The sequence below is a fragment of the Capsicum annuum genome, chromosome 7, assembly GCF_002878395.1.
Source record: "Capsicum annuum cultivar UCD-10X-F1 chromosome 7, UCD10Xv1.1, whole genome shotgun sequence".
Taxonomy (NCBI): Eukaryota; Viridiplantae; Streptophyta; class Magnoliopsida; order Solanales; family Solanaceae; genus Capsicum; species Capsicum annuum.
In genome coordinates, this window is record NC_061117.1 from 185,886,686 (window position 1) to 186,030,864 (window position 144,179).

Sequence of the window (144,179 nt, forward strand, 5' to 3'; positions counted from 1 at the left end):
AGTGAACCAAGTCATGATCAATTGTACCCTCCTGAAATGACTTTCAAACCCCCAAATCCACATTATCATGCTCATCAGCACGATTCTGTTATCGTGATTGAGAAGATTGTTAACAGTGAAAAACAGGAAGAGATGGTAAGGAAAGTGAGAAGCTTAAAGCAGAGTATGGGAAATATGCAAGGATTGGGAGAGCCAAAAAGTGTTTCATACAAAGATTTGTGTATGTTTCCTGATGTCAATTTGCCGTTAGGATTCAAAATGCCAAAGTTTGACAAGTACGAAGGTCATGGTGATCCTGTATTTTATTTGAAAAAGTTTTGCAATCAATTAAGGGGAACATGGGGAAAAGAAGGACTATTAATGGCTTGCTTTAGAGAAAGCCTGGAGGGGATAGCTTCTGAATGGTTCATTGACCAAGATATTTCTAGTTGGCATGTTTGGGATGACATGGATCGAGATTTTGTTCAGAAATTTCAATATAATATTGAGATTGTTCCAGATCGCACCATACTTTCCAACATGAGAAAAAAGACAACTGATAGTTTCCGAGAATATGTTGTCAGATGGAAAGAGTAGGCTGCAAGAGTCAGACCATCGATAAAGGAGTTTGAAATGATTGATATCTTTTTACAGGCACAAGAACCTGATTATTTTCAGCATTTGCTGCCTACTATTAGAAGCATATTTGCTGAGGTCATTAAAGTTGGAGAGATGGTAGAGAGCGGAATTAAGTCCAAAAAGATTATCAGCCAGGCCGCTTTGAAAGCAACAACACATGCAATTCAAAGTGGTTCAGGAAGCTTTGTTGTAAATAAAAGAAAAGAGGATATAACAACTATTATGCTAGGTCAACGACAAAAGTGGAGAGGTGCACGTCACTCTTACGCACAATTTCAATCCCAGATTTATGTCCAAGACCTATATAACCATCCACGATACTATGTTCCTCTACAAAATCCAAATTCGAATCCATCTCCTCAGTATTCTATCTATAACACACAACCATATGCTCGGGCCCCTTCTTATCTACAATGGCGTGCACCAACCCCTCAGAATCATCCTCTAATTCCACAAACATACTCAAGCCTCTCCAGACTCAATTTTCACTCTAAGCAAAATAAGGAAAAGAGGCAGAAGCTAAGGGATAGTTTCACACCAATTGGATAATCATTTACCAGTTTATTTTAGAAATTGAGAGAAAAGGACATGATCACTCTTCTTCTTGGGTATACCCCTGACCCACAATCAAGAAACTTTAACCTTAACGTATGATGTGCATATCATTCTAATGTTCAGGGTCATAGTACTGAAGATTTTCGTGCTTGAAAAGAGAAATAGAAAGAATGATTCAAGATAAATTGATTAGGGTGCAGGACGTTGACAATGGTGAAGGCTCTAGTCATGCTGACGTGCAAACTATCTAAAATGTTAAGTTCAACAATTGAGAAGTCACTACCCCTCTTACTAGAAAGGATTTGTGGAAGTTTATTTTATTTTTCTTTTTTTATCTGAATTATTTCAGGATTGTAGTTCGGAGTGTATCTTGTCTTGTTTATTTGTCATTTATGTTGAAATTCAGTCATCTTTTCTTTTAACAAAATATAGTGTACCTTTTATTTATTTATTTATTTTTATTTTTATTTTTATTTTATTCTACTTTATTTTAATATATATATATATATATATAGATATATATTTATTAATTGATCATCTTTCCTTTCTTTACATAGTTTTTTTATGTGGATTCTAGTGATATGATATGTATGCTGAATTTTCACCGGATCTTAAATCTAATCTAATCCTGAAACACTTGATCAAGAAGATAGAGTTGAAAGGAAAAAACATGTAGGGAAATAAGTAAAGTGTTGAGATGTTTGCTGACCAAGATAAAGCTTCACTTGAATAGATTTAAGCAATCGCTTTGTGAATCAAAAATGACCTTGTCATCAATGAGAAGGTCAATCTCAAGCACTTTAAATGGGAGTAATCAGAAGATATATAGTCTTCACTGTCAGGAGAATCAAAAGGAAGTTAACTTAAAAAATGCGTAAGTCATCTAAAGAAATGTAGAAGATAATTTGACCTTTATGTTTGAAAAATGCATAAGAAGTAGCAACACAAGTGCTTAGTCACGGTCAATGTTGAAAACATGTGTATGACTTATGTTCCACTACCATATTGCATGTTATGTATTTACATTTTTAAGGATTGATATGACGAAGTAATTTCATTCTTCTATCCAAATGTTGTGTCATCCTTTGTTATCCCCTTTGAGCTTTAACTTTATTTTCTTTCATACACCTCTTTTGGAATCAAAATAAAGTTTGAAAAAATTCAAGTATCACAAAAGAGAAACATACTCAAAAAAAAATCTCAAAAAGAGAAAAGTCAAAAAAACAGAAAGAAAAAAAAATCAAGCATAAGAATGAGATAGTTTGAACTACGTTTGACCTGATTCTTACTATGACAAGATACGTAGGCATCCCTACTCTAGGGTTCGGTCTAACCAAGTAAAAAATTTAATTTTCCTAGTATGAAATAAAACTGGGGCAAAAATTTATTTCCTTAAGAGTTGATTCCAAAAGTTGAATGCTTCACCCAATCTCATGTAAATTTTTGAGCCTCATGCCGCCCTTTCTTTCTAAATCTTTTCAAAAGCCAAGTTCCAACTAAAGAAAGACCTTCAGATCGATTTTTGAGAATGTCAAGGCTAAACATGTTATAGGTGCATGATGTTTCATATTTTGGAAATTATTTTTCTAAAAAAAAAGAAAATGAGAGCCTTATTGGTGAAAACCCTTTAGGGCAACATAAGGCGACGATGATCTAAAAAAATGAAAATGAGATAGGCTTGTTCGGAAAATCCCATTGAGGTGCCAAAAGCTGAAGGATGATTGTGATATAGAGGGAACATGTTCAAGAATGGCTCCATTTAAGATTCAGTGAGTGGACAAAAGTTGATAATGATTGATTTGGGTAGATCTAGTTGTATAATTCAAAATGCATGTCATAACCACTGGAATCAGCTGCCACACTCAGAGAATTTTTTATTTTTGTCATTTTTGAAAAAAAATAGGATATCTATTATTGTAATGCCTCGATTTCTAAACTGGAATACTACACGGTGCCCATGACACCGAAGGACCACAAGCTAACTCATGACTGATATCTGTACCTGAACACTGCAATATATATAGTATAAATGCAGAAATAAAGGCTGAAAGGCCGTAAGGTTCAAATCTGATAAAACATAATATGTGAGTGGGGTATGAAATACCCAAAATAACTGTCTGAAACATGATAGTCTAAATAAGCCTCTAAACTGTCTGAATAGTCTGGATAAGGAGTTGATAGGACATGTCCTCAACTAAATCCATCTACTAAAATAATCTAAGTACTGAAATGATAAATTCTCGAATGATAAGGACTCACTACTAATCTATCTGCTGAAGTCTGCAATCCTACTGCTGATCTGAATCTCGTGTCTCGGAACCTATGGAGTAAAGTAAAACACCATAGCGCAAATACGTTAGTACTACTGAATGTACTGATTATGTGAGTGAGGTAGGCTAAATACATGGAGTTTATATACATGAAAAATGCTAACTGACTGACAGATATGGACATGAGAATACATGCATGAAATACGTAACTGAATTCATGATAATACTGACCACTGAGTTTGAATACTGTATAAGACCCCATAAAGTTTCCTCACCGTAAAGCCTTCGAAACGAGTCAAAAGAACCTTAACACTTAGAATTCTAGATAATGTTAAACACTTAGGTTATTTTGAGCCTTCAAACTTTGTTGAATTATTTCACGATCTTCCTGACCTTCGTTTCTTGATTTTTTTATTTCATTGCGATGGGACAAGTTAAGAGTACATCTCTGATAAGTTTCGGAATTTTTAGACGAGTTTAAGGTCGTGTTTGGATTTTTAAAATAGTAGCAAAAGGCTATAAACCCGCATCGCCTCGCTTAGACCATCGGTCTAAGCAGGGCGCCGCACAGGATAGACCGGGGGTCTAAGCAGGGCACCGCTCAGGCTAGATCGGGGGTCCAAGCAGGGCGCTGCCCTGGGCATATCCTTGGGTCAATTTTCAGCTTCCTTCTCCGATTCATTAAGGGTAAATGTGGTATTTTTCAACCCCTTATCATCTCTAACATGAGATTTAATCCCTAGAGCACCAAAATAAGATTAGTTTCTCTCAAAATCACCAAGAACACTCATTAGGGTTTCAACCTAAACATCCTTATATCTTAAGATTCAACTGTCAGTTTTTGATAATTCTTTCGTTCTTGTGCCCAAAATTCAACTTTGCTACAAGAAGCACCCATTAATTTCACGAATAGAGTCCCAAGTTCAAGAGTTCATTCAAAGCTTCAAGTTTAAGGTATGTGGGGTTTGAATAAGAACATCCTTTCGTTCTTGTGCCCAAAATTTGAATTAATTTACAAAGATATATGATTTTATATGTTTTACTATGGATTTGGCGTATGAAATTATATCCTATGTTGTTGTTCAAGATAGTATGATATTTCTCAATGTCTCAAAAATAAATTCCATGAGTTTGGTGTTGTTATTATGCTTAAAGATGAGATTTCCAAATTTCTAAATGAATTATGCATATTTATGATATAAAGCATGAACTTTGAAATATTTTGTCAAGGAATTGATATACGAGTCATTAAACCCTCTTTGAGTTTGATGTTTTGGGAACATATGTGCTACATGCACCCATGTTTAGTCTGTTGTTGAAATAATGTAGAAAGACTTGACCTTTTGGTCACAAGAGTACTGAAATCCACTTTACAGAATGATACTACAGACTTCAAAATTAATTTCTTTATAAATCATGAGATTACTTTTAAAGTGAATTTTCTTGAGATTTTTGAGCATAGTATTAGGAGTAGTATTTAGCACTGAGTTGGGCATGTTACTATAATTTCATACCCCAGAACTACGTGCCACTGTAGGTTGAGACATTTACTTCCACTATATGTGGATAATTGAGATAGTGATCACTGAGATGAGATTGTTCTACTCCGATGGCAAGGGTAGAACATCCCTAACCTTACGGGAGCAAGTCGTAGGACATCATGGATGCTCACATGGTATACATGTCGGTTAGAAGAACCTCCCAAGTAGATGTTCCCCATTCCTAAAACACTTTATAAATTTAAAGACTTGAGATAAAGTGTTTATTATGCAGAATGATTTTTAGACTTCATTTAGTTTACAAGATTTGAGAACAAGAAGAGAGTACAGATTTTAGATACTAAATATAATGACTCACAAGATTTACACTATCACGATTCATGATTTATAAGATTTAGATTTCAGATTTATTCAAGCTATGTGAGTCATTTATATCAGCATGCATGATTTATATAAAGATTGATGATATTGTTTTACTTATTACATGTACCCCCATATACTCAGTATATTCCCAAAGTGCTGATCCACATATACGTCTATGTGCTACATTATCTCATAATGTAGGTATAAGAATTAGTATGCATATTTGAATTCGGTCAGTTCGCAACTTCCATTCAGCAGGTGAAGAGTTCTTTTAATTCAAGGGCTTGAGCCAGATAAATAGTTCAAGAAGTTCTTTATTTTTTCTATTTCAATTGTATTGAGTTGGGATAGTTGGAATTCATGACCCGACTACCTATAGTCAGTACTAGTAGAGGCTTCATAGATAGTCAGTAGAAGTTGTTGTATTCATTTTCAGTTTTGTATGAAAGAGCAAAGTTGTAATCTTTTAAAATAAAAAAGAGTTATTTTCTGCATTATTCATTCAAATTTTTGTATTTTATTCAGTTGCTTATGAGTTATGCTAGTAGAAGGGTTAGCTTGGGGTCACTTGTGACCCTAAGCACTGTGTGGCATCTCGGGACCCATTTTAGGGGCATTATATACTGATATACTGTAATTCTGATGACATGATATAATTGATACTATGCTACTGTGACTGACTGTCTAGGTTCTGATGGAACTAGCTGAGTTTCGTACTGATCTGAGTTAACTGTAGCTGACAGTCCTGAAATTTAAAGATCTATCTGAGTTCTGTTACATGAGAATGAGACGGTGACTGTGGGAGAATTCATCTAACCTACATACCCCAAATGCGCTAATATAGCTAAGTTGGGGTCCAATCTATAACCCCAATTAGAAGGGTGTCAATATCGTGCCACGGGTAAGGATAAGCTATGAGTGACCCTCATCTGGCAGGTGCTCTAAAGAGAACAGTGGGACCCTTATCTGACAAGTTAAGCTATCTCATCGACCCTCATTTAATAGGTTGGATGTCTCAACCTATGCTGGCTACGTAGTTCTGGAACGCAAGGATTGCTTCTAAGAATCACACCCTATTCTGACAGGTGAGTTCCCATCCTTGGGTTTACTCGGTTCTGAATCCTACTCCCAACTGATAGACACTGAACATGGTTCACTGAGCTGAACTGAACTAAGTTCATGGAGTTCCATTGACTGATGAAATAGTACTGAGATTACCAAATTTTTGAGATTTACTAAGAGTTTTCCTTAGTCAAGAGACTAACTGAGTTATATGGAACGTGGCTTGACTAGAGTATCTTGAAAACATGACATGGCTCTAGGCACACAGCTAGAACATGAAATTGAATAAGCTTAAGAAGAACTATTACCTTAAGCTAAGTCTGAATTCGCGAAGAAGAGGTGAGGGTACTTGGTTCATATGTCTGCTTCTGCTTCCTAAGTAGCTCCCTCAATGGACTGATTTCGCCAAAGAACTTTGACTAGAGGGACCTCTTTGTTCCTTAGTCTGCGAATCTGCTAGTCTAGGATTTTGACTGGAATCTTCTCATAAGAGAGGATGTTCTGAATATCTATACTATGAGTAAGGACTACAACTGATGGGTCACCTATGCAATTCTTGAGCAAAGAGACATGGAAGACTGGATGAACTGAGGCTAGATTTGAGGGAAATTCGAGCTCATAAGCTACCTTGCCAAAGCGACTGAGGATTTTAAAAGGATCGACATATCGGGGACTGATCTTTCCCTTTTTTCCGAATCATATCACTCCCTTTATGGGAGAGATCTTGAGATACACACAGTTATCAACCTCGAACTCGAGATCCTTTTTGCTCACATCTGGATAAAACTTCTGTCGACTCTGAGCAGCCTAAAGTTTCTCTCTGATCAACTAAACTTTTTCTAAGGCATCAAATACTAAGTCAAGCTCTATGACTGAGGCCTCACAAATTTCGAACCAACCAACTGGAGATCTGTATATCCTACCGTATAGAGATTCAAATGGAGCCATCTTAATGCTGGAATAATAGCTATTATTGTATGCAAACTCAATCAAAGACAAGTGGTCATCCCAAATTTCCTTGAAATCAATTGCACACACTCGTAGTATATCTTCTAGAGTCTGGATGGTCCTTTCTACTTGACCATCTGTCTGAGGATGAAAGGCTGTACTGAGATAGACTTGGGTACCAAGACCTTTTTAGAATGCTTTCCAAAAGTGTGAGGTGAAATGGGTACCTCTGTCTAAAATAATAGACAACGAAACACTGTGTAATCTAACCAACTCCCTGATATAGAGTTTGGCATAATCCTCGGCTAAATAAGAGGTATGAAATGGAAAAAAATGAGCTGACTTGGTAATTCTATCTACAATGACCCAAACTAATTCATGTTGTTAATGAGTACGAGGCAAACCCATCACGAAGTCCATGTTTACTTCTTCCCTTTTCCAGGTCAAAATAATGAACTTCTGCATGGAACCACTAGGCTTCTGATGCTCTATCTTAACTTGCTGACATAAGATCACTTATCCACAAACTCTGCAATATCTCTCTTTATCCCACTCCACCAATAGATCTCCTACAAGTCGCGCTACATCTTAGTGGCCCCTAGATGAATAGAGTAGCGCAGACCATGCACTTCTGTAAGAATTCACTACCTTACGTTATCTATACATGGAACACAGGGACTTCCCTGACAACGTAATACACCATCTCCCCCTTAGGAGAAAACCTCTACTATCTTATCTTTGACTTTTACTTTCAACTTGACTAGGTTGGGATCTCTATCTTGACTTTCTTTCACCTCGGATACTAGAGATGATTCTGAACTATACTGGACACATACACCACCCTATGAAGAATCGACTAAGTGAACACCTAGTCTATAAAGTTGATGAACTTCTTTGGATAACTTCTTCTTACTATCCTCAACATGAGAAACACTACCCATAGATAGTCTAATAAGAGCATCGGCCACTATATTGGCTTTGCCCGGATGATAAAGGACACTCATGTCGTAATCTTTCAAGAGCTCTAACCACCTTATCTGACGAAGATTGAGGTATTTCTGAGAAAAGACATACTGAAGACTCTTATGATCTGTGAAGACATCTACATAAACTCCGTAGAGATAATGCCTTCAAATCTTTAAGGCAAATACTACGGCTGCTAACTCAAGATCATGAGTAGTATAATTCTTCTCATTGGGTTTAAGCTGTCTAGAGACGCAGGCTATGATGTTACCGTGCTGTATGAGGACACAACCCAAGCCTACTCTGGATGCATCACAATACATTACAAACCTGTTTGAACCATCTGGTAATGCTAGAACTGGAGCTGAGGAGAGTCGAGTCTTCAACTCCTGAAAACTCTTCTCGCATGGATCTGACCACTGAAACTTGACCTTTTTTTGAGTCAATCTGTACATAGGGGATGCTATAGAAGAAAACCCTTTAACAAACCATCTGTAATAGCCAGCCAAACCTAAGAAACTCTTGATGTCTGATAGAGAGATGGGTCTGGGCTAGGTTCTTACTGCTTTGGTCTTTTGAGGATCAAGTCTAATGCTATCACCTGAAATAATATAACCAAGGAATGCTACTGACCTCATCCAAAATTCGTACTTACTGAATTTGGCGAACAACTGATGTTTTTTAAGAGTCTGCAATACCACTCTAAGATGATCTGAATGATCCTGCTCACTGCAGAAATAGACAAGGATGTCATCTATGAAGACTATGACGAACATTTCTAAGTACTACTTGAACAAACGGTTCATCAAGTCCATGAAAGCGACTAGAGCATTAGTAGGTCCAAAAGAAATGACTAGGAATTTGAAGTGACCATACCAAGTTCAAAAAGCCATTTTTTGAATATCACAACCTCTGACTCTGAGCTGATGATAGCCTGTTTTGAGGTCTATCTTGGAGAAGTAACTGGCACCCTGAAGTTGATCAAACAAGTCATCGATTCAGGGAAGTGGATACCTGTTCTTGACTATAACTTTATTGAGTTGACAATAGTCTATACACATTCTGAGAGAATTATCTTTCTTGCGCATGAATAAGACTAGTGCACCACATGGGGAAACACTTGTTCTGATGAATCCCTCATCTAAGAGATCCTTCAATTATAATTTTAACTCTATGAGTTCTACTGGTGCCATTCTGTATGGCGGAATAGATATAGGCTGAGTATCTAGAATAAGATCAATGCCAAAAAATATTTCACTTTTGGGAAGAATTCCTGGAAAATCTTCGAGAAAGACATCTGCATATCCATTCAAGGGTGGGACTGATTCAATACTGGGAGTTTCAGAACTAGTGTCCTTAAATCGCACAAGATGATAGATACAACCCTCGGAAATTATTTTCCTTGCCCGTAGGTAGGAAATAATCTAACCCCTGAAGGCTGAAATACTAACCCTCCACTCAAAGATGGGCTTATTTGAAAACTAAAACTGGACCATTCTATTTTTATAGTCGACTGTGGCATAACAGGAATGAAGCCAATCTATGTCGAGAATGACATCAAAATCAGTCATCTCTAATTTGACAAAGTCTGCTGAAGTGACTTTCTAAAATATCATGACCAAGCATTTCCTGTATACCCTCCGGGCAATGATAGATTTACCCATTGGGGTAGAGACTGAGAAAGGATCTACTAGAATTTTGGGACTGATCTCGAAGGACCACAAGCCAACCCATGACTGATATCTGTACTTAAACACTGCAATATATATATAGTATAAATACAAAAATAAAGGCTGAAAGGCCATAAGGTTCAAATATAATAAAACATAACATGTGAGTAGGGTATGAAATACCCAAAACAACTAAAATAACTGTCTAAAACATGATAGTTTGAATAAGCTTATAAATTGTCTGAATAGTCTGGATAAGGAGTTGATGGAACATGTCCCCAACTAAGTCCGTCTACTGAAATTATCCAAGTACTGATATGATAAAATATCCTTAAATAAAAAGAACTCACTACTAATCTGTCTGCTAAAGTCTGTAATCCTACTGCTGATTTGAAGCTCGTGTCTCAGAACCTATGGCATAAAGTAAAACACCATATTGAAAATACGTCAGTACTACTAAATGTACTGGGTATGTGAGTGAGGTAGGCTAAATGCATGGAGTTTATATGCATGAACAATGCTAACTGACTAAATGATATGGACGTAAGAATACATGCTTGAAATACCTATGCTGGCTATGTAGTTCTGGAATGCAAGGATTGCTTCTAAGAATCACACCCTATTCTGACAGGTGAGTTCCCATCCTTGGGTTCACTCGATGCTGAATCCTACTCCCAACTGATAGACACTGAACATGGTTCACTGAGTTGAACAGAATTGAGTTCACGGAGTTTCGTTGACTGATGAAATACTACTGACATTACTGAATTTGTGAGATTTACTGAGTGTTTTCCAGAGTCATGAGACTAACTAAGTTCTATGGAACATGGCTTGACTGAGAGTATCTTGAAAACATGACACGACTCTAGGCACACAACAATATTTTTCAGGTACAAGAACCCCCATGACTCGATAGAAGGAAACTGACATTTCTTCAACACATGATCAACATCAACCATTCATAATAGCATAAGTTAGGGGTTTCATGGAGCACATGGTTATCATATTCTTGTACATAAATGAGAATGCATCTCAACATATCACTATATCATTAACTAGTCCCATAAGTACTCCTTTAAGCACTCGCAATGCAAAACAATATCATAGAAGTCATTTTGATAATAGAGGTAAAGCATGCATTTGTCTTTTGGATCACAATTTAACTATAAGGCATAATTTACATTCCTTTTGGCATTTTATCAAACGCCTTACATTCACTACTTACAGCATAGGTGGAATCATCAATTTCACAAATCATAAACCACCAAATTCATGGATTTCAATTCATATGATATGTAGTTTCATAATTTCACATAAAAATTCCAACTTGGATATCATACAACAACAATCACATAAACTTAAACAACCCACAACATAATAACATGATTCATAATTTGAATTAGGGTTCTTGAGCTTTATGGATGAAAGGAATCCATAAATCAACACAACGTATACCTTAGTTCTTGAATCCACGAAGATTTACGGTGAAACTTCTTGAATTTGAATCCACCAATTGAAACCCTAATGTGTTCTTGAGAGAAAATTGAGAAAGATGACTATATTTTTGTTCAATTGAGGATAAATTCCATGTTTAAGAGTACATATATGGTGGTAAAATGACCTAATTAACCCTCAGGACATGGAGGTGGAATGCAGAAAATTGCTCTAGGGCAATCCACGAGGCGCCGCCCTGCCTAGTTTGTTGGACTTAGCGAGGCGCCGCCCTGCTAAGTCCGCCAGACTTGCAAGGTGTCGCCCTTCCTGGAGCGGTGCAGTAGCCAAGGCGTCGCGGGCTTATTGCCTTTTGCTACTAGTATGGGCACCCAAAAGTGCCCTTACGTTATTTTAAAAATTTTGAAACTCACCCGAGATGTACTACGACCTTGCTCCATCACAATACAACTTGAAAATCAAAAAATGATGTCGGAAAGGTCGTTAAATAAATCCATGAAGCTCAGAGGCTTAAAATAAGACTAAGTGTTGAACACTTAGCTAAAATATTCTAAGTGTTAAAGCTTTTTAAGAGCTTTGGGCACTGATTTTTGAAACATAAATTAGCGGGAACTTAAAATATCTCCCCCTTAAGAATATTCGTCCTTGAATGAGACTGACAGAGAGGGGAAAAATTAACTGAAGTACGTACAAGACATACACTACTGAAACATGACTACATGACTGACATGAATGATAAGCTAAATATAATATACTAAACATGCATATCAGATGCATGAATGATAAGCTGAACTCATGCATTTCCGATTCATGGATGAGTGTTCTAATGAACTAAGTGTCTCATAATTAGAATACATGTCCGATGCATGACTACTTAACTGAACTGATACATGAATGCATGTCTAGACTGAAACATGAGCATACGTGGAACATGCAATGGTAATGGATACCAAGTTTATATTGGGATTTTGAACATGAAATTGAATAAGCTTAAGGAGAACTGTTACCTTGAGCTAAGTCTGAATTCACGGAGAGGAGGTAAGTGTACTTGGTGCGCATTTCTGCTTCTGCTTCCTAAGTAGCTTCCTCAATGGACTGATTCCGCCAAAGTACTTTGACTAGAGGGACCTCTTTGTTCCTTAGTCTGCGAATCTGGTAGTCTAGGATTTTGACTGGAATCTCCTCATAAGAGAGGCTATTCTAAATATCTATGCTCTGAGTAGGGACTACAACTGATGGGTCACCTATGCACTTCTTGAGCAAAGAGACATGGAAGACCGGATGAATTGAGGCTAGATCTGAGGGCAATTCAACCTCATAAGCTACCTTGACAAAGCGACTGAGGATTTTGAAGGGACCGACATATCGGGGACTGAGCTTTCCCTTTTTGCCAAATCTCTTCACTCCCTTCATGGGAGAGATCTTGAGATACACATAGTCATCAACCTCAAACTCGAGATCCTTTCTACACACATCTGCATAAGACTTCTTTTAGCTCTTAGCAGCCCGAAGTCTCTCTTTAATCAACTAAACCTTTTCTAAGGCATTAAATACTAAGTCAGGCCTTATGACTGAGGCCTCACTAATTCGAACCATCCAACTGGAGATCTGTATCTCCTACCATAGAGAACTTCGAATGGAGCCATCTTAATACTAGAATGATAGCTATTATTGTATAAAAAATCAATCAAAGGTAAGTGGTCATCCCAACATCCCTTGAAATCAATTGCACACACTCACAGTATATCTTCTAGAGTCTGGATGGTCCTTTCTGCTTGACCATCTGTCTGAGGATGAAAGGTTGTGCTGAGATGGACTTGGGTACCAAGACCCTTTTGGAATGCTTTCTAAAAGTGTAAGGTGAACTAGGTACCTATGTCTAAAATAATAGATAACGGAACACCGTGTAATCTGAAAAACTCTCTGATATAGAGTTTGGCATAATCCTCGGTGGAATAATAGGTATAAAATAGAAGGAAATAAGCTGACTTGGTTATTCTGTCTATAATGGCCCAAACTGAATCATGCTGGCGACGAGTACGAGGCAATACTATCACGAAGTCCATGTTCACTTTTTCCTATTTCCAGGTGGGAATAATTAACTCCTACATGGAACCACTAGGCTATTGATGCTCTATCTTAACCTGCTGACATGTAGAGCACTTAGCCACAAACTCTGCAATATCTCTCTTTATCCCACTCCACCAATAGATCTCCCGCAAGTTGTAGTACATCTTAGTGGCCCTGGATGAATAGAGTAGCGCGCACCATGCACTTCTAAAGGAATTCACTGCCTTAAGTCATCTACACATCGAACATAGAGACGACCCTAATAACGCAATACACCATCTCCCCCTTGGGAGAAAACCTCTACTTTCTAATCGTTGACTTCTCTTTTTAACTTGACTAGGCTGGGATCTCTATCTTGAATTTCTTTTACCTCGGATACTAAAGACGATTCTGAACTATGATGGACACATACACCACCCTCTGAAGAATCGACTAAGCGGATGCCTAGTCTGGAAATTTGTTGAACATCTTGTGCTAAATTATTCTTACTATCCTCTACATGAGAAACACTACCCATAGATAGTCTAATGAGAGCATCAGCCACTATATTTGCCTTTCTCGGACGTTAAAGGGCACTCATATCGTAATCTTTCAAGAGCTCTAACCACCTTATTTGAGAAAAAGTAAGGTCTTTCTAAGAAAAGACATACTGAAGGCTCTTATTATTTGTGAAGACATCTGCATAAACTCCTTAGAGATAATGCCTCCAAATCTTTAAGGCAAAACTACGGCTGATAACTCAAGATCATGAGTAGGATAATTCTTCTCATGGGGTTTAAGTTGTCTGGAGGCATAGGCTATGACTTTACTATGCTGCATGAGAACACAACCCAAGCCTACTCTACATGTATCATAATACATTACAAACCCATCTGAACTATCGGGTAACACTAGAACTAGAGCTGAGGTGAGTCAAGTCTTCAACTCCTGAAAACTCTTCTCGTACGGATCTGACCACTGAAACTTGACCTTTTTCTAAGTCAATCTGGACATAGGGGATGCTATAGAAGAAAACCCTTCAACAAACCATCTGTAATAGCCAGCCAAACCTAAGAAACTCCTGATGTTTGATGGAGAGATAGGTTTGGGTCAGTTTCTTGCTGCTTCAGTCTTTTTAGGATCAACTCTAATTTCATCACCTGAAAAAATATGACCAAGGAATACTACTGACCTTATCCCAAATTCACACTTACTGAATTTGCGGAACAACTGATGATTTCTGAGAGTCTACAATACCACTCTAAGATGATTTGAATGATCCTGCTCACTGTGGAAATAGATAACGATGTCATCTATGAAGACTATGAAGAATATGTCCAAGTACTACTCGAACACACGGTTTATCAAGTCCATGAAAGCGGCTAGAGAATTAGTAAGTTCAAAGGACATGACTAGGAATTCGAAGTGACCATACCAAGTTTGAAAAGTTATTTTTGGAATATCACATTCTCTGACTCTGAGCTGATGATAGCCTGATCTGAGGTATAGCTTGGATAAGTAACTGGCACCCTAAAGTTGGTCAAATAAGTCATTGATTCAGGGAAGTGGATACCTATTCTTGACCGTAACTTTATTAAGCTGACGGTAGTCTATACACATTCTGAGAGAACTATCTTTCTTACGCACGACTAAGACTGGTCCACCCTATATGGAAATACAGGGTCTGATGAATCCCTTATATAAGAGATCCTTTAATTTTTCTTTTAACTCTCTGAGTTCTACTGGTGCCATTCTATATGGCGGAATAGATATAGGCTGAGTATCTGGAAGAAGATCAATGCCAAAGTCTATTTCCCTTTTGGGAGAAATTCCTAGAAGATCTTCGGGAAAGACATCTGAATATTCATTCACTACTGGGACTGATTCAAGAGTAGGAGTTTTGGAACTAGTGTCCTTAACTCACACAAAATGATAGATACAACCCTTGGATATCATTTTCCTTAACCATAGGTAGGAAACAATCTGACCCCTGAAGGGTGAAATACTACTCCTCCACTCAAGGATGGACTCATACAAAAACTGAAACTAGACTATTTTATTTCTGCGGTCGACTTAGGCATAACAGGAATGAAGCCAATCTATGCCGAGAATGACATCAAAATCAGTTATCTCTTATTCAACTAAGTTTGCTGAAGTGACTTTCTGAAATATCATGACCGAGCATTTCCTGTATACTTGCCGAGCTATGATAGGTTTATCCACTAGGGAAGAGACCGAGAAAGGCTCTGCTAGAATTTTGGGACTGACCCCAAAATTGGCTGTTATATAAGAAGTAACAAAAGACAAAAAAGCTCCTGGATCTAGAAAAGCATAAACATGAAAGATCTGTAACGTACCAGTATCCACATCAGGAGAATTTTCCAAATCCTTTCTAGAATAGAGAGCATATAGTCTATTTGGGCGTTGCCCACTAGTAGCACTGGAGATGGCACCCTGCGGGTTTGAGCAACCGGACTGAGCTGCAGAAGGGTTACGCTGAACCTGATAACTTGGCTTTGATACTAAGTTTGTAACGCCTCAGTTTTTTGAACCAAAATGCTACATGGTACCCATGACCCTGAAGGACCATAATCTAACCCATGACTGATATTTGTATCTGAACACTACAATATATATAGTATAAATGCAAAAATAAAGGCTGAAAAGCCGTAAAGTTCAAATCTGATAAAACATAACATGTGAGTGGGGTATGAAATACCCAAAACAACTAAAATCACTGTTGAAACATGATAGTCTGAATAAGCCTCTAAACTGTCTGAATAGTCTGGATAAGGAGTTGATCGGACATGTCCCCAACTAACTCTATTTACTGAAATAATCTAAGTACTAAAATGATAAAGCATCTTCGAACGATGAGGACTCACTACTAATCTGTCTACTGAAGTCTGCAGTCCTACTGCTAATCGGGATCTTGTATCTCAGAACTTATGGCGTATAGTAAAACACCATAGCGCAAATATATTAGTACTACTGAATGTACTGAGTATATAAGTGAGGTAGGTTAAATGTATGGAGTTTATACATATGAACAATGCTAACTGACTAACTAATATGAATGTGAGAATTCATGCATGAAATATGTAACTGAATTTATGATAATACTGACTACTGTGTCTGAATACTAATATACTGTAATGCTAATGACATGATATAACTGATACTGTGCGACTATGACTGACAGTCTAGGTTCTGATTGAACTAGCTGAGTTTCGTACTGATCCAAATTGACTGTAGCTGACAGTCCTGAAATCTAAAGAACTATCAAAGTTCTGTTATATGAGACTGAGACTGTGACTGTAGGAGAATTCATCTGACCGACATTCCCTAAATGCGCTAATATAGCTAAGTTAGGGTCCAATCTTTAATCCCAATTGGAAGGGTGTCAATACCGTGCCACGGGTAAGGACAAGCTATGAGTGACCCTCATCTGGCTGGTGCTCTAAGAGAATGGTGGGACCCTCATCTGATAGGTTAAGCCACCCCATCGACCCTTATCTAATAGGTTGGATGTCTCAACCTACATTGGCTATGTAGTTCTAGAATGCAAGGATTGCTTCTAATAATCACACTCTATTCTGGCAGGTGAGTTTCCATCCTTGGGTTCACTCAGTGTACAATCCTACTCCCAACTGATAGACACTGAACATGGTTCACTGAGCTGAACTGAACTGAGTTCATGAAGTTCCATTAACTGACGAAATACTACTGACATTACTGAATTTCTGAGATTTACTAAGAGTTTTTCAGAGTCATGAGACTAACTGAGTTCTATCGAACATGACTTGACTGAGAGTATCTTGAAAATATGACATGACTCTAGGCACACAGCTATATTTTGTAGGTACAAGTACCCCCAGTACTCTATAAAAGGAAACTGACACTTCTTGAATACATGAGCAACATCAACCATTCATAATAGCATAAGTTGGGGATTTCATGGTGTACATGGTTATCATATTCTTGTACATGAATGAGAATGCACCTCAACATATCACTATATAATCAACTAGTCCCATAAGTAATCCTTCAAGAACTCGCAATGCACAACAATATCATCGAAGTCATTTTGATAATAGAGGTAAAGCATGCATTTGTCTTTTGGATCACAATTTAACTATAAGACACAATTTATATTCCTTTTGGCATTTTATCAAACACCTTACACGCACTACTTAAGGCATAAGTTGAATCATCAATTTCACAAATCATAAACCACCAAATCCATGGATTTCAATTCATATGCTATCGTAGTTTCATAATTTCACATAAAAATTCCAACTTGGATATCATACAACAACAATCACATAAACTTAAACAAACCACAAAATCATAACATGATTCATAATTTTAAATAGGGTACTTGAGCTTTATGGATGAAAGGAATCCATAAATCAACACAACGCATACCTTAGTTCTTGAATCCACGAATATTTACAGTGAAACTTCTTGAATTTGAATCCACCAATTTAAACACTAATGTGTTCTTGAGAGAAAATTGAGAAAGATGACTATATTTTTGTTCAATTGAGTCTAAATTCTGTGTTTAAGAGTATATATATTATGGTAAAATAACCAAATTAACCCTCAGGACATGGAGGTAGAATGCAGAAAATTAGCCTAGGGCGATCCACAAGGCGCTGCCTTGCCTAGTCCGCCGGACATAACGAGGCACCGCCCTGCTAAGTCCGTTGGACTTGCAAGGTGTCTCCCTGCCTAGAGCGGTGCCGTAGCCAAGGCGTCGCGGGCTTATCGCCTTTAGCTACTAGTTTGGTCACCCAAAAGTGCCCTTACATTATTCTAAAAATTCTGAAACTCACCCGGGATGTACTACAACCTTGCCCCATCACAACGCAACTTGAAAATCAAAAAATGAAGGCCGGGAAGGTCGTCAAATAAATCCTCGAAGTTTGGAGGCTTAAAATGAGACTAAGTGTTGAACACTTAGCTAAAATATTCTAAGTTTTGAAGCTTTTAAAGAGCTTTGGGAGCTGATTTTTGAAACGTAAATTACGGGATCTTACAATTATCTTTTTTTTCTTTTTATTATTATTTTTCTTTTTGATTTTGTGTCTTTGTCGTCAAATGAAAAATTAATATCGTCATCTTTCACGTATTTTGAGTCAAATTTATGTCAAGACAGGTGTGGAAGAACTTCAAAACTTGCTACCAACTCTCTCAGTTGCATAAAGCATAACAAAGGGCTGATTGACCAAGTTAACATGTTTCAAAATAAAATAAAGTACTCAAGAATGCTTGTTATCTGATAGTTTTTTAGACTTATAGAAGTATGAATGGTGTGTTGGAAGTTAAACCCACAAGCATCATGCAAGAGAAGTATGATTTGAGTCAAAAAGTTTCAGTAGAAAGAATTTGGGGGTCAAAAGTGCGAGTCAACGATACTTATCAATGATTGAAATGGAGTTGAGTATGACAGATGCAAGAATGATCACCTCAATAGCTAGATTCCACAAATCAACCATCGTGTTTTTAAATTAAAAAGTCTTCTTTGTATGAAACAAAAAACACATGTTACCTTGAAATCAAGGGATTCAAAGCCTAAATATCAAAAGATGCAATTCCTCACTTTTGCGAATACAGGAGGCAATATTGCTACACATGTTTAGTAATCACAATCATGGTGAAAATTCATCATCATTTACCCCTAGGAGACGCACTTCCTTGTCTGGGTAATTTTAGTTTTCATTTGTTAGGTGAAGCATTTCCTAACTTGAACATTCACTCCTAGAAGACACACTTTCTAGTCGGGTCATTTCATTTAACCCCTAGGTAATTTTAGTTTTCATTTGTTAGGTGAAGCACTTCCTAACTTGAATCATTACTCCTAGAAAATGCACTTTCTAGTCGAGTCATTTCATTTAACCCCTAGGAGATGCATTTCCTAGTTTGAATAAGTTAGTTTTATTTGTTAGGTAAAGCACTTCCTAACTTGAACCTTCGCTTCTAGAAGACGCACTTTCTAGTTGAGTCATTTCATTTAACCCCTAGGAGACGCACTTCCTAGTCTGAATAAGTCAGTTTTCATTTGTTAGGTAACGTACTTCCTAACTTGAATTATTACTCCTAGAAAATGCACTTTCTAGTCGAGTCATTTCATTTAACCCCTAGGAGACGCATTTCCTAGTCTGAATAAGTCAGTTTTTATTTGTTAGGTGAAGTACTTCCTAACTTGAACATTCGCTCCTATAAGACGCACTTTCTAGTTGAGTCATTTCATTTAACCCCTAGGAGATGCACTTCCTAGTCTGAATAATTCAGTTTTTATTTGTTAGGTAACACACTTCCTAACTTGAAAATTTACTCCTAGAAGACGCACTTTCTAGTCGAGTCATTTCATTTAATCCCTCGGAGACGCACTTCCTACTCAGGGTATGTCAGTTTTCATGTATTAGGTAACACACTTCCTAGCTTGAACCATTACTCCTAGAAGACACACTTTCTAGTCTAGCCTTTCAAGTTAACTCTTAGAAAACGCACTTCTAAATTTTGGTCATCAGATTTACTCTGAAGAGATGCATTTCTTTAGCAGGGCTTTGATTCATACTCTTTTCTATACTTTTCCAAAGTTATGATCTCATGACACTCACCAATTTTTCTAGTCCAAACTGGGGCAAAATTCTGTTTGTGTTTATTGGAATTAATTTTTTGCTCAAGACCCTCCTGAAGAATGGGACAATACCCTCCTGAATAATAGAATTTTATTTTTTGCTCAGGACCCTCCTGAAGAATGAAAATTTATTTTTTGCTCAGGACCCTCCTGAAGAATGAGAATTTATTTTTTGCTCAGGACTCTCTGAAGAATGATAATGTATTTTTTGCACAGGACTCTCCTGAAGAATGAAAATTTACTTTTTGCTCAGGACCCTCCTGAAGAATGGAAATTTACTTTTTGCTCAGGACCCTCCTGAAGAATGAAAATTTATTTTATGTTCAGGACCCTCCTGAAAAATGAGATGTTATTTTTCTATTTTACTATTTACTTTGAGTCCAAGAGCCCGCCTGAAGAACAGGGTGAAGAAAAGCAAGTCCAGGAGCCCGCTTGAAGAACAGGGAGAAGAAAAACAAGTCCAGGAGCCCACCTAAAGAACAGGGTGAAGAAAAGCAAGTCCAGGACTGAAGAATAGGGTAAAGAAAAAGCAAGTCCAGGAGCCCGCCTGAAGAACAGGGAGAAGAAAAAGAAAGTTCAGGAGCCCGCCTGAAGAACAGGGTATAGATAAAGTAATTTCAGGTGCCCGTCTGAAGAACAGGGTAAAGAAATAACAAGTCAGGAACCCGCCTGAAGAACAGGGTGAAAGAAATAGCAAGTCAGGAGCCCACCTGAAGAATAAGGTGAACATTATCAGTTGCAAGTCAGGAGCCTGCCTGAAAAATAGGGTGACGATTTTTAATTCCAAACCAGACAAAATTCTGAAGAATAAATCAATTGTCAAGTTCCTCTCCAATGTCAAGAGCCAATGAGGAGGAACATTTTATGTTTCAAATTCAACTCAGAATAATAACTATCTCACCAGTTGAGAAGTCATGAAGATTCAAGTCAAGATTCCAGAATAGTTGAATAAATAGGATCTTTCAATTGTATCTTCAATTTTATTTTTGATTCATGTGGATGTAAAAGCAGAAGTCGTTAACCGGAAACTCGATGGAATCTCACTCGGTCTTTATCTCTTTCTCTCACTTTTTACTTTTAAACTACATGTGATCTAATTTCCCTATAACCCGGGATATGTAGGTGGTCCAAAACCAGGACTCGGTCACATCTTTTCCTTTATTTTATTTTTATTCTCATTTTTTGAATAATCGGAGGACGAAAAATCATCTCTTTGTCTACTTCTTTGTATGAAAACTCTTTGAGATTTCACACAAAGAGGGGCAAAATGTAGACACATGATTTTTGACCCTCCCCGAGTGTAATATATATATATTTTTTTTGATATTAAATATTTATATTTGATTCAATATTATTTAATTCATATTTTATTATTTAATACATTTTAAGTTAAAAAAATAAATAACTAAATAAATTTACTTTTGAGATATTTTATTTTTATTCTAATTTAAAAAAAATAATACAAAAATTAAAAATATTTTCCTTTTCTAAATTTTAATAAATAAATTAGTAGTTTTAATACTATTTTATTATATGTATTTTGGATATTTGTAAATTTTATTTTTCTTAAATATAAAATTAATTAGTTATTATTATTATTTTATTATTTTATTTATTTATTAATTTATTTTATTTATTATTATTATTATTATTATTTTCTATAATAGTAATTTTAAAAAATAATAAAAAATAAAAAATAAATAAAAATTTTCAAAATTTAAAAATCCTAAAACTACCCAACCTCTTCTCCCCTTATCTGACTCCTCCCTTAACTGTTCCCCAAAAAAATTTCTTTATTTAAGGAAATTCCCTCACCCTCAAAAAAGATATTTACGTACTTTGATACTAAAAAAAAAAGGGATCAGACACTAAAATGGAGAAAAAAAAAGAGACAAAAGGTACATACACGAAAAAGCAAAAATGGAGAAGAAAAAAAAATTAGAAGAAAACAAAGAAAAGAAATAGTTTTTGAATCGAGTTTTGGGTTCCGTTTAAATTTTCGGTGACGATTTCTTGCTTCATTATTTGATTTAATTCATCATAGGTTCTTATACAATCATGTATTAATTATGTTATAAATTGGTTATGAAAAAGTATGAATGAAATGTTCTGAGAATTTTTATTTTTTTTTAAATGTTGTGTGAATATTCATTTGTAATTCGTTCATGTTTGCTGTGTTTGATTTTTGTTGTCATCGATGTGTCATGTTAATGACTATTACGTTGTTTGTTTAAAAAAAAACTTTATTTTTTTCTCCTGATGTTTTACTGCTCTTAGCTTCTTCATTTTTCTTTGTTAAATTAGTGTCATGTTACCTCTTTGTTTTTTTTTCATGTTTTGTGTATCTAACAAATTTGTTCTTTTTTTTTACTGTTATATTATCTGCATGTTGTCTTCTACATCACTTCTATTTGCATGTCTTCTAGTGTGACTCTATCTTTTATGTTTTCAATATCTATATTTGTTTATATTACAATATGTGTATTATCTATTTTCCTGTAATGCGTTAATGTAAATACTATCATGAATAATTGATTTAGTTACTGTTAAATCATTTATTTGGTCCTTATAAATTAAGCCTCTAAAAATATTCATTTAAGATTACAAAGGCAACGGATAATCTTGAGATACTATAATTCTCGTTTTTTTTCTGGTGAGTCTATATACTATTTATTTAATTTATTTAAATTATTGAATGTAAAATATTAATTGTTTTGTCGGTCATGATAGGTTAGATTGTAATATGATTAAATCATTTTATTTAATAGATTCTTTTATTGTAGTTTTATTGTACTAATTAAGTATAAGAAATTAGGTGGGATAAAAATGAAAAAAAAAAAAAAAAGAAACTGGGCTTCATTAGGATTCCAATGAATTAAGGAAAAATGGTTTCTGCAAAATAATTTTGTTAATTTGAATTTTTTTTTAAAAGGTAAGTGGTATATTTCGGAGATTATAATAAAATTTAAAAATAATGGAGTTAGTTTTGTGTATTTTTAATATTATTATTATTATTGTTGTTGTTGTTGTTGTTATTTTTATTATTATGTTGTTTTATTTTTTTTTCATTGTCATTAATAAATTTTGAGAATTATTTTTTGTTAAATTAATTAATTAATCACCCTAAATGAATTTTGCTCAAATTTATTAATAAAGTTAAATAGCATTTCGAATGGATAAAAATTGTTACGAGTTTACAAGAGATAAATCAACGTTTTTAATGCTAGATAAGCTTTAGACACATTTAATATTTTTGTCTCGATTAAGAACACGGTGTACGCATCTTTCTGAGATATTTAAAATTCAAGGATGCAATAATGTACCTTGATAAATATTTTTTCTAAAACTAACTTTCACACGATTTATTTAATATAAGATAATTGATAAATTTTTGGTATAATAAAATGAGCGAATTTAGGCCTTAACACAAGATAAGTCAATAAAAGCGACCGTGTTAGAATCACAGAATTCGAGGAGTGCCTCACACCTTCCCTTCAATCAACATAATTCCTTACCCGATCTTCTATTTTCGCAGACCAACAAAGGGTAGATGATTAACGACTGTGAACACTAGGAGGAAATTTTATATGAGATATACAAGCTTGACCTCTGTATGTTCAATTTTAGATCTCACCTTCTTATAAATTACTTACAAAGAAAAAAGAGCTTGTGAAGCCAAATTAATGATCTGGGAGGAAAGAAGTTGCTTGTTAGATCTACATTTTTTAATATACTAGGTTTATGACATAAGATATCATAGGCTGCATGCAATGGCGGAGCCAGGAAGTTCATTAAGGGGGTTCGAAAGTGCACACACGAACTAGCCGAAAGGGGTTCAACATATACAATATATACCTAAAAAATAATTTTAACCGTGTACAAATAGTATAATTTTTCGTCGAAGGAGATTCGTATGAACCCCTGAAGATAAGCTAGATCCGCCACTGGCTGCATGCCAATTATGTTTGAAATTGAAGTAAAACGTTGGGTCCATGTATAAGAAAAGATAAAGCATAGAAAAAATACACACAATATAACATATGGTACAATACAAGTACACAATTATACATACAATAGTAGCATGGAAAGTTTAAATGACACAACTGCCCTTACCATATAGAAGAATGGCAAAAAGCACACATGTTGACGAAGACTTGTGTGCTTCTCCACTCTTCTACATAGTAGTAATGTGCCATTAGTTAGGACTTGGGATCAATTTCCTCACCTTGGGTAAAAATCTGGAATTGGCGATGAGGCAATTGGCAGGCAAAATAGCATAACAAACTTCAAAAATGGATCTCATGGCCCATAGAAAGAAAGGCAAATAAGCCATGCATTGCTTTTATTGAAGCTTCCCAAAAAAGGTACCAATAATTGGGTTTTTACTGTGGAAGAGAATTTCAAAGAGCCCAGTAGACCATCTCTTTTGTTGGATCATTGAGGTAGGCCCAGCTGAAGGTGCACATCCGACAAAGGCAGGTGGGTCAGGTAAGCAATAGACAGATTTCCAACCTCTTGATTGGATACAGAGTCCAGTTAGGACATCCTCTGTTACAGTACCACATAGCCAACCAAGCTGAGACGTTTTTACCCAATTGAGAAATGTTACACTAAATACAATAAGTCAAAACTTGTTCTATTAAATTTTTTTTTCATAACATCTATATGAATTTAATTAACTTATATACATTGATAATGTAGAACAGTGTAGCGATAATACCTGTGTACACTCTACTCTTTTCAAACCTCATTTTATAAGATTTTATTAGGTATGTTGTTATTATTGTACATTTATAGTGTAAAACAATTTATACCCTTTGATATAAAATGAATGTGGGCCTAACTCAAAGTTAAATCGCGCCCATGAGCTGAAGATTTTTCAAAAAACATATTGGCTAATTTTTATTTTGATCCTATAACCGAGTGAGACTTCAACACCCCTCACACATCTAATATGAGTATTTAAAGTGTGGACAATATAGTATAAGGGCTCAACATTAGGTAAATCAAGAATTAGAATGAGTTCATGGATGAAAATTGCTAATACTAGTTTGAAGAGACCAAGTTTTCCTCTTATAACAAATGTGGGACTTAAATAACATCTGTGTAATTTAATATGTTGTAGCAATTATCAAGTCGTCAATTTAACTTATTACGAGTAGGTACATATAATTATATTTTAAGATCTTGTGTGAAAAAAAAGTAGTTTGATGGATTAAAGTTTTTACCATACACGGAATTCAAGAAAGAACTAGATCACAAGAGTCTATTGTATGTGGCTTTATCTTGCATTTCTAAGATCTTGTGTATATTGTTATTTTGTCATGTAGTGACAAGCCATATACAGAGGCGGAGCCAGAATTTCAACGAAGAGGGTTCCATATCTAAAGAAAACTTAGGATTTCAACTAAGGAGGTAACCTATATTCAAAGAAAACTTAATCGAAGGAGGTTCAACACTTACTATAACCACATAAAAAATAATTTTAATCATGTATAAATAGTATATTTTTCCGTCAAGAAGGTTCGACGGAACCCCAAACAGAAGGCTGGCTCCGCCCCTGACCATATATAACTTTTCGTTGTGGAAACATCCCGAACCTTGATAAAATGGCCCTTGAATGCCACTAATTCTTCCTCCCAAATACCACAATCATCAAAAGTATAATACTCCTATATAAATATTAGTCGAAAGGTTCAACGTTTACTATATCATATATATATATATATAGTATAATCTTATACCAAAAGAGATGGAATGAACCCTGAGCCTTAGCTGGCTCCGCCCTGTAAGAATGCATGTGTATGCAATTAACAAATTAGAATTTACCTAGATTAAGATTTTCATTTGATTTCCATGAGGATCTTCTTTCAATCCACTGTAGAAGAATGGTGGAAATTGAACACAGGCGCAGTCTACCTATAAATTATTAAATTAATTATGCGAAGACCATTTAGAAATAGAAAAGCTTTTAGAACAATTAAAGAATCTTTAATTAGTAATTATTCAGAATATATAAGTCTAAATAAAACAAAAGAAAACCTACAAAGATTAGCCTACTTAATTACATTAATATCTAGTATTGAATCAAAATTAATAATCCATTTAAAATCTAGAAGAATGAAACACATATCACCTAATTATGATAAAATAAGATTTAGATATCCACCCAGATATTATAAATATAATTTAAAATGAATAAAGTACAACAATACAAAGAATTAAAACAAATTATTTCTGAAAAACGTAAAGAATTAAAAATAAGAATAAAAAGACTACATTATAATATATTTGCCGGAGTTAGTAAAAACTCAATAGATACACAAAAACATGAAATATCAAAATTAGAATCACAAATAGATAGTTTAGAATATATATATATCAACATGAACTATTCACAATAAAATGAATAAAGAAGAATTTATAATAGATAAAAAAATATAGGAAAACCACGAAGGATCAAAAATAAAAATAGTATTTTCTAATTTAGGACGAAGATATAAGAAAATAGGTGAACATTTATATCTAATGTTAGAAAAAGAAGAATTAAAATTAGAAGATAAATTGACAGCAATGGTAAGAATAGAAAAAGAAAATGAAGAGATAGATAGGAAAAAGGAAATAGAAAAAATAAAACAACAAACCACGGAAGAAATACGAAAAATAGAAGAAACTAAAAATAGTAGGATTGCTGAATTAGAAAAAGAACTACAAATGTTAAAAGAGTTGTATGAACAAAGACAAAAAGAAAAAGAAGAAAAAGATAGAGAACAAAAATTACTGAACGAAATAAATCAATTTAAGGAAAAATTGGAAATAAAAAACAAAGAATTAGAAATAAATAATATAGATGTTGAAGAGACAGAAACAGATAATTATGATTCCGAAGATAGTGAAACATATACAGAAATATTAACAAATACAAAAAATTTAGAAATCGATGAAAAACAAAAAGAAATTAATGAGGAAAACTTAAAAAGTACCTACACAGAAATAAATACTCTTGATAAAAAAGAAGATGAAAATATAATACCTAAAACAACAGAAATAAGAAAACCTATATATTATAAGAATAAGTTTAAAAACTATAATGAATATGATAAATGGATACCAAAACAAATAATTAATAAAAATTATAACTTTTTAGACCTAGACTGTGTAATAGATACAGAAAAAAAAATACAATTATGGATAGGTTATATGACAAAATAATTATTAGATAATAATATAAATATAACAGATGCACCAGAATATATAGAAAGAACACTAATAGGATCAGTAAAACTATGGTTTTCAAACTTAACCGAAAATAGCAAGAAAGTATTAAGAATTAATAAACCTATAGAAGGAACATCATCAACAACAACTAAACTAACACCTATAGAACTATTAAAAAAATATGAAACAGCTATAAAAGATGAATTTGGTAGTACGACAACAATAGAAGAAGAACAAGATGAAGAAAAAGATACAAATAGAAATTTAATGTTAAAATTAGCAATATGTAATATGTGTTATATAGATGAATATACTTGCGCATTTAAAGAATATTATTATAAAGGAGCATATAGTATAGAAGAAAGTAAAGAAATAAGAAAATTATATTTTAATAAATTACCCGAGCCATTTAGTTCAAAAATAATAAAAAGTTGGGAAGAAGCAAAAATAGTAGATACGTTAGGAGCAAGAATAAAATTTTTACAACAATGGTATAGAAACTTATGTGAAAAATATAGAGAAGAATTAAAAATGGAAAAAACATTAATAAAAAATTTAGCATGTTGCAAAAATAAAATAGCACCCCAATTTGGATGTGAAGAAAGATATTATAAGAAAAAAGAAAAAGACATAAGAAATATAAGAAATATAAAAAATCAAAATATAAATATAAGAAACCAAGAAAAAGATATTATGTAAAAAATTATAAATATAAAAGACCATATAGAAAGAAGAAATCTATAAAAGAATGTACTTGTTATAATTGTGGAAAGTTAGGACATTTAGCTAGAGATTGTAAATTACCTAAAAATCCAAAAAATAAACAAATATCAGAAATAAAAATAGATAATACAGAATATATGCAGATAGATTATATAGATTATGAATTAGAAAGTGAGGATAGTATATATGAAATTTCAGAAAACGAAACAGATAATGAAATAGATAGTGAAATAGATGAATCAAATGACTGAAGAAGATATAAAAATAATAACAAAGGAAGAATATTTAAATGATGAAGGAACAGAACAAAAAATAATATTTGATAGTAACATATTTGATGAAATAAAAGGAAAAGAATTAGATTTAAATGTAGAGAAAATATTTAAAATACCAACAATAAAAAATATTTTTACTAGGAAAAAGGATGAATATTATGTAGTATGCCAAAAAGAACATGTAATAGACTGCAGATATGCAAAAGGAAAAGCTAGTATACCACTAGTAACAAAAAGAATAATTAATAAAGAGATAAATGATATAAAAAGTAAAGGAGATCCAATAAAATATGTACACCTTGGAGGTACAGAGATATTAATAAAAGCATGTTTTAGAGAAGGAACAGATACACCAATAGAATTATATTTAGCAGATGATAGAATTATAAAACCTATAGAAAAAAGCATAATAACTGCCGTAAAAGGAAATCTAATATATCAAAAATTTAAATTTATAATAAGTGCAAATTATTCAGTAGCGGTAACAGATAGAAATATAGATAAATCACTCGTATTATATTGAAAAATATCAGGAATAGAATTAACCCCAGGAAGTAAAATATTTACAGCAAGATATAAAAATCTATATGTATTAACAACAAAACATAAAATAACAGGAAAAAATAAGATTAACAAAATACGAATAGAAAGCCCATTCGAACAAATTGTAAAAACAATAGATTATAATGATTATAGCTATAGAGACATAGATACAGAAGAAAATTTAGAAATAGTAAATGATAGGATAAGTACAACAAAAAGAATAGCTAATGAAAAACCAGAATCATCAAGCTCATCAAAAAGAACAAGTTATGAAACAAATTCAATAAGTAATTTAAACCAATATTACATAACAGGAAAAATAAATGAAAAAAAATATCTAATACTTTTGAATACAGGACAAGAAGAAAATTATATAGCAAAATATCTAGTAAAAAATGAAGAAATAAAGACTGATAATGATATGTGCCCAAATCTACCAAGAAGTTTAATAAATAATAAAAATATAGCAGAAAAAGAAATAATAATAGGAGTTAGAAAAATAAAAATAGAATTCGAAGTAAAGGAAGAAATGCAAAAAGCAGATATAATATTAGGAATAAAATGGTTAGAACAGGTAAAACCATATAATATAGAACATACACAATTAACCTTAACATATAACAAAGAAAAGTTATTCTTAAAAAGAGCCTTAACATGAAATGAAGATATATGTATTAATGAAGATAGTAGTAGAAGGATATTACAGTAGATATTATACGCCTATGATAGATATAGGAGCAGAAGCTAATTTATGTAGATATAATTGCTTACCAGAAAGTAAATGGGATAAATTAAAAACACCAATAATAGTTAAAGAATTTAATAATGAAGGAAACTTAATTACTTATAAAGCTAGGAATGTGAAAATACAAGTATGAGATAAGATATTAACAATAGAAGAAGTTTATAATTATGAATTAACATCAAAAGATATACTTTTAGGAATGCCATTCTTAGATAAATTATACCCACATATAATAACCAAAACAGACTGGTGGTTTACAACACCATGTAAGCAGAAAGTAAGAGCAAAAAGGGTTAATAATAAAATAAGAAAGAAAACTGATTGGATAAAAGGAAGTGAAAAAATTACACAAAAGTTAGAAAATATAAAAAATACTGAAGATACAATAGAACTAGTAGTATTTTCGATAAATAAAACAGAAATAACTATATTTTCAATAAATAAAATAGAAATAATTCAGAAAAAATTAGAACAATTATATAGTGAAGATCCATTAAAAGGATGGGAAAAACATAAAACTACTATAAAAATTAAATTAATAGATAAAAATAGCATAATAACCCAAAAATCGTTAACATATAATTTTGACGATTTAAAAGAATTTAAAATGCACATAGATGAATTATTAGAAAAACAATATATACAAAAAAGTAATAGTAAACATAATAGTCCAGCATTTATAGTAAATAAACATAGTGAATAAAAAAGAGGAAAAAGTAGGATGATTATTGACTATAGAAATTTAAATGCAAAAACTATAACATATAATTATCCAATACCAAATAAGATATTAAAAATAAGACAAATACAAGGATATAATTATTTTAGCAAATTCGATTGTAAATCAGGCTTTTACCACCTAAAGCTAGAAGACGAATCTAAAGAATTAACCGCATTTACGGTACCACAAGGATTTTATGAATGGAACGTATTACCATTTGGATATAAAAATGCACCAGGTAGATATCAACATTTTATGGATAATTATTTTAAACAATTATCTAATTGTATAGTATACATAGATGATATATTATTATATACAAAAACCAAAGAAGAACATTTAAAATTATTAGAGCAGTTTACAGATATAATAGAAAAATCGGGAATAAGTCTAAGCGAAAAGAAAGCTGAAATTATGAAAAACCAGATAGAATTTCTAGGAATACAAATAGATAAAAGTGGAGTAAAAATGCAACAACATATAGTACAAAAAATAATAAATTCGAAAGAAGAATTAGATACAAAAAAGAAATTACAATCATTTTTAGGATTAGTAAACCAAGTAAGAGAATATATTCCAAAATTAGCAGAAACTTTAAAACCACTACAGAAAAAATTAAAAAAGGATGTAGAATATAACTATAATGAATAAGATAAAAAACAAGTTCAAAAAATAAAATTACTTTGTAAAGAATTACCAAAATTACAATTTCCAGATGAAAATAAAAAATTTATATATATAGTAGAAGCAGATGCTAGTGAATATAGTTACGGAGGAGTACTTAAATATCGATATGAAGCAGAAAAAATAGAACACCATTGTAGATACTACTCAGGTACGTTCAATGAGACAGAAATAAAATGAGAAATAAATAGGAAAGAATTATGTTCATTATATAAATGTTTATTAGCATTTGAGCCATATATTGTATATAACAAATTTATTGTACGAACAGATAATACACAGGTACGCTGGTGGTTAACAAAGAAAATACAAAATTCAGTTACAACAAAAGAGATTCGGAGACTAGTTTTGAATATATTAAGTTTCACGTTTACAATTGAAGTGATCAGTACTAACAAAAATGTTATTGCAGATTACATATCAAGACAAAACTACACAGACTGAAATAATAGAAGAAGATACTCTAGAAAAAATACTTAACACCCTAACTACGCTTTCAATGAAAGTGGACAGTAAGGGTAATGAGATAGAAAAGCTAAAGACTAATGAAGATAAACTGAAGTCTATAGCTACAAATCAGCTAACTCAGCAGTGTGCAGAGCTATGTCGATCGGAAGACATTAAAGTTCCAAAGCTAGAAGGAGACGTTGGGACACTCCATAAAACCCATAACATTTATCAATCTACTTCTGCAGGTACAAGCAAAAGAGTTAATCGACCAAGATACCAGAATATAAATATGAATAAAATATTTGAAAAACCATTTACACCAAAAACACAAAAGGACCACTTATTCATACCCCACAAGTTAGCACATACCGAGATAGCCTAAATCAAGACAAAAAAGTTTACAACTACACCGCCCAGAAATACATAGAAAATATATACAGAGTACAAACTTTTCTAAACCATAACCCCAGAGCTACAAATATCAAAGAACCAAACACCAACTATATAACCCAAAAATTACAAGGATATAACAAACTAATTGCACTACCCAAAACTAACCCAAGCCTAGTAAAAACCTGTTTTGACTATGGACTATTAAACACCATATATACCCAAGACGGAGAAGAATTAACAGCTATGGAAGAATTATACAAGATATTCATCACCTACAAAAGGATAACGAAAGGAAATTTATTTTATATAAAGTGTTATACTGCACCGGCAGAGATACTATATGACGAAATAAAACCAGTTATATAAGTTGTAAAGATAGGACTAACTAGAGATATGATCATACCAGAAGATATTACACAACAACCAGAGATACCCAGAATTGAGATACCGGATTTCTACGCCAATAAACAACTTATTGGACTAGCTACGATTATTCAAGAACTAGCAAATAATTATACTAATGGAAACCCAATATGGAGCTATTATTCGAGAGATCATCAAATGATTTACTCTAATTCAAAAGAGCTACGACAAGCAGATATGGAAGATGTCAGACAATGGATAATGACACTACTCAACCCAGAAAAACAATCTACCGCAAGAGCAATAAAAAAAGGATTTATTTCAGACGGACTACTGACAAGATATTGTAAAATAATTGGACACAAATATTCAGATCACCAATGTTCAAGGTGTAATGGAGAAGATAATATTATTCCAGAAGTACATCTAGAATAAAAGAAGACAAGATGCCAACTGAAAAGATAAGATAAGAAGCAATAATGGAGATATAGCAGATACGAAAAAATCAACGGAGACAGATATTGTTGAATTATTGTACAAAGTCTTATTATTGTTGAAATTATTGTACAAAGTTTAGACTTTTACGTAAAAGTAGATTTGTAGGTTTGTAAGAAATTAAAGGCTAGTAGGCTAGTTAGTAGCGTAGCCACCTTTTTTGACTTTCTTAGGTTAGATTTTAGAATTTCAAAAACATGTAAAGATTGGTTGTAAATTTCGTTCTATAAATAAAGAAAGCCGAAGGCATTGCAAAGGCAAGCCTTCATGCGTTGAAGCAAACATTCTCTCCATTCCACAACAAATATTTTACTCAGTTAATTAAATAGACATATTTCAATGAAAAAAGCTATGGAGGAACAAACTTCAGAAATATCAAAACTACCCGAACAGGTATATTTAATTATGATTATGAATAGCTAAATTCATAGTTTCCAACAATCATGATATGATAAAATAAATTCAGATTAGTTACTTTATAGTAGAATTATTCGAAGAATAATATGTTAAGAAGTTTATTAACAAAGAGGAAACGGAGAAAGATCCCTAAGGACTATGCCATCCTAAAGGTGAAACCAATGAGGCAAGAAGCCGTGGTGGGGACTAACCAGAGTAGAGGTGCTGTTTAAGGGAAAAAGTATCTGGATTACCATGTTAATAGTGACCGAAGAACATATTATTTAAGAATAATCTAGTATATAGTAAGCTAAGATGACCATATTTTGTTATGTACATGGTTGAAGGGAATATTTTGAAAAAAGCAATTTTATGAAAATGAATAATTATTTATCTGATGTGATGGTAGATAAATTTAAAATACTTATTTTGTATGCACTTAGAGATATAAAAGTAGTAGATATAAGAAAAACCATATTAGAAAAAGCCTTTGGTAGATATTACATGACTAGAGTAAATTATATACCATACCTACCTAATTACTCTTACAAACACTTACCATGATAAATTACATAGAATTTTTAGAAAAAGATATAAGAAACATACAGTTACTAGAAAAACAGATAAAAATAAATATAGACAAATACATGAAAAATAAAGATATAAAATACATAGAATTTCTTACTAAGAATATGCAAGAACTACTAAGGATAAAACAAACAACTACAAAATATTATAATAAAACCAATTCTAAAAAATAGATCACCTAGATTATCTTAAAGTTTTAATCTTATATATACTCAAAGATATAGAAATAATAGATATTAAGAAAATAATATTAGAAAAAGTAATAGACTATGAAATTGAAACCATAAATTGGCTAGAACAGTTATACGAAGAAATTTACTCAGAAGGATATTATACAGATTAAGAGATGTTAGAATATATTAGAAAAACTAGAGAAAATCAAGAAAATCTGAATAATGAAATTATTTATAGAAACCGAATTAGAAAAATAATGGAAAACCTAAAAGAAAAATTAATATGGATAGAAAAAACCTTAGAAAATTTAGAAAAAAGTACATGTGATAGTTTATATAATTTAAAAAACTCACTACGAGAAGAACAACACAAGATAATAAATAACATTGAAAATCTAGAATTAGATATATATTATAGTACAGATAGGATAAATTATTATACAGAAATTTGTAACTCTGCAATTACTACAGGATAAAATAATAAACAAATTAATGAATACATCTTACGAAAAAAGTAAATCATTAAAAGATATTGAAATAAAATTTAAGGAATATCCACGCACAAATAAAAATAGATTCACTAGAAACCTAATACATCTATTAGATCTATTAAATATCCGCACCCCTACAAATGGTAGCGCCAAGAATATAGCACATGGCATGTAGAATATCTTGTGGGTTATTTGCATACATGTCACAATCCACATTTAGCATGAATGGTGCATTTGTCATTGCTCCAGATACTCTAGTCTGTTTTTCATTAATATATCACACAAAATTAATAAATAGCAAAAGAAATAAAGGAACACCTTTTTCTGCATATATATGTATGTTCTAGTTATTCTGTGGCCCGGGCTTAATTAATAACAATACTTTAAATAGTATTATTAATATAAAAACTCTAAATATAAAAATAATAATGCTTCAATAAAATAAGTTTAATTTATATTTTATTCTTTTACTGCGTAATTAATAAAACCTAGTGACACGTCAAAACAAATTGTTCATAATTTTTCTTTTTTTTTTTTATGAAGAAGATATATGCATTAATTAAAAAGGTTAGAGCAGTTCATGAGCCTTGTCTGACTCAGGTACAAAAACAGATAGGCTATGCCCAAAGGAAGGTATAGTTGACAAAACGTCCCTACGATAGCAAGTTTCTATCTTATCTGCCCAAATTTTACGGGCTACAAAGGGGGGGGGGGGCATCCAAAAACATACAATCTGCAAACTAGTTACGCTTCACTCCTTCCTTGGCCAACGCATCTGCAACCCTATTTTGCTCTCTATAACTGTGACGAACTGGTGGACCACCCATCTTGCTTATCAGGGATTTGCAAGCATTAAGAATGAGATTATATAATAAGTGGCCTTACTTTAGCATCAATATAATTTGTTGGGAAGCAATGGTGATTTCAATAGGAAACCAGTGTTGATCATAAACTAGAGCCAGGCCTTTATATAAGGCCAAAAGCTTCATGTGGATATTAGTAGTGTAATAGAAGCTTTGAAAGAAACCTCCCATCCACTTCCCACTGAAATCTTGAATGACCTTCCCAATACCTCCTTTTCCAGGATTATTATGGCAAGCTCCATCAGTATTAAGCTTGTAATGAGTTTGGGGAGGGGAAGGGGGTCCAACACAAGGAGATAGAGAGGCTCAGGGCAGGAGAGTTGTGATAGGCTAAATGAAAGAACTCCACAACATCAGAATATGCATTCCTAAAAATAGGCCGACCATGAAGGTGATTGAAAAGATTATTGTTCCTTCTTTTCCATATGTGCCAAAGGCAGTATGGTGAGAGAGTGGACCAAGGAATGAAGTTGTCAAAGGTGGTGTTAAAGAGGTACTTCCAAGTGCTAGGCCAGTCAAAGAGAGAGAAGAGCTGGCTAGTGATGGTGAGGTTGCCTCTATAGGCGTGAACAAGTTTTGTCCAAAAGGAGGAGGCACTACTACAATGGAATAAAATGTGAGGAATGTCCTTACAAGGATGGTTACAGAACCCACAGGTGGGATTAATATTAATTCCTCTAAGAGCTAAGGTGTCTTTAGTAGAGAGACTGTAATGTTGCATTAGCCAAAGAAAGAATTATAATTTGGGAGGAATGTTAGTTTGCCAGATCCAATTCCAAGAGATGGAGGTGGGTGTTGTGGTAGACCTTTTCTTGCTAAGGTATAAATAAGCACTTTTGTAAGAGAAGAACTTTTGCCATTTAAGATCCAAAGGAGGGAATCATATTTCACTCTCGTATTGGGAAAAAAAGTATGAAGGATAGTATGATTGATAGCTAAGGAAACCTCAAAAGGGATTATGTCTAGGTTCCAGACCCCTGGTGCCAGACTTGAGAGAGGGAGATGGAGAAGAGGGTAGGAACAGGACCTTGGATAATTTGATAGGGGAGAAGTTTGGGATCCATCTATCTCTCCAGACATCTACCTTAGTGCCATCACTACTGAAAATTATCCCTCTGGTAACGAACGTTTTGGCGACTGTTAACAAAGAGTTGCAATAGATGGTCTATTACAATGCTTTCAAGTGTTGCTAAAAATAATTATTCTATTAGCTATAATTTAACCCTATAACCGTCCCATTTGACATTAAACATCGCAATAGATAAATGAAATAAGCTATTGCAACACTTATAATTTTATTCCCTCCATTTTCACTGCCAATTTTATTCAGTCCGCCAAAAATAAAACACTTTCGTAAAAATTTTTCTCTAACTCAATCTTCACTGCCAACGCTTAAAATTTCTCTAAATTTCTTCATTTTCACTGCCAACTATTCCCTCCATTTTCACTGCGAACGCTTAAACTTTTTTCTCTAAATTTCTTTAAATTTCAATCGATGTCCTAATCGCTAAAGTTTCGATTCTGTGGACTTTCTTTAAATTTCAATCAATGCCCTAATCATTAAAGGTTTTGTGGAAGGAGATCTACGTAACTCTGTGGGAGATCGGCCGACAACAAATTTTGGAGATTTTGCTGTAACTCTATGGATTTTTAGGAGATTTTGCTGTAGCTGTAACTAAAGTGTTCTTTCAAGGAATTTTTTCTTTCATTATCAGTAAGTTCTCACACAATTTGCTCTAATTTTGACTTAAAACTTTGCTTTGTCCGGTTAAAAAGAGTTAGTGTTTACCATTTTGCTTATTTGATTCCTTTCTTGAATCATTTTGTCGGTAAAGATCTCACTTTTTTTCTTTTTCTATGATATTTTGTTCTTTTTCTTCATTTGCTTCATCTTCTTCACTTCTAAGTTTTAATATATTTTTCTCAGTAATGTAGGGGAAAGAAGGGGGTTTATTTCAGTTTTTTTGGGATCAACTTATTAGGATAATAAAAATAAAATTTATGTTATCTAGCTAATTTGGCATCTGGGTATTTTTCTAGTTTTCTCTATTAGTATCTATTGTTGTTTCTTATATTTCAATTATTATTTTATTTTATTGTGGTTACTTGTGTCGAGGTCTATCAAAAACTTCTCTACCTTTGTAGCAGGGGTAAGGTACACTTTACCCTCCCAACACCCCCACTTTGTGAAAGTGGGACTACACTGGATATGTTGTGCGTGTTTTTTTGATTTGTTATTTTTTGAATACCCTTTTGAGTTTCTTGAGTCGGAGATAATTGCTGCTCTGTATTTTCTTATTTTTTTGAGGTGGGTACAAGGGGTGATGCATAGTGTACAACTCAAGCTTAGTCTACACTTTAGTTGTATAGTAATAATGTTTTATTGTATTAGACATCTGAGGTTTTCTGTATTGTGGATTTTCTTGAATTTATTGAGATGGAGTGAGTTCTTCTATGTTGTTAGTAGTAGTACTCCTCTAGTATTAGTCCTTCATTGCCGTTGTCGTGCCTCCAACTACGTCACCACCAGTTTTTTTGGTTGGTGAACGGTCACGTGAGTTTGTGATGACTGTGATATGGTGGTGATGACGTCGCCCATGTTTTGTGGAAGGGGTGGGTGACTATAGACATATATTTAGTTTTCGAGATTTGTCATTTGTCCAAGGGCTTAGCTCACTTAGCAAAGGTTGATCCATTGAGGTATGGCTTAGTTCATGGTTTCGAGTCTTGCATCATGCAAACTAAATTTAACATTTAAGAGTTGACTTTAGACGAATTTCTTGATATTATTGCTAGATTCTTTTTTCTGTTGTGTCATTATTGATTGATTTACAGATTATTGAACTTGGGGTACAAATTATTGAGGTATGCCTGGCTACTTGACCCCACAATAGAGGTTTGATAATCTTGGATGATCTTTGTAAACTGCTTGGTCATAGGCAGAAAGTTGTTCGAGAGACGATATCTGAAGATGAGTGCTTGCGTGCTATAAGCAAGCTGAAGGTATTGGCTCAAGCTTTTATGTTTCAGTTGGCAATAACTGAATGATTGATTGACAACTAATGCTAAATATACCAAATCTTCTTTTTCCATTTAACTTGAAGGAGAATATTTTACAGTTTAGTGCTTTATGCATCTGATTATGAAAATTCTTCATGTTTCACCTTTGGATACCCGGATATTTGATTTTGTTAGTTGCCCTATTTAGTGAAATAAAAAAGAAAAATAATTTGTACTGTAAAACTACCCTGTCACAAAAAAAAGGGTAAACTACAGGAAGAAGTATTATCTGTTTTCTAAAGCTTTTATAGTTCCTTAGCACACGAAGCACCTAAGATAATGTTGAACATATATGTTTCAGGTCATTATTGCTCATTCAATCTTCCTCATTTAGATGGAAGATAGGATAAATATATATCAGTTTAAAAACATGATTTGAAGTTCTTCATTGACTCATTTCTTTTGAACGCATATTAACCACCATTCGTTCTGTTAGGAATGGTATGTTTTGCTACTGTTGCTCGAACTATTAGCTGACATCTAATTGCATTTTTAGGTATTAGGTAGTGGTTTTGAGGTGATTACAGTGGGAAAGAAAAAACTTTTTAGATCTATCCCTACCGAACTGAATAAGGATCATAACGAAATCTTAGAGCTGGACCAAGTATAACCTTTGTTCTTTATTTTCCTCTGGATTGATCATTGATGCAGGTAGGTAATTTCTCTCCTTGGATGATTTTGTAGTATAGGTTATTGTCATGCAGTAAAAAAATGCTACTTTTATTTGACGCAATCATTGTTCCCCTTGAGTATTTCACAAATTTGGTTTCTTCAACCAGTCCGCTACTCTATTTTGGCCACTTAAAGGAAAATGGCAATGCAATTTCCTTTTGGATCCATGAATTTTAGTAAAGGCCTACATTTTGGTTAGAGAGTTCTCCCATCTTAGTTTGAAACATTGCCTATTAGGTGCAGCTAAGCTTGGTTGATTATATTATATATTAAAAGAGGAATGACGGTCCTGAGCCGGGGGTCTATCAGAAACAACCTCTTTACTTCAGATGAAGTAGTGGTATCATTTACATACACTCTACCCTCCCCATACCCCACTATGTGGGAATACACTGGGTATGTTGTTATTGTTATCATTATTGATTGATGTCTTATTTGTTTTAGTTAAGATTAAGAGTCTAGATATTAAGATATACATTCAGATTTAGTTATTTAAGAGATGTGTATGTGTTGAGACAATTGTATATCGAGATAAAGATTTTTAGAGAGAGGTGGCGTAAAGCCACCAGGCAAGATCAATGTTGGGTTGATCCATTTAAAAGTAAAGAAAAAGGAAGAACAACCACATACACATAATGTCTTTTCTCATAAGTTATATATACATTCAGTTGTTTATATACACATTGTATATAGAGAGCACCTAAGAGTAAATACCATACAAAGATTCAGAGAAATATGCATCAAGAGCCACAGTTACACAGAAGGGGCACTTAACTGATGTTGTGCTATCTCTGCTACTAATTTGGATGTGGAAAATTCAGTAGTCTTTCTTTCTTTGTTTCTTTTTTCCCCTTTCTTGGGAACTATTTTTCTTTCTCACAGATAAATTTTGTGGTATTTGTAAATACCATTTTTTTCCATTGGTTTTTTGGTCTAAGAATAATGTCAAGGTGTTGTATATATATGTTTATGGCACTCACCTTGGTGATTTATTTCTAGTCAATAAGGTCAAATAGTTTGGGAGGACTATCCCTTTGTGCATTTATGTTATTGTGTTATTTGTAGTTAGATGATGTTGTTGTTTGTAGTTAGATGGTGTTGTTATTTAGTTTTTGTGTATCGAAATGGCGAAATCTGTATGAGTTCCAAGAGGAATTGGGTGATCTGATGGTACTTTATGGTCTATTTGTTTTGACAGTATTGGTTTTGGATGAGTTGTATCTGAATAGAGAAGAATTAATTCAAAAGATTTATATAATCAACCTGAGCTAATGCTTAAACTTCTGCAGGTTGCTAGCTTTGGTGGTTCAAACATTGATCTATCTGCCTGGAAGGACAAGAAAAACCCTAGTGAATCTTGCGTTCCTGCTCAGGTGAGACAATTTCTGAGCTAATGCTTAAACTGTTGCAGGTTCCTGCAGCTCTTGGCATCTTCTAAGGTTTGCAATTTACTTATACCACACACTCTCCTCCTTGTTGAGACCATGTGTATTCTCTTCCTGCTGCATAAAAGTTTTATTTGCGAGACCAACCTGCTAATCTATACGACCACCATTTAAAGCTAATCTATACATAAAACTAAACGACCACCGTTTAAAGCTAATCTATACTTAAAACTAAACGACCACCGTTTAAAGCCTAATCTATACGTAAAACTTAACGGCCACTGTTAATTAAACAACCTTATATTAGTAAACAACCTTATAACCTTATAACCTTAACGGCCACCGTTTAACCTTATAACCTAAACGGCCACCGTTTAACCATATAACCACCGTTAAGTAAATAACCTTATATTAGTAAACAAGCTTATAACCTTAACGGCCACCTTTTAACCTTATAACCTTATATTAGTAAACAATCTTATAACCTTACAACCTTAACAACCACCGTTTAACCTTATAAGCACCGTTAAGTAAACAACCTTATATTAGTAAACAACCTTATAACCTTAATGGCCACTGTTTAACCTTATAACCTTATATTAGTAAACAACCTTATAACCTTAACGGCCATAGTTTAACCTTATAACCTTATATTAGTTCACAAGGGAACCTTAGAAAACCTATTGCTTGCTTAAATGCCTAATTTGGGAGTAGTTTGCCATCTCCATTCTCAGAAGATTCTAAGCAGATATATTTACAATTGCGCTCACTGACTGAAGAAATTGACATGGTTGAATAGTGATACCCTGCTAAAAAACAAAAATCCAAACTCATCAAATCTAATATGTCTCAAATTTTACGATGACTTATCTTTTGTGTATATTTCCTTTTCCCATTAACTCTCAAATGGTTATACAAGATGAACGTATGAGTGTATTTTCAATCTAGACCTTGTATTTTATTTTCTTCGAATCTTGACTAATTAGCAAGAATGAACAAGGACTTGGTTAGTATCATATAAAAATTAATAACCATGTTTCTATCATGTTATGACTTTTTAATGGCCACTTTATTTAATGTTGTATGTGCAGGAGCTAAAAGTTAGACCGTGCCCTATTGTGTTTGCATCTTTTTCTGGTGGACCAAAAGCATGCACGTATAAGGTCCTCCAAGTAAAGAACAATTCTTTGAAAAATGTAGTATAATCATCATTGCCAAATATGTACATCAGTATATACAACAGTTTGAAGTGTTTCATTCTTTTCTATCATAGTGTGTTCTAAATGGTGCAACTAATTTCTTTTGTTCTTTAATTTGATCAAAGATAATCGAGGAAAAATGTGAAGAATGTGTCAATCTGGTATACTCCATTATGTTTTTCACTCATGATGTTTATGTTCTTTCACCCCTACTTATTTGATACTGCAGCATAGTTGTTGGTGTTTATGTTCTTTTTCAATCTTAACATATGAGTTTGCTACTATGAGACAGGCTTGGGCATCAGTGAAGTGGTTAAATTATAAATGGGAACTTAGTTTCATTCCATAACATGATTTGTGTTCTCAAGTTTTTAAGATTACCGTATAATTCTATCTAAAAGATTTCTATACCAGGAACACCATTAGCATATCATAACACCTCCCCTTCCTTTTGTTAGATTTAGTTGCTTTATTTTCTAAAAACTGATGATACCTCCACCACACCCGCTTCCTAATTGTGGTAGTTCATTGCCTTATTTTTTAAGTAATGTGATAATATCATCAGTGTTCTCTGATGATCTGATAATTTGTTTCATATGTTTAATATAAAGGGTGAGTTTCGGCTCATTAGAGACTGTTTTTCAAGCTACATTTTTTATTCTTCTCCAGTTGACTTTACTAGTGATCTGGGTACTAGATTTATAATACATCCAATAGTTCCTGGAATGTCATATCCTCCTCCTCTAGCCTCATGGATAGCAAATGGAATTGCTTCCAGTCTGGATGCCCTCTTCCTTAGAAGATTTGAATCACACCGTGTTGAGTTTTGGCAGACTTTGTATGCTTCTGTTGTGAGTGTCTCTCAGCTTTTGATTCAGCTTATTGTTGTCGATCCTTGTATATTTTTGCTTGACATATTAGAGGAGCATTAGTTGTGCTATTCCACCTCTCTTGCAGCACCAGGTGTGTCATTTAAGTGCTAATTTATATTATTTGTTCTTTTCTTATAGGTGTTCAAAATGAAGAAAGAGATGAAGAAAATGATGAAGACATTGACCTTACTTGAGAAGATTTTTGGGTTGTGGATAAATGCTCTAATATCAATAGTTTTGTGTTGAATTTTTTGAAACTTATCATGACTTCAACTTGCTAGTATGTAAAAATTTAACTAATCATTTGGACTTGATTACATTTTACTTTTGGATTTAATTACTAGCTTGTTGCATATTTTGAATTATGAGATTATTAATGAATGATTTTATTTTGTGATGTGTATATATTGTGTTATAAGTTATAAAGCGTTGCAACAAAATAACAAAAGCATTACAATAGATGCTATGGCAACGGTTTAATGTCGTTGCAATAGAATCTATTGCAACAGTTTGTAACCATTGAAATAGATGAAAATAGGCATTCCAATAAGTAATAAAATTGTTGTAATAGGTAGTCAAAAAGCATTGCAACAAAACAACAAGTGTCACAATAACTGCTATTACAACAGTTAGTAACCGTTGCAATAGCATCTATTGCGATGGTTCGTAACCGTTGCAATAGATGAAAATAAGCGACTCAATAAGTCAAAAAATAACTGTCATAATAGTTCTATCTATGGCAACGGTTGACAGATCTATCACCATAGCTCTACCTATGGCGACGGTTTAGACAACCGTCGCAGAAACTATTACAATAGACCTATCACAACGCCCACCTATGGGACGCTTGAAGAATGGTTGTGATAGGTCTATGACAATGCTTTTTTTCTGTCTATTGCAATGGTTTTACAACCGTCACCATAGATCTAATTTCTGGTAATGCATTATGAACACCCCACTGGATGGCATCCCTACAAAAGTTTCAGCTCCTAGAGATATTCCTCCTAACACTAGAGGTATAAGAAGAGTGGTTGATAAGGTTGTTACTGTACTTATTGGTAAGAATAGTAGCCCAAAGGGATGATGGGGAGGAATGCATCCTTGGCTAAGCTACACAGAAGAGTGTTATTCTTGATACTAGCTTTTTGCATACCCAACCTACCTTCTCTCTTAGTCTTGGTAATGGTTTCCTATCTTACCAAATACATTCTCTTTCTAGAGTCAGTGGTTCCCCAAATAAAATTCCTCTGAATTCTATCAATCTTATTATGAATTTTACTAGGGAGGAGGTTAAACTGCATGAAATGATTAGGAATTTCATCAAGTGAGGCTTTTGCTAATGTAGTTTCCCAGCTATGTTAAGAAAGTTGGTTTTCCACCCAGCAAGCTTGCTATTTATAGTGTCAAGCAAGAAGTGAAATTCAGAGGCTTTAGGATTGGAGTGGAACATAGAGAAACCCAGTTTTTTTCCAAAACTGGAGCTGGTTTTAATGCCCCGAATATGGGAGAGTTCTTGTTGGGTAGTTAGATTGCAGTTCCTAGAGAAGATCACTTTAGACTTAGCAAGATTCACCTTTAGACTAAAATGGTTAGTGAAACTTTGGAGGGTGTTAATTATAGCAAGACAGTTGGCTCTATCAACCTAGCAAAAAGAGTAAGGTCATTAGCAAAGAAGAGATGAAAGATAAGGAGTCCCTTCCTGCCGATAGAGATGGGGGTCTATTTAAGGATGTCCACCTCATGATTGATTCTCCTGGAAAGAAGCTCCATACAAAGGATGAAAAGATAGGGTGACATAGGATCTCTCTGTCTTATGCCTCTGGTAGGCTTGAAGATAGAGGTGGTACTACCATTGACCAGCACAGAGATGGAAGAAGTAGAAATGCAGGACATAATCAAAGTAGAGAGGGCAGGGGAAAAAAAGAAAGCTTGTCTGATGAAAGAATATTCCAGCCTATTAGAAGCCTTTTCAAGGTCTATCTTCAGGAGCGTAGTCTTTCTTTGTCCTGTCATTTTACTAAAGCGAGCCAAGTATTCTTGAACTATGATAGTATTATCAGTAGCTCTTCTAGAAGAGAGAAAGCTAGATTGAGTATGGCCAATGATGTCCTGAAGAAAAAGTTTGATCCTGTTAGCTATAAATTTGGTGATAATCTTGTATTGGGTATTACACAAATCTATGGGTCTGAAGTTCTTAAGAGAGGAATCATTCTTACGTTCGGGGATAATAAAAATATAGGTAGAATTAACTTTATCATCCATAAGGGAATTAGTGAAGGAGGAAGTACAAAAATCTAAAAGAAGGAAGGCCATAATGGCCTAGTACTTCTGGTACATGAAAGGGTGCATCCTATCAGGTCCAGGAGACTTATGGGGCTTGAAGAAGAAGGCAACTCTCTTAATATCTTCTAAGATAGGCAAGGAATATAGAAGGGCATGGGCAGAGGAAGGAATGGAACCATAGTTAAAGAGGTTTGGTTGACAGAGAATCTTAGTACTCAACTGATCAAATGAGTAAAGGGTGGAGTAATACTCAGAAATTTCCTACTTAATTTTCCATGGCTGATAAACCCAAGTACTATCAACCAGGAGAGAGGTAATACAATTTCTTCTTCTTCTTCTTCTTCTTCTTCTTCTCCTCCTCCTCCTCCTTCTTCTTCTATTGATAGTAGAAGTGTGAAAGAACTTTGTATTCCTATCCCTCTCAAGTAACCAACCCAACCTAGATTTGAGTCTCCAAAACTCATTCTCCTGGTCTAAGATGTAGTTGAATTCTTTTAATAGAGTATATTCTAGGTTATGTAAGAAAACTCTAGTGGGGTAACTCTGGGACTTTTGGATGCCTTCTAGTCTAGTAAGTAAATGCCTTTTATTTTGTGAAAAATATTACCAAACACCTCTCTATTCCAGGTTTTGGCAATATTCTCAAAGGCCTAGGTAGCAATGGTGAGGTTGGATCATACCTAGAAGGAATTGGAAACCAGATCTTGAAAATCCCTATGGTTACACCACATTGACTCAACCTTGAAAGGCTTATTTATAATGTTGGGGGGGGGGGGGGGGGGGGGACTAGATAGACTGAGTAACAAGGGGCAACGATCAGAGTGAGTCCTGGGCAGGTGCAAAATAGAGGACTCAAGGTAAAGATGGATCCAAAGATCATTTGCAAGAAACCTATCCAATCTGTCCAGAATCAAACCCTGTCTGTTTCTATACCTCATGTTAGACAAATTAAGTGTAATCGTTTAAAATAAAATATAATATAGATCAGTGAAAGTAAAGAGCTAAAAATTTATAAAGATTTGCTTTTTCATCATCTCAATTTAAATGTCTTACTTCTTTTTTAGTGTTTTCTGAAAAGAGAGAGGCTTTTCTATATTTAGTAAGTTTTTTCAATTTTAGCATTATACATGGTAAGTCTAAGACCACAAAATTTTAAAAATGCATTCTCCATCCATTTCATATTAGTTGTCTACTTTCCTCTTCACATGTCCTTACGTAATCATAAATAAGAATAATAGTTTTACGATTTTTTTTGAAAAAATTATAAACTTGCATACACTTCAAAAAGAAATTCAATTGTAAGAGGGTAAAATAAAAAATTTAAAATCATAAAATTCAAAAATCTTAATTAAAATGAAAGGAGTACAATGTGAAAGACTCAAGATCTACCAATCATAAAGATTTATGTAAAAATAAACTTAAAAAAAATTGAGTGTCAAAAAATAAGGAAAGACAAAAAAATATATGAAGAAATGATTGTAAAGAAACATAGGAAAGACAAAAGAAAGTCACATGAAGCAACAATGAAGGATAAAAAGTTCCGTGAGGACTATCAAAATATTTTAGGGGAAATTTCAGTTATATATATAAAAAAATAGTTTACAATAAAAATAGTCAAATTTTTGTTTACAACAAAAATAGCCATTTGCCCCTCTTTTTTCCTTTTCCTTTTCTTTTTGCAACAGTAGTTTTTTTAAAAGAAAAACTTTTTGTTGTTTTCTTGTTGCTTTTTTATTTATTAATAATTTCTTTTGTATAAATGGTCTATATATATGTATGATGCACAAATAGTTATGTAGTGTATATATATAATGTATCGATAATGCATAGATGGTTATGTAGTTTATATGTACTATATCAATATTGTACAAATAATATATAAACATGTATATATGATTTGCAAATAATTATGTAGTGTATATGTAACATATCGATATTGTATAAATGTGAATATGCATCGATATTGTATAAATGGTAATGTAAAGTATCGATATTGTATAAATGGTGTACAAGCGTGTATTAATATTGTATAAACAGTATTTAAACGTGTATCAATATTTTATAAATAGGTATGTAATGTATTGACATTGTATGAATGATGTATAATCGTGTATTGATATTATATAAATAATTATGTAATGTATCGATATCAATATTATTTGACTATCACGCGTTCCCACCTTAATAAATTAAAGTATAAACAACAAAAACAACATAAATATTTATTTTTTCCATTAAAAAAATTGAAAGAACTAAAAAGAAAAAAGATTTTAATAAAAGAGCAACAGAAAAATTTTAAACAACGAAAAAGGTTTTTTTTTTTTTTTTTTTTGAAAATAGCACATCAAAAAAAGTTTTTTAAAATTAAAAATAAAATGTCCATGGCCAAATGACCAACACTCGGGTAAATGAGAGTTTTTTGTACCAATTGGCTGATCGGCCATTTTTAGTAATAACTTTGGCCGCTTGGCTATTTTAAGTTTAAAAAATTGGGTTCGTTTTTGTGTAAAGATATTTTAAATAGATATTTTGCGTAATTTCTCAACTTTTTTATCCTTCCTTATATATAAGTATAAAGTATGTATCTTTCTTTTTATTTTGGATGTGTTTATTTGATAAGATATTTTTCAGATTTTATATATGTACACTACTAAAATATTATTATTATTTCATTAAAAATTTTCACTGAAAATTGTTTAAATGCTATTCTCACAGACTTTTTTTTTTGATTAAATCAGTGATAAAACAAAATATATCAGTGTACAAATTAGGAAGTTCTTCAGTGTTTTAGTGAGAATTTGATTTCCATCATACGATTTTCTAATAAGCTGCTTCAATTGGAAATGAGTGAGAAAATCATATTTTACAACATAAATTTTTCATTGATCTACGATTGAAAAAAATCTCTATTTCAAGTAGTGTTATTTGGACAAAATATTTTCTTTATGAAATAAGTTTTTCAAAAATCAAGAAAATGACATTTTGAAGAGGGCATCGGAGGGAAAATAAAATACGTAAGTGGCTATTAAGATCATTGTCTCCATCCCACCCCATGAGTCATACCACCCCATTTCACTAATTTAGAATTTAAATTTTATAGATCTTTATAGAAATCTTAAGTTGTTGAAATATAAATGTGAAGTAGTATTGGCTGAAGTGTATAAAGGGCAGATTAGTCATTGTATAATGGTAATTATAATTTACTTGTTCCCTTATAGCTTATAGTTGGTTATAGTGGTTATGTGAACAAGTCAATATATAGTCTCACAATGCCTTGTATTGGATTTTTTTTATGCATGATAATACAAAGCTTCCTCTTCCCTTCTTCTATTCATTTCCTTGATTTCAGTCTTGCATTTATGAAAATGGTATCAGATCTTCATTGCAGTAATCACTGACAAAGAAGATTCAATCACAGATCAAAGAATCATTCATTGATTCACGGATTGAACAATTTTAGCGTGCTGTAAGTTTTTTCTTCGTGTTTGATTGTTCTCTGAGCGCCAGTGATCTTTGTAGTTCAATTGATTGTATTTTTTTTTCTACAGTTTCTCCTTATTGAAGTTTAATTTTGTAGTTGGTTCTTGGTTATTCAACTGCATTCTGGAAGCTCAGTGTTGCTTTTCTTAGATTACATTGCTTTCGTGGCAAAAAATTTGAAAGGAAATCTAAAAATTTTGAAGATTTATGATGGCACAGGATCCTACTATTGGTGATCTTCCTCAGAATATCAATAATGGTGGTGCATCTACTTCTCTAAATGGTAATTCTCTACTAGGGCAAGGTATTGACTATAACCATCCATTATTCCTTAATTCCACTGATGTAAGTGGTATAAACATTATCTCTTTTAAATTGTTTGGTACTGAAAACTATACCCTATGGAATTGATTTATTAAGCTATATTTATTAGGAAGGAACAAAATAGGCTAATTGATGGTACATGCAAGAAAAAGATGCATGGAGAAGAACTTTACAGATAATGGGAGAGGGTTAATGCAGTTGTTCTATCTTGGTTAATAAAATCTATTTCTAAGAGTTTACTTGGTGGAATTGCATTTGCTACCAGTGCATTGGGTGTCTGGGATGACTTGATAAAAAGGTTTGATAGAGTGGATGGGTCAAGAAACTACAACCTTCATTAAGACATTGTTTCTTTACAACGACGAACTGTTTTTGTGTCTGTATACTATATGAGACTTGAGAATTTATGGGATGAATTTAAGGCCTTAATGCCTTCTTCTTGTTGTAACTATGAGAAATCCAAATTTTTTGTGTCTCATATAAATAAACATAAATTATATCAGTTCTTAATGGGTTTGAATGAGTCATATAATCAGGCTAGAAGTCAGATTCTTATGAGGGGCTCATTACCTAAAGTTAAACAGGCTAAAACCTTAGTAGTTGGGGATGAACGACAAAAGGTTGTGCTGTCTAATGGCAGCAATCTTAGTATGAATCTTTTTGGTTTGAAATAAATAGCTATATATTCAAAAGTTTGTAATAGCTCAGGAATTCATCAAAAGTACAAAAAAACTCTTTTCTAGTATGTGATTTCCGCAAGTGTAAGGGACATAACAAGGAGTTCTGTTATAAGTTAATGAGATATCCACCAGATTTCAAGTCCCAGAAGAAAAATTCAATTGTTAACTCTGTCTATAATGCAAATGAGAGCAACAATTCTAGTCGTCAGAATCAACAAGTTCAAGCAAATTTTTTTCTATGGCATCAATACTAGTGTACCATTGTCAGGATAGGGAAGGAAATACAATTCATGTAATACTGGTTATTCTATAAGAGTTCTTCAGAATCTCAGTCTGAGAGTGATGTGAAGCAGCTTCTTCACGGTTGTACATTTACTAAAGAACAATATTATTATATTCTCAGGATGTTTGAATAAAAGGGACCTTCTACTACTGCAACTGAATGTAATGCCACAACTAATGTAGGTAAAACATTACTTGATTCTGACAATAGTGAGATGTGGATTATTAATACTGGTGCAACTATCCATATGGTTTCTATTCTGAATATGTTGGATAAGGAGTCCATCTCTATGCTTGATTTACCTAAGCATATATATTTTTCTTATGGAGATTCCACCACAGTTACACATGTCGGTTCTAGTGCTTTATTATCTAGGAATGTAATTACCAATTTGTTTCATATTCCTCAGTTCAGATATAACTTACTGTCTGTAAGGTAATTCACTAAGGAACTAGGTTGTCCAGTTACCTTCTTCCCCCATTTCTGTGTTTTCCAGAAGCTTTGTAGTGGGAAGGTGAAAGAAGTTAGTAAAGAATAAGGAGGGCTATAACATTTTGTTGAATCAGAGAAATGACAAAGATTATGTGTTTTCTATTAAGAGTGTGAGATCAAAGACTACTAAGGAGTCAACTATGGAGCTGTGGCATGAAAGACTAGGACATGTGTCCCTTGTAGTATTAGATGCAATTAGATGCAATGGTTAATATGCCTAAACAAAGTATGTGTAAAGTGTCTAAGTCCTTAGTTTATACTTATACTAAGTAGACTAGACTTCAATTTCCTTCCAGTAGTATCAAGAGTGGTGGTTGTTTTGATTTAATTCATGTTGACCTTTGGTGTCCATATAATACTCATAGTTTTAATGGTAGAAAGTATTTAATTACAATTGTGAATGATTATTCCTAGATGACTTGATTGTTTTTGCTCAGAAATAAATTAGATATTTGTGTATCTCTTCAATTTTTCCTGTAGTTTATTAAAAAATTAGTTTTATAACAATGTTAAAGTATTCAGGTCTGACAATAGGATAGAATTTATTAATACAGTATCTGATGCATTATTCAGAAGGGTGGAAATAGTCCATCAGAGGTCTTGTCCTTACACCCCTCAACAAAATTATGTTGCTGAGAGAAAACATAGACATATACTTGAGATTACCAGAGCTTTGAGATTTCAACTAAAACTACCTTTTAGATATTGGGGGTATTGCATTTTAGTTGCATTTTATATCATAAACAGGTTGCCTAGTAGTGTGATTGGTAATCAAACACCTTATGAAATAATGTACGGTTGTAAGACTTATGTATCTCATTTAAGAACTCTAGGTTGTATGTGTTTTTCAAGGAATCTAACTAAGTGTGACAAATAATGCCTAGATCAAGGTATGCAGTGCATATGGGGTACTCAGAAACATAGAAGGCCTAATATTTAGGGAACTAAAGGCAAAGAGAAAAAAGCTAAAGAAGATAGTGAGCGATCAAGTAAAAGGATGAATAGGGGCGTGAGTGAGATGAGAGTCGAGCAAACCAAAAAATAAGCCATAGGCATTGTAGGACCATCTGACCGAAGTTTATGAGATAGTTGTGGGAGCTGGTAGATCCTAAATGGGTGAGACGATGACTGCATTTGCAGGTGATATGAGTTGGAGCACCATTTTGCCTCTCAAGATTCCTTCACCATTGAGTGCATCATCCACCGTCGGTGCCAACATTAGTTTGAGAGCCCTGGCCACCGCTGGGCCCATTATTACTGAGAGTGGGGCCCAGTTTGAGGCCCCTCCTAAGGAAACCTCATGATTTAACACCTTGAGCGCCTATGTATGCCTTCACTCCCTTGTTTTGATATTTTAGCTGTGCACTAAGGACAATGCATCTTTTTTAGTAAGGGTGGAGGTGTAAAACAATCTAGTGTTTTTGTTGTCGTGTTTCTTTTCCCGTCGGTTGCACTATCTTTATTAGAACTAAAATATTTAGGTACTTTTAGTATGTTCTAGTATGTAGTAATGTTTTTCTGTATTGTTTTTTGTGTGTAACTTGGAGTAAAATAAAAGAATTTGGTGTTGCCTTATTTGTATAACCATGCTTACCAATTTTAATTTGAGATTTTTAAATGGTACCCCTTCAATTTTTATGTTATGTCGTAGTGTCCATATATACTGAGTTGCAACCAATGTAGGATCTAGACACTGTATTAGAAATTGTGATAGGATAGTCTGGCCGATCTAACATGAACTGAATAAGTAGCAATGTAGATAAAAGCCCCGATCCATGAGTGAGAATGGTGCTTTACCTAGTCGGTGTATGTTGTGAGATCTAGAACTTGCCTGGTTAGTCTCGTGACAAGATGTAGGATAGGAGGTTAGAAAAGTATCATAGGCAATTTTTGAATTAATCCACTTTATCCTAAACAGCTAACTAAATAGGATAAGTATCCCTTGGTGCCAAAATTTGAGCGTTACATCAACCAATTGTTTTTGTTAACACCATTCACCCTCCCATTTCAAATACAATGAACTTGTTTTGAACTTGGTCGCTCTTTGGATACTGTGTACCTTAACTTAAGCAAATCACCTAAGTTGAGGGTGGCTATCACAGGGGTGTGTAGCTAAACGCGGGTATGATGATAAAAGTTAAGAAAAGAAGAAAAAAGGTTTCAACACTATATACAATTCAAAAAATAATAATATAAGTATGCATAATAAAGAAGAAGATGAGATGAAATAAAACCACACTCAAACCTCAACATAAAAAGGAAATAAAAAAAGGGAGAAAAAAGAAGAAGCTAAGTAAGTAGAGGCAAAAGTAGCGCAGTATCAAGGAGGAATAAGTCACTGAATCCAAAAAGTACACTACCTGTCCCCAAGACTACATTACAAGCCTAGAAAAGATCTATCGTGATCCTAATTCAACTGTCCTAAAGCTGATGAGTAGAAAATAAGAGCAAGCTTATGGTATCAAACGCACACAACTTGACTTCTTTGTGAGAGTGAGAGATTTGATACAGTCCCCATGTATGATATTATTATTGTATGTACAGAGTGAGATGGGAATTCTTTGACCTGAGGAAAAAGGGGCTGTTGTTTGATTGTTGCTTGTTTAAGTAGTGGAGTGATTGCTATGCTAGGGTGTCTGTTCATAATGTAATTCCATATATTGATCCCGTTATGTTGGAGTACCTTTTTTGCATATGCAATGCAATGAGTTTATTTTTGAAAAATTTTGGAGGGTATCGTATACTTTAATGGTTTGCATGTGTGGCTGTAAATTGAGTAAAAAAGAAAGAAAGGTAGCCTAAGTGATTCTAGTTTGTCTATAACATCAATCATCTTGGTTAAAATAGGATTGTTGTTTGCCTGAAGAAATACAAATATTCTAAGTTGGGGGTGTTGATGTGTCATTGAACTATGACTTAAGATGATTAAAACAAGGAACTCTTGTAAATCAAAAGGTATTTTTATCTGGATATAATGTGTTTGTTGAGTTTTATAGGAAAATAGGATCAAAAGTGAGTGGAATGGAACAAGGAAGAAAAATGCACCAAATAGGAGAAGACTGACTGGACAACGAGTCATTAGGTTACTCTATGACTCGTAGTCAGACCAGGAATATTTAGACTATAGAAAGTGAAGAAAAAAGTGACTATGACTCGTGCGGCTAGATTAAGAGTCATAAGAAGGGGCATTCTGAGCAAAAAGGAACAAAGTCCTGAAATATAAATTTAGATAGTAGCGGATACGAAAGCTAGTGACGAGTCGTAGAGTCAGACTACGACTCGCAGTGACATTCGTCCTAAGCATATAGAGGAAAAAGTTTTGAATCTTAAAATTTTAGCTGGGGGCCCTACGAGTCAGGAAACGACTCATATAGTGACTTAACGAATCATCACCAACCATAAGGAGTCTATATGACGATGGCTGACAATGAGTCCTCATCGGTCCAGATGACTCATTGCCTAAGGCGTCATCACTGCTGACCTTTATTGTCTTGTTTTGTTTTGGAAAAGTGTAATGTAACTATAAAGACCCCTTTGATGTTTTATTATTAGTTTAAACACTTTATATACTTTTGACATTATTTTGAGTTCTGAGATACATTATTGATCATGGAATTATTGTTCTTGGTTTTTAGGGTTTATAATTAATTTGAGATTTTAGGTTTTCATTCTTATTCTTTGTAAGTTAATAATTATGATTTCATTTATGAAATCTATGCTTGTTCTTACAACCATGAGTAGATAAACCCCATCACTAGGGTTGTGGGAACCCTGATGCAGTAACAAAGCAGGCTAGGTGCAAAGTCATTTTAAATTGGTGCTCTTGCATGTATTAGGATTTCCTTTGTTTTGGTTTCTTTCTCAATGATTGAATCTATTAGGAACTTTTTTGTATTCTATACATGCTCAAGAGGGAGGTAGCTATTAGGAAAAGAAGATCACAATAGTAATTTAAAGCTGCAACCTACATCTAATTAACTTGAGGCTGAGAGGAGATAGTTAATCAAAATTCATAAAATTGGGTTAGTAATGCAACACTCTGAGACCGAAAGGAGATAAGTGAAATTCATCCAAACCAAAGTTGTAAGATGATTAGGTGATACATAACTTATAAGGTCTTACATGTAAGGCACCGAGATAGTTTGACAAGCACGAATCTATATGTGGAGTTATGCAGTCATGGGGTGCACAATTCTAGTGATAGTCTTATATTGATAACCACCTTAATTGCCTGAACATTGTTACCATTACTCTTACTTTTACTAAACCCCCCCTTTTAGTTTCTACAAATTCTAATTACCTAGCAAGCTCGTGATAGATTTTTGACCTATTCCTCAAGGGATCAACTCCAACCTGGTTGGGTTCTATATTTTACTAGCGATCACTTCATAGTTTTCTGGAGGTGTAATTTCGGCAACATTATTTAATGACCTCATGTGAATATTTTGACAATTCCATGAGTTCTAGAATGTTGATTTTAGTTTAGAAGGACCTTTGGTTCAGGTCCTAAGGCTTTCAGACTCATTTTGGGCTATTGTCCAAAATTTAATAAAAATGGTCCTTGGGTGGTGGGCCCATATTTCATATAAATATCTCTAGATGGAAATTTTGATGGCTTCATTGAGTCCAGAATGTCGAATTTTATAAAGTAGCATAGTTTGCTTGTGTTCATAGGATTTTGAGTAAATCCCAAGGGTCGGTGGAAATTTGGAAAATTTGAAATTTCAGTTAATGCATCCACTAAGGAAAATATTTGGTCTCTTTAGTAAGGTAGCATTAGTGGTGGCCACTTCAGTGGTTAAGTGGTCGCTTAAGTGGATGTGGCTGGTCCAAGCTAGGTCTCTTTAGTGGGACCCCTACGCTAAAGTGGGTTTCGCTTAAGTGACACCTATCCCTCTTTAGCGATGGGCGACCCAGGCTGGGAACCGCTTTAGCGGCCATATTCCGCTTAAACGGTTAAGTAGCCGCTTAAAAAGAACTGAGAAAGGTATTAAATTTAGCCCTTTACCAAATTTCACCCATTTTTTACAAGTCTCAAGGGAATTAAATACCTATAGAGTGTGGAAAATTAGGAGAGTGATCATTTGGAGATCGTGGGGCATTTTTGAGCTTGTAGTAACCATTTTCTCATTGAAATCCTTTTAAGTTTAGTCTAATTCTTCAATTAAGTCCTAAATTTCTAGGTTCTTATTAGGTTGATTTTAGTATCATTTGAGCTAAAAATTTATCCATTTTTAAGGGTAAATGATCTTTGAGCTTAGAGGAATGTGTTGACGGTTTCAAAAGTGTGATTTTGTAAGTGGGCTCCACATGGGAATTTGACTCAATTTTCGATTCAAAGCATAAAAATGCAATATAGGTATCATTATTCTCATATTAATACATAGATTGGCATCTTGTTGAAACTTATCGAAAATAAAAATTACCAATTTAACGAACCTTATCAGCTTTCTTCAGTGTCCAGGTAGGCTAGGATTACCTTTATCTTATATTGAGCTAAATTGTAGTATCGATATGATAATACACTAGTTTTGGTTCGAAATTAGGTCTTGGAGGTACTCTCAGTGTAATTAAGATTATTTAGTCAATCAAGGGACCATAACTATGTGTAGTTGACTTAATTTCCCATTTTCTAGGTGAAATTACTATCTTAAAATGTAGAGGCTTATTTTGTACCTTGTAGTGGGATTTGACACCCTAGCCAAGTTCGGGGTAGAATTAGTCTTAGAATGGATTTTTGGAGTTGGAAATGGGCCCTTTGGACCACCTTAGGCCAAGATTACTATAAGCTTCTTGTAGATTTAATAGGCCATGTATGTTATCTTATTTATGCTCTTGGGACCGAAGAGAATTTGGTGTATTATGACTTATTCTACAGTGGTAATTGGGAGATGTTAAGATCGGTTCTAGTCTGAAAAATTATAATATTTATTTCCAGTTCAATTTTGGCATCGATGATGATATTTCTCTAGTTAGAGTCTAACATTCATAATATTATTCTTCAGTTTATGTTCGGCATATGAGATATTATTTTTGATTCAAGTCCAAATTTGGGAGGTTATACGATGGTTAGGAAACCAATTCGAGTTTGATGGTTATGGTATGGAACAATCAATGGTTATGGTTTCGAGATGTGGATAATTGGTATAAATACTTTTATTACTTTTTCTTGATTGCACCCACCGGATTTATGGGGGACCGCATTGAGTTATTTGTTTTTATCGTGTCTTTTAGGATTTTGGGGGACCAACTATGTTAGAGATAGCTTTGTTCTATTTATTATTATCATTTCAATTGTTTACTTTCAGTATTTGGAGCAATATTCTAGGTTTCTCCTTTTTCCTTGACTTAGCTTATTTATCTTGCATTTTATTGTATTTATATTATGATTTAGGTTAGACGGTCGATGATGCCTACTGAGCACCCATGACTTTGGTATTCGTACTATACTTTATTATATTTTTGGTGCAGATCTGAGTACTAGCTGCCGCCGTTGATTCTATGATTGTACTGGTCATAGTTCGAAGACAGGGTGAGTTCTTCGAGCTGGAGTTGACCATCTCTCCTTCTTTTATTTTGGGATAGCTTTTCTATTTCGAGACTGTTGTATATTTGACTTCGATAGTTATCGTATATTTGACCATCTCTCCATCAACCTTCGTTAATTCAAGTACCAAGGCATGTTGGATGTTCATCTAAGGGTTTTCTTCCACCCTTAGAGTTCAAGAAACTTTTTTGAAACTACAAGTTAATTTATTTCATAAAGTTCATGTTGGATTTGGGTATAATCATGATTGTGATGTGATGAGTTTCTAATTCATGAGTTATTATAAGTTTCATGTGAATTTATTTAACATATATGTATTATTACATGAATTCATGATAAAACCCTAGAAATTATAAGTTAGAATGTGAAATCATGATGCCTACATGTTGTTTACTATCATGTGCATAGATTATGCTCCCAAGTGTTTAATAAGTTGCTTATATGAATTGAATGGGAAATTCATGACATGCTAGCATATGTACAAGCTTATACCTTACAAGTGTTTGATAAAATGTCTCTATGAAAGAGTGATGAACTTGTGAATATTGTTATGCCTTTCAAGTTCATGCTATGTTTTAATTTTCATGCTATCGAGTCCTTGGGGTATTCAATACCCGAAAATCTAGCTGTTTACTTAGAGCTACAGTAGTTACAAGATAGTTCGGTAGTTATAAAACTCAGTAAACTTAATCATTTACAGAACTCAGTTGTTCCCTTAGTCAGTTACAAAACTCAGTTTATTCAGTCAGTTACAGAACTCAGTGAACTCAGTCCAGTTCAGTCCAGTCAGATAGAACTATTAGTAATAGTTTTGTCAAGCCTAGTACAAACTAGAAATCAGTCAGTGTCTATTTAGTTGGGAGTAGGATTCAGCATCAAGCGAACCCAGGGATGGGGGCATTCCTGATAGCAGAGGGTTTGACCCTTAGAAGCAATCCCTGCATTACAGAACTACGTAGATAGTGTAGGTTGAGATATCTTCCTATCAGACAAGTGTTGATACGTCTCTTATAAGATTTCCTGCCAGCGAGGGTTCATGAAAGAGCTTTCTATCACAGAGGGTTAACTCAAAGTCTTGTCTTTACCCATGACACGGTATTGACACCCTTCTAACTGGGGTTACAAATTGGACCCTAATCAGTTCAGAGAGGGGCATATCGATTAGATGATTACCTCCCACAGTTTTAGTTTTAGTTTTAGTCTCAGTATAGAACTCAGTTCAGTTCTACAAATTCAGGACTATCAGATGTAGTCACCCAGCTCAGTATAAACTCAGATCAATTCTTCAGAATCAGAACTATCAGAAATAGTCATTTAATTATTAGTAATACAGTATCAGTAAACTCAGATATCATTTAATCGGTATTCAAAACTCAACATCCAGTGTGATCATGACCTCAGTTATAGTTTATGTATTCATGCATATTCTCCCATTCAGTTATGTTCATGTTACTCAGCTAGTTATTGTTCATGCATATGAACCCATGCATATCAGCCTACATCACTTAGCATACCAGTATATTCAAAGTACCGACACATACTTTTTTTTGTGCTATGATATCTTATATCATAGGTTCAGATGCACGGGCTCCTGACCGTACTTAGCAGCCCAGACTTTTAACAACAGATTTAGTGGTGAGTCCACATAGTCTGAGGATAGAGTATTATTTTAGTATTATCAGTAGTCCAATAGTTGGAGTTAGTTGGGGGCTTGTCCCATCAACTCCATGTTCAGATAGTTAGAGGTTTTCAGACTAGAGTATTTCAGACAGATATTTCAGTATTCAGTATTTATTTTTAGTTATGAACTTTATGGAGAATTTTATCCTACATTCCGCATTTATTTCAGTGATATCATTGTTGCATAATTATTATTATTCAGTGCTCACAGCAGGTACCAGTCATGGGTTAGTTGGTGGTCCTTTGGGGTCACTAGCACCGTGTAACGTCTGGGTACAGACTCGAGGCATTACCTTTTTATATTCCTCTTTAGTAATACTACTGTTCTCATGATTTATGTCTTGCAATTAATTTACTTGTATAATTTCAGAATTTATGACATTTTCATCCAACTAGTCCTTTACTTATAGTTCTGTGCTATGGTTTGGCTTACCAATGGGTGGATTAAAGTAGGCGTCATTATGACTTGTGAAATCAAATCATTACAAGAATGAAAGCTTTATATTAGGTAAAAAAAGGATAGATAAGAAGAAGAGGAAATAGAAGTGAAAGATTTCATGGAAGGAAGATAGAGCAAAGAAAAGTTATTACAATACATATCAGAAAAGATGACAAAACACATTATAGACAACATAAATCTAGGTATTACGAAGGAGGAAAATGACAAAACATAGTGGATGTGAATTACAAATAGAAGATTTTTAGTTAAAACAGAATGGGACATAGTTATAAATACAAAAGAGGAGAAGGATATCTACAAAATATATATGTGAAGGGGTTTCCCTTTAAGCTTAACTTATTTCTATGGAGGGTATGAAAAAATAGAATTGCCATAGATGATAATTCAAAGAGAATAAGGATTTAGTTTGTATCAAGATGCTGGTGTTGTGTTCTATAATACCCTATGTTTTGAAGTCATTGTGCAGTATATGATTCATGACCCTCAGTCGTACCCCAGCATACGAGTCCCATGTCAGACTTATACTTAATACATTGTAGCATGGTGGGCATTCTATTGCAGGTACAACTTGATCCTTTATGATTCGTCAAGAGGGGTATGAGTCATATGAACACAGTCATAAGGACATCAGTATAGGCCCCTTGAAGTTCTATTTAGGATACGAGTGAAAGGCAACGAGTCATATGTGGAAGATATAAGTCATATATAATAAGTAGTAACCAAGTCAGTGTAGGGTGAGAGGAGTTTTGTTTAGGATACGAGAGTATGGATACCAGTTGTATTTTAGGGTATGAGTCGTAAGATCCACTCATATGGTGACCAGTGTATACCATTTTGATTTTACCCATCTTACGAGTTAAGTAGTATGGTCTTACCCTAATATACGAGTGTCGACTCATACCAACTGAATGCAGTTTTCTACACGTTTTTCCAGGAGCATTTATGTCTTTCCCCACTTCCTTAAAAGCCAAACCCATGTTGTTTTTGATTCACAAGGGGTGGTATAAAAGGCCCTAAACCACCAGTTCTAATAATAATCTTCAATTTCATCAGAAACAATTCAAAAGAACAATTTTCCTTCTTCCCCAAGCAGTTAGGGTTTTCTCAAGGACAAGAACAACTTCAAAGATTTTTCCCAAAGCTTCTATTTCAGGTATGTAAGGTATTCATCAATAGATTCTTTCCACCCATTGAGTCCCTAAAAATTTCCTTTTTGATTAAAATGTGAAATTCTCCTTTTTTTTATTAAATTATCTATGTTAATAATTAATTTAATCCATATATTTTCTTAATAATTTGAATTCTAGCCATGTCAACAGGTGTCTTCATGTGAATTAAGCTATTTCATGTTTTGAATTCTAATTTCCATGTCAGATTCCATTGATTTCATGTTAAATCATCACGTTATGAATTAACCTATGTAAATATATTATTTTCTCATGTTTAACACATTCCCATAGTCAAGCGCATTCTTCTCACTTATTTGTTGAAATGTTTTATGTTTTAAAGCATAAGTAAACCACTGTTTAAAAAAATTGTTATTGTATTTTGTAATCATTCAGTGTTGGCGGGTTATGAACACCCGATACCTACGTGTTTACATACACTTTAGATCTTCTATATAATAATTCAGTGATACCATGAATATTATTATTTACCCAGTTGTTATGATCATGTTGAGTAATATTAGTGGTAATGTTTAGTCAAACTTAAGTAGTACTAGTTTCAGTTCATTTGGGAGTAGAATTTAGAAGCAAGTGAACCCAAGGATGGGGGATCACCTGCCAGTAGAGGCAGTGACCCTTAGTAGTGATCCTTGAGTTAAAAAACTATCTAGCCAGCGTAGGTTTGATATGTCTTCCTGCTAGTTGAGGGTTGATACATATCTCATAAGAGCACCTGCTAGTAGAGGGTGACTCTTTAGTCCTTTGAGACACCAGTTTAGTGGATCCACACAACTATGTGTTAATACCCATGGAAAGGTACTGATACCCTTCCAACTAGGGTTACAGGTTGGACCCCGATTAACTTAGATTGGGATATGTCGGTTACATTATACCTCCTACAATTTTAGTCAGTGTTCAGTGTATCTTAGACCAGGTTTGCTTGACCAAGCATATACATTTTCAGTTATTTAGTTATACAGATTACATTCTTTCAGATCACGGATCATTTCAAAATCATATTTATGCTTGTTCCTATATTCTCAGACTTTATATGTCTATGAATTCATGTTCAGTTATCTTATACATTTTAGTTAATCCTTATCTCACATACCAGTACATTCAAAGTAATGCTTTCATACTTTACTTTACGCTATGTTGTCTTATATAATAGGTCTAGAAGCTAAGTTTTCTGACCATTCTTCGACAGTTCAGTGTTACCCAAAAATAGTATTGGTGAGTCCCCATTCATCGAGGGCATGATATGATTTTACAGTTATTTCAGTATTTTCTTTTGTTTTGTTAGTCGAAGTTATTTGGGGATTTGTCCCATCAACTCCTCATGATGTTTAGAGGCTTTCAGACAGTTAGACAATTATTTAGTTGTCAGTATTATTGGTTGTTTTAGAAAAACATTTTACTTTCCAGTACTTATCATATATTTGAGATATACTATGTTACATATTTCAGTATTCTGATTGACAGTACCTTATTGGTTTACTTTCCACATATGTTATTTCATTATCATTTTACTCCATGCTTACAGCAAGTACCAGCTTAAGGGTTATCTTGTAGTCACATATAGTCTTAAGCACCATTGTCGCGACTAGGGGGTAGCCTCGGGGCATGACAAAACTTTTTATCAGAGCCTAAGATTTTAAAGTGTTCTAGGGTATCTGAAATCTGTGTTGAGTAGAGTCTTGTATATGAGTATGAAATGCATCACACTTATGGACAAGAGGCTATGAGACATTTTTAGGAAAGTTTTCCTTCTTTCAGTATTCACGTAGTGTGAAAATTATCCTAAGTTCTATTTTTTCTTTGGCCATGATAGCATGAGCATCTTGATCTTCTTTGATTTGAGGAATATTGGGGAGAATGATTGGTTTTCTCCTAGTTGATTGAATCGTTACTTAGGTTTGGGACTTTGTTCAACTAATTCCTAACCCCTTGCCAGCTTACTACTTTGAAAATCTTCTTCCAGCAAATACAAAACCAAGACCAAGTGTAAAGCACCAAAGTAATAAAAAAAATCAAAACTAAAAATAAAACAGTTGCCAAATTATAAGCCCCTGGCAACGGCACCAAAAACTTAACAGCGCTCATGCATACACCCACATATACAAGTGTACATGGCCTACCAAATAATATAGTGTCCTTAAAGAAAGCTGAATATCGATCCCACAGAGATTTATTCCAACAACTATCAAATTCTAGTTCACTTATTAAGATTAACTTGATGCGAACTAACCAAAAAGAGTTTGGAGATTTGTAAAACTAAGCCTAAGGTAAACAGTGTGTAAAATAAAGACTTGAGATAGTCAATAGAGTAGATCCTATGGTTAAAGCACTTCGAACAATCATACTATGCTATTAAAATTCATTTGTTAAATTGCTTATCTTGGTTGTTGATTGGTAGGGTTTATCTCATGATCATGGTCTCCCAACCTTTAATCAACTACCTAACTTTGACATTACAACTACATCGTTGAGCGGGAATGTAATAATCCAACTAGATAAATGAATATATCATCCTACATATGAACTAATCAAGGATTCTAGGTACATCCCTGTCCTAGATGCTAATTCAAATTCTGTATTTCATAAAAGAATGTGAACCTTACTTTGTGTATCTCCATATTCTATCTTTCAATTCTCCCTTCAAAGATCAAAAGGTTGATAGTATGTGTATTATAAGATTATATAATCCTTAAAATAATTAAAACACGGATAAAAAAACCAAATATGATAATTAAATCAAATGAAATCAATTGAAAATGATAGTAGTCATGTTTTTGACTTTAACCTCGAAAATGGGGCGTTTAGCCACTAATCAAAATAATCATGATCCAAATAATTGAATACACAATCAAATATATTAAAATGATAAAGTTAAAGAATAAAATCCTAAATAAAGTATTTAACAGCCTCCTTAATTTCTCCAAGGCATCAAAAAGTGTATATCATAACGTGTACGAGTCCGATTTATGGTAGTAGACAATTAGCCGTGTAGGGAATGGACCTCGTGTCGCACTTGATATAAAGGGGCAGTGGATATCGTGACATAATCTGTGTAAAGGATATGTGGATCTCGTAACGTACTTCCATCGCGAGTGTTCGATGGAATTTTCCATTTAACGTCCACTTTGTGTTTTGCCTTTTCCCTTTAATTCCATGCCTTGTGGTGTTCTTTCCCCTCAACTTCCAGATTGTGTATCATCAATATATCCTAAAAATCAAATAACCAAGCTTCATAAAACATCATAAACTAGGGTTTAAAACTCAAAACAACACAATAACAAGAACGATGAACTAAAAATTTGAGCTAAGACTAAGCTAGCCCACATTGTTCTTTAATTTATGTTTTGACTCTTGGCTTAATCTAATTAAAATTTGAACATTATAAACAAGTTTTTCCACACATAAATAAGCAATTAAACCATTTGGAACTCATTTAACACATTAGAATCCAATGTGATAGACTAGAACAAAACCTAGCTCAAGCTAGTAAAACTAGTTTTCTCGTCTAGACTCTAAATGATCCTTTTAAACCCAAAATAATTTAAAAACACTTCTAAAAATTATAACCACATACTTGAATAATTAAATTCTTATTTATATATTTATAAACATATTAATCACATAAATTGTCCTCAAAACAAGGCTAAATAGGCTAGGATAACAACACTAAAATGTACAAATATACCCAACACAGAGGATGATAAAGTTTGCTTCTGGGCTATCTCGGTATTTGATTTTGTAAATCAAGACTGCTTTTCTAATCAAGGATATGGTTATTTCTAGGTAGATTGTCCATATACAGCAGGTGAAAGATGAGAAGAGAAAACAGACGAAGTTCAAAGATAGGCAGGGTAAAAGGAATGAGTTTTCTGAACAGGGAGGTGCTTAGTCTCAAGGTGGTCGAGATAGAGGTAAATGGACAAAAAAAGAAGTGTGTGAGTTCTGGTTCCTTCTCTACTACTAGTGTTTTTTACCCAAAGCAGTTAGGTGATCGGTGTCAGTAAGGTGGTGATAACTTCCAATCATAGGGTACCTAATCTTAGGAAAGTGTAGGTCAGTTGGTTTCTTCATGCCCTTCTTGTCGATTTTGTAGTCATCCTCATTAGGGTTATTGTGATGAAGGAAGGGATAAGTGTTTCAAGTATGGCTGGCCGGCCATCTGCTTAGGAATTGCCCGGTGAATAAGGTTCCTAAGGGAGCAAATAAGGTTCCTATTTCTACATCTTCTGCTCTTGCACCATTGTGCTACTTATGCATTGGTTAGTGATCCTAGTTCTAGTATTGAGCAGAGTAGGTTGTATGCTCTTGTATCTCAACATGAATCTAAGGCATCTTCTGATGTCGTTATTGGTACGTTTCATCTCTTTTCTCGTGATATGTATTGTTTGCTTGATTCAGGGTCCACTCTTTCTTATGTGACCCCATATATGGTTGTATGTTTTGGTTTTGATCCTAAGGTTGTTTCGGATCCTTTTTTGTTTCTACCCCAATAGATGACTCAGTTATTACTAAGAGAGTCTATAAGGGGTATGTGGTATTTTTTGGTGGTAGAAAGACTTTGGTGGATTTGTTTGAAATTGATATGGTGGATTTTGATGTTATTTTAGGGATGAATTAGTTACACTCTTGTTATGTGTCTTTGGATTATCGGACCCGTAAGGTTGTCTTTAGGTTCCATAGTGAACTGGTTATAGAGTGGGAGGGTGCTTCTCTAGATCCTAGGGGGAAGTTCATTTCTTATATTAGAGCTTGAAGGTTAATCTCTAAAGGCTATGTTTATCACTTGGTCTAGGTTAAAGATTCTAACTTAGCTGGTCCTTCTTTTTATTCGGTTCTGATGGTAAATGAGTTTCCTGAGGTCTTTTCGTATAATCTTCCAGTGTTTCTCTGGATAAGGAAATAGAATTTGGTATTAATTTCCTTCTGGACACTCATCAAATATCTATTCCTTCTTATAGAATAGTTTCAACTGAGTTAGAGAACTCAAGGAGCAACTTAAGGATCTTCTGGATAAGAGGTTTATTCATCCTAGTATATCTCCATGGGGTGAACCGGTGTTGTTCTTACGCAAGAAGGATGGTTCCCTTCAGATGTGCATTGACTATCGGTAGTTGAATAAGGTAACAGTCAAGAACAAATATCCTCTTCCAAGGATAGATGACTTTTTTGATCAGTTGGAAGGTGCCAAGTTCTTTTCTAAGATAGATCTTTGGTCTGGGTACCATCATCTAAAGATTAGGGAGTTGGATATCTCTACGATAACTTTTTGCACTCGCTATGGGTACTTTGAATTTTTGGTGATGTTGTTTAGTTTAACAAATGCTCTGGCAATATTTATGGATTTGATGAACAAGGTTTTCAAGACATTCTTAGATCTCTTCATCATTGTGTTTATTAATGACATTCTAGTTTATTTGAAAAGTGAGGCGAATCACTCTAATTATCTCCTTGTGGTATTTTAGACCTTGAAGGAACAACAGTTGTATGCCAAGTTATCCAAGTGTGAGTTTTGGTTGGACATTGTGACTTTTCTGGGTCATATTATTTCTAGCGAAGGGATCATGATGGATCCACAAAAGGTGGTTGTGGTTAAAAGGTGGCCTAGACCCACGACTCCAACCAGCATTCTAAGCTTTTTGGGTTTGGCTAGGTTCTATCGGCGGTTTATGGAGAGCTTTTCGATGATAGCTGCTCCTTTGCCTAAGTTGACTCAAAAAAAGGTAAAGTTTTCTTAGTTGGATGCTTGTGAGGGAGCTTCAAGAATTTAAAAAATAAGCTAACTTCAGCTTTGATTTTTACATTTCCTGAGGGAAGTAAAGGGTTTGTGGTTTATTGTGATGCTTCTCAAGTAGGTCTTCGTTGTGTCTTGATGCAACATGGGAAGGTGATTACCTATGCTTCCAGTCAGTTGAAAGTACATAAGAAGAACTATACTACTCATGATTTGGAGCTTCTTGTGGTGGTGTTTGCTATGAAAATATGGCGGTATTATCTGTATGGTGTACACGTGGACATATTTTTTTATCACAAGAGTCTACAGTATGTGTTCACTTAGAAGGAGGTAAATCTGATGCAAACATAGTTGTTGATGCTCTTAGAAGGTTATCCATGGGGAGTTTGGCTCATGTGGAGAAACAAAAGAGGAAATTGGTGAATGATATTCACCTCATGTCTAATCTTGGAGTTCGTCTCTTGGACTCCAAAGATGGAGGTGTGGTGATACAGAAAGTGGTTCAGTCATCTCTTGGTGCTGAGACCAAGGAGAATCAAGTTCTAGATCCTATATTAATGAAAATCAAGAGTGACGTTGGTTGGAAAAAGGTAATGGTATTTGAGATTAGTGGTGATGATACTTTACGGTACTAAGGGAGGTTGTGTGTTACAGATGTCGATGGGTTGCGACAAAGGATTTTGGCTGAGGCGCATGAAATGCGCTACGTTATACATCCCAATTCTACTAAGATATATCATGATTTTAAGGAGATCTATTGGTAGAATGGTATAAAATGGGATGTGGATGAATTTGTGGCCAAGTTCATGGTGTATTAAAAGGTTAAGTTTTACCACATAACACCTGGTGGGTTATATCAAGAAATTGATTTGCCCAAATAGAAATGGGAGGTAATCAATATAGATTTTATTACAGGTCTTCCTCGGTCTCGGAATTAATATGATTTGATTTGAGTTATTTTGGATAAGATAATGAAGTCTACTCACTTCTTGCTAGCGAGGACTACCTTTTTGATGAAGGACTATGCGAAGTTGTATCTTCAAGAGATTGTGAAGCTAAATGGGGTACCTGTTTTGATTATTTCTGATCTTGGTATGTAGTTTTTATCTCATTTCTAGTGGTCTTTTCCAAAAGGATTTGATACGAAGGTTAGTCTGAGTATTGCTTTTCATCCGTAGATGGATGGGAAAGCAAAAAGGACTATTTATACATTGGAGGATATGTTTTGGGCGTACGTGATTGATTTTAGTGGCAATTAGGTTGAGAATATACCTTTGGTAGAGTTTGTGTACAACAATAACTATCATTCTAGTATTGGTATGGCCTCTTTTGAGGCATTGGTGACTTTGGTTTTGGTGTGTTGTACATTGGACAATGTTAGGTCCAAGGGGGAAAGCTTAGGATACGAGAGGTTGTATCACTTGTACAGGATGGGTACGACTCGTAAGGGTTAGTCATACCCTATGATGAGAATTTAATGCAATTTAAGTGAGGACAATCTGGACATTTCCTCACTTATTCTAATAAGGTCCCATGACTTATATTACTATTAGGAGGCCATTTTCCCTATTATTCTATTCTTAAACACTTGGAAAACACTCTTAAATCCTCTCTAGAGTTCTTGGGCAAAGAAAGCTAAGGGTTTCATCTTAAGGAGTAAATTTGGGCTTGTCTTGGTGATTTATCTCCATCATCATGTTGGTTTAAGGCATGTTCTCTTCCCTCTTTGTTAGTTCTAACTAAAGGCATGATTTTATACAATGTTTTCACGATTTAAATATTGAATGATTTTGAGTTTTCAAATATGATTTGGGGGTTTTGGTTATAAATACTTTGTTATGATTTTCTATGTTTTAATTATACTTTTATATGATTTAATGGTGGTTTTGAATAGTTGGTTGCATGAGAATGGTTATTTGGTAATGGACTATGGTTTTGGAAATACGATGCCCCCAATGTGTTTGACAAAATGCCTATAACAATGCTTTCACTATAATATTAGTTTTTCAATGGAACTTATGCATGATTTAAACTTGGTAATGGAACCCTATATGACTTGAATGGTTTTGGAATGGTTTAAAGGAATGGTTTGGCTTAATAAACCTACTTGTGGGGTGCATGGAAATCCCCCAAGTAAATCGAATAATACGATCTATGGGTACATGGAAATCACTTGATCACTAAAAGGTTTGTCTAAGGACAATACTTTCAAGTTATGGTCAGTATGATGATACCACTATCTAATAGCCTTGGTTAATAAATGGTAAATGGTTTGGTTGTTTGGTAATGGTTTTAATTGGGCAATAATGGGACGGGTGTGATAGCTAACCGTAAAGGCGTGAGTCCAAAGGACAGACACTGGAAACTCATGTTTGCCGACATAAGGAATGGCCTTGGTGTCCATATATTTGAGGGGTACATGGTAATCCCCTAACACATGTATATATGTATCATATAGAGTGATGGGTACACGGGAACCAAACCCAGGTCGACGCCTTGCTTAGCCCGGGGGACTACCCTGGGCGGCGCCCCCTAATCGCGGAGGCTCACTGGTTTGGGCAACCAAACGTGCTCTTATGCTATCCGAAAAATTTCAAAACTCACTCGAGATATACTCTTGACTTCCCCGATCATGAACCAACAAGAAAATCTAAAATCGGAGGTCAGAAAGGTCGTGAGATAATTCATCAAAGTTCGAAGGCTCAAAAATAAACTAAGTGTTGAAAACTTAGCTAAAATTCTAGGTGTAAGGCTTCTTTTTGACTCCCTTTGAAGGCTTTAACGACGCGGGAACTTTGTGGGGTCTTACAATATCTCCCCCTTAGGAACATTCATCCTCGAATGTCTCTTGTTAGGCTTAGAGTATAGAGAAAACTAAGGATACACAGCTGAAACAACTTGTTAAACTGAAGCTATATCTTTCAAAAACTTTGGAGTACTTCGTTGAATGCATGTACTCATGATAATAATAGCTACATAGCTGAATATGCCATTGGAAAAGAGCTGGATGAAGGAAGACTATTACCTTCAACTGAATCTGAATTTGTGGAGAAGAGATAAGAGGTTTATGACATGAAAACTCAGGGTATTACAACATTCCCCTCTTAGGATCGTTCGTCCCCGAATGACACCGATTGAAATACTTAAGAAAGGACTGAGATGATACCTAGGATACTTATGAACTGAACCATGACTTAATATCTGATTTTGAAACAAATGCAAGTACTGAGACGATCTTCGCAACTTACTTGGATGCAAAAAAAACTATTTCTTGAAATGGCTATGCTCACGAAATTTCAAGTAGTGAGACTAGACTAAATTAGAAGATGGAAAAATTTGGAGATTCGTCTGTATGACTGTTAAGCTAGATTTCTGGCTGCACGGATTGAATCATGTTGTGCTCTCACCAAAATAAGGTATTTCTTCAAAACTTCTCTAAGAAACTTCTAATGCTATTAGGGAGCAAGGGACTCTGGGCATGGTCCGAACAAGACTTCAAAATAAGGATTTATAACCTTGCCTCAATTATAAGTATGGAGCATAGACCGATAAGTCATGAGTCATGATAGAATTACTAGGCCTCAAGAAATAGAATTTCTTTCTTTCAAACTTAGCAACACTTCTCAAACACTCTCTCAACTATACAACTTCCCTCAAATACTATACTCGCTTGATTCAACTTCTAATTCTCACATGGCATTAATATTTCCATCTGCTAATGTTTAAACTGAACTAAATTCTCTCACCATGTTCAGGTCTAACTTAAATTCTCAAGATACCCCTCGTAATAATGTAATATTAGTCTGAATCATGAATTCAACACACCCTGCATTTCACAACTCCTCATCTCAAGAGTAATTCTCATTACCACTTCAACAACTACAATCCACCCAGTACTAGACATTCATTTATGCACAATGAATCTCTCCACATATATACAAACATGACATTCAAGCCTATCTTTCTAACCACATATGCATTTCTAAACAAACACTCATAAAGCATCTTTTTCATATTCTCTAATAACTCCATCAATAAAATCATCCATGCACTGTTCAATTCTTAAGAAAACACACATCAAATATTCTTAACCCACCAAACTATATGCAAAAATTTGCCTCATTATTCCTTCAGGCTCGTAGAATTACATAAGACAAGCATACAACGATCTTTCCTAATATAACACATAAAACTTCAACTAACCAAGACATGTATCGAAAGCTTGGCCTAAATCTTATTTCAACAACCATTTTTATCAACAGCAAATGTTTTACTCTCTCCCATCTAGACAACTATTCATCATCACTTTCTTGACTAATAAAAGGTCACAAAAGGTTAGAACATGAAGCCCTAAAACATGAAGGGATACTGCGAATAACTTGACACTCTTACTGAGGCCTTAGGAGTAGGGTATCAAACACATGAATTTATTAAAAGATCAAAACTGAGGACACCCATCACATAAACTGAATCTCACTGATCATTAGGGGTATTTCCTGAGTACTGGAACTTAACTTACTGTAAAGCTTGAGTAAATGAGTCATGAGTTGCATGACCTGAATTTGGAGTTCATAACTTATGAAATGTGATTCCAACTGTTGAATGAACTGGAACTCCTCACCTTAGGAACTAGGAGAGTACATGATTCTCTATGATATGCATGAACATGAATTATGATCATGGAATTGAAATATAAGGCATGAGTAAGTACGGGGATAACTGAAAATACTAAAATAAGAATGGGTCGAGCATCATTCTTTCTCTCAGATATTCTATAACTTACTGGTACATCTACAAGAATTTGAAAGCTTGACTTAGTTACTCGTTCTATCATCTCCCCTTAGATTTAACCAATCAGTCCAAGTCTGTGCACTACCATATACACTCTAGTCTAAACTGCAATCGCTTCACTCTAGAGTCTGGGATAAAACAATGCACATAATAATAGAACTTAACCCAAATGACTACACCTAAAGATGTAACATCAAATTCTAATGCTACCTTATGAGTTACACCTTATCTTTCTATATCCCCAATAGTCATCATATAATACTTGAACACTTATCGGTTTTGAATCTTCATGCACATCCCTACAGCAGAATGCACACAACCTAGTGCTTCAACTCTTATTTCTATCAGCTCAATCTTTAAAATTTCAAAGTTAGATTCTAACGCTTAACATGGATACCTCAAAACCTTTGACGAACCATACTACATCTATCACAGTCCACCAATATCACACCTGTAAACTTATATTTCTAAACCATGAGAATAAAAACCATACTTAAAATGCTCGACATCTTTAATCATAACTCCTTAACTTAGCTATCAAGATCATCATATATTATCTAACTAGTCTCTCTCCACCTAGAAACTCAACGACTACTAAACACAGCATATAATAATCTTAAAAAATAACGCTTCCCTATAGCACCTTTGGTGTACTTCCATATCATACATACAACATCAGACTGGATTACGAATCAAATAAAATTAAGCTCTTGCATACACTGTTCAAGCCTATTAGATCACTTTCATACAACTAGCATCACAAATAACTTAATCATTATATCTACCTTGCTCATCATCTACTATTCAAACTTAGTATTTTGTTCTAGCTATGATTAACCACAATCTTCACAAATATTTTTACATATCAAACATTCGAAAATACTAGGCCACTAAAATCTCATAACAATAATGATCAATCACAATCTTGTGTTATATCTTATTATGATTTTTCTAGAACCTCCTTTCTCTACACTTCATCACTATTTACCCTTTTTATACATCTAAACTTCTTTCACATCTCTATAAGTTTCAACTAAAATCCCTTTTGCAACCTCAGGAAAAAAACTAAATTAACAACACTCAACCACCAGGTACTTTCATTGATAATTTATACTTTCCTAGCACCACAAACACCATCAACAACTTCTTTTCAAGCAAACTATAATTTACCTTAACCAATAATTCCTTCTCCACCTTCTACTAAACTGACACACAAGGACATATCACTTTATTACTGACTCAATCATATGCAAAAAGATTCGGCTGCACATATAATCAATAAATCAACCATTACCACCTTTCTTATCATTACACCTCTAAACCCCAGTTCTAACTAACACAAGAACAACAAGATGGACAACAACTTGCTAGTGAATCAAAATAGGCCTTACAAAGCTTCACTAGACTTTGATTTTGTATTTTAAAAAAAAAAATAAAATGAATAACAAAGCAACTATGCTAGTGAATCAAAAAATCCCCACACGACTTTACTAGACTTTGAGTTTCATCAATAGGATGATAAAAATATTTACAAGAGATAGAAACTTGATACACAATATTCAATGATCTAAGAATACATATCTTACTCTGTCTTAACTAAATGACTCATAAGAACATGAATATAATGTTACTTGAAGGGTTTATAACACACTAGAAGGCTCTTCTCAAGCCGCTTTAAGAGACTTTTAAAACTTCTTGATAGAAAGTCTGGGAGCATTATCAGGGAAGGAAATTGGAACTTGCCGATCATGTTACCTCAGGAACAATACATAGATAGAGAAGTATAGGTTATCATTATGGATTTTTGAGGGGGAATCTGAAAGCACATCTGGCTTGGGATAGTGCACGATTTATAAACATGATAAAGCACTTCAATTTTTGGAACTCAAAAGAACTGATGGGATACTTTTTAGCCTTCTTATAATCTTATAACTATCTATGGGGAATTAAGCTCTACTATCTCTGGTACCTTAAAAATGAGGTAGAGATGGCCTGAATAGAATAGGATGAAAATCTATATAAGTTTCTTAGAGAACCTTTCTATTGCACAGTCTGAGATTTGAAAGAATGGAGACATTTCCTAAATGCCTTGTAGCCACTCAAAGAAAAGTAAAGATGTGTCCATACCATTCCGCAAGACTACACTAGACATGACTTCACAAACACCCTAGGACACTTGAACTATGTGCTTTGATACCAAGTTTGTAACGCCCCAAAAATGGGTTTTCAGACGTCATACGGTGCTTAAGGTCACAAGTGATCCCAATCCAACCCTTATACTAGCATACTTACAAGCAACTGAAAAAATACATAAATCTGAATAAACTTCGGCAAAAATATAAAACTTTTTTGAACTTGCTCAATACAAATCTAATTTAAAATGATACATCTCTGATTATACAAAATAAAATTGAAATTCAATTATATCAACTTCTACTAACTATCTATGAAGCCTCTACTAGTACTAACTATAGGTAGCTGGGTTATGACTCCCAACTATCCCAACTCAATATGACTAAATAAAGAAAATACAGTACTACTAAATTTGTATGACTAACTAGAGCCCTTGAATCAAAAGGGCTCATCATCTGTTGTCTGGAAGCTACAAACTAACTGAATCTAAATGTGCATACTAGATCTTGTACCTATAGTATGAGATAATATTGTATACAGACGTATATGTGGATCAGTACTTTGGGAATGTACTGAGCATATGGGGATGAATGCATAGGTAAAATAATATCTCAATATCATCATAGTTTGTAAAATCATGCATGCTAAATGTAAATGACTCACTTAGCTGGAGTAATCTAAAAAATAAATCTCATAAATCATGAATAATAAAGCATATGGTATAAATCTCGTGAGTCATTACACTTAGTTCTAAAAGCTAGTATTTTGTCTTTGAACCATACTGTCTAAGTGTAGGAAGGGCTCACTCTTAAATCTGAAATCTTAAAACTAATATCTTTTTGTAAAGTATAATATGATCAAAACTTGTGAGCCTTCACACTTAGTTTTTCTAAAAACTGCTCTATCATTCTTTTTCTTTGAAACTTGAAGACATAGGAACTTGAACTTGGAACTATATCACTTTGAGAAACTTAAAACAATAATTTCAAAACATATACTTTTTATCTTTAAGAGGGTAGGTAACTTCTTTGGAGAACTTATAGATTATAAAGTGTTGGGAACTCTAGAATTTAGGATCATAATACTTTGGGAGTTTCTTTTAACCGATATAAACCATGTGAGCTGACATAGAGTCTAACGTCTTGCCCACATTGGGGAAAGCTATTCTATCCTTGTCATTAGAGTAGAACCTTATCTTTAGTGATCACTGTCTCGGCCTTGAACCCATAAATCTCAATCTTATGGTGGCACATATTTCTGGGGTGTGAGACCTCAGAATCATACCCAACTTAGTGCTAAATACTACTACTATACTTAGGCTCAGAACTTTTTTTAGGAAATCCATCTTAAAATAACTCAAGGGTCTATAATGAAGACCAAATTATGCTTCTCTTAGATTTAAATCATAAATAATGTGGATTCATATCTTAACTTAATGTCAAACATCAACCTTGATTCAAATATTGATAAGCAATTTTCTAGAGAAAAGCTTAATATCATAACATTCTAAAATTTCAAACCATTCTAGATATGAATATAATAATTCAAAACTTTCAAAAAACATAGTCTTTAGGATATACCATAATTCATACTTGTCTTAAAACATGTACAATACTCAATTAAATCTCAATTTTAAAATGAAACTTAAGGACTTGACATCAATCTTGGAATACACTTGGAAACATCAAATCATTATAGGGATATGAAATTCATAACATAAATCTTCAACTCATGGCATAAATTAGCAAAAATAATCATGCAATTCAAGACTTGAACAACTTGTAAACTCAATACTCAAAATAAAGTAATTTGGGTATAAACCCATTTGGAAAAACATGAAATTCTTTAATAAAAATTAATACTTTCGGCATAAGAATGAAAGAAGTGCTCTTGTTCAAACCCACATACCTCAAATTATAGGCTTCGAATGAACTCTCACTTTTGGAATGAAATTCGTGCAATTGATGGGTGATTCTTGAAGCTCTCGATATGGGTATTCTAATTCTCAAAGAATTATTGAAAATTGACGGTTAAATCTTGAGGGATCTTGAATCATATGTTGAGACCCTAATAGTTGGTTCTTGAGAGAGTTTAGAAAAATAACTATATTTTAGTGAATTGGGGGATTAATCCTGTGTTAAGGTTGAAGAAAGGGTTGGAAATACCCAATTTTCCCTTAATGGGTTCGGAGAGGAAGCTAAAATTTTGCCCAAGAAGAGAACCCTGGGCGGCGCCTTTCCTAGACACAGGGAGAACCCAGGGCGGGGCCTTGCCTAGACCCAAGGCGGTGCCTTGCTTATCCCGGGGGACTACCTTGGGAGGTGCCCCTAATCACGGAGGCTCACTGGTTTGGGCAACCAAACATACCTTTATGCTATCCAAAAAATTCTAAAACCCACCCGATATGTAATCTTGATTTTCCTAATCATGAACCAATAAGAAAATCTAAAATCTGAGGTCGGGAAGGTCGTGAAATAATTTATCAAAGTTTAAAGGCTCAAAATAAACTAAGTGTTGAATACTTAGCTAAAACTCTAGGTGTAAGGCTTCTTTTTGACTCGCTTTGAAGGCTTTAATGACAAGGGAACTTTGTGGGGTCTTACAGCCTTGAAGTTTCACCAGTTATCTCGGTATGCTCTGAAGTTAGATTCTAGCATGAGGGATAGAATGAGAAAGTTTTCTTTCGAGTTGTCTAAAGACTTAATTCTAGAAATCAAGGCTGCTTTGTTAAAAAAATACATAGATATCTCCATGCTGGTTATGTACATACAGTAGGTACAAGACGAGAAGAAGAAGCAGGCTGAGATAAAGGAGAGGTAGAGCAAGAAGTTTAGATTTTTTGAGTAGGGTGATGGAAGACGATAGAGTGGCAGGGATGGTAGAAAGTATCCCAAAAATAAATGCGGCAATGTTGGGTCTTACTCGATGTCTAGTGCTCTCTACCCAAAGTGTCGGGTGATAGGAATTTCCATGATAGCGACAACTATAAGGAACAAGGTTCCCAATCTCAAGCTAGTGGGGCCTAGTCAACTCTATCATATCCATCCTATAAGTTTTATAGTCGATTGCATTAGGGTTACTGTGAAAAGGGAAGGGATAAGTGCTTCAGTTATGGTCAGTCAGGGCACATGATTAGAAATTATCCAATGGCCAAGGTTGCTTCGAGGGAGAACAAGGTTCCAGTTGCCTCTTCATCAGCTCTGACACCAAATGGTGCACCATCTAGTTTTGATACTGTTCAAAATTATCTCTATACTCTTACTACTCGCCAGGTGTTCATGGCATCACAAGATACCATGAATGGTATGTTAAAACTCTTTTCTTATGATGTGTATTGTTAACTTGATCTAGGGTCCACTCTCTCTTATATGACCCCATTTGTGGCTGTGTATTTTGATTTTAGTCCTAAGTGTATTTCAGACTCTTTTTCTATTTCTACCCCGATGGGTGATTCTGCAGTGGCTAATAGAGTCTATAGGGGTTGTGTGGTATCGATGGGTGGTCGGGAGACTCGAGTGGATCTATTTGAATTAGACATAATTGATTCCTGTGTCATACTGGGATGGATTGATTGCACTCATGCTATGCTTCTCTAGGCTATCAAACTTATAAGGTTGTTTTTAAATGCCCTAATGAGATGATTATTAAGTAGAAGGGTGGTTCCCTATCTCTCAAGAGAAAGTTCATATCGTATCTTTGAGCTCAAAGATTAATCTCCAAAGGTTGTCTCTATAATTTGGTTCAGGTTAAGGATTCTAACTCAGAGGGTCCTTCTTTGTATTTCATCTCGATGGTAAATAGATTTCTTGAGGTCTTCCCTAATGACCTTCCTGGTGTTCCCCCTAATAGATAGATCGAGTTTGGAATTGATCTCATTTTGGACACTCGTCCAATCTATATTCCTCTGTATAGAATGACTCTAACTGAGTTGAAGGAACTTAAGGAGAAACTCAAGTATCTTTTAAAAAAGGGTTTTATTTATCTTAGTGTGTCCCCATGGGGTACACCGGTGTTATTCATGCATAAGAAGGATGGCTCCCTTTGGATGTGTATTGATTACCGACAGTTGGAAAAGGTGACGATAAAGAATAGGTATCATCTTTCAAGGATAGATGATTTGTTTTATCAGTTGCAGGGTGTTAAATTTTTCTCCAAGATTGATCTTCAATTTAGGTGTCTTCAGTTAAGGATTAGGGAGGCGAAATCCCTACGACTGCCTTTTATACTCGGTATAGGTATTTTGAGTTTCTAGTTATGTTTTTTGGATTGACCAATGCCTGACAGTATTCATGGATTTGATGAATAGAGTCTTCCATTAGTTTCTAAATTTATTCATCATTGTATTTATAGATGCCTTTTTGGTGTATTCTAAGAGCGAGATGGATCATGCTGATCACTTCTGCATTATATTGTAGACCTTAAAAGAGCAACAGTTGTATGCTAAGTTTTTGAAATGTAAATTCTAGTTGAATGTTGTTACTTTTCTGGTTCATATCATTTCTAGTGAAGGGATCATTGTAGATCTATAAAAGGTATCCGTGGTTAAGAAGTATCCTATACCCACTACTCTAATTGATATTTTGAGCTTCTTGGGTTTAGATGGCAACTACAGGAGATTTGTGGAGAGTTTTTCTTCTATACCTGCCCCTTTGACTAAGTTAACTCAAAAGAAGGTGAGGTTCTTATGGTTTGATGCTTATGAGGATAGTTTCAAGAAACTGAAGGATAAGCAAACTTTGGCTCCAGTTTTGACGTTGTCGAAGGGCATGGATAGGTTTTTCGTCTACTATGATGTGTCCCATGTGGGGCTTGGTTGTGTTTTGATGTAACATGGCAAGGTGATAGCTTATGCCTCTAGACAGTTGAAGGTGTACGAGAAGAATTATCTGACTCATAATTTGGAATTGTTAGTTGTGGTACTCGTATTGAAAATCTGACATCGCTATTTGTATGGAGTGAATGTGGATATTTTTTCTAATCATAAAAGCCAACAATATGTATATACTAAGAAAAAGCTCAACCTCAGGCAAAGTAGATAGCTTGAGATTCTCAAAGACTATGAAATAAGTCTTCACTATCACCTAGGTAAAGCTAATGTGGTCGCTGAAGCTCTTAGCTAGTGGTCAATAGGGATTCGAGCTCATATGGATGAGAAGAAGCGAAAGTTGGTAAAGGATATTCATCATCTGGCTAACCTTGGAGTTTATCTCTTGGACTCTGAGAATGGGGGCATATTTATTCAAGAGGCGGCACAGTCATCCCTTGGTGCTGAAATCAAGAAGAAGAAGATGTCAGATCCTATCTTAATGAGGATCAAGGGTGATATAGATAAGCAGAAGGTGATGGCCTTTGAGATTAGTAGTGATGGTACCTTGTGGAACTAAGAAAAATTATGTGTTCCTGGTATTGATGGTTTGTGAGAGAGGATCTTAGCTAAGGCGTATGAGTCACGCTATGTCATTCATCCTGGTTCGATAAAAATGTATCATAACCTTAAGGTAATATATTTATGGAACAATATGAGGAGGGATATGGCTAGTTTTGTGGCCAATGTTTGGTGTGTCAACAAGTTAAAGCTGAGCATATGAGGTCAGAGAATTGTATCAAGAAATTGAGTTTTCTTTGTTGAATAGGAAGTGATCAATATGGATTTCATTATTGGTCTTCCTCGGTCTCGAAATCAAATTGATTTGGCTTGGATCATAATGGATAGGATGACAAAGTCTGCTCACTTTTCCCATGGGACTAACTTCTCGACTGAAGAATATGCAAGGTTGTACCTCCAAGAGATTGTGAAGTTGTATGGGGTACCAGTTTCTATCATCTTGGATCACCATATATAGTTTTCATCTCATTTTTAGCGGTCATTTCAGTAATGTTCAGAGACTAAGATGAATCTTAGTACTGCATTTCACCCACAGTCGGATGGGCAAGCAAAATGGACCATTCAAATATTAGAGGATATACTTCATGCTTGCGTGATTGACTATGGTGGTATTTGGGTTGAGCATTTACCTCTTATAGAGTTGGTTTATAATAATAGTTACCACTCTAGCATTGGGATGACTCCATTTGAAGATTTGTATGGTACGAGCTATAGGTCTCCAATTGGGTGGTTCGAGGTTGGTGAGGAGGATATGTTTGGCCTAGATTTAGTTCACCAATCCATGGAGAAGGTGAAAGTGATTCGGGATAGGCTTAAAGCATCCCAAAGTCACCAAAAGTCCTATGCGAATGTTAGGCAAAGTGAGTTAGAGTTTGAAATTAGGGATAGGGTGTTCTTTAAGGTGTCTCCCATGAAGGGAGTTATGTCATTTGGGAAAAAGGAGAAGCTTAGTGCCCGGTATGTTAGTCCATACTTGGTTTTGAGAAGGGTTGGAAATATTGCGTATGAGTTGGAGTTGCCTTCTAGTTTGAGCTCCATTTACCTGGTGTTCCATGTTTCTTTGTTGAGAAAGTGCATGGTGATCCATCGCAAATTGTGCCTATCAAGGATATTGGTAATTTGGATTCCCTCTCTTATGAGGAGATTCCGATTAAGATCTTGGATCGGCAGGTTCCCCAGTTGCGGACCAAGGATGTAGCTTTGATAAAGGTTCTATGGAGGGACCACAAGGTGGAAGAGGCTACTTGGGAAGCTGAAGAGGACATGAAGTTCAAATATCCATTCCTATTTTCCACTTTGGAAATTCATGCATAAGGTATGTGTTCTTCTTAACATCTTTATTTTCTAACTTAGTTAAAGGAAAGATTGAATTCCTTTCATATTTATTTTCTAACTTAGTTAAAGGTAAGAGTAGAGGCGTGTGGAGTCTAAATCATTTTTGAACTAATTTTCTTGTCATTCGAGGATATATGATCCAAGTGGGGGAGAATTAAAACACCTTGGATTTTGGCCCTTGAAAAGTTCTTAAGATTTGAGATCAATAGTAAGGTGTCTAATGATTAGTGGTTCGGTTTCTGTTATGGGTACGGTTTGGTGGTGATGGTTTATTAAGTTGATCCTCAATTAATCTGAGACTTAGTAACTTGACTTGGCTCCGACTATGAGTGACTCACTAAGAGTAGTGGGGATAAGGTACGAGTGGTATAGTGGAGTCATACATTGTCCAGTATCATCCCTTTGGTTTCTGTCTTGGATACGACTGGATCAAATGAGTCGTATAGTCTGGTCATGACTTGAGGCAATGAATTCATATGGTGGGCAGCGTGTAGGTGTCCAACCTTCTGTGGTGGAACTAGTCGTATGGTGTGGTGACGAGTTTGGAGGGTCAACTCATACCCACCTGCAGTGATTTTAGAGTTTTAAGTTGGGGCTATTCTGGATATTTCCCCTCTTAATCCTTTTGACCCCATGACATAAAACATCTTTTGGGACTCTATTAACCTATTATTCTAAATCAAACACTCTTATAAATATCTTAAAATCTCTCTCAAGCTCTTGGTTCAAGAAAAGGCTAAAGCTTCTACACGACAATTAATTAGGGGCTTTCAAGAGTGAATCTCGCTGTATTCCTTTGGTGACTAAGGCATATTACTCCTCCCTCATTGTTAGTTAAACTAAAAGCATATTTTAATGAATGGTTTTCATGATATTATTGTGGTATTATTTTGGTTTTGAAATAGATGTAGTTTTGGTTGTTTATGGTTGGATAATGTTTTTCCATGTTTTACTTATGGTTTTTTATGTTATAATTATGGTTTCAACTTGTGGTTGCATGGGAATGGTCAATTGATACTTAGTTTTGGTTTTGGAACTATATGGCCTCAGCATGTTTGTTAAAATGCCAATGAGAATGATTTTGTCACATATTTTGATTATTCTTGAAACCTTTGCATTGCATAATATGGTAATGGAACTTAAATTAGTTTGGATGATTTTAAATGGATTGGAATGGCCTTGGTGGCCATGGTATTGGTTCAATTGGAAACTTTGAAGTCAAATTTGTTTAATGGCTTTGGTATGGCATAAATGGATAGACTTGCAAGCTCTAGTTTTGGTATGACGATACCAATGATAATGCCTAATTAAAAAGACTCCTTGATAAATAGTTGGTTGTGTGTGAATGGATTTAATATGGGCTTAAAGAGAGATGTGTTAACAAAGCCATGGAAAATAGAGGTCCCAGGGGGACCAAAGCTAGAAACTCATGTTTGTCAATGTGAGGTTTGATTTTGGTGACCATGTGCATTATGTTAGAATTGTATTTTGGAAGATGTACTAGTCATGTCAGGTCGTTCTTTGGTTCATACGGCTAACACGCACCGGGGCTCTTTCAGTAGGTGGAGCTAAATCGATATAGCCCATGGGTGGTTTTAGGATGGCAAATCTACACAACCTAACTTACAGGTTTTAAATGCATGCTAAGCCCGGTTCCATATCCCGGCATGATATATATATATGTGATTGGATATGGTTAATTGATTTTATTTTGAATTACTGGCATTATTTTATCTTATGCCTGAGTACATACTAGCGTTCACTCCACTAACCATCTTTGGGCTTTGTATCCCCACGCGATATAGGAATCGGTCATACTACCATTCCTCCTGCTCAGTGACTTGGATTTCGGGGATAGTTTTGAGTCAGACTGAAGTGGTGAGCTTCCATATTTTGGAAGGCTCCATTTCATGCTATGGACTTTTGTTATTTATTTGGTTTAGTTTTGAATATGGTCGAGGGTATGTCCCAATTAAATGTTATTGATTCTGGTTAGAGTGTTTGTCAGACTACTATCGGCATAAGAGTTGTCGGTATTGGTGTCAGCCTTAGTACTGATATTGGCATTGGGGTTAACACCGGTTGGACATTTGGTCAGATATTTGGCTGGTCATGGTTATGGATTGGATTAAATGTTGTTCAATTATTGTTGTTTTACCTTGTTATATGTTCAAAATTAATCTGGCATAGGGTGCAGGGCGAGTATTGATAGGTATTAGGGGTAATCTTCGGTCCAGGTTGGACTTGATATACCCGACACGACTAGGCCATGGTTCGGGTAGTGTGAATAGCGAAGGGCGACCTAGATTGGGTACTACTTTAGCTATCATATACCCCTTAAGCAGTCAAGTGGCCACTTAAGCAGGACTTGGGAGGGCATTAAACTTAGTCTGTTGCTCAATTTTCTCCCATTTCTCACAAGTCTCAAAAGGTTTAAATCACTAGAGAGTAGAAAATTAGGAGAGTGGTCATTGGGATATTATGAGGTGTTTTGAGCTTGGAATAACTATTTTCTTATTGAAATCCTTGTAACTTTCCATCTAATTCTTGGTTGAATTCTATAATTTAATCCTAAGTCCCTAGATTCTTGTTGGGTTGATTTTAGTATCATTTGAGCTCAAAATATCTCCATTTTTTAGGGTAAATGATCTTTGATCTTAGAGGGATGTGCTGACGATTTCAAAAGTATGATTCTGCAAGTGGGCCCCATATAGGACTTTGGCTTGATTTTGAACCAGAAGCATAAAAATATAATATAGATATCTTTATTCTCGTACTAACACATAGATTACAAAATTGATAGCGTGACATTGTGCGGAAGCTTCTCAGAAAGGAAAATTGCCAATTTAGCAAACTTTATCAGCTTTCTTCAGTGTACAGGTAAGCTAGGCTTATCTTTCTCTTAGATTGAGCTAAATTGTAGTATCGATATGATAATACACTAGTTTTGGTTAGGAATTAAGTCTTGGAGGTACTCTTAGTGTAATATAAATTATTTAGTCGATTAAGGGACCGTAACTTAGTGAGTTGACTTAATCACCCATTTCTTAGGTGAAATTACTATCTTAGAACACAATGAGGCTTATTTAGTACCTCGTAGTAGGATTTGACACTATAGCCTAGTTCGAGGTAGAATTTTCCTTAGGATGGATTTTGGACGTTAGAAGTAGTCCATCCGGATCACCTTAGGCCAAGATTACTATTAGCTTCTTGTGTATTTAATAGGCCCTCTAAGTTTTTACGTTCTTGGGCTCGAAGAGGATTTGGTGTATTATGAATTATTCTAGAGTAGTACTTGGGAGATGTTAAGATCGATTCAAGTCCAACAAATTATAATACTTATTACCAGTTTAGGACGGGCATCGATGATGACATTTCTTCGGGTCAAGTTCGATATTCATGATATTATTCTCCGATTTAAGTCCTGCATATGAGATATTATTTTTGGTTCAAGTTAGGTATTGGGAGGTTATTTATGATGGTTATGGAACCGGTTCGAGTATGGTGGTTATGCTATGAAAAAAAACCACGGTTATGGTTTTTTGATATGGACAATTGGTGTAACTACTATTATTACTTCTTCCTGATTGCACCCACCAGCCTTATGGTCACTCGCATTTATTTATTTAATTTTGTTGTGTCTTATGGGCTTATGGGGTCCTAGTTATATTAGAGATAGTTATGTTCTCTTTATTGTTATTATTTCGATTGTTACTTTCAGTATTTGAAGCAGTATTTCAGGTTTTCCCATTTATCTTGACTTACCTTATTTATCTTGTATTTTATTACATTTATATTATGATTTAGCTCAGTCAACCGATGATGCCTACTGGGTACCCATGGCGTTGGTACTCATACTACACTTCTATACCCTTTTGTGCAGATCTGAGTACCATCTATCATTGTTGATATTATGATTATGTTGGTCAAAGTTCGGAGACAAGGTGAGCTCCCAAAGCCGGAGTCACCTTTTCTCCATCTTCTATTTTTGTATAGTCTTTTTTTAGAGTGTTGTATATTTGACTTCAATAGTACTCGTATGCTTTGATTAGAGGCTCTTGTACCGACCTTACTAGGTTGTGGGATTTTGTTACTCTTTTCATTATTCTTCTTTAGTTATATTATTGTTCTCATGATTTATATCTTGTAATTTATTTACTTGCATAATTTCAGCATTTATGCCATTTTTCACCAATTAGCCCATTACTTATAATTTCGAGCTATGGTTTGGCTTACCTACAGGTCAATTAAAGTAGGTATCACTATGACTCATGAAATTGAATCGTAATAAGAATGGAAGCTCTATACTATGTAGAGGAAGATAGACAAGGAAAAGAGGAAATAGAAGTAAAAGTTTTCATACTACAAGGAAGATGGAAGAAAAAAGGTTGTTACAATATATATCAGAAGAAATGACAAAACACATTGCATACAACATAAATCTAGGGATTACAGATTAGAAAAATGGCAAAACATGGTGGATGGGAAGTACAAATGGAAAATTTTCAGTTAAAATAGCATGGGACATGGTTAGGAATAGGAAAGAGGAGAAGGGGATCTATAAATAGATAGAGGAGAAGGGGATCTATAAACAAATAGAGGAGAAGGAGATCTATAAACAGATATGTATGAAAAGGCTTCCCTTTAAGCTCAACTTTTTCTATGGAGGGTATGAAAAAAAGAGAATTGCCAAAGATGACAATAAAGAGAATGAGGATTCAGTTGGTATCAAGATAATAGTGTTGTGTTCTTTACAACCAGAAGACAATTACACGTCTTTTCTAATAACTCTCATAACTACTAAGTTATAGAAGCAGTTTGGTACTTGTGCAGGTATAGACATAGATGGTCTCCGGTACATTAGTTGATCATGATAGAGTGGTCAGTAGAGGCAACCAATAAATTTCAAAAAGTACATAAAAATCTTCCAACATTGGTTCTTCGGTAGGTATGGAAGATAAGGAATACTAGGAATCATGATGGTTATCCCAATTCTACCATTATAGGACAATATATTTAGACATCCATCATCAAATATTGAAAATGTTATACCCATGGTTGAATATTCAGGAGCAGTAATAAAAGAGTTAGTGAAAATATTAGGTAGCTACAAACCCAAACTTCACCACTAAGTAGAAAAGTAGGGGGTATCAGAAGTAGGAAGCATCAAATGCAACACAAATAGAGAAAGAAAAGCGAACCCAAGACCCAGTGCATGTGACTTTTGATTAAAAAATCATAAGGAGTATTTGATTTATGCACAGGCTAGGTTATAGGCACATCAATAAATATAAAAGTTAAATCCAAAATTACTCTTGAGGCACTAAGATTTTGATCAAGTCTTGAGACACAAGACTTAATCATTGAGACAAACTCTCTTGTAATGATTAACATCATAAATGAAGTCTAGAGAGTGTCATGAAAGATTGCAAAAATAGTGGAGGAGATTAGGAAGAAAGAAGTAAGGCAAAAGGTAAAGTACCATCTTATTTTTAAGGAGGGAAATCAGTTAGCTAACGTCTTATCTAATATTGCAAAGGTAGTAGGAAATAGTTGGAATTCAACACATGCAGTGATGTATCATCTACGGGAAGGAGGATAATCAACACAAACAAATCATAAATACCCATGATACAAATAAAAACTAGGAAAATTAAGCCAAATAAGCAAAATGCAACACATAAAATAGTTTTACATAGACATAAAAGAAAGCAATACCAAAAGGAGAAGCAAAAGGGAAAAAAATATTGCATTACAAGTGTAACAACCTAATTCATCATTACTAGAAAATGCCTCGATATTAGTATGGGATATGGAGATTATTGGAATTACATTTATAAACTTGTGTAGGCCAGTGCAAGTCAAATTTTTGGAAATTAAAAATAATATGATCGGACTAACATCATCTGATATAGCGAGATTTATTCAGCTATAGCTGGCCACTATAACGACGTTCATGCCGATGTAGCAACATGACGAGACTAGAATCTATTAAAATGAGTTTATTTTATTTTTTTCCCTTTTCAAAGAAAGAAAATACATGGAAAGGCTCCAAAACTCTTAGGGTTTCCTCCCATGTTTTGGAGATATGGAGAAGACAAAATATAGGAGCAAATGAATGTAAACCCATGGATTTTCAGCGAATAACGCGTTTGTGATCTTGGAAAGGTTGGAATTCACACTTGTTCGACTGTCATACACCTTCTTAGCATCCAAATAAGCTAAGGTTAATTGAGTAGTGCAGACTCAAGTTAGAAATCTTGAATGTAAAGTAGATGGACAGGAGATTTGATGATAAGGCCTTCGAGCACAATGTTTGGATGGTTAAAAATTGTAAAGTCAGGGTAAGGTGGGAAAATTTGTTTGTATTATGATTATTTCATATTTATATTGCATGGTTATCCTATAATTTAGGTGGTATGTCGTGGTTGGATCTTAATGATGTAGTTGAGAAGGTGAATCACCGGTCATTAGTCTAAATCCTTAAGCAATGTAATGTTAATGTGTGGGTGTTAGTGAATTCCAAAGAATATAGAGTTTAGAAGTGAAGTTATTAGCATTGTTTTAGAAAAAAGAGTGGTTTAGATGACATATTCAGGGCTCTCGATAGTAGTGTATGTGATGGTTATGAAGTTTATTCCATTATGGTATTTGTGCATGTTAATTTTTTCTTAGTATTATTTGTTGATGCATGGTGGGGTCACATTTTGCTAAACTTATATGTAAAGCCTATGAATGTTACAGTGTTGTTTTGTTGTCTTCATATGATATAATTTTATTAGGCTTAAGTCATTGCCAGGCACCTAAAGTTGTCTCAAAAATTTTCTTAGACCCCTCAACTAAGACCTGTACCTATCAGGCCCCTAACCCAACCGAATTTTGATCCAATCAAGCCTTTTTTACACAATTAGCAAAAGGTACATAGAAAGTGTGATACCAAATGGTATCTAAATGAGCACAAAATAGTCCACAATCTTCGTAAAACAGTCCACACGACAAGACACCAAACGGAAACAACAAGCACAAACTTAAAAAAAAAAAGATAGGTAACTTGACACACAGAGAACACATAATGTAGCAACTAAAGAGTATATTAAACTATAAAATCTCTACAAAATACGTTAACAAGCACCAAGTTCTTACAGTGACCGCCAAGAGATTCAACTCACCTCAAGATCCACCGTTTCCAAGCAAAGAGCAATATTGGATTTTCCAAGACCTAAGCTACAATGGCCAGTCCAAGGCCTAACTAAGAACTACACTAAGTGGTCTACTCTCAAGAGAGAGGATTTTCAATGTCTCATATTTTTATCATTCAACAACTTCTTTTTTTAACTAACAAGCCCAAGATCGATCTTATAGGAACAAGATCAATCCACGCTTTGATACCAAATCATACGAGACATACAAGAAAGGCACGAAGTGACTCAAAACAGTCTACAAACACACTCCAAAATAGTTCACAAATCACTAAGATCCTTGGACCGATTGGAGACCTCTCTTGAATTCACAACATAACACTAGAATGAGATGATAATAAGGTGTTTGAAAACTATTTCAACCAACCCAAAATAATCTTAGAAAAAAAATATGATAAACAAGATGAGCAACTATTCGGCGAACTACAACAAACACAAACCAAGAGTAGAGGACAAGAACAAACACAACAATAATACAAGAAAGAAAAGGATAGATAGTGAGACCAAGATTATTAAAAGATTAAGAACCAAGTGTATTTCAACACCAACGCCTAATGAATGTAATAATTAAAACTACACTTTTACGGTGACCGCCAAGGTAATCGACTCACCTCAAGATCCACCGTTTCCAAGCAAAGATCAATGCTAGCTTTTCTAAGCCCTACTCTAAGGTGTCTTTTTCAAGCTCTAACTAAGAACTACTCTAAGGTTCTTTACTCTAAAGAGAGAAGATTTCAATGTGTCATACATTCATCATTCATAACTAAAGAGAAAAGACCTAAAATGTACTACTTATAGTATATTACAAAATGAGACAAAAATACCACACTACCCTTAATGACCAAGGGAGGACTTGGTGTGTTGGAAGACAATATGAATTGTCCAAAATGCCCTTAAGGATAAGTGACCAAAATGCCCTTAGTAAAGGGAACCAAAATCATGAACCAACAAAGGTGGTCCAAACCCGAGATTCCTTAAGTCTTCAAGGCTTGTGGTTCTAGGGTTAACATTAATGTATGCTTTCAAGAAACCTTCCATAAATAGGATTACCTTAAATCATGCTCAAAAAAGGCCTTCCTTGCATATCCTTGTCTTGAGCCTTTAGGTGTTGGTCTCCAAAGATGTCATCAAAAGCTAAGGTGACCATTTGACTTGTATCATCCTCCCCTCCTTGAAAGCGATTTGACCTCAAATCCATAACTTTTAAAATAAGAGAAAGGAAAAATAAGCACAACTTCCTCAAGGCATGAGGTTTAGGGTTAGTATAATAAAAAACATCATCATGCCAAGGTGGGAAATACTTGAAATATAACCATGAATCTGTGGTGTTAGTCATGAAAATCTTAGTAAAAATGTCACAAAGGGCATGGTTATGACAATTATCAATGTTGTGACAAGTATCAAGAGATAAAGAAAATACAAAAGACTCAATGGTATCTCGAAGTCCCAAGGGTAAGGCCACCCGTAACTTAGGGACCATAAATCACAATTGTTTCATTACCTCTTCAAGTGATCTCATCAATCGTGGTGCCACTATTGGTTTTAAAGTCCACCCAACACACATAACATAGTCATTAGAACAAGTTGATAAACCAATAAGTTTCCTACCTCTACATAATACAAATCCATAACTAGCATGGATGTCATCATAGGCAAAGATGTAGTATAGGAAAGAACCAAGTGTAAAGGTATACACGGGTGAAGATAATACATTTGAATATATACACATTCTTTCCTTCAAGCAAATAGGCAACTTGGCATCCTCAAGTTGGTATTCATGCAATGTAAGCATAAGTGTGTCGAGCAAGGATGCAAATTTAGAAACATTATCCTAAGGAGTCAATAACACCTTTTCCCTCAGGTTTTCAAGAAGGACTACATATTTTTTACCCGTAATATTACTCTGATCTTTCAAAAAGAGATTTCCATCTTTAGAAGGGATATTGTCACACCATAGTGGGTTAGCATATCGGCTATAGCTTCCAAGGCAAACTATACCATCATATTCACCCCTAGGTTTATTAGGAGTGTTTATATCATCTTAAAACAAGACATTGTACCTAAAGAGAGCATTATCCAACCCACGGGAAGATTTGGAACAAGCAAGTTCCTCACTCTCTAAAAGATCAATATCGAGTTTTAAGGAGATTTTAAGCACAAGATTACCCTAAGAAGATCTCTCGGGTTCACTCCTATTTCCTTGACCAACATTTTTAAATTCTTTACTCACTTGAGATTCATTAATCACATCACACATAACCTCAAGTGGTGGGCAAGTTTTACACACAAGTCGATCAACATACTTTTCACATGACAATGTACTTTCATTCAACATAATAGCTTTAACACTATGTGAACACAAATCAATCTTGCAAGAAGAGTCAATTCGTCATCTATAGGATCAACTAGTGTATCCACTCACACAACATGTACATCATCGACAAATGGAAAAGAATCAATATACTTACATGTTGGTAAGCTACTACTTACACTCAATGGCTTATTAGCCACACGATCATCATTCACATGCACAAAAGTATAAGAGTTAGCTATTTTACCTTGAAGTTCATGAGTATGTTTGTCTTTACCTTGGTGTGAAGGTCCTTCACAAACTTGGGCAGAAACTTCCTTCGGGAATCTCTCATCGCAAGTTGTTTGGATAAGAGGAATTGGATTTTGTGGGAAAAACTTAGGTAACAATTGGCATAGCCTTTCAACATGTCATTTCATATCTTTAACATCATCATTGATGCGATCAAATGTGGCATCGAGATTAGTGGAAACCATGGTACCTAAAGAAAAATACAACAATGAACAACAAGACAACAAATAAGATTAGTAGTAAAATCTCCGTACCAACACTCGTATACACTCACCTTTGTGATTCTCACAATTGGAGTGGTAGATATTGAAAGTTGCTTATACTTAGGTAGTCAATAAGCTGTCAATTCTACTTGATGACCGGAATAGATTCTTGTTTGATTAACTTAAGACACAACACAAAATTTACTTATAAACTTGAAACAAAGAAGTTACGACGAGTTAAAGATGATAAAAGTATATAACAAACGCCAAAGATGAATGAACGAACACAAACACAAACTAACAATCTAGTAGATGAGTACTAGTTTGCTAAGTAGTATTGGAATCAATGAAATTGAAACTATGGAACAACAAAAGGAAACTATGAAATCTGAAATTTGAGCCAAAATTCGATGTGTGAACAGTAACTTGATGATGTGGCAGACACGTATTGGTTGCGGTTTCTACAATTTTTATTTTTCAAAGTCCAAGTCTTTACCAATTTTAATTTGGATTGGTGGAATTTGTTTTAAGGAGGGAAGAATAAGTCTTGAAGCCTTTTTTCAAGTTTCAAATTTCAAGACTTGACTTTTGTAGTACTTTTACTTAAAATATGGATCCTTGTTTCATGGGAAAGTGATTGAGAAGTGATATAAAGTCTTTTGGTGGTTAGGGGTCTTTCAAGACTAATAATTGCTTACACCTTTTTCCTTCACCTTTTAGGATCTATTATTCACTTTATGTTAACAAGTTGATGAATATAGTGAAGAACTTCAAGAACACAACAACCATAATAAGAACAACTAACAACAATCTCCCAAGAACAACAACAAGTTCCAACGCCCAATTCCACAACAACAAGACCAACAATAAAACCACCAACAAACGGCCAAGTTTCTTTGGTGTTGTATTTTCGATTTTAACACTAGATGAAGGTTGTGACGAACAAAAATAACACAAAAAAAATCACCAAGATCAACAACAACACAAACCAACATCGAACAACAAGGTCACTACACGGCCAACTTAGAATAACAACTCCAACTCACAGCCACTTCTTGTTCACAACAACAACATCAATTTTAAAGCTCAAATCTAGATATAGACTCCATGTGTTAGTGAGGAACAATACTAACACTTAGAAACAATAAATACAAGTAAAAATCTCGTCCAATACACAACAAGAATATAATTTTTGGCCAAGAATAAAAATTAGACAGATTGCTATTTTTTTGAATTTTTAGCTTTTCAATACTTTTTTTTATTTTTGAGTGAACAAACCCAAGATTAATCTCATGGAAACAAAATCAATGATATATCTATTACCAAATTATACTAAACGGTATCTAAATGAGCATAAAATAGTCTATAATCTTCGCAGAATAGTCCACACGACAAGATACCAAACGGAAACAACAAACACAAACTTAAACGAAAAAGAAGACAAGTAACTTGACACAAAGAGAACACATAATGTAGCAACTAAAATGTATATTAAACTCTAAAACCTCTGCAAAATACGTTAACAAGAACCAAGTTCTTACAGTGACCGCTATAGGAATCAACTCACCTCAAGATCCACCATTTCCAAGCAAAGAATAATATTGGATTTTCCAAGCCCTAAGCTACAATGGCTAGTCCAAGCCCTAACTAAGAACTACACTAAGTGGTCTACTCTCAAGAGAGAGGATTTTCAATGTCTCATATTTTTATCATTCAACAACTAAAGAGAAAAGACCTAAAATGTACTACTTATAGTATATTACAAAACAAGACAAAAAGACCACACTACCCTTAATAACCAAGGGTAGACTTGGTGTGTTGGAAGACAATTTGAATTGCCCAAAATACCCTTAAGGATAAGTTACCAAAATGCCCTTAGTAAAGGAAACCAAAATCGTGAACCAATAAAGGTGGTCCAAACCCGAGAGTCCTTAAGGTTTAACATCAATGTAAGCTTTCAAGCAACCTTCCATACACGGGATTTCTTTAAGTCATGCTCAAAATGGGCCTTCCTTGCATATCCTTGTGCTCTTGGGGCGACCAAGTCTTGAGCCTTTAGGTGTTGGTCTCCAAAGATGTCATCAAAAGCTAAGGTGACAATTTGACTTATATCAAAGTGTGTTACACTTGCGTGACGTGTCACAAACAATGAATTAAACGATGACACTTGGCATTAAATTCAAAATTAATTAAAAAATATTCCATAACTAATTATAATTAAAAAAATTATAATTTATTTAAACCCCCTGCCCCTGCCCCTGCCCCTGCCCCTGCCCCCAACCCCCTCCACGTTTTTATAATTTTTTTGAATTAAATTTATAATTTTTTAAATTAAATTAAATTTAAATTTTTGTTTATTTGTGGAAAAAAATAAATTTACATTTTTCTAGAAAAAATCAATTTTTTCTGGCAAAGTTTTATTTTTTTGATAAAGTTCCATTTTTCTGGCAAAGTTCCATTTTTTTGGGCAAACTAATGGTGGAAAAGAATTAAGAATAATATCAAAATAAGAATAAAAAATTCAAATTGAATTCAAAGATAAATTCAAAACTAAGAACAAAAAAAAGTAGAAAAAATAGGAGGTAAATTGTAAAGTTCCATTTTTTCCGACAAACAATCCGGCAAAGTTTCATTTTTTTTCAAAAAAAATAGTGGCAAAAAAGAATTAAGAATAAGATCAAACTAGGAATAAAAAAATTCAAATTGACTTCAAAGATAAATTCCAAACTAACAACAAAAAATGAGGAAAAGTAGAAAATTGGAAGGTAAATTATGTTTAAGAAAAAAAAATAAGGAAGAAGAGTGGGAAAGAAGATGAAGAGGGGGTGGGGGTATCGGATTAGATAGGGGAGAGCCTTTTTAAAAAAAAATTATTAAAACTTTTTTTGGGCCCTCAGTGCCACTTGGCATGTTTTCATTCATTATTTATTAAAAAAAACTTGCCTCATGCACCCCTATTGAGTGGATAACATACAGAGTGCCACATAGGAAAACAAGGCTTGAATGGATCAAATTCGGGTGGGTTAGGGGCCTGATAGGTACAAGCCTTAGTTGAGAGGTCTAAGTGAATTTTTGGGACAACTTTAGGTGTCTGGCGATGACTTAAGCCATTTTATTATATTCCATTCTTGATTGTGGAGTATTTTGGTATTTGAAAATTTTCATGGGATATTGGTGGAATAAGGTTAGCAGATACTTGGGTCTGTGATTTAGTACAAGGATGAAACTATCCACTAGAAGTCATGACTAGTGGGTGGTAAAACCCTTAGCGTGTATGTACATGGTATGTGTGAGTTTGACGATTTCATGATTAGACCTAATATTAAATTTATTATCATATTTCGGTGGCTGACTTGATTTGATTTGACTGATAATTTATATTGACTCTTTTTGGATATTATTAAGGTTCTATGTAGTATATGAGTATCAATTGTCATACCAAGGAGGTGTAATTCATCAGTTAAAGTTTGGATTAATGACTAGAGGTCTTGTTGTTGGGCGACCAAATGAGTTATCCTTAGAAGTGTTTGGGTTATGTCTAATATGAGTCGGTGCGAGTTCATGATCATACCTTCAATATGGTTATCTTATAATAGGTCCAGAGGAGTGAAGTTGTAAGGGTAAGGGCGGTACCTTGGGGTTTATAACTAAAGGGCTCAGCATAGAGTGATTGATTAGTTCTTGAAGTGAGAAAGGTAAGCTTAAGTGATTGTCAAATGCCGAATAAAAGAAGAGGATGAGTTAGGAACTGAAGATATTTAGTAGTTTAATAGTGAATAATATTGGGAATGGGAAATAGGGAAATGATGGATTGGGTGATGTGAAAGTTAAGATGCATGGTTTCTTTTGAATATTTATGTTATGTTTTTGTAATCCAATTCAGATCGACCAATGAGGATTACCATTACATGTAGTTGTACTGATACTACTTTTGCTATGCTTTTTTTAGGGTATAGTCTTTTGAAGGAATCAGTCTTGGTTTTATGAATGATGCGAGTAGTGATCCTCTAGTAGTTTGTACTTCTCTTATTCATGGTTTAAGTTGTATCCAGTTTTATCATTCTTATTTAGAAGCCTTATACTATTTAGACTAGGTCCTTGGATAGTTTCTTTTCCGCACTTATGCATATTCATAAACTCTAATGTATTTACAAATTAGTATCTTTTACTTATTTTAGCCTTACACACATTATGTCGAAGGAGTAGTAAGAGGTTCTTCTATCTAGGTGGATTAGTGTAGGTTCCCTCACGATCCAGTAGTTTGGATCATGATAATTTGATATCAAATCATATGTTATCTGTCTCACAGTAGAATAGAAAATATCACTTAAAGTCCTGTGGATTGATATGTTGACGTTCACATCTAAACTTTGAGGAGCTATGAAGCATTGTAGGAAAAATGTTTCACTTTATTCATTCCCCTCGTGCGGTTGTGTAGTTGTTGTATAAGTTGAGTCCAATTGATATCTCTTGACTCCAACTGGTATCTCAACTAGGCAAGTGGATGTCTCCCAACTCCTCTTAGAAGGATAAAAGTAATAAAAATTAGTATCAGGAAGGTTCTAATTGGTATATGGTCATAAAGGCTATGTATAACTTGTTAGATAACCAACTAAGGGTCATCAAGTGCGTGATAAGGAGTTATGTTAAATGAGATATAAAGTATAATTTATTGATTTTGCTTTCTCCAAATTCATGGTTTTATGATTTGTAGTTGCTTGATTAATTCTGAATTAGTGCTAGGTGAATATTACAAGTTGTTATGTGTTGTGTGGCCTGTGAAGAAATTGACTATGATTGTTGCTTGTCTAATTGATAGTGACAAAAGGTTTAAATTGGTACTTAAGGTTAATAGATCTTGGTACCTACGAAAATCATACGTGGTTGAAGTATTGCAGACTTGTGAATTGCGAGTAATGAAGTAACAAGGAGTTGGGAGTCGAGTTTACCTTGCTTTGATTGTGAGGGCGAACTGATTGACAAAGGGGAGATTGATTTTTTGAGTTAAGTGAGAGAAATGGCCAATAAACCTATTCTTCCTCCCTTTAAACTGCTTCAGGCAGCTATTGCAACATGTGTCACCATAGCAATGTCGCTAAACCAACATAGATGTCGTTGTAATGGGATCCCAGCTCAAACCCCAAAAAAATTTTGGGCTCCGAAAATTTTTAATACTTTTCTAATCCATTAATTTGATGAGTCCCCAAATACCTTAGGTATGTCAAAATTAGGTTCTTTATTCACATCAAGCCAGTCGGAGCATAAAAAAACTCTTTCAATAAAATAGTTATTGAGATTTCGATGCTAAGGTTTTAGTAATCGGAAGTTTTGAATATTCGTGTCCTCATAGTTCACCTTTTTAATATTGCTCTTAAGTTTTGGGATCCTGGTACCGATAAATAGTTACTTACTCTAACGCGGGAAGGACGTTAAATTTTATCTAGATGCTGTCTATTCTCTTCTTTTTTATCATTTTAAGATAAACGATGGGTAAATTGGTATAATTTATCGTTACTAGGAAATTCCTCCAATTAGTATGGGGTACAAGGATTATTGGAAATTACGTTCATAAACTTGTGCGGGGGTAATATAAGTCAAATTTTTGAAAATTAATAATATTATGATTGGGTTGACCGCATCCATCTATAGCAGGATATATTTAGTTGTAGCGACATGCATGACACCATAGCAACATGATGCGATCAGAATCTCTTAAAATGAGTTTCTTTTATTTCTTTTCACCTTTTTAGTGGAAGAAAAGACATGGAGAGACTCTAAATCCCGTAGGGTTTTCTCCTATGTCTTAGAGTTATGGAAAAGAGAAAAACGGGTGTGAATAGGTGCAAACCCATGGATTTTATAGGAATAACATGTTCATGCTCTTGGCAAGGTTAGAATTAACACTTGTTCATCTCTTCTACAATTGTCTGCTATCCAGGTAAGCTAAGGTTAATTGAGTAGTGTAGACTTGGGTTAAAAAGTAAGAACATAACATAGCTGGATGGGATATTTCATGTTTAAGCGTTTGGGCACATCACTTGGATGACTAAAAATTATAAAGTTAGGGTAAGGTGGTAAAATATGATTGTATTACAATTATTTCATGCTTATATTGCATGGTTATCCTAAAATTTGGGTGGCATGCCGTGGTAGACACTTAATAATGTAGCTGAGAAGGTGAATCACCAAGCATTATTCTAAATCTATACAAATTATAATGCTTATGTGCGGGTGTTAGTGAATTCCAAAGAATTTAGGGTTTATAAATGAAGTGAGTAGAGTTGTTTTAGCAAGGAATGTTGGTGATATGTTCAGGACTCTAGACAGTGGTATAGGTGATGGTTACATAGTTAATCCCATTATGGTATATGTGCATGATAATTGTTTCTTAGTATTATTTGTTGATGCATTCTATTAGGTGTGTTCATATTTCACTGAACTTATATGTAAAGCCTGTGAATGTTACAAGTGTTATTGTTATCTTAGTGCGATGTGATTTTATTATATTCCATTATTGATTATGGAGTGTTTTCGTATTTAGGTATTCTCATAGGATATTAGTGAAATAAGGTTGGGAGACACTTGTGTCTGGAATTTATTATATAGATGGAACTGTTTCCTACTGTAACACCCCGAGTCTGATACCCCAGACGCTATACGGTGCTCATAATTTTGAAGGACCACAAGCTAACCCATGACTGGTACCTGCTACAATAACTGTATAACAATACTAAGATATGCAGAATAATGGACTGAAATGACATAAGGTTCAATACTGTAATAAATCAGAAATAAGGTATATCAACACCAAAACTAAAATAACTATCTGAACATGCTATAGTTTAAAAAGCCTCTTAAACTATCCGAACTGTGGAGTTGATGGGACAATCCCCCAACTAACTCCATCTACTAAAATGCTGAGTCTAATAAAATAATGAAATAAAAGAATATTCTCAAATGATGAGGTCTGACTGCTAAGTCTACTGCTGTTGGCTGAGTCTAAATTGCTAAAGGTGCTATGGAGCTCGTACCTCTGAATCTATGGTATAAAACACCATAGCGCAAGAGAAAAGTATGTGTCAGTACATGGGAATATATTAGTATGCAAAATGAGGTAAGGCTGTATGCAAGGGCTATATGTCTGAAATATAACTGACTGAGAGTGAGGATACATGCATGAATACATAGACTGTAATTGAAGTCATCGTGATACTGAATACTGAGTTACTGACAACAAGAATTGCTGATAACTGATATACTATTAACTAAGTGACTGCTTCTGACAATCCTGATTCTGATGGAACTAGATGAGTTTCGTACTGGGCTGAGTTACTGTATCTGACAGTCCTAAAATCTGTAGAGCTATCTGACTTCTATTCAGAAGACTAAGACTGAGACTATGGGGGTAATCATCTAACCGACATGCCCCTTTTCTAATTGATTTGGGGTCCAACCTATAACCCCAGTTGGAAGAGTATCAATACCGTACCACGGGTAAGGACAAGCTGTGAGTGCCCCTTATCTAGTAGGTACTTTAAGAAATATGGTGGGACCCTCATCTAACAGGTTAAGTCATCTCATCAACCCTCATCTGGCTGGTTTGATGTCTCAACCTACACTGGCTACGTAGTTCTGGAATACAAGAATTGCTTCTAAGAATCACACCCTCTACTAATAGGTGAGTTCCCATCCTTGGGTTTACTCGGTGCTGAATCCTACTCCCATCTGAATAGACACTGAACTAAATTCTACTGAGCTTAACTGGACTAAGTTCACTGAGTTCCATTGACTGACGAAAAACTACTGAGTTCTGTTAATCTTACTGAATTTACTGAGGATCTAACTGAACACTGAATAGGCTTTGACTGATACTGAATTTACTAAATTTTCCTGAGTTTTGCAACTGACAGAATTCTACTGATCATAGCTTGACTGAGAGTATCTTAAAAACCGACACTGGCTCTAGGTAATCAGCTAAATTATCGAGTATTAAATACCCCCAGGACTCAACAACATGAATCATAATAGGACATGATACTACTTGCACACGTGATAATATTCAACGATTCATAATACAATCAATGGGGTATTTCATCAAGCACTTGAAAGACACAAGCTTGCACATAAATAGGAATGCATGCTAACATATCATAATATCACAATTACAATCTCATGGGAATTCCATCAAACACTTACAAGGCATAACTTTTGCATGGGAACCATTTTGAACATGTGGTATATCATGAGTTCATTATTTAGATCACAAATGGGTCCTAAATGCACACTTCTTATTCACTTAGGCATTTTAACAAACACATTGGAAGACATAACCTTTTCTAGGGCATGAGCAACAACTAACACATCATGGATATATCAATTACTTCAAATTCAAGGATTTTAATCCACATGCAAACATAATATCATGAAACACATGAAAGATCTCAACTTGGAAACTATATATAAACATCAACATGGATTCAATTCAACCCACAACATGAAAATCATAATTCATGATTTATAAATGGTTTCTTGGGCTCCAAGGGTAGAAGGGATCCTTGGATAAACACCTTACATACCTTATTTCTTAAATTTAAGAAGATTGATGGTGAAATCTTTGAGATTTAAATCTTCAATTAGAAACCCTAAGGCTTGTTCTTGAGAGAAATTGAGAGAAAGCGAGTATTTTTTGGTGATTTGGGGCTAAATCCCGTGTTTTGATTGAATAGGGTGAGGGAATTGACCCTTTTGCCCTTAAAAATTTGAGGCTAGACTATAGGATTTTTACCCAGCCATACTGCCTAGGGTGCCGCACCGCATGGATCACCGGGCTAGGTGAGCCATCGCGGTTCTTGGAGTGTCATACTGGCTAGGGCACCGCGGGCTTAACGCCATTAGCTACTGTTTCTGAAATCAAAACATGCCCTTATCCCATTTTGAAAATTCTGAAACTCACTCGAGATGTACTATTGACTTACCCCAGCGTGAATCAATTTAAAAATTGACAAAAAAATGTCGAGAAGGTCTTGAAATAAATCCTCGAAGTTCAAAGGCTTTAAAAGAGACTAAGTCATTAACACTTAGCTAAAATTTTCAAAGTGTTGGATTCCTTATCAAGATTTAAGGGGCTGAATTAGACTTAGGATATAACGCCCCGAGATCCCATCCAAAGATGTTACATGGTGCTTATGACCCCGAGGGACCACAAGCTAACCCTTTACTGATATCTGTACCTATACACTGCATAATATCTGAAATAAATACAGAAACTAGCCATAAGGTTCAACACATCTATACATACTCAAAACTGAAAACTAAATACTAATACATCAACATCCATCTGAAAAGCCTCTAAACTGTCTGAACTGTGGAGTTGATGGGACAGTTCCCCAACTAACTCTATTAACTGGAAAATATAAATAGAATCTAATGCAATAATAATAAACTGATATTCATCCTCAAAAGAAGAGGACTCACTGCTACTACTGCTGACTGGGAATGAACTGCTGAGAAAACTTGGGTCCTGTGCCTTTAAACCTATGGTGTCAAATAAAACACCATTGCGCAAATGTGTCAGTACAGGAATGTACCGAGTATATAGACGACATAGGGATAAATGCAAGGGATCATATGTGCATAATATCCAAACTGAAAAATCATGAAGATGCCGTACGAGAACACATACATGAATGCATAGACCATGAACACAATCATCTCAATTCTAGATACTGAAACTCAGATACCACTTTACTGTAGACTGAACACACTACTGACACTGAGATACTAAATCACTGACTCATCTAATACTAATAACTGAGAATCTGGATGACTTACATCAAGGAATAAATTTTGAGCTTACTGCTTTCAACTTACAGGATCAGAGATCAAATATTATAAAAGATTATTCTGGAAGTGATTATCAATGAAAATAAGTATGATTATATCTGAATCTGACAACAAGAATACTCAATAGAAATATGATATTGTGATCAAGCCTGTCTGACGGTATATCTCTGAATATGATATCACATAACTGTATGTGAGACCAAGCCTATCTGATGGGATGGTCCATGAATCAATGATACTCAAAAATTGTAAATAGGACCAAGCCTACCTGACGGGTGGTCTATGGGTCAATGAAACCATCTGGGTTCTTTATAAAGATGGATGACTGTATCTGACAGTCCTAATTTCTAAAGAGAGATGCTGAAACTGCAACTGAAACTGTGGGAAGTTGTCACTTAACCAATATGCCCCGACCTACCATAGGTGGGGTTCAACCATAACCCCAGCTGAAAAGGTGTCAATACCGTGCCACGGGTAAAAACCTCTCTGGTCAATCCTCTCTAACGGATGACCTTTAACAAGAAGTTGACCTAAGGTAATATAATAGTCAAATACTCTCTCTCTGGAGATGACAACCTTTAATAAAGGAGAATCCTGCATCCTAGGCTGGCTACGCAGTTCTGGGGGTCAGGGATTGTTACTAATGACTCTAGCCTCTCTCTCATTGACGGAAGGAGCCACCATCCCTTCCTTCGCTTAGTGATAGTTTTTACTCCCATCTAAAAGACTCTGCATGAATTCTCAACTGAATATAACTGAACTGAATCTGACACTGATCATGTTTCTCAAAAGATCTGACTGAGTTACGCTGAGATTATTTAGTTTCGTATCTAATGGAAAAAGGTATCAAATTATGGTATCTGACTGACGATACAGAGTTTGAATAAATTATTTGAATCGTTTCTAAGATTAGAATTGAATCACTTGAACACTACTAGATCTGAGTTGATTATAGGACCGAGGCTAGATTTCTAGTGATACAGAGGTTACAGAGATAACTGAGATTCCTGAGCTTTCTTAAGTTTTGCACTTATCTGAGGATACAGAGTTTTATATTTCACTGAGTTCTGAGAATCGTGGATCGATTGGAATTATCAAGAAACTAACACAGGATCTAGACAAAAGCTCTATTGTTGGGTATAAATACCCCCAGGACTCGATAACATAAAAGTAAAGAACAATCATTCTTGACTAGTCATCACTACAATCATTCATTGATCATCACAAGCATTCATGTATCATCACAAGCATTTATTCATCTCTTTAAGTAATTAGAAATCATATCCTAAGTTCATTCCCACAATCACTAAGACATCACCTCAAGCATTTAGGAAATGTGGACTACTATTCATCATCACAATCACCAAAGGGTCACTTCTACTATTTAAGGATCATCAACATCGGTTCATCATCATGTACTAACCTAGGGAAACTTCATACTATCACATCACAACTTACTTGCTAACCACTTGGCATGTATTAAAAGCTTAGCATATATCAAAGAGCTCAAAATTGGTGAATTTACAACCATCATATATCAACTTGTTCGCTAAGGTATTTCAACAATACTATGCGAGTACGGGTTTACACCTACTTGGGGAGTTCACACTCTCTTAGCACCATTCATTCACTAAGGCATTTTATCAAACACTAGGCATGCATGGAATAGCCCTCAATTTGGGGTTTCATCTTCAACATACTACAATGGTATGCTTCACCTATGCCTTTTCATCAAACCTATGGGGAACATGATTCTCTTATTCAACCATTTATACGCCCACATGCCATGAACACATCACATAGAAAGCAACATAAGGAAGATTCATCACAAATATCACATGGATTCCACATACTAGGCTCAAAGCTCATGAATCTTGTAAACAAACATGAATCAAAACTCAACAACACATGTAACATCAATTTCAACTCGTAAAAATCATTAAAATTGATAAGCATAAAATCTTTGAGATTTAAAAAATGGTACTTGAGCTTCTTGGATGAAAGGTGCCCAAGAATCAACATCTACATACCTTGGGGATACTCTTTTCCTGAAAGCCTTTGGAAAGATTTCTTGATTCCTCTTGATTTCCCTTGATTTTTGGTTGAAGAGGAAATAAGGGTTTTAATTTTTGAAAACCCTAATTTTTGTGTGGGAGGAGAGAAATGGAGCTGAAGGCCCTTTACCATATATTTATAGAGGCTGAAGAAAATAGGAAAAGACCAAAAAGCCCCTTGGAAAATTTTACTGATAATTTTTGATTTTTCATGCTAGCGCGACCCGCCATAATCGCGCCAGCCTAATGAAAATTAGACAATTAGGAAATTTCAGGATGACGCGACATGGTGGGGATCATTTTGGCAATTTTTTGCAAACTGGAACTTCACCGTGAAGTAGAGGAATCGCACAGGTCCACTGGAATTTGACGATTGCCATTTTGGCTAGCTCTGCGACGTGCTAAGGTGCCAGGTGGCACACTGTCTCACTAAAATGGCTCTAACTCTTCACCCGAGTGTCCAATTTAGACTAATTTAGTATCGATGGAAATCTTATTCAATGCTCTACATGACAAAAAGTAGAAATTAGGAAAATTCCACACGATTCAAAGTATTTCATAATTGAGAAGATATTTCTGAAACTCTTAGACTCAAATTTTTGCTTCATTGAATATGCTCTAAGGCTCAAACTGGAAGAGGACTTTGTGGGGTATTACATTATCTCCCCCTTGGGAACATTCGTCCTCAAATATTGCTTGATAGACTGGGAATACGGATTAGCAGAACTTGCTCAAGAAATGGGAATATCTCAAAACATAACTAGGCAATTGGAACGACTGACATACTGAGTTCTCACACTGGACGAGCACATCTAATGCATGAAATACTCGACAGAATCTATAGCAGTATTCACATAACACACATATATATTTGATGCATGGACTCATAACTAGGTTGATCTCATGAATGAATGACTGAACACACTGACAAGCTAAACTCATTTCTACTGAATGTGCATATTTAATGCATGAGTGCCTAACTGAACTGACTTTCGAAGGAATGACTGACAATGCAATAAAGACTGACAATGCAGTGACAACTGATGCTAATTTTATAAAAAAAGATCTGTACATGTATCTGGATAAATCTAATGACATGCAACATCATAATAAAAATACTATTGGGTATCTCCCCTTTGGGACTTTATGTCCCTCTAACACACTTGGCTGAAATACTGGGGCGGTGAGCGGTGCACCTACAGACTAGGGCATAATTGACCAACTGAGAATCTAAAAATCATGCATGAATCATGCTAGCATATAAGCTCGAAATAGAATTAAGGGAACTAACAATGCATGTCATAAAGATGAAGGGCTCATAACATACCTGGGTCTATTTCAGGGAGTCTTTCCTGATCAAGACGAGCCTGAAGCACATGGAGTCTACCCCTTTGAGTCTGCACTCTATATTCTCGCATTCTATGGCCTGGTTCACCACACCCAAAGCACACATCACTATTGGCTCTACACATACCTCGGTGGCTCTTGCACACTCTCTACAATGAGGATGGGTGCAAACACCACTAGCACTACTATAGGCTTTGGAGCTTGGCATTCCCTCGAAACTGACACCCCCAAGCATAGGTGCAGGTACACTAGCTAAAGATGGCGGTGGAACCAAAAATTTCTACCCATGCTGAGAACTACTATCACCTTGGGACCCTGACTGAGACAAACCGCAACTACCTATCTTGGCTCTCTTACTCACTCTCTCTGTTTCCTTCATCTTATCTGCCTCAATCTGTTGCGCATGCATCATTAGCCTGGAAAGGTCCATATCTCTATTAATCATAGCAGATCTACACTCTTTCAACACATAACTCGACACCCCAGATAAAAACTTACTTATACTCGCTCTAGGGTCAGCTACCAAGTCGGGAACATACTTAGCTAATTGGTTAAACTTAAGACAATACTCCTTCACGATCATAGAACCTTTCCTTAGGTTCATGAACTCTTCTACCTTAGCCTCTCTAATCTCTAGTGGGAAAAATCTATCTAGAAAGGCACTCTGAAACTCTGAGCAAGTCACAGGAGCTGCATTCTCCCCTCTACTCTTCTCCCACATCACTACCCAATCATGAGTAACATTCTTCAACCTAAAAGATGCTAAATCAACACTCTCCTCTATAAAAATATGCATAATATGGGTGATCTTCTTCACCTCTTCTAAATAAAGTTGCGGGTCCTCACCTACTACTGACCCAAAGAATTCTGACGGGTTCATTTTCATGAAATTTCTAACCCTGGCTGCTGTAGAATTCCCATCTTACTGAAGTGGGGCTGCAGCCTGACGGTTCCCCTGAACCTTAGTCACAGCTTAGGCTAGCGTCTGAAAAGCTACTCGAAACTCTATGTGTGACACTCTCATCCTCAGGATCTAGTGGCTATGGGGGCTGGTCATCAACCCCATGGACAAAATCTTTATGAGGAGGCATACACTGTAATTGGAAGAAGGAAATAGATTAGATAGAGGATCGACTTGAGCTCATGCTCACTCGCACAATCTGAATACTGAAAGAAGGGAAACTACTCCTAAGAACATCCCACAGCCTCTTGTACATAAATATGGCGCACTATATACCCATTCACAAGACTCTACTAGATACGGCTTTTCAGACTCTCTAGGATACTCTTGAACCTTAGGCTCTGATACCAAGTTTTTAACTCCCCAATATCCCATCCCGAGATGTCACACGGTGCTTATGACATCGAGGGACCATAATCTAACCCTTTATTGATATCTATACATGTACACTGCATAGTATCTAAGATAAATGTGGAAACTATCCATAAGGTTCAACACATCTATACATACTCAAAACTGAAAACTAAATATTAATACATCAACATCCGTCTGAAAAGCCTCTAAACTGTCTGAACTGTAGAGTTGATGGGACAGGTACCCAAATAACTTCGTTAACTAAAAAATATAAATAGAATTTAATGCAATAATAATAAACTAAGATTCGTCCTCGAAAGAAGAGGACTCACTGCTACTGCTGCTGACTAGGACTGAACTGCTGAGGAAACTCTGGGTCCTATGCCTCTAAACCTATGGTGTCAAATAAAACACCATAGCGCAAATGTGTCAGTACAGGAATGTACCGAGTATGTATATGGGGTAGGGCAAAATGCAAGGGCTCATACATGCATAATATCTAAACTGAATAATCATGAATATGCCGCACGAGAACACACACATAAATGCACAGACCATGAACACAATCATCGCAATTCTAGCTGCTGAAACTCGATACCACTTTACTGCAGACTGAACACACACACTACTAACACTGAGATACTAAATCACTGACTCATCTGACATTAATAACTGAGAATCTAGATGACTTATATCAAGGACTGAATTTTGAGCTTACTGCTTTCGACTGAAAGGACCAGAGATCAACTCTTTTAACAGATTATTCTGGAAGCAATTATCAATGAAAATAAGTATGATTATATCTGAATCTGACAATAAGAATACTTAATAGAAATTTGATACTTTGATCAAGCTTGTTTGATGGCATATTTCTGAATATGATATCAAATAACTTTATGTGAGACCAAGCCTATCGGATGGGATGGTCCATGAATCAATGATACTCAATAATTGTAAATAGGACCGGGCCTATCTGACGGGTGGTCCATGGGTTAATAAAACCATCTGAGTTCATTATAAAGATGGATGATTGTATCTGATAGTCCTGATTTCTGAAGATAGATGTTGAAACTGCAACTAAAACTGTAGGAAGTAGTTACTTAACCGACATGCCCCGACCTACCATAGATGGGGTCCAACCTGTAACCCCAGTTGGAAGGGTCTCAATACCGTGCCATGGGTAAATACCTCTCTGGTCAATCCTCTCTGACGGATGACCCTCAGTAGGAAGTTGACCTAATGCAATATAATAGTCAAATACTCTCTCTCTAGAGGTGATAGCCTTTACTGATGGAGACTCCTACATCTTACACTGGCTACGCAGTTCTAGAGGTTATGGATTGATACTAACGACTCCGGCCTCTCTCTTGCTGACAGAAGGAGTCGCCATCCCCTCCCTCACTCAATCCTAGTTTCTACACCCAACTGAAAGACTCTACATGAATTCTCAACTGAACTAAATCTAACACTAATTATGTTTCTCAAAAGATCTGACTGAGTTACACTGTGATCACTTAGTTCCGTATCTGATGAAAAAAGGTATTGAATTATGGTATCTGACTGATGATACAGAGCTTGAATAAATTATTTGAATTGCTTCTAAGATTAGAATTGAATCACTTGAATACTACTAGATCTGACCTGATTATAGGACCGAGGCTAGATTTCTAGTGATACAGAGGTTACAGAGATAACTAAGATTATTGAGCTTTCTTAAGTTTTGCACTTATCTGAGGATACAAAATTCTATAGTTCACTGAGTTCTGAGAATCATGGCTCGATTGGAAATATCGAGAAACTGACACGGGCTCTAGACAACAGCTCTATTATCAGGAATAAATACCCCAGGAATCTATTACATAAAAGTAAAGCATAATCATTCTTGACTAGTCATCACCACAATCATTCATTCATCATCACAAGCATTCATGTATCATCACAAGCATTCATTCATCTCTTCAAGTAATTAGGAATCATATCCTAAGTTCATTCCCACAATCACTAAGACATCACCTTAAGCATTTAGGAAATGTGGACCCCTATTCATCATCACAATCACCAAAGGGTCACTTCTACTATTTAAGGATCATCAATATTGGTTCATCATCATGTACTAGCCTAGGAAAAACATGCTACCAGATTACACCCCATTCAACAAGGTATTGCATCAAGTACTTCATACCTATATCAGTCTTGTCACCTATTAGGACATCCCATGATTTTGGGAGAAAATTCATACTATTATGTCACAACTTACTTGCTAACCACTTGGCATGTATCAAAAGCTTAGCATATATCAAAGAGCTCAAAATTGGTGAATTTACAACCATCATATATCAACTTGTTCGCTAAGGTCTTTCAACAACACTAAGCGAGTACGGTTTTACACCTACTTAGGGAGTTCACACTCTCTTAGCACCATTCATTCACTAAGGAATTTTATCAAACACTAGGCATGCATGGACTAGCCCTCAATTTGGGGTTTCATTTTCAACATACTACAATGCCCATTTATTCTTCACCTATGCCTTTTTATCAAACCTATGGGGAACATGCTTCGCTTATTCAACCATTTATATGCCCACATGACATGAACACATCACATAGAAAGCAACATAAAGAAGATTCATCGCAAATATCATATGGATTCCACATACTAGGCTCAAAGCTCATGAATCTTGTAAAAAAACATGAATCAAAACTCAACAACACATGTAACATCAATTTCAACTCGCAAAAATCATTAAAATTTATAAACATAAAATCTTTGAGATTTAGAAAAGGGTACTTGAGCTTCTTGGATAAAAGGCACCCAAGAATCAACATCTACATACCTTGGGAAAACACTTTTATTGAAAGCCTTTGGAAATATTTCTTGATTTCTCTTGATTTCCCTTGATTTTTGGTTGAAGAGAAAAGGAGGGTTTTAATTTTTGAAAACCCTAATTTTTATGTGGGAGGAGAGAAATAGAGCTGAAGGCCCTTTACCATGTATTTATAGAGGCTGAAGAAAGGGGGAAATACCAAAAATCCCCTTGGAAAATTTTACTGATAATTCTCGATTTTTCATGCTAGCGCGACTCGCCATAATCGCGCCAGCCCACTAAAAATTGGACAATTGGGAAATTGCAGGATGGCGTGATGCGGTGGGGATCATTTTGGCAACTTATTATGAAATGGAACTTCACAGTGATGTTGAGGAATTGTGGAGGTCCACTGGAATTTGACAATTGCCATTTTGGCTAGCTTCGCGACGCGCTAAGGTGCCAGGTGGCACACTGTCTCACTAAAATGGCTCTAACTCTTCACCTGAGTGTCCGATGTGGATGAATTTTGTATTGATGAAAAGCTTATTCAATGTTTTACATGACAAAAATTAGAAATTAGGGAAATTACATATGATTAAAAGTGTTTTATACTTGAGAAGATATTTTTGAAACTTTTAGACTCAGATTTTTGCTTTATTGAATACGCTCTAAGGCTCAAATTGGAAGAGGACTTTGTAGGGTATTACATAGGATTTTGCGGGATCTTACAATATCTCCCCTTTGGGAAAATTCATCCTTAAATAAGACTGACTGGAATAGGAGAAAATATAAACTAAAGTATATATTGTACATGCACAACTGAGACATGATTTCAAGACTGATACAACTGATAGGTTGAATTTATCATAATAAACATGCATATCTGATGCATGAATAATTGAATAATGAATGCTTGAGTGGGATTACTTATAAGCTGAGTTTCTCATACTGAACATGCATATCTGATGCATGAATACATGACTGAACTGATTGATGAATGCATGACTGAATATGCAATGGTACTTATACTTGGTACTAAGTTTGTAATGGAAGTCTAAACATAAGATTGAATAAGCTTAAGGAAGAATATTACCTTGAGCTGAATCTAAGCTTGTGGAGAAGAGGTGAGGGTACTTTGTTCGCATGTCTGCTTCTGCTTCCCAAGTAGCTCCCTCAACGGACTTATTCTGCAAAACAACTTTGACTAGAGGGACTTCTTTGTTCCTCAGTCTGTGAATCTGGTAGTCAAGGATATCAATTGGAATCTCTTCATAAGAGAGGCTGCTCTGAATATCTACGCCCTCTGTAGGGACTACAATTGCTAGGTCACCTATGCACTTCTTAATCAAGGAGACATGGAACACTTAATATACTGAGGCTAAGTCTGAAGGTAACTCAAACTCATAATCTACCTTTCTGAAATATAGAGCTTTCCCTTCTTGATGAACCTCTTTATTCCCTTCATAGGAGAGATTTTTAGATACACATAATCGCCAATCTCAAACCCGAGATCCTTTCTGTGCACATCTACGTACGATTATTGTCGGCTCTGAGTTGTCTTAAGCCTTTCTCTGATTAACTAAACTTTCTCTAAGGTATCAAACACTAAGTCAGACCCTACAACTTCGACCTCACCGACTTTGAACCAACCGATTGGAGATCTACATCTCCTACCATAAAGAGCTTCAAATGGAGCCATATGAATACTAGAATGATAGATGTTGTTGTATGCAAACTCAATTAAAGGAAATTAGTCATCCGAACTACCTTTAAATTCAATTGCACACACCCTTAGCATATCTTCCAAAGTTTGAATGGTCCTTTCTGCTTGACCATCTATTTGAGGATGAAAGGCTGTACTGAGGTGGACTTAGGTACCAAGACCCTTTTGGAATGCTTTCTATAAATGAGAGGTGAACTTGATATATCTATCTGAGATAATGGATAGTGGAACACTGTGAAATCTGACCAACTCCTAGATATAGAGTTTGCCATAATCCTCGACTAAATAAGAGGTATAGACTGAAAGGAAATGAGATGATTTAGTCATCCTGTCTATAATGACCCAAACTAAATCATGTTGATGATGAGTACGAGTTAAGCCCATCACGAAGTCCATGTTCACTTCTTCCCATTTCCAGGTGGGAATTATGAACTCCTGCATGGACCTACTAGGCTTCTGATGCTCAACCTTAACTTCCTGACATATTGAACATTTAGCCACAAACTATGCAATATCTCTCTTCATCCCACTCTACCAATAGATCTCCCACAATTCACAGTACATCTTAGTGTCCCTTGGATGAATAAAGTAACGTGCACCATATGCTTTTTCAAGAATTTGCTGCTTCAAGTTATCTACTCCTGGCACGCACAGATGACCCTGAAAACAAAACAAACTATCTCCCTCTTAGAAGAAAACCTCTACCTTCTGATCTCTGACTGACTCTTTCATCTTGGCTAAACTGGGATCTCTATCCTATTTTTCTTTCACCTCAGAAACTAGAGATGATTCTAAACTATTTTGAACCCACACACTACCTTTTATTGAGTCGACTAAGCAGACACCTATTCAGGAAAGCTGGTGAACTTCCTGAACCAGCTTCTTCTTATCTTTCTTAACCTGAGCACTACTACCCATGGACAGTCTATTGAGAGCATCAACCACTATATTGGCTTTGCCCGAAAGATAAAGGACACTCATGTCATAATCTTTCAAGAGCTCTAAAAACCTTCTCTGATAGAGGTTAAGATTTTTTTGAGAGAATACATACTGGAAGCTTTTGTGATCTGTGAACACATCTACATGCACCCTATACAAATAATGCCTTTAAATCTTTAAGGCAAAAACTATGGATTCTAACTCAAGATCATGAGTCGAATAATTCTTCCCATAAGGCTTAAGTTGTATAGAGGCATAGGCTATGACCTTACCATACTACATGAGGACACAACCCAATCCTACTCTGGATGCATCACAGTACATGACAAACCCATCTGAACCATCCGGAAGAGTCAAAACTAAGGCTAAGCTGAGTTGAGTCTTTAACTCTTGAAACTCTTCTCGCTAGATTATGACCACTGAAATTGGACTTTATTCTGAGTCAATCTAGACATGGGAGATTCAATAGAAGAAAACCCTTCAACAAACCGATGATAATAGCCAGCCAAACCCAAGAAACTCCTGATAGCAGATAGAGAGATAGATCTGGACCAGTTTCTCACTACTTTGGTCTTTTGGGGATCAACTCTAATGCCATAAACAAAAATGATATGACCAAGGAATGCTACTGACTTGAGCCAAAATTCGCACTTACTAAATTTGACGAACAGCTAGTGATTTCTAAGAGTCTGTAAAACTATTCTGAGATGGTCTGCATGATCATACTCACTGCAGGAATAGACAAGGATGTCATCTATGAAGACTATGATGAAAATTTCCAATTACTAATTCAACACACGGTTCATCAAGTTCGTGAAAGCTATTGGGGCATTGGTAAGACCAAAGGACATGACTAGGAATTTGAAGTGACCATACCGAGTTCTGAAATCTATTTTTAGAATGTCATATTCTCTAACTTTGAATTGATGATAGCCTGATCAGAGGTCTATATTAGAGAAATAGTTGGCACCCTGAAGTTGGTCAAACAAGTCATCAATTTTGGAAAGTGGATACTTGTTCTTGATCATGACTTTATCTAGTTAACGGTAGTCTATGCACATTCTGAAAGAACCATCTTTATTTCACACGAATAGGATTGGTGAACCCTATGGGGACACACTAGGTCTGATGAATCCCTTGTCTAAGATATCCTTCAACTATTCTTTCAATTTTCTGAGTTCTGTTGGTGCTATTCTGTATGGTAGAATAGATATGAATTGATATATAGAAGAAGGTCAATGCCGAAGTCTATTTCCCATTTGGGAGGAATTTCGGGAAGATCTTTAGGAAAGACAACTAAGTATTCATTCATTACTGGGACTAATTCAAGACTGGGAGTTTCAAAACTAGAGTCCTTAACTTGAAAAAAATGATAGACACATCCCTTGGATATTATTTTCCTAGCCCGTAGGTAGGAAATAAGTTGACCCCTGAATGCTGAAGTACTACCCCTCCACTCTAGGACAGGTTCATTTGGAAATTGAAATTGGACAATTTTGTTTCTACAATCGACTGTGGCATAGCAGGAATGAAGCCAATCCATGCCAAGAATGACATCAAAATTAGTCATCTCCAATTAGACTAAGTCTGTTAGAGTAACTTTTAAAGATATCATAATCGGATAATTCCTGTATACCCATTGGGCTATAATGGATTTACCCACTGGGGTAGAGACTGAGAAAGGCTCTGCTAGAATTTTAGTACTGACTCCAAAATCAACGTCTATATAAGGAGTAACAAAACACAAAGTATCTACTAGATCTAACAAAGCATAAATATGCAAATGAAAGATCTGTAACATACCAGTGACCACACCAGAAGAATTTTACTTATCCGTTCGGGACTGAAGAGCATAAACCCTATTTGGGTGTTGCCCACTGGTGCCATTGGATGAGGCACCCTATTGATTCGAGCGACGGGACTGAGCTGAGGAACGGTTACGCTGACCCTGGGATCCTGACTGAGGACAATCTCTAACTTGGTAGCATGGCTTTCCATATCCAAATCAAACATCACTGTCAGCTCTACAAATACCCTGATGGTTCTTTCTATAAGTCTGACAAAGAGGAGTAGTTCGAGCACTGCTAACACTGCCTTTAGGTTTAGCAACTGGCCCTATCCCTGTTGTTATCTATGAATTTTTGAACTGGAGCACTGGCTGAGGAAGGATCTAGAACTAAATATTTTTGGTAGAACTGAGAACAATTACCACCCTCTAACTTAGGATAAGAAAAGTTAAAACTATCTTTTCTAGCTCTTTTATTCTGCTTTTACTCTCTCCTTATTCTTCAGATCCTCTATCTATTGAGCATGGACCATAAGTCTATCCACTAATCAACATTATGGTCCTGCACTCCTTGGCCAAACTATCATTTACCCATATACAAACTTACTCATCTTAGATCTGCTATCTTCCACCACATGAGGAGCATATCTAGCTAATTGAGTAAACTTGAGAGAATACTCTTTCATTGTCATGTTGCCCTGCCTGAGGTTGATAAATTCTAGCACCTTAGCTTCCTTAAGCTCTAGGGAAAGAATCTATCTAGAAAAATAGTGGCAAACTCCTCCCATTTAATGGACCTTGCATCTGCGGCCCTCTCTGCTTTCCACTATTTAAACCATGTGTGAGCCACATCCTGCAACTAATATGCAGTTCAAAACTCTCACTAGAAGTCACCTCCATAATATATGTACACTTCTGAACATGATCAAGGAATTCCTGAGGGTCCTCATCTAACTTAAACCCGATGAAAGATAGAGGATTCATTTGGGTGAAGTCCTAAATCCTGGATGCAATAGAATTAGATACTGGGTTGGCCAAAATGATATATAGACATTCATTTTGGGTCGCAACTGAATTAGCAAAAGTAGTAAATGCAGCTCTAAATTCTGCATGAGAGACGTGCTCGTTCAAGGGACCTGCTTGGACGGGCTGAGAGGCGGACTGATCTCCTATTTCTCTTCCCTTAGTCCTTTTTAGAGACTTGGTCTATAAATAGAAGAGAAAAAGATTAGACTGAGAGTTTAACTTGAGTTCATGCTCACTCGCATGATATAAATACTAAGAGAAGGGAAACTGTTACTAAAATATCTCATAGCCTCATGTCCATAAGTGTAGCGCACAGCACACCCATGCACAAGACTCTACTAGATGTGGCTTTCAGAGTTCCTAGGACACTGTTGAACCTTAGGCTCTGATAACAAGTTTGTAACACTCCAAGACTGATACCCCGGATGCTACATAGTGCTCATAATCCCGAAGGACCATAAGCTAACCCATGATTGGTACCTGCAACAATAACTATATAACAATAATGAGATATGTGGAATAATGTGCTGAAATGCTATAAGGTTCAATACTATAATAAATCTAAAATAAGGTATATCAATACCAAAACTGAAATAACTGTCTGAACATATTATAGTCTGGAAAACCTCTAAATCTGTCTGAACCGTCGAGTTGATGGGACAATCCCCAAACTAACTCCATCTACTAAAATATTGAGTCTAATAAAATAATGAAATAAAAGAATTCCTCAAATGATGAGTACTCACTGCTAAGTCTACTGCTGCTGGCTGAGTCTAAAATGCTAAAGGTGCTCTGGAGCTCGTACTTCTAAACCTATTATATAAAACACCATAGCATAAGAGAAAATTATGTGTTAGTACATGGGAATGTACTAGTATGCAAAATGTGTTAAGGCTGTATGCAATGGTTCATATACATGAACTATAACTGACTAAGTAACATGAACATAACTGAGTGGGGATACATGCATGAATAAATAACCTGTAACTAAAGTCATCGTGATACTGAATAATGAGTTTACTGATAACAAGGATTACTGATACCTGATATACTGTTAATTGAGTGACTGTTTCTAACAGTCCTGATTTTGATGGAACTAGTTGAGTTCCATTCTGAGTTGAGTAACTGTATCTGACAATCCTAAAATTGGTAGAACTATCTTAGTTCTATTATGAAGATCAAGACTGAGACTGTGGGAGGTAATCATCTAACCAACATGCCTTTTTTCTAACTAATTTGGGGTCGAACCTGTAACCCCAGTTGGAAGGGTGTCAATACCGTGCCACGAGTAAGGACATGTTGTAAGTGACCATCATCTGCCATGTACTCTAAGGTGAGCGATGGGACCGTCATCTGACAGGTTAAGCCACCCCATCAACCCTCATATTATAGTTTTGATATCTCAACCTATGTTGGCTGCGTAGTTCTAGATGCAAGGATTTATTCTAAGAATCACACCTCTACTGACAGGTGAGTTCCCATCCTTGGGTTCACTCGGTGTTAAATCCTACTCCCATCTAAATGGACACTGATCTAAATTCTACTAAGCTAAACTAGACTGAGTTCATTGAGTTTTGTTGACTGGCGGAATATTGAGTTCTGTTAATCTAACTGAATTTACTGAGGATCTAACTAAATACTAAATAGGACTAGACTGATACTAAATTTACTGAATTTTCCAGAGTTTTGTAACTAACTGAATTCTACTAATCATGGCTTTACTAAGAGTATCTTGAAAACTAACACTGCTCTAGGTAATCAGCTAAATTATTGGGTATTAACTACCCCCAGGACTAGATAACATGAATCGTAATAAGACATGATACTAATTGCATACGTGACAATAGTCAACGATTCATAATACAATTAATGGGGTATTTTATCAAGCACTTGAAAGACACAAGCTTGCACATAAATAGGAATGCATGCCAACATATCATAATATCACAATTACAATCTCATGGGCATTCCATCAAACACTAATAAGGCATAACTTTAGCATGGGAACCACTTTGAACATGTGGGTATATCATGAGTTCATTATTTAGATCACAAATGGGTCCTAAATGCACAATTCTTATTCACTTAGGTATTTTCACAAACACATTGGAAGGCATAACCTTTTCTAGGGCATGAACAACAACTAACACATTATGGCTATATCAATTACTTTAAATTTTCAAGGATTTCAATCCATATACTAACATAATATCATGAAACACATGAAAGATCTCAACTTGGAAACTATATAGAAATATCAACATTGATTCAATTCAACCCACAGCATGAAAATCATAATTCATGATTTAAAAACGATTTCTTGGGTTCCAAGGATAAAAGGAATCCTTGGATAAATACCTTACATATCTTATTGCTTGAATTTGAGAAGATTGATGGTGAAATCTTTGAGATTTAAATCTTTAATTAGAAATTCTAAGGCTTGTTCTTGAGAGAAATTGAGAGAAAGTAAGTATATTTTGGTGATTTGGGGCTAAATCTCATGTTTTGGTTGAATAGGGTAAAGGGAATTGACCTTTTTTCCCTTACAAATTCAAGGCCAGACTGCAAGATTTTTTACCCAGCCGGACTGGCCAGGGCGTAGTGTCTCCTGGAGCGCTGGACTAGGTGAGGCACCACGATGCCTGGAGCGTCGGACTGGCTAGGGGGCTGCTGGCTTATTTCTAAAACCCAAACCTTCCCTTATGTCATTTCGATAATTTTGAAACTCACCCGAGATGTACTATTGACTTGCCCCATCGTGAATCAATTTAAAATTTAACAAACGAATGTCAGAAAGGTCGTGAAATAAATCCTCAAAGTTTGAAGGCTTTAAAAAAGACTAAGTCCTTAACACTTACCTAAAATTTTCTAAGTGTTGCATCCCTTATCAAGCTTTAAGGGGCTGAACTAGACTTAGAATTTTGCGGGATCTTACACCTGCATTCCATGACTAGAGGGTGGCCATAAGAATATAACCATATATGCACAAGGTACATGTGATTTTGACGGTTCCATGAGTTGACAAAGTGTTATATTTTTTGTCACATTTAGTGGTTGACTTGATTTTACTTGACTAATAATTCTTGTTGACTCCTCCTTATTATTGCTAAGGTTCTATGTGTTATTTGAGTATCACTTATTGCACCAAGGTGGTGTAAGTCATTAGTTACAGTCTGGATCGATTAGAGGTCTTATTTTTTGGCTTAGCATGACCAGATGGGTTATCTTTAGAGGTATTTGGGTCAAATCTTTTTTGGGCCTTAGTATGAGTTCATGATCATACTAGAGTTTGGTTATCGTATTATGGGCTTAAAGGAGTAAAGTCATAAGAGTAAGAGCAGTACCTCGGGGTTCATAACTAAAGGGCTTAGAATAGAGTAACTGGTAAGTTCTTAAAGTGGTAAAGGTAAGGTTAGGTGATTGTCAAATGCTGAATAAGGAAAGTGGATGAGTTAGGGACCGAAGAGATTTAGTAGTTTAATAGTGAATAATGCCTGGAATGGGAAATAGGGAGATGATATGGGAACGATAATGAATGTGGACGTTTTTGAGTATTTTGAATGTGACTAAGGGAGTGTGTAAATTAAAGTGTGAAGAAAGGACTTGGTGTGCACAAGGCCGCCCCAAAACATACTCCATGGACGTTTATTTTGTGCCCTTTTCATTAAAGGGCTCTTTTGTCTTTTACATCTTACTGTAATAAATCTATAAATAGAACATGATGGGGTTTTAGATCATTAGTTATTGAATATTGTTGAAAAAACACATCTCTTGAGAGAGAGGGTCTCTAGGCCAAAACTAGGACATGAACAAGTATGGATTCACTTGTGATTGTGTATTGCTTGGAAACATTGGTGCTTGAGCGGTGGAATCCCTCTTGTGTCACATAAGAATATGGTGTTGCTATTGTAAGTCTTAGGGGTCCTTAGATTTAATAAGTATTTGTGTTCTTAACCTTGTAATAGTGTATGTCTTATTTCCTATCTTTACATATCATGTACTAGTTTGTGTTGTTCTAGTGAAATCATTGGTTGTTTTTATTATTGTATCTTGTTCCATTTATTTTTGTTATTCTCTTATTGTGTTGTAATCTTGTTAATCTACTTGTAGTTTGGGTTGTTCACTAAAAATAAGGTGTTGAACACCTTGTAATCTTGTCATTCTTGTGATACTTTTTGTTTGCCGAAACTAGTCCAAGGGGAGCTCCCGGGTTTCTCCATATTGTGTGGACTGTTTTGAGACATTTTGTGTGTTCCTTGATTTTTATTGTATCATTTGGCATCGAATCATGGCATAATATTGTTCCTACAAGATCAATCTTAGGCTCGTAAACTTGAAAATCAAAAAAAAATTAAAAGTTGAAAAATTCCAGAAAATAGCAATCTATCCATTGTTATTCTCTTGGCCGAAATTATGTTCTTATGGTGTTCTTCTCCAAGATTTTTTAATGCCCAAAATCTGGTACCCGAAATGCTACACGATGCTAGCAATCCCAAAGAACCACAAGCTAAACCATGTGTAATACCCCGTAAAAATTTTCGTCGAAATTTTGTGCGTAAACGTATTGGATCCTATCTTCGAGAATGATTTATAATTTCTATGTGTCATTTCTTGGATTTCGACCCACCATTTCGTAGAACATCAAATAATCTTTCCAACGATATGTGGATCACCCAAAACGAACACTTGAGCAATGAGTTATAATCATTCCGATCAAACTACGACCATTCCAATCGAACTGTGAACAGTTAAATGTGCAGGAAAAAAAATACTGCAGCCAGGCGATTTTTTTGGTCAACTTCAAACGATCATAACTCCTTGTACATAATGAAATGTGTGAGATGCTATATATCAACGGAAAGCCCTGAGAATCTACTTTCCAATAAAATTGGTTTCATCCAATTTGGACATCGGAGTAAAAAGTTATGGCCAATTTACTTCAGCCTATTGGATAGATCACTGAAGGGAAGATTTGACATTAATTGATTTTTAAAGGTATTTTGGTCATTTCGTATTATGGTAACCCTCTATATATACCCCCTTTGAGCTGCGAATTGTCATTCATTTTCTCTCATTTCTCTTATATCTCTCTCTCAAAATATATGCATGTATACATATCTATAGAGGAAGAGGAGTTAGGGTTAGGGTTCTAATTGGGGAAAAATCGATTCAAGGCTTCGCTTCGTGAATTGCTTTCATCAATCTCTTCGGCTATGAAATCTAAGGTATGTAAGTGTTTATCTATGGGATCCTTTCATCCATAGAGCCCATAGATCCTTTTTCAAAGGCTCAAGATACATGTGTACATATATATATATATATATATATATATATATGATTATACTTTCTAAATTTTCATTATGTATGTGTGTAGTATTCACATGATGGTTGAGATATATGTGTGGGATGATTATGTTTGTTGGTTGAAGTATATGTGTGTAGTATTTGTGTAATGGTTGGTGATTATGTTGTTGAAGTTGATGATATCCAAGAAGGGATCTTTGTATGTTTGTGGAAATTATGGTGGTGTGTGATGTATAAATATATGAAATGGGTGATTGAATACTTATCTTGATGAATCCACCTATGCCTGAGAAGTGCATGTAAGGTGTTTGTGAAAATACCTAAGAGACTAGAGATTTTGTTTTTATAACATAATAGGTCCAAAATTAATTGATTATGAATATATGATGAATTAAATTGTTAACCCTTGATTTATACTATTATTCCATTATTTCCTTGTTATGACTTGATAATTGTTATTGGGAATTATATATCCCTACTATTGATTGATATGTCAAATATTTTCTAAATGTGAGTTGGATTGTGAATTGAGAAATATGGATGTTGAAGTTGAAGGATGATGGTGTTGTGGTGCATGAAATTAAGCATTAAACCTATGCCCTAAGTGGTGCATGTAAGATGATTGCTAAAATGCCTATGTGAAGAAGAATTTACGTATTTGACATGTTTGTTATCCAAATTATGATTTCATGCCATATCCATATGCTTAACTTATATCTACCATATGTTTGACAAAATATTTAAGAGAATAGGAAACTATGTATTGTGGTTCATTAGGTCTTAAATGATAAATTCATGCTTTGTTCCTATGGATAGTTGATTTCCTTGAATTTATGGTGCGTTGTGGGTGTATAATGGAATGCCATGATGAATTATTGAGGTAACTATGATGCTTGTGCGTAGTATTTTCTGTGGACCCAAAGCATGCTCCCCACGTGTCCGATTGGATGCATATATGGAGAAATGAGGCCATTTGATTTGCTAAGTGTGAAGTCCTCAATTATGTGTTGCATATGATGGCCTTTGGGCATGTTGTGTATGAGTTATCTATCTTGTGTTACTTTATGCTATTGTGTGCTGGGGGTACGTATGCTCGAAATAGTCTGCTGGTCTAGAGCCAAGTTAGTTTCACAATAATCCCAATCGAGCGATGAACAATGAACTCCCGGTTAGTTTCAAAACTTGGGGAAAACTTAGTAATCTCGGAAATCATTCTTTGTCGAATAATCGGGCCATGAAGCTCTGAAATCTTACACATCAATTAACTCCGTTACAGACCTCTGTACATTTTGTGAGATAGTAAGCTTATCTTAAAAGTAAGTGACAATTAGAAATACTCCGTTAGATAACGAAATCAAGCGAACTCTGTCATATTGATAAAGTATCATAATGTGAGAACAGATTCAGTTCAGTTGAGTACAGTTAAGAACCGGTTAAATGTCTTTTAGTTGGGAGTAGGATTCAGCACTGAGCGAACTAAGGATAGGAACATTCCTGTGAGTAGAGGGTTTGATTCCAGATAGTAATCGTTATGCTCCAGAACTACGTCGCCAGCGTAGGTTGAGATATCTATCCTAAGAGTAGAGGGTTAGATGAGGTGGTTGTCCTGTAAGTATAGGGTCCCACCATACTTGTTTGAGGTCCTGATAGTAGAGGGTCCTATGCAGTTGTCTTTACTGGTGGCGCGGTATTGACACCCTTCCAGCTAGGGTACAGGTTGGATCCCACTTGTGGTAAGTAGGGCATGTTATTTAAATGATCACTCCCACAGTTTCAGTAACAGTCTTAGAAAAGAACTCAGTTAATGTGCAGAAGTGGAGGCTATCAAATACAGGCCTCCCAATATTGCTATCATTATCATTGAGTAGAGAGACTTTCTGCGAGATGAGGGTTGCTCTCGAACTTATTTACCCATTATCATTATCGTTGAGCATAGAGACTTCCTGCTAGATGAGGGTTGATCTCAGATTTAGTTGTTCAGTGTTCTAGAGACTTCCTGCTAGATGAGGGTTGATCATAGATCTAGTTGTTCAGTGTTCTAGAGACATCCTGCTAGATGAGGGTTGATCTCAGATTCAGTTGTTCAGTGTTCCAGAGTTGGTGAATTTGAATATCAAATATCAGTAATATCAGTTATCCGATTTCTCAGTATGGATAAGTACAGATGTCAGCTCTAGTAGCTTCAGATACTCAGTATCTTATTGTCAGTATTATTATTTTCGGGTGTCAGCATTCAAAATGTAACATTCGGTGTCTTGATAATTTCAGTTGTACTTTATGCATCCATGGGTGTATTGTTAATCAGACATGTTTCAAAATTGGTAACTGCAGAGTTTCTATATATGTTTATTCCAGCGAATACATATTATTCAGATTGTTATGTTTATGCATAAGCCTTATATTTCACCTTACCCTATCCTTGTATACTCAGTACATTCTTTGTACTGACGCATTCGCGCTATGGTGTTTTCCCCACCATAGGTTCAGAAGAGCCAGATTCAGAGTGTATTTAGCTGTCAGATCTTGTAGCACTGGGTGCAGCAATGAGTCCTCATCATCCGAGGATATTCTATTTTAGTGTTTTGATGATTTTAGTAGACGGAGTTAGTTGGGGAACTGTCCCTTCAACTCCACAGTTCAGACAGTGTAGAGGCTTTTTAGACAGATGTATTGATATTTAGTTTTCAGTATTGTATATTTAGATGTTTGAACCTTATGGCCAGATTTAGCCAGTTTCTGCATTTATCGTATTATATTATGCAGTGAAAAGATATGGATATTAGTGAAGGTTTAGCTTGTGGTCCCTCAGTGTCACGAGCACCGTGTGGCATACCGGTTCATGGGAATTGGGGCTTTACAAACTTGGTATCAGAGCCTAAGGTTCAACAGTGTCCTAGGGAGTCTGAAAAGCCGCATCTAGTAGAGTCCTGTACAAGAGTGTGTTGTGCGCCACATTCATGTACGAAAGGCTATGGGATGTTTAGAAGAGTTTTCGTTTGTTCATGATCCAGATCGTGCTATAGCAAGATTTTCCAAGAGAGTTATGTAGACTCTTTTAGTGATATACTTATGTCAGATTTACCTTACTCTTAAAGTAACAGAAGTAGTGAAGCCAAAGTCTTTCAGATAGAACTTTCTCTGACGGTCCCCGCTTATAGTTTTGGGACAGTGTTCTCTAAAGTGAGCAGAGTATGCCTTACAGGGTTAGCTGTTTATATGGTGAATGAATAGACTTGAAATTATATATGTAAGAATCTAAGTGTGGAAGTTGGGAATTATATGTGTTGATTGATAGAGATATGGCTGCGATTCTCATGGTGTGGATAAGTATAAGTTTAAGAGATGTGATATTTGAAGGCTAGAATGAGAATAGTATGTTTATTAAGGATTTGTAGATATTCATGTTATGCTTTAGAAGCTAAGCTTGAATCTTTGAAGAATGTAAGTTTGTGGACTCCAAAATAAGTATTAAGATGTGAGTGTGGTATTAGTAGCCTATGAAGAAATCGAAGCAGATAATGTGTTTAGTGAGACAAGTAGGTGTTGAAAAGAGTGTATGTATATGATGATGATTGTAGAGACTAAGGAAAGATAAGAGTTGTATTCCAAGAAGTAGCATTGGTATTGAATTTATGTTTTCAGGTGTAGTCTTTCTGGATGAAATAAGTTATCATTTTGTGCACCGTTGTGCCTCAGACTCTAGAGTACATTAGTTGTAGTTCATTTCGGGGTTTAGCTAAGTGTTCAAAAGTGTTTGACGATGAATTAAAGCTTAGAGGAGGAGGATAGAGAAAGTGACAAGTCAGGCCCTCAGAATCTGGTAGTGGTGCCAATAGGTATGGAAAAGCAGTAAAGGGAGACAGTTCCTGACCCATTCTTATTTCAGTGAAATATGTCTAAAGGTGCCTTGGGTCCCAAGGGGGAGATACCCCATAATGTTATAATAATTTCATGTCCATGCTCTTTCTATGATGTTAACCTCATCGTTCGTTGCATTTCTAACTATGCTTTCGAGAATTTGGTATATTAGGTATATTCGTATTTAATATGCACGTTCAATAGAAGGAAACTCGAATTGTGGGCATGTTTGAACATGTATTGAAGAGATTGGTTGGGTTATAATTTTATGAATTTGAGATGCATGTGTGTTGTGAAAATTTATCCATGAGTGGGTTGTTGAATGTTTTATGCGATAGATGTGCATGACTAGTGGACGTACGCAGAGTATTGGTTGCTTCAGTCGTGTGGTTATGTTTTGGGATGTGTTACTATCATGAATAAACCCAGTCGATTAGTGTTCTTGATCTGGCCTTTACATTCGAGGATGGATGTTTCCAAGGGGGAGATGATGTAATACCCCAAAAAATTCAAAATTTTGTGCGTAAACATATTGGATCCTATCTTCGAGAATGATTTATAATTTTTATGTGTGTCATTTCTTGGATTTCGACCCACCATTTCGTAGATCATCGAATAAGATTTCCAAAGATATGTGGATCACCCAAAACGGACACTCGATCGATGAGTTACGATCATTCCGATCAAACTACGACCATTCCGATCGAACTGTGAACAGTAAAATGTGCAGGAAAAAAAATACTGCAGCCAGGTGATTTTTTTGGTCAACTTCAAATGATCATAACTCCTTGTACATAATTAACTGTGTGCGCTGCTATATATCAATGGAAATCCCTGAGAGTCTTCTTTCCAATAAAATTGGTTTCATCCAATTTGGACATCGGAGTAAAAAGTTATGGCCAATTTACTTCAGCCTATTGGATAGATCACTGAATGGAATATTTGACATTAATTGATTTTTAAAGGTATTTTGGTCATTTCCCATTATGGTAACCCTCTATATATACCCCTTTGAGTTGAGAATTTTCATTCATTTTCTCTCATTTCTCTTATATCTCTCCCTCAAAATATATGCATATATACATATCTATAGAAGAAGAGGAGTTAGGGTTAGGGTTCCAATTGGGGGAAAATCGATTCAAGGCTTCGCTTCGTGAATTGATTCTGTCAATCTCTTTGGCTATGAAATCTAAGGTATGAAAGTGTTTATCTATGGGATCCTTTCATCCATAGAGCCCACAGATCCTTTTTCAAAGGCTCAAGATACATGTGTACATATATATATATGATTATACTTTCTAAATTTTCATTGTGTATGTGTGTAGTATTCACATGATGGTTGAGATATATGTGTGGGATGATTATGTGTGTTGGTTAAAGTATATGTGTTTAGTATTTGTGTGATGGTTGGTGATTATGTTGTTGAAGTTGATGATATCCAAGAAGGGATCTTTGTATGTTTGTGGAAACTATGGTGGTGTGTGATGTATAAATATATGAAATGGGTGATTGAATACTTATCTTGATGAATCCACCTATGCCTGAGAAGTGCATGTAAGGTGTTTGTGAAAATACCTAAGAGACTAGAGATTTTATTTTTATAACATAATAGGTCCAAAATTAATTGATTATGAATATATGATCATTTAAATTGTTATGCATTGATTTATACTATTATTCTATTATTTCCTTGTTATGACTTGATAATTGTTATTGGGAATTATATATCCCTACTATTGATTGATATGTCAAATATTTACAAAATATGAGTTGGATTGTGAATTGAGAAATGTGGATGTTGAAGTTAAAGGATGATGGTGTTGTGGTGCATGAAATTGAGCATTAAACCTATGCCCTAAATGGTGCATGTAAGATGATTGCTAAAATGCCTATGTGAAGAAGAATTTAAGTATTTGACATGTTTGTATCCAAATTATGATTTCATGCCATATCCATATGCTTAACTTATGTCTACCATATGTTTGACAAAATATTTAAGAGAATAGGAAACTATGTATTGTGGTTCAGTAGGTCTTAAAAGATAAATTCATCCTTAAATCCTATGGATAGTTGATTTCCTTGAATTTATGGTGCGTTGTGGGTGTATGATGGAATGCCATGATGAATTATTGAGGTAACTATGATGTTTGTGCGTAGTATTTGCTGTGGACCCAAAGCATGCTCTCCACGTGTCCGATTGGATGTTTATATATAGAAATGAGGCCATTTGATTTGCTAAGTGTGAAGTCCTCAATTATGTTTTGTGTATGATGGCCTATAGGTATATTGTGTATGAGTTATCTATCTTGTGTTACTTTATGCTATTGTGTGCTGGGGGTACGTATGCCCAAAATAGTCTGCTGGTCTAGAGCTGAGTCAGTTTCACAGTAATCTCAATCGAGCGATGAACATGAACTCCCGGTTAGTTTCAAAACTTGGGGAAAACTCAGTAATCTCAGAAATCATTCTTTATCGAATAATCAGGCCATGAAGCTCTGAAATCTTACATATCAATTCACTCCATTACAGACCTCTGTACATTTTGTGAGATAGTAAGCTTATCTTAAAAGTAAGTGGCAATTAGAAATACTCCGTCAGGGAACGGAATCAAGGGAACTCCGTTATCTTGATAAAGTATCATAATGTGAGAACAAATTCAGTTAATTTGAGTACAATTAAGAACTGGTTAAATGTCTTTCAGTTGGGAGTAGGATTCAGCATCGAGCGAGCTAAGGATGGGAACATTCCTGCGAGTAGTGGGTTTGATTCCTAGTAGCAATCGTTATGATCCAGAGTCACATCACCAGCGTAAGTTGAGACATCTATCCTGTGAGTAGAGGGTTAGATGTGGTGGTTGTCCTGCGAGTAGTGGGTCCCACCATTCTCGTTTGAGGTCTTGATAGTAGAGGATCCTATGCAGTTGTCTTTACTGGTGGCGAAGTATTGACACTCTTCCAGCTGGGGTACAGGTTGGATCCCACTTATGGTGAGTGGGGCATGTCGGTTAAATGGTCACTCCCACAGTTTCAGTAACAGTCTCAGAAAAGAATTAAGTTAATATGCAGAAGTTGAGGCTGTCAGATACAGGCCTCCCAGTATTGCTATCATTATGATTGAGTAGAGAGACTTCCTGCAAGATGAGGGTTTCTCTCGAACTTATTTACCCATTATCATTATCATTGAGTATAGAGACTTCCTGCTAGATGAGGGTTGATATTACATTCAGTTGTTCAGTGTTCTAGAGACTTTCTGCTAGATGAGGGTTGATCTCAGATCCAGTTGTTCAGTGTTCTAGAGACTTCCTGCTAGATGAAGGTTGATCTCAGATTCAGTTGTTTAGTGTTCTAGAGTTGGTGAATTTGAATATCAAATATCAGTAATATTAGTTATCCGATTTCTCAGTATGGATAAGTACAGATGTCAGCTCTAGTAGCTTCAGATACTCAGTATCTTATTGTCAGTATTATTATTTTTGGGTGTCAGCGTTCAAAATGTAACATTCGGTGTCATGATAATTTCAGTTGTACTTTATGCATCCATGGTTGTATTGTTGATCAGACTTGTTTCAAAATTGGTAACTGCAGAGTTTCTATATATGTTTATTCCAGCGAATACATATTATTCAGATTATTATGTTTATGCATAAGCCTTATATTTCACCTTACCCTATCCTTGCAAACTCGGTACATTCTTTGTACTGACGCATTCGCGCTATGGTGTTTTCCCCACCATAGGTTCAGAAGAGCCAGATTCAGAGTGTATTTAGCTGTCAGATCTTATAGAAGTGGGTGCGGCAGTGAGTCCTCATCATCTGAGGATATTCTATTGCAGTGTTTATATGATTTTAGTAGACGGAGTTAGTTGGGGAATTGTCCCTTCAACTCCACAGTTCAGACAGTGTAGAGGCTTTTCAGACAGATGTATTGATATTTAGTTTTCAGTACTGTATATTTATATATTTGAACCTTATGGCCAGATTTAGCCAGTTTCTGCATTTATCGTATTATATTATGCAGTGAATAGATACGGATATCAGTGAAGGGTTAGCTTATGGTCCCTCAGATTCACGAGCACCGTGTGGCGTATCGGTTCATAGGAATCGGGGCGTTACACCATGACTGATGTCTATAATTGAGCCTGAAAATCATACTATATAAATGCGGAAATAAAAGGGCTGAGAGGCCATAAGGTTCATATTTGAAAAACTGATAAGAACAATGTCAGAATAATGTGGTATCACAATACCAAAACTGAATCAATGTCTAAAAATATCAAGTCTAAAATCTAGTCTGCCTTTAGTCTGAATCTAGTCTGAAAGCCTCTACTGTCTGAATAGTCTGAATAAGGAGTTTATGGGACATGTACCCAACTAACTCCGTCTACTGAAATAATAAAACTATGAAATAATAACATCCTCACATGATGAGGACTCACCACTAACTCTGAATACTGAAACTAGAATGCTACTACTGCTTTGGAGATAGATCTCGTGCCTTTCAACCTATGGTATAGAAACACCATAGCACGAATGCATCAGTACGACTGCATGTTCTGAGTATGCAAGTGAGGTAGGCTAAATGCATAGGGTTCATATGCATGAACAGTATTAACTGACTAACTAATATGAACGTGAGAATACATGCATGAAATACAAAACTGTAACTGAATTAATTATAATACTGACTACGGAGTCTTAATACTGATAACATGATTTAAATGATACTGACAGTCTGTATCTGACAGTCTAGATTCTGATGGAATTTGCTGAGTTTCATACTGAGCTAAGTGACTGTATTTGACAGTATTGTATTCTAAAGAACTATCTGAGTTCTATCACTGAGACTGAGACTGTAACTATGGGAAGTAATCATCTAACCGACATGCCCCAAATGCACTATTATAGCTAAGTTGGGGTCCAATCTATAACCCCAATTAGAAGGGTGTCAATATTGCGCCACTAGTAAGGACAAGCTTTAAGTGACCCTCATCTATTAGGTACTCTAATGAGAATGATGGGACCCTTATCAATAGGTTAATCCACCTTATCTACCCTTATCTAACAAGTTTGATGTCTCAACCTACGCTGGCTATGCAGTTTTGGAATGCAAGGACTGCTTCTAAGAATCACACCCTCAACTAGTAGGTGATTCCCCATCCTTTGATTCACTCGGTGCTAAATCCTACTCCCAACTAAATAGACACTGAACATGATTAACTGAACTGGACTGAGTTCGTGAAGTTTCATTGACGACGGAATACTACTGAGATTACTAATTTACTGAGATTACTGAAAGTTTTCCTGAGACTGACTGAAGTCTATGGATCATGGCTTGACTGGGAGTATCTAGAAAACTGACACTGGCTCTAGGCACACAACTATATTTTTCGGGTACAAGTACCCCCAGGAATCGATAGAAGGAAACTGATACTTCTTGACATTCTTGAATACATAACCAACATCAACAATCCATAATTCAATAAGTTGGGGAAAATCATGGAGCAATTGGTTATCATGGCTTTGCACATGGATACAAATGCATAATGACATATCAATATTTCATCACTCTAATATCTCATGAAGTTCCCATCAGTCATTTTCATTGCATTAAAATTAAATAGAAGTCATTTGAACATGAGTGGATAGCATGCATTGGTCAATTAGGTCACAATTAAGCTATAGTACATGATTTCTATTCTCTTAGGCATTTTATCAAACACCTTGCATGCACAACTTAGGGCATTGGCATGATCATCAAATTATCACCTCATACTACATAAATCAACTAAATTTCATCAATTACAATCCATACAATAATATGGTTTAATAAACAACACGTAAAGATTCCAACTTGGGAATCATACAATGGCATAAACATGATCAAAATCAATACAGAACATAGAAACCACAATTTATAATTTAAACATGGGTTCTTAAGCTTCATGGACGAAAGGGGTCCATGAATGAACACAATGCATACCTTAATTCGTGATTCTACGAAGTTTGACGGTGAAACTTTCTTGAAATAAAATCTCCAATTGAAACCCTAGCTTGTTCTTGAGAGCTTTTTGAGAGAAAAAAATGTATTTTGGTGTAAATTTTTTACTTAAATAGGGGTGACAAATTGACCAATTTGCCCTTGGTATTTCGGAGGTGGAATGCAGGATTTTTGGCCTAAGGTTATGCCCAGGGCGGCACCGTTCTTTTCTCAGGGGAATGGCAGGGCGGCGTCTTGCTTAGACCCATGGTCCAACCTGGGCGGCACCTCACTAGCGCCTTTAGCTACTAGTTTAGGTAACCAAACATGCCCTTACACTATTCCAAAAATTCCAAAACTCACCCGGGATGTATACGACCTTGCCCCATTGCAATGCAACTTGAAAATTGGAAAACAAAGGTCGAAAAGGTCGTCAAATAAATCCCTGAAGTTTGGAGGCTTAAAATGAGACTGTCTTTAACACTTAGCTAAAATATTCTAAATAGTTGAGCTTTTGGAGAGCTTAAGAAGCTAAACTTAGAATTTTATGGGGTGTTACAATATCTTCCTCTTAGGAACATTCATCCTCGAATGAGGCTAACTGAGAGGGGAGAAATGACTATTGAAGTACATACTGAACATAAATGACTGAAACATGATTTCATGACTGACATGACTGATAAGCTGAATATAATATACTGAACATGCATATCTGATGCATGACTGATAAGCTAAATTCATGCATATTTGATGCATGGATAACTGACTCATGAATGCATAATCGAGTGTTCTGATGAACTGAATTTCTCACAATATGAATGCATATCTTATGCATGATTACTTGATTGGACTTGATACATAAATGCATGATGAATATGCAATGGTATGTAGTACCAAGTTATAATGGAATTCTGAACATGAAACTGAATAAGCTTAAGGAGAACTGTTCCCTTGAACTGAGTCTGAGTTTGCGGAGAAGAGGTGAGGGTACTTGATTCGCATGTTTGCTTCTACTTCCCACGTAGCTCCCTCAATGGACTAATTTCGCTAAAGAACTTTGGCTAAAGGAACTTATTTTTTCCTTAATCTGCGAATCTTATAGTCTAGGATTTTGACTGGAATTTTCAAATAGGAGAGGCTGTTCTAAAAATCTGTACTCTGTATAGGGACTACAACTAATAGGTCACTTATGCACTTCTTGAGTAAGGAGATATGGAACACTAGATGGACTGAGGCTAAATCTGAAGGCAATTCAAGCTCATAAGCTACCTTGCCGAAACAACTGAGAATTTAAAAGGACCGACATATCGGGGACTGAGTTTTTCTTTCTTTCTGAATCTATTCACTCCCTTCATAGGAGAGATCTTACGATATACAAAGTCACCAATCTCAAACTCGAGATCTTTTCTGCGAACATCTGCATAGGACTTCTATCGGATCTGAGCAATCCAAAGTCTCTCTCTGATCAACTAAACATTTTCTAGAGCGTCGAATACTAAGTCAGTCCCTATAATTGAGGCCTCACTAACTTCGAACCAACTAACTGGAGATCTGCATCTCCTACCGTAGAGAGCTTCAAATGGATCCATCAAAATACTGGAATGATAACTATTGTTGTATGAAAACTCAATCAAAGGCAAGTGGTCATCCCAACTTCCCTTGAAATTAATTGAACACGCTCGCAGAATATCTTCTACCACTGTCTGAGATAATAGATAACAGAACACCATGTAATCTGACCAACTCCCTGATATTGAGTTTGGCATAATCCTCGGTTGAATAAGAGGTATGAACTGGAAAAAAATAAGCTAATTTGGCCATCCTATCTATAATGACCCAAACTGAATCATGCTGACAATGAGTACGAGGTAAACTCATCACGAAGTCCACATTCACTTTTTTCCATTTCCTGCCTTAGTCATCTATTCCTGGGACTCAGAGACGACCCTGACAACACAATACACTACCTCCCCCATGGGAGAAAACCTCTACTTTATGATCTCTAACTGACTCTTTCAACTTGACTAATCTGGGATCTCTATCTTTCTTTTCTTTCACCTCGTAAAATAAAGATAATTCTGAACTGTTCTGAACCCATATGCTACCTTCTGCTGAATCGACTAAGCAGACACCTAGTCTGGAAAGATGATGAACTTTCTATGCTAACTTCTTCTTACTGTCTTTAATATGAGCAACACTACCCATAGACAGTCTCCTGAGAGTGTCAGCCACTACATTGGCCTTGCCTGGATGATAAGGGACACTCATATCATAATCTTTCAAGAGCTCTAACCACCTTCTCTTACGTAGGTTGAGGATTTTCTGAGAAAATACGTACTGAATGCTTTTATGGTCTGTGAACATATCTACATGCACCCCATATAAGTAATGTCTCTAAATCTTTAAGGCAATAACTACAGCTGCTAACTCGAGATCGTGAGTAGGATAATTCTTCTCATGGGGTTTAAGTTGTCTAGGGGAGTAGGCTATGACCTTACCATGCTGCATGAGGAAAAAACTCAACCATACTCTAGATGCATCACAATACATCACAAACCCATTTGAACCATCTGGTAATGCTAGAACTTGAGTTGAGGTGAGTCAAGTCTTCAACTCCAGAAAAATCTTCTCGCAAGGATTTGACCACTGAAATTTAACTTTCTTTTGAGTCAATCTGGACATAGTGGATGCGATAGAAGAGAGCCCTTCAATAAACCATCTGTAATAGCTATCCAAACCCAAAAAACTCCTAATGTCTGATGGAGAGATGGGTCATGTCCAGTTTCCTACTGCTTCAGTCTTTTGAGGATCTACTCTAATGCCATCACCTAAAATGATATGGCCAAGGAATGCTACTGACCTTAGAAAAAATTTGCACTTACTGAATTTGAAGAACAACTGATGATTTCTGAGAGTCTAAAGCACTATTCTAAGATGTTCTGCATGATCATGCTCACTGTGGGAATAGAAAAGGATGTCATATATGAAAACTATGACAAATATGTCTAAGTACTGCTTGAACACATGGTTTATCAAGTCCATGAAAGTGGTTGGAGCATTAGTAAGACCAAAGGACATAACTAGAAATTTGAATTGACCATACTGAGTTTGAAAAGCCATTTTTGGAATATCACATTCTCTGAATCTGAGCTAATGATAGCCTGATCTGAGGTATATTTTGGAGAAGTAACTAGCACCCTGAAGTTTTTCAAACAGTTCATCGATTCTGGGAAGTGGATACTTGTTCTTAACCATAACTTTATTGAGTTGACGATAGTCTATACATATTCTGAGAGAATCGTCTTTCTTTCGTATGGATAAAACTGGTGCACCTCACGGGGAAACACTGGGCCTAATAAATCCCTTATCTAAGAGATCCTTCAATTGTTCTTTTAGTTTTTTGAGCTCTACTGGTGCCATTTTGTATGGCGGCATAGATATAGGATAATTATCTAGAAGAAGATCAATATCGAAGTCTATTTCCCTTTTAGGAGAAATTCCTGGAAGATCTTTGGGAAAGATATCTGAAAATTCACTCATGAATGGGACTGATTCAAGACTGGGAGTTTAGAAGCTAGTTTCCTTAACTCGAACAAGATGATAGATACAAACTTTGGATATCATTTTCATAGCCCGTAGGTAGGAAACAAACTGACCTATGAATGCTGAAGTACTACCCTCCACTCTAAGACGAGTTCATTCAGAAACTGAAACTAAACTATTTTATTTCTATAGTTGGCTGTCGTATAGAAATAATGAAGCCAATCTATGTCGATAATGATATTAAAATCAGTCATCTCTAATTTGACTAAGTCTGCTGAAGTGACTTTCTGAGAGACCATAATTGGACAGTTCCTGTATGCCTGTTAGGCTATGATAGATTTACCCACTGGGGTAGAGACTGAGAAGGGACCTGCTAGAATTTTAGGACTGACTCCGAAATTGGATGCTATGTAAGGAGTCACAAAATATAAAGAAGCTCCTAGATCTAGCAAAACGTAAACATGAAAGTAAAAGATCTGTAACATACCAGTAACCACATCACAAGAATTTTCCTGATCCTATCGGGACTGGAGAGCATAAATTCAATTTGGGTGTTGCCCACTAGTAGCAATAGAGGTGGCACCTTGCTGATTCAGGAGAACGGACTGAGCTGAGGAATGGTTACGCTAACCCTAATGATCGAGATGGGGATAATCTCTGACTGTATGGCCTGGATTGCCACATCCAAAGCAAACATCGCTACTAGCTCTACAAGCACCCTTGTTGTTCTTACCACAAGTCTGACAAAGGGGATAGGTTTGGGCACAGCTAACATTGCCTTGAGACTTAGAGCCTGGTCCTCTATCTCTATTGTCATCTCTGAATTTTTGCACTGGAGCACTAGCTGAAGAAGGCACTGTAACTGAAGACTTTGGGTGGAACTGAGAACGATTTTCACCATCTGACTTAGGCTGAGCAAAGTTGAAACTACCTATCCTTGCTCTCTTATTCTGCTTCTCTCTCTACTTAACCTTTTAAACTTCTATCTGCTGGGCATAGGCCATGAGTCTAGCAATGTTCATACTACTGTTTAACATCATGGTCCTACACTAATTGCCTACACTATCGCTCACCCCAAAGACAAACTTACTCCTGGATCGACTGTCTGCAACTACATGAGGAGCATATCTATATAATTGAGTAAACTTAAGAGAATACTCTTTCACTGTCAAGTTTCCCTGACTGAGGTTGATAAATTCTAACACATTAGCTTCTCTAAGATCTAGGGGAAAGAACATATTAAGAAAAGCAGAGGAAAACTCCTCCCATTCTACAGACCCTGCATCGACTTCCCTTTCTGACTTCCACTGCTTGAACCAAGTGTGACCCATATCCTATAACTAATATGCAGCTAGCTCAGAACTCTCACTAGAAGTCACCCCCATGATGTCTATGACTTTTTGAACTTGATCACAGAATTCCTAAGGGTCCTCGTCTGACTTAGACCTTGTGAAAGATGGAGGGTTCATTCGGGTGAAGTCCCAAATCCTGGTTGCAGTAAAATTGGCCACTGGGTTGGCCTGAACAACGACTGGACATTTATTTTGAGCAGTAACTGACTGAACAAGAGTAGTGAATGCAGCTCTAAACTTTGTATGAGAGACATGTTTGCCCAAAGGATCTTCAGGCTGAGAGGCTGACAAATTTCCAATTCTCTTTTTGGAAGGCATATTCTGTAAATGAAAGGGAAAAGGTTTATACTGAGAGTTTAAATTTGATGTAATGCTTACTAGAAGACAAGAATACTGAAAGGAATACTATTCCTAAAACATCTCATAGCCTCTTGTACATGAATGTGGCGTGCAACACACCCCTGTACAAGACTCTACTAGATGTAGCTTTCAGACTTCCTAGGACACTGTTGAACCTTAGGCTCTGATACCAAGTTTGTAATGTCCCGAATCTGCTATTCAAAATGCTTCACGATGCTAGAAATCTCGAAGGACCACCATCTAACCCATGACTGATATCTGTAACTGAACCTACAAATCATATTATATAAATGCAAAAATAAAAGGGTTGAGAGGCCATAAGGTTCACATCTGAAAAACTAATAAGAATAATATCTGAATAATGTGGTATCACAATACAAAAACTGAATCAATGTCTGAAAACATCAAGTTTGAAATCTAGTCTAAATCTAGTTTGAAAGCCTCTACTATCTGAATAGTCTGAATAAGGAGTTAATGCGACATGTCCCTAACTAACTCTATCTACTAAAATAATAAAACAATTAAATAATAACTTCCTCACATAATGAGGACTCACCACTGACTCTTGAGTACTGAAACTAGAATGTTACTACTACTCTAGAGCTGGATCTCATGCCTTTGAACCTATTGTATAGAAACACCATAATGCGAATGCGTCAGTACGACTGAATGTACTGAGTATGCAAGTGAGGTAGGCTAAATGCATAGGGTTTATATGCATGAACAGTACTAACTGACTGACTAACATAAACATAAGAATACATGCATGAAACTGACTAACATAAACATAAGAATACATGCATGAAATATGAAACTATAACTGAATTCATGATAATACTGACTACTGAGTCTGAATACTGATAAACTGTAATACTGATAACATGATATAACTAATACTGAGCGACTATATCTGACAATCTAGATTTTGATGGAACTAGCTGAGTTCTGTACTGAGCTAAGTAATTGTATCTTACAGTCCTGTATTCTAAAGAACTATTTGAGTTCTATCACTGAGATTGAGACTGTAACTATGGGAAGTAATCATCAAACCGACATGCCCCAAATATTCTATTATAGCTAAGTTGGGGTCTAATCTGTAACCCTAATTAGAAGGGTGCCAATACCACGCCACTAGTAAAGACAAGCTGTGAGTGACCCTCATCTATCAGGTACTCTAATGAGAATGGTAGGACCCTTATCTAACAGTTTAATCCACCTCATCTACCCTCATCTAATAGGTTTGATATCTCAACATATGCTAGATACATAGTTCTAAAATGCAAGGACTGCTCTAAGAATCACACCCTCAACTAGTAGGTGAGTCCCTATTCTTGGGTTCACTCAGTGCTGAATCTTACTCCCAACTAAATAGACACTGAACATGATTAACTAAACCGAAATGGACTGAGTTCATGAAGTTTCATTGTCTGATGGAATACTACTTAGATTACTGAATTACTGAGATTACTAAAAGTTTTCCTAAGTCCTGAGACTGACTGAAGCCTATGGATCATGGCTAAACTTGGAGTATCTAGAAAACTGACACTGGCTCTAGGCACACAGCTATATTTTTTGGGTACAAGTACCCCTAGGACTTGATAGAAGGAAACTGACACTTCTTGACATTCTTGAATACATGACCAACATCAACAATCCCTAATACAATAAGTTGGGGAAAATCATGGATCAATTGGTTATTATGACTTTATACATGGATAAAAATGCATAATGACATATCAACATTTCATCACTCTAATCTTATGAAGTTCCCATTAATCATTTTCATTTCATGATAATAACATAGAAGTCATTTGAACATGAGTGGATAGCATGCATTGGTCAATTAGGTCACAATTAAGCTATAGTACATGATTTCTATTCCCTTAGGCATTTTATCAAACACCTTGCATGCACAACATAGGGCATAGGCATGATCATCAAATTGTTACCTCAAACTCCATAAATCAACTAAATTTCATCAATTACAATCCATACGATAACATGGTTTTATAAACAACACGCAAAGATTCCAACTTGGGAATCATACAATAGCATAAACATGATAAAAATCAATACAGAACATAGAAACCACAATTTATAATTTAAATATGGGTTCTTAAGTTTCATGGACAAAAGGGGTCCATGAATGAACACTACGCATACCTTAATTCATGATTCTACAAAGTTTTACGGTGAAACTTTCTCGGAATTAAATCCCCAAAAACCCTAACTTATTCTTGAGAGATTTTTGAGAGAAAAGAGTGTATTTTGGTGTAAATGGGGCTTAATCCCATGTATTTTACTTAAATAGGGGTGGAAAATTGACCAATTTACCCTTGGGATTTTGGAGGTGGAATGCAAGATTTGTGGCCCAACACTATACCCAAGGTGGTGCCTTGCTTTTCCCAAGGTAATGGTAGGGCGGCGCCTTGCTTATACCCATGGTCCAACTTGGGTGGCGCCTCACCAGCGCCTTTAGCTACTGGTTTGGGCAACCAAACATGCCCTTACGCTATTCTAAAAATTCCATAACTCACCCGGGATGTACGATGACCTTGCCCAATCTCAACGCAACTTGAAAATCAAAAAATAGAGGTCGGGAAGGTCTTCAAATAAATCTCCGAAGTTTGGAGGCTTAAAATGAGACTAAGTCCTTAACACTTAGCTAAAATATTCTAAATGTTGGAGTTTTTGGAGAGCTTAAGAAGCTAAACTTAGACTTAGAATTTTACGAGGTCTTACAAATTTGTTCTTGAGTCTAGGTCTAGGAGTCTTTTACTTGTCTTTTGTGTTTGTACTTTTAGTTTTGTTCTTCACTAACACTTTGAGTCGATCTAGATTTGAGCTTGAATTTGTTAATATTTTTATTGTGAACAAAGTGTGGCTGATTGAAAATTGTTATTGTTTTAGCCTTGATCGAGTTAAAGGCCTTGTGTTATGATGTTTTTGTAGATCTTGAAATTTTTTTTTTGTGTTCTTGTTTTTCATCACAGCCTTTATCTTTTGTAAAACCAAAATCACAACACAAAGGGAACTTAGCCGGTTGTTGTTGCTATCCTTGTGGTCTTGGCCATGAGATAGTTGACTTTGTTGTGGTGGACTTATTGTTGTTCTTGGGAGATTGTTGTTGGTTGTTATTGTTGTGGTGGTTGTGTTCTTGAAGTTTTTCACCATATTCATCACCTTGTTAACATTAAAGTGAACATTAGATCTTAGAAAGGTAAAAAGACAAAGTGTAGTACTTGTTAAGTCTTGAAAGACCCCTAACCACCAAAAGATCTCAACCACTTTTCATAAAACAAGGGTCCATGTTTTAAGGAATAGTACAAGTCAAGTCAAGACTTTTGTGTTTGAATTTGAAATGGAGTTCCAAGACTTGTCTTTCCCTCCACTAACCAAATCTCACCAATTCAAATTAAAAATAGACCAAGACTTCCAAATTGGAAAATACCAACCTGATTAAAAATGCAATCGATATATGGCTTCCACATCATTATTTACTGTTCACACAATAATTTTAAGCTTAAATTTTGTTTTCTTAGTTTAATTTTGTTGTGTCTTTAGTTTCAGTTGTTGATTCCAATCCTAACTTACAAGCTAGTGACCATTTACTAGATTGTGAATTGGTTTCTAAATCATTTTTCGTATTTATGTCCTTGTGTGTTTTTCTTATTCTTTGGAGTCGTTGTAAACAATTGATTCACCTCTCAACACCTCACGGATTACAAGCAAGCATACAATACTTGTGGGATTAAGTATGAAGAATCTGAGAATAAGAAAATAAAGAGAGAGTGTGAGGACCTTTCTGTTACAACTAACTCATTTGTTGTTTTATAGTGAAAATTCTTGTCTAAACTCAATTGAGCCGAATGAGATTGAATGGAAATCTCAATATAGAGAGGAAGCCAAGGTACAAAATAAAATGTTGGCTGAGACTTGAAATTATTGTGTTCTCAGTTTCTTTCTATCTTGTGGACTATTTTGGTTTAGTTGTGCCATGAATTTGAGGTCCAATTCCTCTTAAGATAGACAGGATGTTATGGGCACGATCATGAATATAGATATTTTTGAGTATTTTGAATGCGACCGAGAGAGTGTGCAAACTGAAGTATGAAGAAGGGTCTTAGTGTGCACAAGGCCGCCCCAAAACACACTCTATGGACGTCTATTTTGTGTCCTTTCCATTAAAGGGATCTTTTGTATTTTACCTCTTATTGTAATAATTCTATAAATAGAACATGATAGGATTTTATTTCATTAGTTATTGAATATTGTTGAAAGAACACATCTCTTGAGAGAGAGGGTCTCTAGGCCAAAACTAGGACATGAACAAGTGTGGATTCACTTGTGATTGTGTATTTCTTAGAAATGTTGGTGCTTGACCGGTGGAATCCCTCTTATGTCACGTAAGAATATGGTGTTGCTATTTTAAGTCTTAGGGGTCCTTAGATTTAATAATCTTTGGGTTCTTAACCTTGTAATAGTGTATGTCTCATTTCCTATCTTTACATATCATGTACTAGCTTGTGTTGTTCTAGTGAAACCGTTGCTTGTTCTTGTTATTGTATCTTGTTCCGTTTGTTTTTTTATTCTCTTATTTCATTTTTATCTTGTTAATCTACTTGTAGTTTGGGTTGTTCACTGCAAATAAGGTGTTGAACACCTTATAATCTTGTCATTCTTATGATCCTTGTTGTTGGCCGAAACTTGTCCTAGGGGAGCTCTCAGGTTTCTCTATATTGTGTGGACTGTTTTGAGCCTTTTTGTGTGTTCCTTGATTTTTCTTGTATTAGGAGATGATAGATTGGGTGATGTGAAAGTTAAGATGCATAGTTTTTTTTTTTGAATATGTATGTTATGATTTTGTAATCTAATTCAGGTCGGTCGATGAGGCTTATCAATACGTGTGGTTGTATTGATACTACTCTTATATATCCTTTTTGGGGTATAGTCTTTTGTAAGAATCAGTATTATCTTGATGATTGACGTGAATAGTGATCCTCTAGCAGCTTCTACCCCTCTCATTCATGGTGAAAGTTGTATCTAGTTTTATCATTTTTAAATTATAAGATCTTGTACCTGTTTAGACCAGGTCCTTAGATAGTTTCCTTTCTGTACTTGCATATATTCGTAAAATCTTATGTAATAATAAATTGATATTTTTTTACATATTTTAAACTTTCACATATTATACTGAAAGGGTGGTAAGGGATTCTCCTATCTAGGTGGATTAAGCCCTCACGATCCTGAAGTTTAGGTCGTTACAATAAGTTTTGATAATTTATGTTAGCACACAAAAATATTCACCAAAATCTAAGAGCCGGTGTTAGATCTGAGGAAATACATTTTAAAATACTTAATCTGCAAAGGTGGAGAGAACTCCATTTTAAAATATAGCTTCAAAAAGGATAAGAGGAAGATTAGAAAAAACAGAAGAAAAAGTGGAAGCAAAAAAAAAAAGAAAAAGGAGATGAAGAACATTTACAGATGGGAGAGTTGGGATTGAGAACTCCAAATAGCTAGCTCCTTCAAGTTCACATAGCTATAGGAAATCCTCAAACACTTGACAGAATAGATAATATTGGTCAGCAAGCTAGTTGGGGGAGGTTAAAGAGAAATGATAAATGCATCTTACCTCGGTATAATGAAGACCTTTGTCTAAGAAGGAGATGCACTCATTTGATAGAAGTTAGATTTCGGATAACCCATAGAAGAAGGCAGCGCAGGCAAAGATTTCAGTGAGAATCGAAAGAGAACATCTAGGGTAAGCCTGTCAAACAGGCTAGGCTAACCCGGCCTAGCCCGACCTACCTAATGAACCCGGACTGGTTTGGCTCGGCTCGATAAGCCCATGGGCTTTAGGGTACCGGGCCATTTTATTTTTTGTTTTGGGTCTGATTAACCTGGCCTGGACCAAACCCGGGTAGGGCCCGCCGGTTAACCGGCTCGGCCCGACCCGGTTTCAATTTTTTTTTTTTAATTTGGGAGATTGAATTTCCAATTTAATTTAATTGCTTAGTTTAAATATATTACTAATTTACTATCAAGTATTATTAATTTATTATATTAAGTAGTATGTTTTATTTAAAGTCATATATATTTAACGTATACAGGTGTATATGTTTTATAAATTAGTATATAACTATATAAATATACATATTTTAGTATATATATATATATATATATATATATATATATATATATTGTAGTATATATTTTACCTAAAGTAGTACATATATATTGAATGGTGGGTATATACGTGTATATATCTTCTATAGACGTATATATTTAACATATACAAGTGTATATGTTTTATAAATTAGTATATAACTATATATATACACATATTGTAGTATATATATTTATATATATATATATATATATTGTAGTACATATTTTATTTAAAATAGTACATATATATGGAATGGTGCGTATATATATGTATATATCTTCTATAGATATATATATTTAACATATAAAAGTGTATATGTTTTATAAATTAGTATATAACTATATATATATATATATATATATATACACATATTCTAGTGTACATATATTGTAGTATATATTTTATTTAAAGTAGAACATATATATTGAATGTTGTGTGTGTGTGTGTGTGTATATATATATCTTCTATAGACGTATATAATTAATGTATACAAGTGTATATGTTTTATAAATTAGTATATATAACTATATATATATATATATATATACACACATATTGTAGTATATATATATATATATATGTATTGTAGTATTTATTTTATTTAAAGTAGTACATATATTGAATGGTGTGTATATATCCTCTATAGACGTATATATTTAACGTATACAAGTGTACATGTTTTATAAATTAGTATATAACTATATATATACCTATTGTAGTATATATAAATATGTGTATTGTAGCATATATTTTTTTAAAGTAGTACATATATATTGAATGGTGTGAATATATTTGTCTATATCTTCTATAGACGTATATATTTAACGTATACAAGTGTATATGTTTTATAAATTAGTATATAACTATATATATATACATATTGTAGTGTATATATAGAGAGAGAGATATTGTAGTATATATTTTATTTAAAGTAGTACATATATATGGAATGGTGCGCATATATGTGTATATCTCTTCTATAGACATATATATTTAATGTATTCAAGTGTATATGTTTTATAAATTAGTATATAACGATCGTTTCTTCATGTTTGTATTCCCTATATCCTATATTTTCCCCAATTTTAACTTCGTTTTTTTACCCTGTTCATCTCTTCCTCTTAACCTAAGTTCTTAACAACTTCTTCTTTAACCACACCCCGGAATATTAATCTGGCAAACAATATTCGTCCTTTAAACTTCTTTGTTTTGGCTGACTATTTAAAGCCAGGATTCCTAGGAATTTACAGGTTAATCCATCCTTATTATTAAGAAGTTAAGAGGCTAACCATATACTAAGGGTAATTATTAAAATTAAAACTTAATTTACATGACGATGTAAAACATATTCAAAATTTAAAAAATAAACTAAATATATTTTTGGTGGGGAAATATAGAGTAAATAAGAACTTACATGAAGTAACTGGGATAGAGGTTTTCCTTTCGGGAACCCCCTAAAGACAGAGCAAAAAACTTGAAAAATTTATTAAACCAAACTTAATATTTTACAATCTTAGACATCGGAGAGGGATAGGTTTAGGCTGAAGGATTTATACATAAAAGAAAGGGGAATATGTTGTGAGAGGAAGGTGTTTGTTACTTGGGTTTTTTTGAATCTGCTCTTCTTCTACTACAATATAGGTCTTATATAGACATAAGAGGAAGAAAATGAATGGACTAAATTACACTTCGTGGCCTAAGAACAAATGGCCGACACTTAAAGATAAGATTCGTCAATAATGTAAGTCGGGTACACTTTGGGCCCCATCGTCATATGCATTATTATTTCTTTTCACAGACGCGTGCTCTAACAGTTTTTCTCTTTTTGGAGGGTAGTGATAAAGGAAGCACTCTGACATATTACAAGACTAAAGTGGGCATACCCATATGGCACACTTTTATCTTTACATCTTATCATACTGCTTGATGTTTATTCTTCCACGTATCTACCTTTTCTACCATTTATTTATCTTTGTATGATCAGGTATCCAAATTGTGAAGTGCAATGGAATCAAAACTCATTCCTAAGTCATCATCTTCGTTGGGATCCTGAGCATCTTGGAGATAAGAAAAGGTGCAATTAAACTCATCTCCTTCTTCTTCTGAACTTGACATGTTATCATTCTCTAGATTGTCTTGGTTATCTATGTTTGGAACTACTATATCTGTACTTGTACTTGGGCTGTCTTTTCTAATTATATGTTTATCTGATTCTTGACTATTGAAGAATTTTTCTAAAGTTTGTTTTATTATGGTTTCAATTTTTTCATTTTTCTTTTTTGAAATCAATGTCTTTTTTAAAGTATTATTACAAGTTATGGCTAATTTTTGTCTAGATGAAAAACATCCTTCATCTTCACTTTTTGGCAAAGTGACAGCCATTAAAGAATTTGATGAGTCTTAACCGGCTATCGTTTGAATCAGACTAGCTGCGCCTCAATCCGATAAAGTGGATTTCTTAGCATTCAGTGGAGAATGCACACCCTTCTCATCCATTTTGTGTTGAGATGGAGAACTCGAAGCCTGGGTACTTGAATTTGTCTGAGTAGTGTTCATCTTATATTTCAAAGTCTGCACTTGTTTTTTAAGTCTAGTATTTTCAAGAAGAAGGGCCTCTTTACGGGCATTAAGTCTTTTGAAGGATTCTTTCATCATGGAACAGTGATCATAAAAAATTATTCTTTCTGTGTCTCTCTAGATGTTATATTGGGTTATTTGATTTGGGGTTTGTCTGAGGGCTGGAGTTTTATAGAAATTTGGCCCAAGAAATCCTCTAGCATGATTCATTGCTTCAGAAAAATCATTAAAACCTTTAAAAAGTGGGTGTTTAACCCCATTTATAGATTCTAATACTTTTATCCAAGTTTGAAAAACACCACTAGTTTTACCATGTATGACTACATAGTATTTAAATTTATCTTCTCTATTTTTATCTGAAAAGTATTGTCATAATGCATTAGCTGTGGGTACAAAATATGAAGTGTCTCTTTACTATGGGCTACCCATAAATTATCAACTAAACATCTTTGAGGTTTGTCTATAACATGGTCCGGTATAACTTTAAATGATAAGTTGCATGATGGATAAGAATTAAATTAATTTATCCAAAGTAAATTCTCTCCATCATTTCTACAGTGTGTTGTGGTCTAAAATTAACATTACTTAATAGCGTCTGGTTGGCCTGTTGGTCTCATGCTGAAATAAATGTTAATTAAAAACTTTTAGTCTTAATTTATAATCTACTTAATTGATCTGCCAATTCATTATCTTTTCCTTTTACATATTCAAGAATAATATGTTTATAAACCGATATAGTATCCATAAAATTTAACCATCGTTTGTTACTACTAGATTTATCATTGATCTTCTGATGAAATTTAACTATAGTTTCACAATCCGTTCTTACTAAGACTTCTTCTTTCTTTAATATATAAAGTATGAAACTATTTAGGCCATATATTATTGCCAGTACTTCTAGGTCTATACTACTCATATTTTCTTTTTCTTTATATTATCCACTTTGGTATGCACAAATATTCTTTTCATTTTTATTACTATATTGATTAGATCTTACTTTTAAGATAGCTCCCCATCCTAATTTTCTTCCATCAGTTTGAATAATTAAGTAATCTGTTTCTAGGGGGATCTTTAAGTCTGGAATATGTTTAACTTTTTCTTTAATTTGTTGTACTAGTTTAATATCTGCTATGTTAAAATGTTTTTGGCCTTTACTGCCTGTTTTAGCATATAAAGGTCCAGCTATTTTTCCTAAATCTTGAATAAAATTTCTAGCATAATTTACTAATCCTAGAAATTTTTGTAAGTCTTTTGTATTATCTAGTTTATCTGGAATATCTAGTACTTTCTTTGCTATATGTGGTTGAAGCTTTATTTTTCCTTGTCCTAGAGTTATTCCTAAAAAATTAATATAGGTCTTACATAACTCCATTTTCTTTTTATTGATTATTATTCCATATTTAACAAATAGTCTAAAAATAGTTTGTAAATGTCCTAGGTGTTCTTGTATATTTTGACTAAATATTAAAACATCGTCAACATATACTAATACAAAATTTTTATCCAAATATATTATCCATTTTTCGTTGAAAAATTGGTGGAGCTGTCTTTAAACCAAACGACATGACTTGTCATTCAAAATGCCCTCCTGAACATGTGAATGTTGTCCATTGTATGTTGTCTGGGTGTATTTTTACTTGTCAATATCTTGATTTACAATCAAATTTGCTAAATATTTTTCGTCCTTGTATTCTACTAATTAGTTCACTTTTATCAGGTAGTTTATATGCATCTGTCCTAGTATTGTCATTTAATCTTTTATAGTTTATTACCATGCGTGCTTTTCATCTTATTTGTTCGCTTTGATTTCTAACCATAAAGATTGTTGATCTATGTCTGGAGGTTAACCTTCTTATAACTTCTTGGTTAAATAACTCTTTAATTTGTCTATCAAATTCCTCTGTATCCTCATTATTGGCTTCTATAGACGCCGTTTTTATTGTATATTCTGGATTGATACTTTCTAATTTACACATTATTTCATTAGCATCCCAGTGTGCTAAAAAATTTTCTCCTATTATTTCCATTTTATCTAGAATATCTATTACATTATCTAAATCTTTTGGTCTATTTATTATACCTATTTTATTTATCCCTTTTTGGAAATTATAAAATTGTGTTTCTACATTAATTAAAGTGTATTCTTTTTCTATATTCTCGATGTACTCGAGTTCTTCTACATTAATTAAAGTGTAATTTTTGAATTCTTCTAAATTATTCTTCTTTTCTAATTCTTCTCTAAATAGTCTATTGTCTTGGCATTGGTCATTATTTGAACAGCTTTCACAGCATGGCTGTGAGGTTAGGTCCTTTTTATATGTTTTGAGCGTTCTATATACTGTTGGTAATTCTGAAGTTTGTATTGGAGTATAAGTAAGATTTTTAAACAGTATAATACCATCTCTTGTTATAGACATCCTCCTCTATTTTGTGTACAACAATGTAATCCAATTACAAAATCTACGTTTATATTTAAGTCTCTTGCTAATATTTTATTGACATTATAAGTAGATTTGTAGAATTCATTACATGTATTAAAAAAACTTATTTGGGCTTTTTCTATATAATGATTATAGACATTATGTGATCCATCCATTTGCATTGCTGCTACTGATTTCTTAAATGTTTTGAGTAAGTGTTGTGGTACTAGACTTTTATTTATTAAGCAGCTAGTACATCCTGGATCAATTAAAGCTAAAGTTTTTATTTCTATATCCTGAATTTTTATTTTATCAGTACTTTTGTCATAGAAAATTGTTTATCTTCATTACATATTAGACTACTATTATTGTCTTCTATATTCATAAATTCTGTTTCTAATTGTTCTAAGTGTTGGGTATTTATTTCATCTTCATTTATTATTGCCTTTCCTTTTTCTAGTGTAGTTAGTCTTTGTTCTAATTCATTTACTCTAGCTTCTAGTGTTGATATTCTTAGATTTGTGATTTGATTGGTAGTTTGTTTTGTTCACTATTAACTCCTGTTTCTATCTTTATTTTTA